Source organism: Onychomys torridus, chromosome 6, assembly GCF_903995425.1.
Source record: "Onychomys torridus chromosome 6, mOncTor1.1, whole genome shotgun sequence".
Classification (NCBI taxonomy): Eukaryota; Metazoa; Chordata; class Mammalia; order Rodentia; family Cricetidae; genus Onychomys; species Onychomys torridus.
Window position 1 is genome coordinate 101,713,313 of NC_050448.1, and position 144,179 is coordinate 101,857,491.

The following is a 144,179-nucleotide window of genomic DNA, read 5'->3' on the forward strand; positions in this document are numbered from 1 at the left end:
CTTAGACAATACTTCCTTGAGCTGAGGCAGCAGCAAGGCCCAGGGCTGCTGCAACCACACATCAGCATTACGAAGCAGGCTCTTGGCAGAACTGGGCTACACAGCCAGTCTGCTCATAGAAAGGCCATCCCCTCTCACCATCAGAATGGAGAAACGGCTAAGTCCATGGGGATCTTTCCCCTAATCCAGTGCTGCCCCTATGTCTGGCACTTTGGCACCACAGGAATTCCTCCTATCCTTGATGAATTTTCCTAAGGATCGGAGAAACTAGAATGCCTTCCTGAAATTAAGTTCTTAACAAAGTTGTTACATAGGCATGCACTTTCTGCCGCACAAGCTCGAAGATTCTTAACTTCCAGCAGGAAGCTTGTTCCTTTCAGCCAGGTAGAGCAACCATCACCATGCAAATCAACATCAGTTTGGGGTCCAGCAAAATCTTTTTAATTTTCAGTTTCTAATTTTCTGCTGTGTGTTCACAAGGATTTAAAGCTTCACTCCGAGGGGAACCAAGCATGTGTTCATCACAAGACTTCTTCCATCTGGTCTTGAACTTCAATGCTTTCTTTCCCATCTAGGAAATGGCTGAAAGGGCATCACTAAGTACAAAGACCAAAATAATCATTGTGCTTAGAAGGGAAGTGGAGTGTGGTTTCCATGGCAGCAATTTTACAGCTACAGATGTTTTTAAAGCTATTTCCCCCTCTAACATGAACCAGATATTTGAGTATATCATAAGCTGTTTAATTAAGTTCTAAAAAGCTCCCATCTCCACTAGGGGAAAGTCTTTATTTTATTTAGACTGGGGTCTTCTTGGGAGTTTCTGCACTGCCTCCAGTCTGTAACAATCTTTCTGCACACTCCTCACATTATTTTATGAAACCACACAGATGTCTTTATTCCTGCTTCTCTTTTCTCTCCTTATTTCATTTTTCTCTCTTCTGTAAACATCTAAGTGGCTGGAAAAAAAACAGGCTTTCCTTAAATACTGCTTAGGCAGAAATCCAAAGGTTATTTTGTTCCTATTTAAAAGTATTTGGATGCAACAAAAAAATTGTTAGGAAACTGTATTGAAAGCTCTGACTAAAATGACATACTTCATTCTCTGTAGTTTTCACTTGTGTTTGATTATTCAGGATAAGAATCTATTGCACAATACTCTAGTATCTGAGCTGCTTGCATCTGTTTGCTTATTTTATCACATCTTTTTCAAATTTAAAAACTGTGAAATGATTTTATTGTTCCTTTCAATACCATATAATAAAATACTTTTGTTAATCCCTCTTACTGATCTATATGGATGCTATTTATAATATATTATAGTCTCCCAAATGAGTGACAATGAGGAGATATTAGCGTTTCATTTCATAATAATATAATAATATGTCATAATACCCAAGACTACATAAAGAAAAGCACATGGTACTTCAAAAAGAAAATTAGTTTCAAATGTGATAATTTAAGACATTTGTGTCTTTTTTATCCATTCAATTATCCCTAGATAATTCATCTAGAAGAAGGAATATTGAGCTGTTGGAGACTTTCTGAGTAGACACTGCATCCCAGGCATGAGGTCTCTGTGGGCTCTCACCACAGACTTCCTATGGCCTGCCTGGGGATTTTGCTCCACGCAAGTACTGTCAGCCATCAGGCTCCTTGTGGAACAAGGCTTTTCAAAACCAATTGATTTTGAACAGTTAAATTGCTAGTTGAAAGGAAAAGTAGATGAGCTATATGCTGGCTTGGTTTTATTACATTTATAACACACATTTTCTTTATTCTAGAAAGTACTCAACAAGCCAATTTATTTGTAGCAGTTTTATTGGCAAGTCTATGAAATGTTAGATGTTCTTTTCCTACAAGGTACTGAGGACAAGGCTGGCTCTGAACCCAATATGCAAACATGAGAACTTTGAGAAGGCTATTCTTAATTTAAAAACCATATATACTGACTTCTAATTTTTTCTATTGGTCAGAGCACAGGAAAATGCAGGAAATTCTCTAGCATTGTGCAACCAATCTATTGGTAACACATTCTCATGACTTCTGCCAGCTGGCACCAGCAAGGGAGCTTTTCTCACAATGTTAACAAAAGTTTAGTTAAGCTAATGTAAATGAAGGAAGACAACAATGTGGTCTTTGGGGAGACAAGGACAATTGATAAACTTTTACTAAGTAGAGGTTATCTGACTAAATTCCAAAGGAAAAAAGGGACCTAAAAAGTGAAGCTGTGTCTTCAAGAATTTCTGATATGCTTTAGAAAATGTTACAAATGCAACATTAGCCTCAAAGACTAGTTAGAAATCCCATTATTTTGAGAAGTGAGATATTTGATGGAGCAACAAACTTTCTCTCATGATTTTTATGAGTCTTAAGACATAATTTGTGGAGGTACTTGGAGTAAAATGATCTTTTGCCTAGGCCTAATGTTTGTACATAAATCTTCATAAGTATGGAATGTGACCTTCCATGTGCAGTGTTAAGACTCCACAAACATTACTAGCTCAAAAAAAAAAACAGATTACACATTGAATTATCATTAACTGCTTACTAGCAGGTGTGATGCTATACCAAATATTTAACAGCATTGAAACTACATTAGTTGTAGTTAATGATGCTTAATATGAGGGAATTTTAACATATTTTAAGTAACAGTAAATTCCTTGAGAGTCCTAGAGTCTATAAAGACGTTTAACTGGCCACACACCAGCCCAAGTATTTATGTAACTTTAAAAAATATAAATGTTTTTGTTAATTCTTCAAGAATTTTATACAATATATTTTAATCATATTCATCTCAATTCCTCTCTTTAACTCCTCCCTTTCACCCCTGCATCCCTAACCCACCAAATTTATGTCCTTTTCTTTTTATAATTTAATAACCCATTGACTCAAATTTGGGCTTTCCATATACTTGTGGGTGTGGACCATCCACTAGAGTATACTCAACCTACAAGGAGACACACACTTAAAGAACTGGCTCTCCTTCTTCCAGAGGCCACCAAATGTCCCTAGCTCATCAGTCAGGGGTGAGGGACTCATGAACCCCTGCTCCATGCTAGAATGTTGACTGTGATGTTCTTGTGCAGGTTTTGTGCAGGCAGCCACAGCTGCTGTGAGTTCAGACGTGCGGAGGTATTATAAAGTCCAGAAGACACTGCTCTGTCTGGCCTTCCCTGACCCCTGACTCTTACAGTTTTTCTGCTCATTCTTCTTCAGTGGTCTCTGAGCCTTGGAGAGGGGATGGGATATAATATCCCATTGGAGGCTGACCACCTGATAGTCTCTTAATCTCTGCACCATGAATTGTTGTGCATTTCTACTTGTACCAGCATCTATTGCACAAAGAAACTTCTCTGATAAGATCTGAAATCTTTATTACATTTCAAGTTGAGAGATACATAATTAGATGACAGGTTTATATTATGTCTATTTAGTAAAATAAGAGTGGTAAGTTCACCCCTGTCACCTGTGACCTGCCCAAGCTTGAGTCTTGGCCAGATTTGCAATACCAGGTGTGTGTTTCCTCCTGTAGAGCAGACTATAAATCAAATGAAAAAAAATCATACAGTTACTCCTATAGCATTACTAATACTATTGCATCTTTGGGCATATCTTGACATGCTGTTCATTATTGAAGTTCATAGGACTCACAATGGATGAGACTGTTGATGACTTCTGTGCCCTAGCAGCCTGCATTACACCTTTCAGTACTATGACAGTTAGACTACAAGAAGAAAACATCCTTGTCAGGGCTGACTTTATTTTTCTATGTCTTATGTTCAATGTTTGTAGCATCTTCAGCAACAAGGTCTTACCATCAGGTTCTTGTGGGAAGTCAAGAGCAATGACCACAGCCTATAATGTTTGGGAGATCCTTGGAACTGCCTTAACCAACAATTTGGCAGGATGTATTACACACCCAGCCTTTTTATTTGGCAACCTATATCTTCTGGGAGGAGCAGTATCCACTGTGTGGAGTGACTCCAACTAAGCTCATACATATTATGTATAGTATTATATGTATGAAGACTGTAATACACGTGATTTCCACAGGGCTTTTCAAACAGCCTTAGCATCTGTTGTCTCTTTCACGACCGCATCCTCTGCTGTATCCTCCAGCCCTCTCTCCACTTAAACCTCCCCCCTGTTATTCCCTCTCATTTCACTTCTATTCAACTATACCCAGTCCTCTAAGATCCTTTTCCCCTCCCCACCAATGGCGGCTTACTGCTTTCCTGGAATCTATAAGTACTCCAACTTAAACACAAAAATCCAAGGATTTAACACTAAGATCCACATATGAGTGAGAACATATGATGTTTGTCTTTTGGAGGGGTTGCGTTACCTCCATCAGCATAATGTTTTCCAGATCCATCCATTCATCTGGTGTTTTTAAAATTTAATTTTTCCTTACAGCTGACTAAAATTCCATTGTATATATGTACATTTAATTATCCATTCATCAGCTTATGTCCATCAAGGCTGCTTCTGTCTGCTAGCCATTGTGAAAAGAGAAGCTATGAACATGAGGAGCAGCTGTCTCTGCTATAGGAAATGGTCCTTTGGGTATATGCCTAGAAATGGTTTAGAGAGGTCTCATGGCAGATCTATGTCTAATCTGCATGAAGGAGGGGACTTCCATACTGATTTCCATAGTGGCTGCACCAGTTTACACTTCCACCAACCATTCCCCATTCTCCATTCCCCACATCAACATCAATCTTCCCTGGTATTTTTTTTTCCTTAACCCCAGTCATTCTGAATGGGGTAAGTTGAAATCAAAGTAGTTTTAATTTGCATTTCCATATTAGCTAAAGGATGTGAACACTTTTTTTAATGTTTCCTAGCCATTTGTATTTCTTCTAAGGAGATTCCATATCATAGCTCAGTTTTTAATTGAGCTTTTTGTCTCAGTGTTTAGGTTTTTTAGTTCTTTGTATATTCTGTACACTAACACTCTTTCAGTCACATAACTGGTAAAACAATTTTCCCAACTCTGTAGGCTGTCTCTTCAGTTGATTAACAGCTCCATTTTCAGTAAAGAAAGCTTTCAACTTCGTTAAGTCTCACTGTTGATTGTTGGTTCTACTTCCTTGGTGACCAGAGTCCTATTCAGAAAGTCCTTCTCTGACACTACATCCTGAAACACACTATTCTTTCTTCTAGAAGATTCAGAGTTTCAGTTCTATCATTGAGACTTTTGGAATTGACTTGTGTGCAGGATGAAAGAAAAGGATCAAGTTTTATTCTTTTACATGTATTTCCTAACACCATTTATTAAAGATATTGTCTTTTCTCTAATGAATATTTTTGGCATTTCTGGTAAAATGCAGGTGACTGTTGGTACAATGAGTTACACATGGATCTTTGATTCCATTCCATTGATCAATGTGTCTGGTTTTTATGCCAGCATCATGATCTTATACTACTACTACGGCTCTGTAGTGGAACTTTAAATCAGGTTTGGTCATGCCTCTGGAAATATTCTAGTGTTCCAGTTGTTTGTTTGTTTGTTTTTCTCTTTTGACTATTTGGAGTCAGGGTCTTTATGCTTCCATCCAGATTTTAAGATTGGGCTCTCAATTTCGGTGAATAATTGTATCATGATTTTGTTCATGGCCACATTGAATTTACAAATTGCTTCTGGTGGGATAACTGTTTTCACAGTACTAAACTTACCATGAGAATGGAAGATTTCACATGCTATCCTCTGTAATGTCTTCCTTTCGTGTCATAACACTTTCATTCGGCAAGTCTTTCTCTTCCTTGATTAGAGGAACGCTGAGAATTTTTATGCTGTTATAAATTGATTCATTTCCCAATCTCTTTCTTGGTATGTTCGTCATTTGTATGTAAAAGGACTACTGGCTTTTGTATGTTATATTTGTACCTTCTACTTTATTGATTATGTTTATTAGATTTAGGAGATTTCTAGTGGAGTCTTTACTGTATTTTATGTATAAAATATCATCTTCAAATAAGGACACTTGGGACTTCTTCCTTTCATATCTTTATCTCCTCTATCTCCTTCTCTTGTAATGTTGTTCGAGATAAGACTTCAAGCTCTGCGAACGTGAGTGGAGAGAGTGGACAACATTGTCTTCTTCCTGATTCTAGTTAAATTACTTCTTTTTTTTTTTGGTTTGGAATGCAATTCACATGACTTCGCTAAAAATTTTTAGTAAACAATATTTGAATAAGGAATTAATCTTTACTTACATCAAATGATACTGCTAAAAATTTCAAAACTCAATACTCAACAACAAAAAGCAAATAATATGCATAAAAGTAACACTAAATAGACTGAGTAAATTATATATTTATGAATATATATGTATGTAACAATAATAGTTAAAGAAAAAGAAACTATGATTTTGAGAAGGATCATGGAGGCATGGAAGGTAGGAGAAAAGAAGGGGGAAATGATTGTTTTTAATAAAAAAATAAAATAATAAAATAATCTTTACTTCCATGTAGTATCTAGATCATCATAAATCCAAACTGAAACCATAAGTCCAATTTTATAAAAGTATAGAGTGTCTTTACTAAAATATACATGAGAAGAAGAAAGAGAAAAACAAATAAATGTAGCTTTTAATCTATAGTAGTCCTCTGATTTGGACTAGAGAGTGAAGTTTTAGAGAATGCAACTCTCAAGTCACCATAGGGACATTAGAATGTCAAACTGTTCTACTTCCAGTCATTACTTCCGTGTCCAGTCTACTGGAAACTATGCTGATTGACTACTAATTTTATTGAAGAAATGACCCTGTCATTCCTGCCTACCAATCATAGGGAAACAGGAAGACTTTGCCATTCTCTCTCCAAATCTCAACCAATCTAGAATCTTCAGCCTTTGATTAAGAAGAAAATCTTCTATGTAAGTTAAAAGAAATGTGGTATTATATTTTAACCACACAATACAAAGTTTTACTTTACATTCTTCACAAATTTGAACAAGAAATTCTACTGAACACTTTCTATCTATGGAATAAAATCCAGTGGAAAGAATTGTCATTGTTCCTGTCATCATAGGTAGATTCACCAGTACTCACACTACTTGACATCCAAATACACCCACCACCCATTTGTGCCCATAATTCTAACACTATCAGTCCAAGGGAAATTTAATTCTCAATGTCATGCACATCCACAGCTACTGATTCTTCCATAACTGGTGCCTTGGCCTCATGTCAAGATCAAGCCTGTTTTCCAGGTTCCATGGTCTCAATGAGATCTTGGTTTGTTTCTCTCTAGCATATTCTTTAACATTATTGGTCAACTTGATTCTCTCTCCATCATTCTGACCTCACTGTCCATGCTGCCCACTGTGACACCCCCTCTCTCAGTTGCCATTCACTGTCTCATCCACTCTTTCTTTATTTCATTACCTTCAGCTCTGGACTCTTCTATAGTCCTATATAATAAATCTCTCTAGGTTCAAGCTATTCATCTTACAGTATAACATTGTTTACTGATATTTTTATTTTCTCTCTAACTATCATAGGATAATTTATAAATAAAAACCATTGTATTTTTGTGTATTGATATGTGATGATTAAACTGAGCTGATGGTATTTTAAAGTGGTCCTTGAATGAACAATTTTCATTGGTGTTTTGTGTCTGACAAATCCCATGGTGCTCTACAGGTCAGATACTGTTTTGCTGACTAGTAATGAGAAATACAAGACAGAACAATTAAACACTGCTCTTTCTGAATTCATGTGTGTACTTTGTCCATAATAAAGGCCACTTTTTAAACCAGAGAGATATTTTTGATAGAATTATTAGGTCATGTTCTAGAAATTCTGATTTTTGAAATTATAGGAACAACCAGAACGACGTTATAAATGAACCAGCTTTGATAATCACCCCATTTCTCTTTCACAAAGTACCCCACCCTTGAAATCAAGTCAAAATTATTGTTAAAATTAATGACACAGTCTCACAGATCCATGAGGTGCACTGTCCACAGGGCATTCCCCATATTAGTTATACAAAAAAAACGGATTATAGTGTATGTTGTCCTCAATATTTGCCTACTCCCTCTTCTTCCCCAGACTTCAAATGAGAGTACCAGCTGTTTAAAATCAATAGCTCATTCAATTTAAGTCAAGGAGGAGGAGGAAGCTATTTTTCTGTCTATCTTAAGGACCAAAACTGTGTCCATGAGGTCACAACTTATGAGCACCTCCATGCTGGCATGCAAGAAAGGAACAGCCCTGTGCCAGCTGCTCTTCTGTAATGACTGGCAAAGAAAAGAAATCTGCACAATTGCATTGTTGGTATAAAGAAATCAAATTTTCACTTAAATAGTCTGAATAAGATTTTCTAGAAAAAGTCAATGCAAGTATTTTCATGATGTGAGAAGATATTTTATAATTAAATTACAACTAGAATCAAGATTCAAAAATCATCATTTTTCTCTCACATTTCCTCAGAGCTTTGTAGCTCCAAGCCAAGTGTTAATTTTTAAAACTACAAACCAAGATGGGTAGAATAATTAAAATTGGGGGCTAGAGAGCTAATTCAAGAGGTTAAGAGCACGTGTAAAGGATCTGGATTCAGTTCCTTGTATCCACATAGTGATTCACAACCACACATAACTTCAGTTCCAGGGGATCCAATGCCTGCCTGTAACCTCTGTTGGCACTAGGCACGTACATGGTGAACATATGTGCATGTAGACAAAACACACACTTAAAAATTATAAATTACATTGTTGCTTATATGTTTTATATTAAATGTACCATCAAAATGTCCAAAGATTTTAGGGAACTGAGTAAATCTTCAGTCAGATGGACTTAAAACACAGAAGCAAAGCATTTCTATCAATATTTTGCCAAACATGGTAATGACCATATTCTTTCCCATAGTTACACAGTTGTTATAAATGAGGTATGAGGATATCTTCTGAATTAATTGAGGGTTTACTGGAATACATAAGGAGAAAGCCCAGACTGTAGGACTGTAGACTTCTTCATGATGCTAAAATTAATATTTCTATAATGCTCACACATTGCTAGAATCCTCTTAGTGAATGCCATCAGTTGTGGCTTTCCTGTAAGTCAATTAAATACTTTACATTTTACCTTTAAAGTAAAATATACATACATACATACATACATACATACATACATACATACATACATACTCTCTCTCTCTCTCTCTCTCTCTCTCTCTCTCTCACACACACACACACACACACACACACACACACACACACACACACGTACACACACACGTATGTATATATATACATACATATATATATATATGTATATATATACAAATGTTACATGTGACTAGATTTTCATGCAAGGTATAAAAGAGATGAACATAAGTGATGGTTGTTCAGGAAATAAAGGGCTGAGGTGAGCACAGTTGATTCTGGAATAAGCCCAAGGAAGGGAGAGAAGTCTGACTCCCTCTGGGAGGGCAGTCTATGAGAGCTTTATGCCAGGAAAGAGTTTTAAACAGCAGGAAATGAATCAGGATACATTCATATCACTGAACCCAGAAGGTTAGACAGACAGGAAACTGGAAAAATGGATCCAGCTTTAAAAAATGCTCATTGAAAATGACATTTTTCTTGGATCAACTTGTTTCCCTGATTTATTCATCCACCCAACTGTTCTTTTCATCTGTAAAACACTATACCAGGGTGACTTCTATTAAGCAATGTGTATCTCGTCTCTATTTTGTTGTATTTATTAAAAAGAAAATAATATCTTCTAAGTTCTAACCCAATGTCAGATATTTTTTTCTCTTTTGTGAATTCCAAAAATAGATTAAAGGGAAGGTTCCAGCATTTAATGGTGCACAAAGAAGTTATCAAATACAAATCTGGTAAGCAAAAGACAGGCTAATTATTCAGTTTATGTCTTGGAAATCCAAGCAACATGGTAGCGCTTCTATTGTTTTATTGGGACTCTATGCCATGTTGAAAGATTCTGCATAACTTAGTAGATAAATTTTATAAATATCACATTTGTCTCTTGAAAAGTTAACAAGATATTTCTAAAAGTCTTTTGGCAGTTTGTCAATTATTGTATGTAACATTAAATTGTATTCAGTGCTTTGCTTAAGGTTTCTTTACAAACAGTAGAGCCAAGTTCTTGTTTACTTAAACATTACCATTCTCAACACCATAAACATTTTCCCATTTTAAAAATCACATTTATTGCATCATATCTACTGTATTTTCTCAACTACAGGCCACAGACTCTTCCACTCTTATTGGTGTCGAGGACAGAGGATTCATTATTGGTTCCCTAATAAATTAGACAAGAGCTTCTACAGATGAAAAAAAAATTGTTAAGATAATTGATAACTAAGTGGACCCTTTGAAAGCCAGCTATAGGTATTCTAATGAAACACAAGAAGGACTTGAAGAGTAAGAGTTTCTATGCATCTTTATGTATTTGAACTTTCTTTAACATCACCCTTCTTTAGTTTTCCCTATAACTTTATTTCTTTGCTCAGTAGGAGTAATGCAAGTCATATAAGCATTTAGGATATAGATGCTAGGTGGATAGACAGATGATAGATGTGTATAGTGTATAGTGCATCAAGTAATCTCTAAGTCCTCCCAGAAACTTGTTAAATGCTGAATTGTGATCCTCACTTTGTAGATTAAAAAACAAAAATGTGTGAATAACTTATCAGAATTGTTAGTGACTTTCATTTTACCAAATGTCGCTAAAACTTGCTACACAATTGTCACAAGTTATTTACTGAAGGGTTTTCATGTAGTTAATGAACAGAGGAAAATTCTCTTTCCAATTTCTGACTTTTACTTAAAATATTGTTTAAGAACTTGTGTGACAGCAATGACTTGTTAGTGTGATTGTTCCTAATAGGATCTTTCAAAGTCAACTGTCATCTAGGAAAGAGAGCAGTCCTACCCCAGAAGTTCACACAGCACATCCTCACCCAGCTCTGTGGGGAAAGCAGGCACTGAACTCATTCTTTCCAAATGCCTCCACGTCACGTTGGCATCCTTTCTTACTTGATTCTTCCATAAGGAAGAACATAATTCTGCACATTCATCATTTTCAAGGTAGTTCTTTTCATTGTCTTGAAAAGGAAATTATGATTTTTAGAAGCAATGGCCAAGAGTTTTGCATATTAAATGGAACCTTAGTGTGAATCACATGAAATTATTTTGCAGCCCACAGCTCACTATGATAATATGTCTGGCATTCTCTACCCTTATTTTAAGCTAACCTTTGTTGGCAGAAAACACTAAGATCAGTGTCAATAAGATGACCTTTGAATAGTTCCAGGACTAGCGAAAGCAAAGTGAAAAGTCTCTGAGTTCCATTTTAGAGCTTTAGAAGAAGCCATTGTTTTGCCCATTTTTCTTCCCAGATGCCTCCAAAGATAGTGATGTAAGAGCTTCTTTTGTGTCCTGTCTTCCCCTAGCTTTCTGTCTTCACTGGATTAACTGAGAACATATATAAATCCCTAGTTTCTGTTGATCTCGTCAAATTCCTGCACTTCCTCCATTGCTAGTTCTGTTTCCCTTTATATGGTTTAGTTCTAGCCAAATATTAAAGTTACAAGTTGGATGGATATAAATAATCAACAATAGCCTCTGTGAGCCCAAGGCACAAGGCGAGCCTGCATGTGGACTTCAGCTCCACAAGCCTCCCCGAAGTCCTTAGAAGGAAGACAAGCTGGAGCAAGGGACTCGAGAAAATCTCTCCTTTTTCACCACATTGAAGCACAGCCGGTCGGTCCCTGACTTCAACATCTACAAGTTCATGGCTCCACCAATCACAGAGCAGACATATTTTCTTAAAGATTATGACTTTATGAAAATATATGGACGCTTTTTCTTATTGTTATTTCCTAAAAAGTACAGCAAAAAAAAAAAAACCTATTTAAATAACATATATAACATACTATGTGTGTTTCTGAAATTCCTCTCAAGGGAGCAGGAACATGTAAGCAATGTTGACCCCTCTCCTAAGTTCTCAAATACAAACTAGGACACAATTCTACCAAATTTTCCACAAGGTGAAAGAAGGGATAAGGATGGTTGACTTTGTTTTGTTTTTAACTTGGGCTCCATACCCTGTAAAGTAAACAACAATGTCTACTATCTGAAATGGCACACTAAATTTTCAATATACCTTTATATCAAGGTATCAGAGTCACCTTGAGCCAGAGAACCTCCAGGCAGGGAACGTGGTCCATGAGCCCGCAGGCCATTCCAGTCTGCCCCCTCTCTGCCAGTGGTGAAAGAGGCCTAGCTAAGTGGTCAGAGTTCTAACACCCTCTGTTACAGAGAGTAGTGTGATGAACTTCTTAAATGTTTATTGGTGAAATTAGTGAATTTAAGATCTAACCTATCTCCATGCACTTATGAAAAACAATAGTGATTCTGTTGGACATGTTTGATTAATAAAATAACATCAGGTTTTCCCCAGCTAATCTCTCATTTCCAAAGCTGAGAGGAGGGAGTTCTCATGAGACACATTTAGAAGCTAAAGGATGCAATATGAAACATCCTAGGAATTAATCTTCTCTGAAAGAACCAGTGAGAAGGGAGGAACTCTGGATGATGCACACATCCATCCCTGTGTTTCTTTTTATTCATCTCATATTTATTAATCGTTTGTGATGGAGCAGATAGATGTGTTAGATCCTGAAGCCACAATGATAAATGAACGTAAGCCTGTTTCATGCTCCAGTATATACATATAATACCAATGGACTATGGGGGTGTGGTATTGCTCAACTTGGATACAAATTATGAAATCGTGAAGTATAGCCTGAAGTGTCCAGCTCTCAGCGTTCAGTGTTACCAGCTCTTGGAACTATCATTTTAGTTGAGAGCTCTTTGGCTCAATGGGAGAGAACTCATCTAAACAAGATTTACTGGAGCTTTGTGCTTGAGCTTGGTAAAGACAGTAAATGGAGAAAGTTAGCAAGACTGCCTTTCTGAGGACAGGAGGTATGGCCTTATGGGGGCATAAGGAACTGGCAGGTGTTTACTGCATTCTTATTCTGCTTCTTTGTTCTCAGCAAAGAACTTTGCATGTGATTGGGTACTGCCAGCATGGGCAGGCTCTTCTGCACTTAACTCTCCTTGAGATGATGGGGGAGCTCACTACTGCCACCCAGTAGACAACATGGAAAACCTCTGTAAAGCCTTGTGGGGTCATCACACGCTGGGCTGGTGGTGGCAATGGTGATCACCACAAGGGTAGCAGAAGTGTCAGCAGCAGTGTTAGTGTGAGGCAGCACTGGTTTTCACAATGCGTTGATACTCCTTCCCAAAATGTACATCAGCACTGCAGCAGGCTTCCCCCACCACAGAGAGCATGACCCAAATGCTGTTCCCTGCATTTTATTTTAGAAAATACTAAGAGGTATCTTATACACAGAAGAGATAGAAAACACAGTCATGGGAACACAATAACAAATAAGTCCTACTAGAAAAAAAATGGACAAGCAAATAAGAATTAGTAAAAATCAAACAAAAACTTCAAAATGGTAGAAATTAAAACATACTTTTAAGTAACAACCCTAAATATAAATTATCTTAATTCTCCAAAGAAAAGACAGTCTGGCTGATGGATGAACAAGGTCCCACTGTTACCTGTATATAAAGACAGAATAACAAAGGAAGTTGGTATCATCCTATGGATTCAAGAATGCAAATACACAATGACAAATATCGTGCATCACATAAGCAAAATCAAGTAGCAGAGAGATGGGTCAGAGCATGTGCTACTTTTCCAGAAGATATGAAGTCACTTTTTAAGACCTACATCAGACAGTGCACAACCAATTGTAACTCCACCCCCAGGTGATCTAGCTCCCTCTTCTGGACTCTGCAGTCGCCTGCACTCATATGTGTGCATACTACTCCTACACACACACACACACACACACACACACACACACACACACACACAATTAAACCTAGGTTTTAAAAGGAACAAAATCATTTTAGCAGATGCCTTTAACAGCTTAAACACCACAAGTAAAAGCTCTGAAAGCCAGGCCTAGGAAAACAGGACATAGCCCTAGACTTTCAGAAGGCTAATGTAGGACGATAGCAGGTCAAAAGTACACCTGAGCTACAAATTCAGATTCACAGTTGGTTACTATGCTCTAACCTGAAGACTGTGAATATCAGCTTGATTTTTTTTTTCTGAAAATTTCCAAAGAATTCACAATGATGACTCCATGGCTTACCTTTCCCTAAACATCCAAGTGGATAGCTAGCTTTCACAGTTGCCATAATGCTAGAACTCAACTGTGTGTGTGTGTGTGTGTGTGTGTGTGTGTGTGTGTGACACTTATTATACGTATAGTGTACCTTCTCACAAGAAAACTGGAAACAATCTTGAGTTAAGTAGTCTCTCTCACCACGGCTGGTAAGGAGGAGGTAAGTAAGATAGACAAGATGACAGAGCTAGAGATGAATGGCATGACCTTACACATCCAGCAACAGCATCCCTGTTCCTTAGGTACATGTTAGAGACACTCTCCTGAACAGACACTGAAAATATTATTGATGTAGAAGAGGACCTAAAGGCAGAGGACGTGTTACCACGAATGTTATTCTGTTGTTTCGAGTCTTAGGAAGGTACACCTTGTATTGAGCTTGGTTGAAGACTGAGTGTCTCTGGCACCATTTTGATACAGTAACCCTCTCCTGGGCAAGTTGATTGGAGTCTTTTACAGAAAATCACATTTTTCTCTGTAGTAGTGCTGTGTCTGCTGCCATCCAATGACAAAGCATTTGTGTCATTGCTCCTGCTGAGCTTTAACTGTCGTGGAAATGAACCAAAGTTATCTTGTGATTCCATTTCTCCCCAGTCAAAAGGCTATGATCAAGGATATAAAAATGAGGTGTTCATAGGGATACAGGGAGAAGGAATCTTGTTTACTGTTGGTGGAAATGTAATTAATATTGCTACTCTGGGACTCAATCAGGAGGCTCCTTGATATATGAAAATAGAACTGCAGTGCTACCCAGTTGCACAAATTCCTGGACACACAATGAAAGAAATCTTTCTGTAGAGATGCCTGCATATCCACGCTCACCACGGCAATGTTCACAGTGGTAAAGACAGAGTCAGCTTAGATGCCTGGCATTAATGAATGAATAAAGAAAATGCAGTACAAATGTAAATGTAAAGCATAAATGATAGGGTAAGATCATATAAAATAGATGGAACTGGAGAACATTGCATTTAAGTAAAATAAGCCAAACATGGAAATATGATTACCCCATACTTTCCTCTCACATGTGGAACTCAGCAAAAAGATGATATGGAGGAGGATGAGCAGGGCAGCTAAATGTCAACACATGTCCCCTTGAGGATTTAACATAAATCATATCCAAGCCGCAGCAACAACTTTGAGCAGAAAGTTTCTTCACCCCAAACAATATTGCAGCCTTGAAGGAAAGAGCAATTATCTAGAATTATTTTCCATTTCACTTGTGATTTTGAAAAGCCGCCATAATACCATCTGCCTACATAAAGTTATTAATTATTTTATCTTAAATTAAAACACATGTATGTTAATTGTTTGGACCACAAACATAGCTTATGATTTCATGTTTATTTATATGTATTTTTGCCAAGAGTATTGAAACATTATTTTAAAGGAGGAACAGATTTCTTAAAATTAATTCATATAAAAAGAAATTCATGAATATCACAAGACAAGCTTCCATATGGCATTAAACTGGAGAAAATTGAATAAATTATTTTTCAAGAGTTTTTAAAGGTGTATTCTTTTAATTAAATTTAAGTTAGACTTTCTGGCTCAGAATACTCAATATGCTAATAGAAACATCTGCAGAAAATCTACTTTCTACTTATTATTGAAAGGAAAAACAAGATAGTCATGAGGGAAATATTCTCTATGAAATCTATAAGCCATATCATTGACACACACACACACAAAAAGAAATTATGCCCATTATAGTGATGCTTAAATAATGAAAGTGTCCAAAATAGTTCTCATGAGATTAACTTAACAGGAAAACCTGACAGCATTTTGAAACATGAAAGCTTTTCAAAATGTGTTTTTTTTTAAACCAACGTTCCCTATTTTGTACAAGAAATATTCCAAAATATTTGCATCTTTCTCTAGTGTGGCCCAACAACAGCTTTATTTTTGCAGCTGACCTAATAACTTAAAACCAAATATTTCTAAGAGGGTGGCATGGGTCAGTATTAGCCAGGGTTCCTTAAAGAACTAGAACTGATAGAATACATCTACAATAAAAGAAAAGTGATTAAACTGACTTACACAACCAGAGGCTGCACATACCTACGGTGGCTGTCTACGGACAGGAGACAAGGGCCTGCTCATTCTCAGCTCGGACCTCCGAACAAGAGAGAGTGACAGTGCAAATCCAAGTCCAAGCTGAAGGCTGCAAACTTCTGGGGTGAATCCCTCACCAGTCCAAGTGTCCACTGGAAGACCGAAGAGTCCAGAGTCCAGAGCAGGTGTTGTAGTTAGAGAACAGGGTATAGAAAAAGAGGTGTGTCATGCTTGGACACGTGTCCCCTCTTCTCCTTCTTTTGTTTTCTTGTCCCATCCAGATCTCCAGCTTACAGAACTGTGCCAAATACACTCAGTGTTGATCTCATCCACACAGTTTGATGACCCACAAGTCAATGTAGCCCCTTCTGACTCACACACACACACACACACACACACACACACACACACGTGAACTTTATCAATGATGTAGATTTCTTTCCATCTGAATTGTGGTTTCACAATCACAAAGGTTGAGCAGGAAAGAGAAATGGAGAGCTTCCTAAGACTCTCATCATAATACAAAGGCACTGCCACAGACAATATGTAATTCATATTTTAGAAATTACATTTCTGAACTAAGTATAAGATGTGACCTAATAAGTGATTCACTTTCATTTTGATGGTTGGAAGTCTCTCTAAAATCAAAATCCGATGTTAATATGAGATGCCATCTCACAACGAAATCCCTGATCCTCTGGCTCTTACGGTCTTTCTGTCCCCTCTTCCACGGTGTTCCCTGGGCCTTGGGCGTGGGAATGTTTTGTAGATGTGTCTAGTGGAACTGGGCCCCACAACTCTGCATGTTGATTGGTTGTGCTTTTCTGTAGCTACTTCTGTCTATTCCAAGGAGAAGTTTCCTTGATAAGAGGCAAAGGCTACACTTATCTGTGGTATAAGAATGAATGTCTACAAACTGATATTAGGGAATATTCTGGTTTAGTTAATCAGTGGTTGTAGATTCTCCTCCAATAACCATGATAATACTGGCACCTAGTAACATCAGAAGCTATACTTGTACAGTCTCACTAGGACCACCCAAACATGCACTAAATAAGGAGGACACCGATGAAAATGCCAAATTGCACAGTGAAAAACCCATAAGGCCTCAGTCATACACAAAGAACTACAGGCAACAGAATAAAGCTGGGAGTGGGATGGGTGGTCTTCCCCAGGGAAAGAATATAATCGGTTGTCCAGTGCCAAACAGCCCTGAAAATATTCATATAAGTATGCATATATGAACTCAAGAGGTTGTATTTAGGAATACATAGACATGTGTTCATGCAGCACCAATTGATGAGAAAGAGCCATGATTTTGAAGGCGAGCAGTGGGCAGTGTATGGGAGGGTTCGAGTGGGGGAAAGGGAAAGGAGGAAGGCAATTACATTACAACCTCAAAAATAAATTTATAAAGCTGCTTAAGAAGCTACAGTTTTAAAAACCAACTAAACAAAACAAAATCTTCTGGTTTTATAAACAAGAAAGGACACAGATATTTTCTTTTTCAAAAAAAAATTCTTTTATGTGTGTGGCTATTTTGTGTGAATGTATGACTGTGTACCACACGCGAGCATGATACCCATGGAGACTATAAGAGGGCACTGAATTCCCTGGAACTGGAGTTACAGATGGTTGTGAGTCTCCATGTATGAGCTGGGAATCAAAACTGGGTCCCTTGGAAGAGCAGCAATTGCCCTAAACAGCTGAGCCATCTCTCTAGCCCCGTGTCTTTTCAAAAATAAAGAGGCATGATATAATGAAAAGGAAAAAGGAAGAAGCATAGAAAATGGCTGGTAGTTCTACTACCACATAGACAGTGATTTGCTATGTGACATTTCGGAATTCAAATAACAACCGAAAGACAGCCCGGACCTGTATGTGCAGAGAGTCACCAGGTTTACCTGGCAGGCACTTCACATGATGACTCCTTAACATCACCCTTTCTTTCTCCATGCACGATTGATGTTCAGAAAGGTGTGTCAAGGCTATGTGGTAAGTTTAACTCTCTGGAAACATGTTATCAGAAAAACAGCATAGTATCTATAACCCAAATAAATCTGAGGTAAAGCAATTTGTAAAAACAAGCGTCCTGGACAGTATATGATGACTTAATTTTGAAATACTCCAATAGAAAATACTCATTGAGATTACTTCTTTTCCAAGATTAGAAAAACCCCAAATAAAACTGAGGCCAGCGGTTGCTAAAGTATAAGAAAACAGTTAAAGAAATCAATGAATCAAGAATCTAGAAACATTTTATACCTCGGCAAGGGGGGCCACTCTGCCTACATTTCACCCAGGGAGGGGCAACTATCTATACCTTCTCCAGTCCTTTCTTCAGAGGACAAAGTACCCCCTAAAAGATACCCCTTTCTCGTTACAATTATAATATCTAGCATTACAATATTCAATGCACAGATCCTTCTCCAGGTGTATCCTCTTGAGGATCTATATAATATATATGTAATATACTATAATCTATATAATATAATAATATAGACCCCTTATAAACTCTCAATAACTACCCAACTACTATGTGTCCTCTAGATCAGATGTAAAGCCATAAGCTGTCTGATGTGTGTACAGTTTAGATAAATGCACTGGATGTCTGTGTCCTATATCCAAGCCCCTTGGAGTGCAGGAATACAGACACAAGAAAAGAGACTTCAAATATTTGCCAACCAAAATAATTCAATACGTAGAAGATAGAAGGGTTAAACCTAATTTATTAGTTTATTAATGGAGGGGACTTTTTTTCATTTAGATAGCTAAATTATAGAGCCCAAACTGGCATTAAACTCCAAGTAATCCTTCCACCTTAAACTTCTAACAGTTGGGATCACAGAGTTGAGAGCAACCATATCTGGCTATTAACTTGGTTTATAACAATTAGATACATATATTTTTGTTTTGTTTTTTCCGAGACAGGGTTTCTCTGTGTAGCTTTGTGCCTTTCCTGGATCTTGCTTTGTAGGCCAGGCTGGCCTTGAATTCACAAAGATCCACCTGCCTCTGCCTCCCAAGTGCTGGGATTAAAGGCATGTGCCACCACCAAACAGCTAGATACATATTTTAATGATATACGATCTTCTACTTTAAAAAGTTGGTCCCATGCCACAATACCTAGCCAGGGTACAATTTCGAATGAGCCTTCTCTATGAGCTGGCCTTGGCTGCTTTTACCAGGCTGCCCCATAACCAGGCATTTGGCTTTAGCACTTCCCCAACTGCTTTGGTTAAAAAAAAAAAAAAAAAAAAAAAGGAATCATTTGGATTCTCAGGTGTCTCACATGCAAGGAATTTTTTTTAAGTCAGAGGTAAGAAAAAAAATGTAGAAATATAGGAACTCACAGAGATTTCTGGAAGGTACAAAACATTTTCATATGTATTATCCCAACTCAATCCTTAGGGGGGGAAACAGTAATAGTAGAGAACACACTCTTCACATTTCTAACAATTGAAAAATTGAAAAGGTGTTTGCCTATTGATAGGCCATGAAAATAAAAGTCAAACCTTGTTTTAAACAATCCTTTTTCTTAAAGTGTGTGATATATTTTAAAAGGTTTTTTAAAACAAACTATGTAAACGTACAGTGAAGGTTATATTTAATTCCATCCAGAGATGATCCAGTATTCTTTAAGAGACACAAGCTCTTGGAGCTGGCTTCTGTTTGAAAGTTCTCTGACTTCTAGTTGGACCGATGTCCAACTGGTTTCTGCCCTAGAAATCCTGCATTCTTCCGTTATAGGGAGAGAAAGGGAATCTCAAAGAGAAAGGGGATTTATTCTGGGACTCATCTAACTCTTTTTATGTATTTGAAGCCACGGAGGCTCAGAGTAATTAAGGGCAATGCTCTAGGTCACAAGCAGACATTGCATGAGGCTGCAGAAGCAGAGCTGATGGCCTCCCTGTGGCCAGCAAAGCTCTCTCCCCCATGTCCAGCAATGTTCCAGTAGTTCTTCTCCTCTCTTCAGTTTAACACTATTTCTGCCCAGTGACTCAACATTTCTAATTTGAAACTACGAAAAGATGCATACCTCTTCTGGAGTTAACATAAATAGATGTAGCTTTTAGGCCTAATGTACACAATATATTTATGTTTCCTATGCATTCTAAAAAGAGTTTGCTATTATAGTCAAAGGGATCATTTCTAATGAATGTAGTATTGCATCATCTGGATGCCCCCAAATTTCTTGAAGCTGCTTTTCTAAACTATAGTATACCTGTTGAGCAGGTACTATGGTGTCCAGTTTCATAAATGTACTTTCTTCATTCTCCTGAATTGTTTGCTTAGAATAAATGTTAAAGAATGACACTACCTAGTTACTATGTAGAGGTAATTGTAACATTTGTCATTGTTGCTATTTTGTTTTTAAGAGAAACACAGCAAATCAATGGCCACAGGAGCTGACCAGGTTCACTGTAATCTTACTTACCTTACATATCATAAACCATTATATTTCATAATTAAAATTAATGGGTAATGCTGCTTATTTTAGATTCCCTCACTACTAAGAAGACAAATACTTTTAATATTTTAACATTCTGGTCAGTCATTCCTGTTTATGTTAACTTTGTCCAAGCTCTTTACTTATTTATTGGGAGATATTTTTCGTATAGACTTGAATGAACTCTTTTTAATTAAGTACATATTTAACAGTTTTCCTGTTTTATTGATGAAAATAAAATAGTTCGGTTTCATTCTTGGACTTGGTTTTGCTGTTTTCATACTACTCACATTTTCATATCTAACTGTGCTGGCTAGTTTTATGTGAACTGACACAAGCTGAGTCGTTGGAAAGAGGGGAACCTCAGTTAAGAAAATGCCTCCATAAAATTGGGCTGCAGGCAAGCCTGTAGGGCATTTTCTTAATTAGTGATTCATGTGGGAGGGCCCATCCATTGAGGGTGGGGCTATACCTGTGCAGCACTCTGCCATAGCCCTGGCTTCAGGTTCCTTCCCTGTTTGAGCTCCTGCCCTGACTTCTGAAGATGATGAACAGGGATGTAAAAGCCTAAGCCAATGGAACAGTTTCATTCCCAAGTTGATCTTGGGCCATAGCAATAGTAACCCTAACTAAGGCACTTAACACTACTGCATTGAACAAGTCCAACCAATAGTTTGAGCAATTAACAGTCTTTTTTTTGTCAATCAACAGTCTTCTGATCACTATCCATCACTTAAACCTGATCTCAATGCTGAAATATGAGTCCAGCAATATACAGTTATGAAAACTGTAAGCTTCAGTTGAAGCAAACCTTTCCCCACATCTAGAAAACTGTAGTATTTATCAGGTGTTTCCAACCTTCCTTCTCTATCTTCTTAAAGTTAACTTCTCCAAGTCAAATGACCGGTATGTTGTGGGCAGAGTCACATTGTGTCCAGGGGTGACTTTGGTTTGCAGGGTGTCCCATCAACCTCTGAGGGCTTCTTGTCCAGAGATGTAATCTAGTCACCTCCTCAGTGTGGAACTTGTCCTCCATACTCTTTCCAGAATCCTATCTGAACCCCAGAACCCCACCTTCACACAGTTCATGGACCAAAAGCAACCAAGATAGCTCTGCTTTTCAAGTGGCAGCATCTGGTTCCTAGGGACCACGCAAGCATATTTTGCCCTAAGAAAGTTGTAGAAGATCCAACCACCTTCTGTGACCTCCACTTTCCCTCTGGTTCACCAGCAATCACATGATGGATTTTTAGGAGAACGTCAACTAGCAGTTCATGTGAATTTCAGGGGGTCAGAACTTCTTACCACTGTCATGGTTGAGCATAAATGTATTCAGGGCGCAGCAACCTTTGTAAAAAATGTCTTCTATGAATCCTCTCCAATCTGCATACATTGGAATGGGTAAGGATGTTAAGAGTTGTACAACTGGTTTTCTATAATCTGTATGGAAAATTGGCATCCTGTTTTGGCACACAGTTTCAGAAAAGCATGGCATTTTTTTTTTAGTTCCTCAGATAAAACTTCTGACTTAATCATCTTTTGAATTTGTTTCATTGTCAAGCATATGTCATAAAAGATCCTGTATGTTTGAAAAGCTGAAAACAATGCCAGTACATATCTATCCATTAAAACTTCTATTGGAGTTTCTTAAACACTTTTAAAACTTATTTTGCTTTCTAAATGAAGATAGGTTTTCTTTTGGCATATGCTAAAATATACAGGTTATTTTTAGCATAGTTACATAACTGTATAAATATTATGTTCATCACGTGGAATGTTTACCCTTTCATCCATTTTGAAAAGTTTATTTCACATATTGTTTTTCTATAACACCAGATCCATTTTTGTCTCTCCTGTATTTTACTTATGAACACGTGTCATGATTATGTAATATTGTGGTCTATGTATAAGAATGGGAATATTTTGTTACCTTGAGATCATTGTATATTGAGTTCTGAATTGCCCACACTGGAGTGCTGTTTTGATTAGAATAATGCTAACCTATAGATTAGTTTAGAAAAAGATTATAATTGTGATAAAAAATTATGATGAATACTTATAGTCTTTAAAACCTACAGTGCAATTTCTTAAATACTTCTCAAATATTAAATTACTTCATTCTCAAAGTAACTACAGTAGATTTATCAGCCCCAATTCATCACCCCTCCCTGAAAGCACAGCTTTTTTTATAGCTTTACCCTAGGAGGAATGTGTTTACTTCTGGACATCAGCATTTATTTTGTGATTTTGTTTATTGACCAGTGGGGTATAAGGAGGTAGTCTGCTTCTTGATGTGTGCCTCCTTCTTTGGGCTTATGTTCCTCAGCTATTAATATGGCATGGACATGTGTCTGTGTCACTGATCACAGAAAGACAGACAACACTAGAAGAAAGCTGGTCTAGTGCTGAGATTTGTAAAACTGAATTATTGTTGCCTTAAATTATTGAACTTGGCAGAGATCTATTTAACAATAGCTTTTAGCAATAGCTATCTAGCATAGCACATTTCAGAGTAGGTACTGTTTTTGCTCCTACTTTACAGATGAGAAAAACTGAGGCAGAGAAAGGTCAAGTGACTCATTAGCCAGCAGCTAGGTAGATGACTGTGGTTTTTCTATCTTTATAATATTTAGTTGTAGTTGGAGAGCTTATCTCCAAGTGCCACCAAGCCCTGTTAGTCCAACAACCCATTTGTAAAATAAACACACAGACATTCATATTATTTAAACTGCTTGACCATTAGCTCAGGCCTACCATTGTCTAGCTCTTACTCTTATATCTAGCCCATTTCTATTAATCTATACTTTGCCAAGTGGCTCATGGCTTACCATTACCTTATCTCTTTCTTGTCATGGCAGCGGCTGGCAGTGTCTCCTCCCCCAGCCTTCCACCTCCCAGAATTCTCTTTTCTCTTGTCCCGCCTATCCTTCCTGCCTGCCTGGCAACTGGCCAAACAGCATTTTATTTATACAGAGCGATATCCACAGCACTTCCCCTTTTCTTTTCTTTTTTTTTTTTTTAAAAAAAAGGTTTTAACTTTTACATAGTAAAATTACATATAACAAAACAATTATCAAGCAAGCATTACAGTTACAATATTAAAGAAGATATCCTATCTATCTTATATTTGTGAGTCTAAGGTTTTATATCTAACTTATCTTTTATCATAATTGAGGAAATTATAAATATCTAGTCTTCAACCACATCAAAGACCTCAGAAGGACATAATATTACCTGAGAACTGGGAGAAGGATATAAGCAACGTTAGGGAGTCTTGTAGGGTAGACAGAAACAGCTGGCAGCCTGGACAGTCACCTAATTCTTTTTTTGTAAAGTTGGGGCATTTGTCTTCAGCCCAAGAGCTAGAGTCTCTTGATCATTTTTTTTTTTTTTTAGTGTCCTGTAGAATGTCTGGCAGTTTCTTCTGCGAAGCAGGAACCTGAAGGACCATTTTGTTAAGCAAAGTTCAGTGGTCACCTTTCTATGGGTCCTGCATGTCCAGTTGATCAAGCAGTCCAGGCAAGAACAGTTTCTTGCCCAAATGGCTATTTTTGCCAAGGTGAAGATAAACTCCATATGAAGTGTCTTCAATGCCCATCCTCCTCTCTGAAGTAAATCAGTGCTGCCAGGAGCAGATATGTCTCACTGTCCAGAAAGTCTAAATTTTAAAAATATTTTAAATGACATATTCTGTAGACCTTTGAAGTGTTTGAAGATTACCTGTCTATCTGAAATATATCTATGTATACCTAGAAGATTTAGCTAACATGGATACGAGTATGATTATCATAGATGACTAATTATTAATCTATTTTTAATTATTTATTACAATTTTTAAATGAGCTATATAAACATAATACCTTAAACAAGAGTAGAAATATACACACAGTATAACAAAATTAACTTTAAGTTTGTATCAATAGACTAAAATCTATACCAATGTAAAACATTTTAAAGAAGTTGTTGCTCTTTAGAAGTAAGTTCCTTAATCTACCCTTTCATCCTATTATATCTATATCATATCCCCTTTTTTTCTTTAGAAAGAGATCACATTTATAATCAACCTGATTTAAATAAAAATATTGGTTTTTTTCTGTCCCATATCAGAGGGCTCTTCTGATCTGGGACATAAGAATCTCTTAACCTTTTCTTTTAGCAATATGTCTGGGTTTAGAGAAGGAGTGAGCCAATTCCATCTCCAAAGACAGCTTGATAATTTTGGGAAATTGGGCGTAGTTTTTCTTACTGCTTCCTGCTGTAGGGGGGCGCTGTATCTTATGGGTACATAAAGAAAATTTTAGGATTATGGAGTAGTCTGTGAGGGTAAACCTCTAAGCCAGTTGCCTTGAAACCATTTTGGATGTTGGATCATGGGCCATGGTGTCATCAGAGACCTTTCAGGTGGTTTTGGCTGATCAAACCTGATGTATCTTAATCTGGAACAAATCCATAGCCTCTGGCTTTCTGTGGAAACAAAAGCAGAGACTCTTTTCCAAAGCAACATATCCTTATATCTAAATTTTGAAGTCAAGGTACCTTTAAAATTTACATATTTGTTAAACTCAACAGCTCTTATGATGATATCTTTTTTGTAGTCAACAATCCCAAAGATAACACAAACCAGATTCTCTGTGTAATATCCATCTTTGTAAGACTGAAACACCACTGTGGCTGCTGGCTACACCCACCTCAGCTTCCCAACATGGTGTTGGTACAGTTTACTTCCAGCTCTGGGTCTGGAGCCATGTGTACCATCAACTATCAGAAGCAGTTCTATCAAAGCAGTGCATAGCCCAGAAACATTTTTTTTTTTAACTAGCAAAGGCTAAATCTAACACGCAGCAAAGTAAAGTGTCCCTTGTAGACTCCCCATTCCCTCCACACTGCAGGTCAGACTCATATGCCAGGAACCCTCCATAGTAGCTCAAACCAGCAGGCTGCCGCTAACTTGAGAGAGACAACTAGGAAGCTGTTTTTAACTCCATTTTAGAATCTTGTTTGTCAGGTTTTAGGTGGAAACTCTTGCCAACACATACTTTAAAAAAAAGAAAAAGAAAAAGAAAAGAAAAGAAAAGAAAAGGGGAAGTGCTGTGAATATTGCTCTGTGTAAATAAAATTCTGATTGGCCAGTGGCCAGGCAGGAAGTATAGGAGGGACAAGAGAGAAGAGAATTCTGGGAGGTAGAAGGCTGAGGAGGGGAGACATGGCCAGCTGCCGCCATGACAAGAAAGAGATAAGGTAATGGTAAGCCACGAGCCATGTGGCAAAGTATAGATTAATAGAAATGGGATAAATATAAGAGTAAGAGCTAGATAATGGTAGGCCTGAGCTAATGGCCAAGCAGTTTAAATAATATGAATATCTGTGTGTTTATTTTATAAGTGGGTTGTTGGACTAACAGGGCTTGGTGGAGGCTGGAGAGAAGCTCTTCAACTACATTTAGTCCTGGTTTTTCAAACAAAAATATTATTTAAACACATTTGTTTGAGTTTTTCAACTTCTAATGCAACTTTACTATTCATTATGAAGATTTTATATGCCTCATCCAGCAGTCTAATACTTATATTGTTTGTTAATTGTCAATTCATTTTTATATTTACTTAAAATCATTTCCTCCTTAAGCCTACTTCATGAATGTCAATGTGTTTGGACCTTGGAATTCTTCCTTTATCGTTGTTTGTCAACTCATATGAAAAAAAGTCAGTCTTAAGCTATTTGAGGGACTTTATCCTAATGAGGTGAGACCTGACACCCAGGATTTATTTTCTATGCCATGGGCCCCCTTACTATGCCTGACAGCCCTGACAGCCTCTTCTGCTTCCTGGTGTTATTTTTTGATGGTTTGTTTTCTTTCCTTTCTGGTCTTCAGATATTTGATTTCCTACTCTCTTACTGTGTTCTTTCCTTAGCTCCCACCCCTTCATACAACAACCCTGGTTTCTCACACGTGCCTACCTGTGTGGAGTGGATTGCAAGGCACTGCAGTAGTTCGTGGGAAGCCACTTAGCAGAGTGCTGGCACCACTCTTATTGGGTGACATTCTCTTAATGTTATCTTTACTGGTGTCTTACTCTCATTACACTTCCCATCTTCTCTATTCTTGATAATCCTCTCGAGACTCTGTTGTCACAGGTCACTCTACCTTTTCTGGAAGGTAACACTCACTCTCTCAAGGTGTCAGTGAAATTTTCATTATGACCTACCTTTCTAAGGTTCAGAACTGCATAACTATCTACCCACTACATACTTTTTTAGAGTGTTTCACAGACCTTAACTTTAACAGTATCGAGGTAATTTTTCCATCTATTCTCTAAGCATTCTGGACCTTTCATGGCTGTTACTACTATGAGTGTTACTACTGTGCAGTCAGCTACCAACTCAGAATTAGGTATAATGGTTTATTCTTCTCCTTTCTAATTCCTAAATCATCATTTTCTGTTCATTTCATTACTGAATACCTTAAGCTTTTCATATGACTTCCCACTACCTGAATAAAACATCAAGCATTTACTCTCACTGACTAGATTAGAACCTGGATTCCACATACGTCAAACCCCATTCCCACAGTACCTTCTTTGACCTCAGGAAGTGAGGGCTTCCCACTACTGGTCCATGGCAGAGTCAGGATCGGGAATTCTGATCAAAGAAGCAAGCAAGATTCAAAGGTGAGGTTTTCTCTCAGTGTTTCATGTAATCCTGTCAGCATCTAAGCTGCTACAACAGAATGTCTCCTCCTTCTTCTTTATCCTGATTAACTGATTATTTTCCAGTTTTGCTTCTTCCTGTGATCTTACAAAAATGAGGTGTTCATCCCTCACACATTCTGATTATAGACCGATCCATTGTTCAAGCTCCATTTCTTATATTGTATTCTTTGTATGACTTCAACTCTACGCAATAAATAATACCACTAAAAAAGTCTCTTAATGATTTAGAACATAAATCAGTGCTCTTCAAAATTCTATGTGAAAAGAATCTTATAGATAGTTTTTAATAGCATGTATTCATGGATTATGGATCTTTTGATTGAGCCACACACACAAACTGGAAAAATCCCTTATAACAAAAATAGTTATGTTGTTATAGAAATGTATTTTCTAAACAGAATATTTTTTTCTTTTTTTAATTATTATTATATTTGTGTTTTAATTTTACATATCTGCCATGGGTTCCCCTGTCCTCCCCCCTCCCACCCCCACTCCACCTTCCCATCCCCTCCATTCCCATCTCCTCCAGGGCCAAGACTCCCCTGGGGATTCATTTAAACCTGGTGGATTCAGTACAGGCAGGTCCAGTCCCCTCCTTCCAGGCTGAGATCCTCAGCCAGGCCCCAGGTAGAGCCCTAGGTGTCCAATTGTTGAGAAAGAGGAGGGACTGTAAGAGCATGAATTGTTGAGACCAAGATTGGAAAAAGCACAGGGACAAATAGCCAAACGAATGGAAGCACATGAATTATGAACCAAAGGCTGTGGAGCCCCCAGCTGGATCAGGCCCTCTGGATAAGTGAGACAATTGAATAGCTTGAACTGTTTGGGAGGCACCCAGGCTATGGGACCTGGACCTGTCCTTAGTGCATGAGCTGGCTGTTTGGAACCTTGGGCTTACACAGGGACACTTTGCTAAACAGAATATTTTAAGTATCTATAAATAATATAGTTACTTACCATATGAGAAATAGGGCCAGATTTTAAAATTGTAGAAAATTTCAGATTTTGGCATTATAAAATTATTGTTTGAGTACTGGGTTTCACAGCCAGGCTGTGGTGGCGCATGCCTGTAATCCCAGTACTCAGGAGGCAGAGGCAGGTGGGTCTCTGCGAGTTCGAGGCCAGCCTGGTCTACAAAGCGAGTTCCAGTACAGCCTCCAAAGCTACAGAGAAACCCTGTCTTGGAAAAGCAAAAAAAAAAACAAAAAACAAACAAACAAACAAACAACAACAACAAAAAACAAAAAACAAAAAACAAAACAAGAAAAAAAAAGAACTGGATTTCACATAAAAGTGTTAAATTTAAAGAAAAAAAAAAAAAGGACCCTTCTTCAGCAATTCAGATACCCTGACTTTCTGACATCAAAAATGTTGCTATTTGGGCTGGGTATTTAATTTTCTATATTACATATTGAAACTTCACTGCCTTCCACATCTTTTTTTCTTTTAGAAGTGTTATAGCTTAAGTCCAAATATTTCCCCAGACAAAGAGATGAGTGCCACACACAACTTCTAATCCAGGTAGTTAACCATTCTGGTCCTATACAGTACAACTCATGACGCTGTACTATTTAATGACGCTAGCAGTGTTAGTTTCATATTCAATAATAAATTGATTGTTGAGTTTTGTGATGGTTTGGATAAGTATCTCCTGAAGATTCCCAAGTTCAAGGATCAGTCTTCAACCAATCCCACTGTTAGGAAGTGGTGAAAAAGTTGAGATGGTTGTTAATAGGATGGTTAAGGAACTGAGGTCATGCCCAAAGGGTGGGATGGGTGCTCCTACCGTTTCTAACCTCTCTTTGATGCACCAGCCATTCTTACCATGATGTGTGGCTTTGCCACCAGCACAAAAGAAACAGGGCCAAAGATCATTGACTGAACTCCTTAAAACCATGCCAAAGTAAACTCTCTTTGCGTTGTTTCCCTTAGGCATTTTGTAACAGTAATACGAATCTGACTGACACAGAGATCCATGTCAGGAGGACCACATTAGGACAAACATCTGTTTTATATTATTTATGCTTTAATTTAAAGTTTGCAATATTTCTTCATTTTTAAGTACTTAATGTACTCATAAACCCAATGAATCTCTGATGAGGTTTTAAACCTCTTGAGTCATCTGTAAGTCATTAATGGGCTCTTTTCTCAGTTTCTAAACCTGTCTTTAAAATGTGCTATATCTTTTAAGCATCCAAGTGCATGTTTATTTGAAAATAAACATCTTTGGAAAAGACAAATAATAAAATGGGGAGAGTACTGTCTGATCACCTTTTTAAAAAATTAAGCATATGCAGACTGTAAGCCAAGGCAATTCTGTTCACACACGTAAGGGATTTGAGCAGTATCATTTTTGTGGAGAGCCTGAACATGAATGCCTCAGAGTAACACTTGTTCAACTATTCATTTTGCTGCTTGTCTGCGGTGTTCTTAGCTTTTCTGCTCACTGATGGGTCACTCATACTCACTGCTCTACTTTACCATGAGCTTCAGGGATCTGACACCCTACATCTGTTCCTGGGTAGAGCCTAAGGCCAGTGTGTTGGCCTTATTTAGATTGTCCTTCCAAGTAGTTACCACCACCCCCAGATTTGTCCTACTTTTTATTTTATTTTTATATTATCAAATTAAAGTTTGGGTCCCTCACACTTGCATCCATTTTCCCCTCCTGGTTGATTAATTTTTTTGAGATTTCAATGAGCCTTGGCCCTCATAACCTAAGCATAGTATTTTAACTAAGAAATGTGTTACTATGAAGATTGCAAACTCTCTGACATTTGGGATTCCAGCCTGTACCTCTCCAAACCCTTACTGAAAAAGAAATCTCCAAGCTCTCTTTCTATATACTTCATTACTACTTGTTCTAATAAAAAGGTTTCACAAGTTTCAGCCATCTTGAAAGAACATTACAACCAGTCACACTCATGGTCTGAAGCTTCGTCTGTTGTTTCTATCCCTATAAATCCAGCCTAGAAAGCCCATGCTAAATTGGCATGTCCTACTCATAAAATTATCCACTTCTAATATCCAAAATGTCAAGGGCCAAATCTTAAGAACCTTCTGGTTCTCTCAATATCTGATACCACAAGAATTTATTAAACTCAGTTCCAGTACTCACCAAGCTAGTTCCAGCTAGTTCTCCTCTGTCTCTCTCTGTCTCTCTCTGTCTCTGTCTGTCTCTCTCTCTCTCTCTCTCTCTCTCTCTCTCTCTCTCTCTCTCTCTCTCTCTGCCTGCACCCTGCCTGCCTGCTGCCATGATGATAACTGACTAACCCTCTGAAACTGTAAACAAACCTCCAATTAAAATGCCTTCTTCTTTAAATTGCCTTGATCACGATGACTCTTCACATCAATAGAACAGTAACTAAGACACATGGCCACTCCACAACTAAATGGGGTTTATTTATAATTAAGTATAGCCAAGCTGAAATAAACCTAAGAAGAGATTCCATGGAGACAAATGATTCCTGAATATAAGAATGTTGATACTGAAATGAGGAAGGCATTACTAAGCTGCACTGATATTACAACTTGACATTTCAAGAAAGTAGTAAAACTATTGCCTGAAACAAGAGCTCATGAGACCCAACTCTATAGTAGGAAATGTTGAATCTACATACTCATAATCCCAGTACACAGACAATAAGATCTTAGCTGCCAGTTGAGACCAGTTGGTGCTTGTTGGCTGGGAAGATTTTAAACCCCATCTGTAAGAATATCTTTTGGACAGAAGGAACTTTGAAGTCAGATTTATATGTTTAAATTTTCTGGAAAAAAAAGATAATAAATAATACACCTTCAGTTTAAAAGTTACTTCTCCAAACTACCTCACCTCCTAACCACACACAAAATAAGCCAGGGGGCTTTGTTTTATGATTTCTTTGAGTTGTTTTCCTCTTCTCCAGAATGCTTTTTTCACAGTAACAGTTGGGGCTTGGGGGTGATAAATGAACAGGATGTTTCTTTCACACCATAGTATAGGTTCTACCAGAACAGAAACATTCTGATTTAGTTCATTCCTTGCTTCCCACTGATATTACTCAGGTCTTCCAATATTGTGGGAGGGAAGAACGCTCCTCAGGGCTGGTGGAGAATGATAGATAGAGGAGATACTAACCACATCAAGACTTAGAAGCACATGAGTATGCCTAATGTGTGTCAGTGTCTAGGGTACTATGGTTAGCTCACAGAAAACAGTCCATAAAAGCTAGCTTTAAAAAATCCTTGCCAGAAGTACAAATTGGAATTGAATATCTTTGTCACACAGAAATACAGAGTCCTTCTAGTTCACTCATCAGCTCTGAATCTGTCTGAGTGTTCAAATCTTTCCACTGCAGCATCCCATTAGGCCAGGGAAGCCCGGAGGGCCCCCACCCCCACCCGCACCCCGTACTCTAATCCCCAACAGGACGTTCTGTGTAAGATTGGAATTTTGAACTCAGAATTGCTACTCCTAACTCTAATCATACTTTCTAAATCTCAGCATCTCTCCCCTAAGCAACCAGAACAAGCAACGGCCTGTGAGCATAGGCAAAATTAGCTGCATGAAACAGCACTCTATTCCAGGCTCCACTTCCATTTCACCAACTTTGCCTGAGAATTCTACCGGAACTGTAGCGACAGACAGGGAATTAAAGGGAACAGCTAAACGAAACTTAGAATCATGACTTCGCCATTAATTGGGTCTAGCAGGTTATATGCCAGTCTGCAGTAGGCGTTCAATGAGCAAGTGTTGAAACAAATAGGGAAGAAGATGAGAAAAAAGAAAAAGAAAAACGTATCTCAAGGAGTGTTGGCATTGACTGTCTCTTCCCGTAGAGATCCCGACTCTGAGCAGTGTTTTAAAAGGCTACAGTTATAGTAAAAATATGTTTTCTCAGAGAGAACAAGCCTCTGTCGTGGGGAGGAGAGAGATGAAAGAAGAAAACAAAGAGGAGTGAAAAGAGAGAAAGCGAGGGAAGAGGGAAGGAAGGGAGAAGACCCCAAGATAATAGACAGGAAGCAATGTTTGCTGCAAAAACGCAAAGGCACAGCTCAGCTGACAGAGTGCTGAGGAGTTGATCCAACACTCTATGAACCTGCCTTGGAGGAATCTTATCATCTGGGGAAGAGGCGGCAGGAGGATCAGAAGTTCAGAGTCATCCTCAGGAACACAGGGAGTTCCAGGTCAGCACATGAAACTGTCTCAAATCTATACACACAGATGTGCTTCCAGTCTTGAGGGTGTAACCCTCTTCTCCTCTCTCTCTCTCTCTCTCTCTCTCTCTCTCTCTCTCTCTCTCTCTCTCTTTCTCTCTCCCTCTCTCTCTCCCCCCCCCCATTCTTGGCGGGAAAAGTTCTGGAAGTTTGGAGAGAGGAAAAAAAGCCTACACTCTTGACATCTTCACTTAGGAAGAGAGTAAGGAGTAAATCGGACTGGAAAGTTCAACTGTTGATGGAAAAAGTTTTACTTTAAAGGTTGTAGCTGTGACTTTCAGAAAAAAAATAAAGAGAAAAGAAATGGCAAAGTCAGGGAAGAAATGGAAAAGGAGGAAGCGTGCAATGAAGAAAAACCAGCCCTAGAGTGTACTGTGCCATCTGTTGATTCTCCTATCCTCTCCCTGGTTCCAGTAGCTTCCAAAGTTTCGAGATGGGCAAGGGGACTTTCCATTCGCAGACCCACAGAAAGACGACTTGCACAGGAATGTCCCAGTGGGATCCTCTGGGAGCCGCCTTGCAGGGAAGCTGCTCTTCCCGGGTCTATCCTTCTTGGAGCAGAAAGGAGGGAGGAGAGCCAGCGCCTCCCCTGCCTGGGCCCGCCCTCAGCCAGCAAGCATGGATCTCAGGCTGCGGCTGCCTGGCGAGTAGAGGGAGAAGGCACAGAGAGCCAGAACTAAGTCAGCCACCCAAGCTCACACAGGGGCAGCTGCAGCACCCGCAGGGGACGCGTGTGCTGGCGGTCACGGGCCAGGACCCGGTGAGTGTTCCCAAGCGCTGTGGGGCAGAGACGGAATTGCCTAAGAGGTGGGAAGGCCGGCTCTAGGGCAGCAGGATCCTTTCTCACTTGGCCGCCTGGAGAGGGGTCAGGGAAGACTGACTAACCCACAGCGGAAGATGGGGAAATAGCCCCGAAAAAGTGCAGAAGGCAGCCAGGCAGAAGCAGGTCCCTTAGGCTCAGCCTGTCATCCAGCCAGAAGCAGGGAGTCGCTCAGAGCAACTTGGCAAGTCTTCCCGGGTGCCGGGGCTGCTGGACTGATGCCAGTCCCACCACCTCTGGTGCCTGCCTGCACATAGGCACAATCCTACTCCCCGACGAAGTGGAGGACTATGTGAACCCCAAAGTCACTGTCCTGCGCCGCTATCAGTTCCTCTCGTTTGTTCTTTTTTTCTGCGTGAGAACTTTTGGGTGAAGACACTAACTTTTTTTGTGGAAGCTGCTGGGCGGTGCTAGGAGAGAAAAGGTGCAAACCGATGGAGAGGACCTGCGCCCTTCTAGTTTTTCCAGCTTCCACCGGTTAAACCATCACCTCCAGAGGAGTGAAGTTGTGATTGCTGGGAGAGAGCAGGATTCCGTTGCAGCCTTCAGCTAGCTTTAGCCCTCTGCATGCATGAGTGTGCCAGCAGCAGCAAAGCGGGCAGGGTTCTGTGTGTGGAGTCTCTGCTGGGACCCGAGTGAATGGCCCCCAGGGACAGCGCGGAGCCTCTGCCTCCGCTACTCCCTCAGGGCTGGGTGTGGCCTGGAAAGATAGTGGTGATGGGTGCCCTGGCAGGCTTCTGGGTCCTCAGCCTGCTCACCTATGGCTACCTGTGCTGGGGCCAGGGTTTAGAAGAGGAAGGTCCCCGGAGAACTGAAGATGGAGAGAGATCAGAACCAGGCTCAACGGCCACTTCCCAGCCCCATCTCATTTTCATCTTAGCTGATGATCAGGGATTTAGAGATGTGGGTTACCACGGATCTGAGATAAAGACGCCCACTCTTGACAAACTCGCTGCCGAAGGAGTTAAACTAGAGAACTACTATGTCCAGCCTATTTGCACACCGTCCAGGAGCCAGTTTATTACCGGAAAGTAAGTGTTGCCACTTCTATTTATTATTTGGAAACATCTTAAGCCTTTATTTAAAACTGCTTTCTCATTCAAGGGAGGAACAGAAAGCATTGGGGGGGGAGGGACAGTCAATGAATGAAAAAAATGAATGTGTACAGTCCCTCAATATTGGTGTTAATAGCCAGGACCTACTCTCCTCCCTTTTCTTTCCCTGACAGCCAGCTTTGAGCTTTCGAATGGTGTCGGGGTTTTTACATTCATCCACCAACCAGAGAACTCCATGTTTGCTACTTCCAAACCTGTTTCAATTTTCAAGCATGTTCACATTTTGTTTCAAGTATCAGAACAGAAATCACAGAGCAAGGTGTCATTTACAACTCTTAATTTGTTACAAAATCTCGAACTGCATGACCCAAAGCCCCAGGTCATCACAGATAGAACAGAGACCACAAAAGCAAAGAAAAGGTGACATAGAACGTGAAGAGGGTGGAATATGACTCTGCCAGGATCTTTGACGGATGCTTTTCTATTATGATATTATATCTAACTGTCAAGACAGTTCTCAAGATGCAGTGGAGTTCAGTGGAATTTGCTGCTTCTTCTCCCAACCTAGGAAGCAGTCTGAGTAACTGTCATAGCTCATAGGATTGAGAAACATTTTGAATGCTGCCAGCAGTCTGCTAAATAGCTACTCTTGTTAAGGTGTTCGTACATTTTCCTGTTTTTACTTTGTCAGGCTATACATGATCATAACATGTTTTCATGGTGCAAATTCAGTTTGGAAGTCAGGTAAAGCAAAAGGGTCAAGGGTCAAGCTTCTCCTAAACAATTTGTGGCGTCAATCTATACGCCTTGTGATTTTGGTTTCAGGACGGAGAACCCTTACTTCAAGTGAAGTTGTTCTTGGAATTAGATCCCGTAAGAGTAGCCAGTAACCAGTCTGGAAAATTAAGACTACAGTGTTTTGTAGGAATCTCTGTCTCGAAAAGACTTTTGCTTACAGCATAATTTCCGCTGCTTAGCAAACTGTCAAAATTTACCATCACTACCAGAAAATTTTTTTTAGCCTTAGCAAGAAGAGGTAGAGAGCAGGGCATGGTAGCATACATATTTAATCCCAGCACTCAGGAATCAGAGGCAGGCAGACCTCTGTGAATTCGATGTGAGCCTAGTCTACATAGTGAGTTCCTGGTCAATCAGAGTTACAAAGTGAGATCCTATCTCAAAAGTAAAAAAGAAAAAAAAAGAAAGGAAAGAAAAGAAAAGAAAGAAAAAGAAACACATAAACACATACAACCAAACCCAGAAAATAAAAGGAGAAGAAGAGGAGGAGAAGGGTCTTAGTGTCCTTCAGAGTGACCTTCAAGGTTAGTCATTGCATCATAAAGTCAAGAGCATTGGATATTTATAAAGGAGCAATTGTTGGCTGGAAAACAAGCCATCTGGTGGCCTAGGATTAAGTTCTTCATCTCCCCAACCATCCTTAAACTTGGCTCATGAAATGAACATGTCAGAAAGACACTTCAACTGATTTATAGGATTTAAATTTGCAAGGAGAGCCAACAGTAGTTGAAAGAAATATGAAACTGGATTAGATGAACTTACTTTACACAAAAAGTATGTTCAGGGCTTTTCACTGAATAAGGACATTTGATCCTAAACATTTTATACTGGTAAAAATCTATTCTACCTTTATCATTACCTTGAAGTTTACTTAATAAGACAGGCAAAAATAAAGATGGAAAGGACTCCTGTTTTTTCCCTTCACCCAAAGTCTGACTCAGCATTGTCAGGAAATCACTCATCCCATGGGAAGATGTTGCTTCCCACTAAAATTTTATGTCCGGTGCGATAAGTTGCATAATTGTTTTGTAGACCAGAAAAGTTCAAATAGCTTCTATGATTTGATACAGATTTCTACTTGAGTTAAGCAGTTGGAGATATCTCAATTGAAGTTTTTCCTGGGACTTTCCTATAAAGGAATACAGATGTAAGACAGTGGTCATGGGTGTCTAGTTCCGAGCATAATATGAATACTTCAGGCCCAGAGAATATGGTACTTATCCTGTCTCTGAGAACATATCTGTGCTTTCTGCATGCTCTAAAGAAAAAAGGCAGGAAGCAGTAACAGTCCCGGTGGGATGGATTATTTCGAGGGGGAAACAGGTTATATGAAATGTGAGAGGCGTCAAATATTTTTATATGACTTGGGAAGAGTCTCATGACTGGAGTTGAATTAGTGTTTGGTACCATTCGCACACTGACACTCCTTTTTATATTTTTGGTGAATCAAAATGTGAAATTCTTTTATGCTACATAGATCTGTAACAAATTCCTTTTATATTTTATATTATACCATTCTGGCAACACTGAATATCAGTCACCATGAGAAAGCAGTCTTTACATGCGGACTGCCGCTTGGAAAATGTGAGGAACAATTGGGGAACCTGATCTCTAAGTGGTAGCTTTCAAACTCAAGTATGCAGAATGAATAACCTCAAATGCCAGTCAAAATACAAATCTCTAGTAGACCTACCATCTGGCAGCAATGGGGTGTGTCCAGAAATCACTAATAATTTTTATGAGCATGTACCATTATTCTGATGATAATGCTGTTTATGGCAAATTGAAAGCATCTGATTTAAATGCAAGCATCTATGGAGCTATCACTGTTACACATATTACCTCATTTAATTCCCACAGCGGTTCTATAATACAGATGCTACTGTTGTTCCTGTTTTACATAGATTTGCTAAGAGTCCAAGAGGGGTAATGATGCAGTGTGGTCAAAGGATGTTCATAGTTAGTCTGATGACAGAAAGGCTAATTGAGATAGTGATGGCCTGTGTTCAATCAATTTCAAGATAACTTTATTATTCTTAAGGAAGTGGTAGCCTAGAAAAATAACAGCACTTCTTTAAGAAGACCATAAAGATGGCCTCTGAATTATAGGCTTTGCAAACATTAGACATGCATTTTTGAAGCCCTAAAGAAAGACAGGCAATCCAAATTGAATTCATCTCAATAAATCATTGCTTTTACTCTTATGGGTTTCTCCATATTGTTGCCTATTGATGTAATTTGTTGTATCTCTCTGTGGGATAGTGTTGCTTTGTGTAAACATGCTGCAATGTGTTTATCCATTCTATCATCAAGAATGTTGGTGGTTTCCAACATAATATTGGTACCATTATGAATATGCCAAAAACATACTCGTTCATGCTTTAGTGAGCATATCTTTGCATTCTTCTTGTGTATTTATCAAGAAGAATTGCTGCAATATAGGCATATGTGTGTGCAGCTTTTGTAGATACTTCCCAGCAGTTCACAGAGTGGTGCTTCTGGGCTTGAACTGTCACTGCAACTGTGTGGTAAACTCCATCTATGCCAATATTTGGTATTGTCTCTTCATTTTCGACTTTGTAGCCATTGTACACTGGTATGCTCTCCTGATTAAAATTTGCATTTTCATAATAGATAATAACATTGAGTGTATTTTAATAAGTATTTATGCAAATCTTCTGCCCATTTTCTGTTTAAGTGGCTATTTATTCCTTGATGGAGTGTGGTGATTATTTTTCTCCTCCTTTGTCAGCTGTTTATACTGCACTAATATTCTATTCTTTGGCTTTCTTTTTCACTCTTTCAAGAATGTGTTTTGTAATGACTAGGTTTTAATTTTATTATAATTCAACTTATGTTATTTTCCTTCCTGTACTTATTTACTATAGTCCTGCCTATATCATAGCATCATAATAGCATCATAATAGGCTTTTCCTCCTAAACCTTTTATTGCTCTGTTTTTATATTTAGATCACCTGGAATTAATTTCTGATGTAGTATTAAATCAGAGTTCCAAAGTACTCACTTTCCTCTGTCTGTCTGTTTGGCCTGCCAACCTGAATTCGATTCCCAACCCACAAGGTGGCAGGAGAGAACTGGGTCCTGAAGGATCCCCAAGAGTTGTCCTCTGATGTCCATGAACATGTCATGACATGGGCATGCTGTAGCACATAAGTGCCTGCACACACACACACACACACACACACACACACACACACACACAGAGAGAGAGAGAGAGAGAGAGAGAGAGAGAGAGAGAGAGAGAGAGAACTTTTAAGACCACATATTCTCCATAGTATTGCAGAATCATTTTCATCAATTGACACATTTGGTCCATTTCTGGACTCCTCTGTTCTAGTGACCATCCTTTTCTCCAATGATGCCTTCTCTTAAACATAGTTGTATGATAAATATTAATGTCTTGACCAGTGGTTCTCAGCCTCCCTATTACTGTGACCCTTTAATACAGTACCTCATGTTATAGTGATTCCCCAACCATAAATTATTTCATTGCTACTTCATAACTGTAATTTTACTACTGTTATGAATTATAATGTAAATATCTGACATGCAGAATATCTGATCTATGACCCTTATGAAAGGCTCACTTAAAAAGGTGTGACAGTGCCACAGGTTGAGAAACGCTGGCCTAGAATGTAAGTCTTCCTAACTGTTCCTCAAAATCCTTTGGCTATTGTTGATCACTTCACTCACTAAAAAGGAGCGAAGACCGTTGCAACGTGCAAAGATATTGGAAGATTTGATTAGGGGAATATAGAGAAGTTCACTTTGGAATCATCTTACTTTCTAAATAACATGGAAAGTGAGGTCGCCCACTGAGATTTAAGATCTAGATGTCTGAAGAAGTTGGATATAAAATCCTTTCTAGGGGAGTGAAAAAGTGTACTGAGCAGAGAAATGTGGTCAAAAAGCTGGCAGTCCAGAAAATCTACCATTGTGGCTTAGTTTTGACAGGGTCAGTCATGGTTGATTTTCATCCTGCCATAGTCGGATGCCACATGGAGAAGCACTGTGATTGCAGAGTTGAATTTAAGTGGATCAGGGATTTCCAAAATGAACAGAGTGACTGTTTGTGGACTTGAATGTGGAAAGAAAAAGAAGCACAGGGAGTTTATGTTCTGACAATCCATGGATTGAGTTATGGATGGGGGTTCAGTGAGTAGATTGCTGAGTAAAGGGACAGGACAGAGTGGTTGGGAAAGTTCACAATAGGACAAAATTCCAAGTACTTCAGTGTTTACAAATGATAGAGAAGTGAGGGTTGAGGTGAGACAGAGTGAGATCTTTGGAAGTGAGCAAGTTAAGATGTTAGGGTAGAGTGCTCGATATTGTATTCTGTGGACATTGTAGATGTAACGGTCTTATTAAATAAGAAACACAGAGTCAAATGCAGAGTTAAAAGCACAAGAGGTCAGAGCAGTAGATAAAAGCTGAGACCAAAAACCCTTTCTTACCCTCCACTGCCGCTGCTGTCCTTCCCCTCAACAAGTGACCTACTTCCTGTGTATCTATCTTTTTATTGACTTTCTGTTCTGCCTTCTCATTGGTTGTAAACCCAACCACATGACCTACTTGTCACTGCCTGTCTATACAGACCTCCAGGTCATCTATGGTTGGTATTGAAATTAAAGGCATGTGTCTCCATGCTGGTGGTGTCCTTGAACACACAGAGATCTGCCTGCCTTGTTATTGAATTAAGGGTGTGTGCTACCACTGCCAGACTTCTGCTATGGCTTGCTATTAGCTCTTATCTCCAGGTAACTTTATTTATTAACATACAAACAAAATCACATTTCAGCACAAATAAAATATCACCATAGGACATTTAAACTATTGAAAATTATGAGAACAGCTGTAGTGAAGGTAGCCCAATGCTGACTGTGTCTAAGGGATAAGGATGGGGCCGGGAATTAGCTAAAGGACTGTGAGTCTGGTCTATTCCACTGTTGTTTTTTAAGGAATTGAGTTTCTGAAGGGAAACAACAACAGTTGGTAAGAAGTGTAATGAGGCTCTTCCTTGTTACCTAGTTTCTCTGGGGCTGTGGGTTGTAGCCTGGTTATCCTTTGCTTTATATCTACTACCGACTTACGAGTAAGTGTTTGTCTTCTGAGAGGGACACATGGATTGCTCTGGGAAGGGCAAATAAATGAGATCTTGTGGGTATGGGGTGGGTGTCAAGATCATGAAGGGAAAACCCACAGAGACAGCTGACCTAGACCAACAGCTAGGAAGCCTGTGTGGGACTGACATAGGCCCTCTAGATGTGGGTGACAGATGTGTAGCTTAGTCTGTTCGTGGATCCCCATAGCAGTGGGACCAGCATCTGTCCCAGGAGCATGAGCTAGCATTTTGGAACGTTTTCCCTATGGTGGCATAACTTGTTCAGCCTTGATGCAGGGAGGAGGGGCCTGTTGACTCCCATGAGAAGCCTTACCCTGTCTGAGAAGTGTAATGAGGAACTAAAAAGATACCTACCTGTTTCAGCCTCAGATTCTGTGAGAAGTGAAGTGGAGAAAGGACCAGGTCCTGAGCTGAAAGTAAGGTATGGATAAACAGTGATGAATTAGAGTAAAAAGAGGGAATGTCCAGGGCCACGATAAGGTCATGCTAAGGGATTACTACTGAGCAAACTGTCAGTAACAGGGGGCCCTTTGGGAAGGAATGGAGAGAAAGGAGAGGGGTGCCGAATAGAAGTAGTGGCTAGAGAGATGTGTAGAGGTTAGAATCAGTCAAAGCAGATATGTTGGGGAGACTTGAATCATGGTGAAGATTAACACAGAGCACCAAAACCATGATGAACTTTTTCCCTCCAGAGCTTTCTTAAGAGACTCTAAGAGGTTGGCTTTAATAGCAGCCTCCCTGTATAGATGAATAAAGTAGAGCCTTCAAGTGTCCATCATGAACCACTCTGGTCACACTGCACAGATGTGGACTTAGCCAAGAGCTCTGGGGCTTTTGATTTGTCTCAGAGGATAGGGATCCAGAGGCCTTCTCTGTGAATCTGCCAAGGGCTCCAGAGCTACAGTGTGTCTTTGGGAGATTTATCAACTCTATAGATTTGTAAAACTACACTAGTGTTGGAAACCCTGAAAAAAGCAACTGAATTTTAGAGTTACTCACTCTCAGCATAAAGTGACAGAGAAAGCTTAGGGGGAACAGATTTAATTAGCTCATTGTATGGCCTTGTGTATACACACACACACACACACACACACACACACACACACACACACACACATACTTCCCATCAACATCAAGGTCATAATGCTTCCTACTCTACTTGTTTAAAAGTATATTTGTAAATAGCATTCTCTACACAGAGAATGTTCAATATCAGCTATTAAAAATCTACTACTTACTTCTAGAGATATTTAGATAATGTTTAGGCACTTGTGAAAATATAAGTGCTTATAGTTACCTGTCAATAAACAAGAATTTCCTTCAAGCCTTACTTCACATTTAGAAGATGAATATAGCAAGTGGAGAGTGGCTTTCAAACCTCCCTTAGACAGTTTGTGAAGAACCCAAAGCCACGTCCATCCAGCAGACAGCTGCCAGTCCTATTCAACTTTTGGGTTATCTGAGAGTAGATGTGTTGGTTAGAAAGGCTAATGGCATACATTGGTGATCAAAGTGCTGAATTTTAAATGAGCCCCAAAAGATTCATTTAAAATTAGGCACATTTATCATTTGAATATGTGTCTGTTCAAGTGATATTGTTGAGTTTCTTAAAATGTTATTCCAGATGGTTGAAATGCATCTAGGAACAAAGGGCTAAGAACTATGAATTCTAGCAAAATTCTACAGATGACTTTGATTTCATCTCACCCTGTGGGTATTTTGCTATGATATAATTAGTTTGATGAAATGTTCTTTTAACAGTCTAGATATTAAACATTCCCAGTAGTGGTGTTTCTGTAAGGCATCTGTTTCTCCATGTGCTCTGTTGTAATTAAAAGAAGAGGAAGGAAATCTTTCTGCCTCTCATCGTTCAGCCTTTACCCCCTCTCTCTTCAATTCATCTAATACATTTGCTTTACTAGAACATGAGACTCATAACAACAACCCCTTCAGCAAACAGCACCCTTGGTTCCCCAATGTACCAAAAATGAGAAAAGAAATTAATTTTCTCTGAGGGCTTTCATGTGCCTGTTTCTTTTCCAGCATCCTCCCTTTTAATCTTCACACCCAATATTTGAAAATATTAATAAAATATTTAACAAATGTTCTCATTTTATGGATAGAATATTAAAATTTTAAGAGAGTTATATAAGCTGGCCATGATCACATTATAAACTGTAAAGCATGTATTTAAGCTTAAACTGTATGGCTCCATCCATGTCCTCAAGGTTTTCTTCAGTACTTTCTGCCTCCCCCATAAACTATAATCACACCTTAGCCTTGTCTTTAAGCAGTTTCTTCAGCCTCTGTACTTTCAAACTCTCCACACCAGAGAAAGGGATGGACAGCTCAGGATTTCTAGGGCTCCTCTCATTGCTCCCCATCTCTTTGCCTCACTTGTGGAATTCACACCTTTGCAGTGTTTGCCCAAATGCCAACCACTCCTTAGGATTCAGCACCACCACCACATTCCTCATACAGCCTCCCATGATTCCTTAGCCAGAAATAATTTATCTTAACAGCGACCTTCTACAATTCTTTCTATAACTGTCGTATTAGGCATGATTTTCCACTCCTTCACAGCTCTCAGGAAGTCTTTTACCTCCCTTGCTGGCCCCCTGAGAAGCAAGAGTCTGATTTATAACTCCATAAATTTCACAGCACCCAGTCCAGGGCTCTGTGTTCCTACGCGCTAAGTAAACACATGAAGAATGAGAGAAAGAATAGTTTAATAAGCAATTATTTATTTCCATCAGGTAGGAAATGGGATCAAGCAAAAAAACGGTCCAGAGTTCTTTTTATTGACAATAGACTTTTTAAATAATATATATTCTGATTACTGTTTCCCCTCCCCCAATTCCTCCCAGATCCTCTCCGATTCCCCAACTACCCAAATCCACACACTTTCTTTCCCTTTCTCATTAAAATAATAATGAGAATAAATAACAATATAAATAATAGTAATAACAGATTAAAAAACAGAATAGGACAAAACCACCAGAAGAAAGGGAGCCAAAGGAAAGCTCAGGGAACACGTATAGATGCAGAGATGCACACATTCTCACACACAGAGATCTCATAGCAACACAAAACTGGAAACCATACTATACACCCAAAGGACCCTGAAAGGAAAAGGAAAAACAAACACACAAACCTGACAAAGCATTGTGAGACAAAGAACCTCCAAAAATGCCCTTGAGTTTGTTTCATGTCGGCCACATACCGCCATGCATGAGGCTGCCCTTAAGTGTGGTTTGTATACACAGTGAGATTCCATTGGAGAAGAACTCATTTTTCATTTGCAAATGGTTATCAGCTGTAGATAGCATTTGTGTTAGGGATGTGGGCTTGTATACATGTTCACTCTCAGTGCTGGGACCTCATCCATCAGGCCCAGACCTGTGCAGGCCCTGTGCATGCTGCCACAGACTCAGTGAGTTCATATGTAACCCAGTCCTACTGTGTTTACAAGGTCTTGCTTGCTTGTGTCCTCCATCCCATCTGGCTCTAATAATATTTTTGCCTCCTCTTCCCCAGGGTCCCATGAACCCTCAAGGGGAGGGAATTGATGGAGACATTTTAGGCCTGAATGTTCCAAGGTCTCTCTCTCTCTGCACATTGTCTGGCTGTACGTTTCTCTTAGTTCATCTCTACTGCATAAGGAAGCTTCTCTAATGATAGCTGAAAAGATACTGATCTATGGATAAAGTAGAACATTGTTAGGAGTCATTTTATTGCTATCTTCCTTCGGTAAAACAGTGGAATTTGGTTTTCCCCTTGATCCCTGGGCTACAAAGTCTCAGATTCTTAACCACCTACACAGTGTTGGGCATGGACTCTACCTCACACAATGGGCCTCAAACCCATTGGTTTGATGAAATATCGGTAGGTTAGTTTCACAAGCTTAGTGCCGCTATTACACTAACACATCCTGCAGATGGGTCACCATTGTAGATAGAAGAGTTTGTAGCTGGGTTGGTGCTTATGTTTCTCCTTCGGTAGTGTGCAGAGTACCTTGCAGTACTGTAAACACTAGACCACTGGGGTAAAGGCTCTAGGTAGGCACCAGTTTGATTTCATGTTCAGTGAGCTGTATAGATGTTGTCTTCAGCCACAAGGCTGAAGTTTGTGGTAAGTAACCAATAGCCTGGATTGTTTATGGTTCCTATGGTACTCCTTTGGCCAACAACTCAACTAAAAATAACCCATTCCCAGAATTAGAATTAGGTGGTAAGAGATACCCAGTTGGGGCTCTGTCTCCCCATTCTTTAGCAATTCCATTTAGATCATCCCATGCATGTATGTATTTTAGGAAGCTTCTGCTCTATTAGGTTTCAGTATGACTCCTCAAATGGCCCTTAGTTTTAGCTGACCCTGTCCATATTCTCCTCCTTATCATTTGATCCTCCCATTCCAGACCCCCATCTCCATACATCCATGACAATTCTATTCCCCTTCCTATGGCTGTCCAACTCCCCCGCTAGTCCTTTACTCTATTCCTTATCTCTGTGGTTTTATGGATTGTAGCTTGCTTTTCCAAGGTTTAACAACTAACATCCACATATAAGCAAATACTTAGCATATGTGTCTTTTGGGATTGACTTACCTCATTCAGGATTATTTTTTCCTAATTCCATTCATTAATCAGCAAATTTCATTTTTGTAAGAGCTGAGTATATTTAGCACACTTTCTTTGTCCATTTATCCACTTGCAAGGCATCTAGTCTGTTTCTGGCTGCTATGAATAGAGCATCAATGGACATGATTAAACAAGTATCTCTATAGTAGGATATACAGCCATTGCTGAGTCTTGAGATAGATCTATTCTCCATTTCCTGAGGAACTGCCACAATGATTTCCAACGTGGCTGTACAAGTTTGTACTTCCAACAGCAATGGATGAGTGCTCCCCTTGTTCCATATCTTCTCTAGCATAAGTTGTCACTATTTTGCTGACCTTGGCCATTCTGACTGATGCAAAATGAAATCACAAGCCAGTTTTGATTTGCATTTCCTTGTTGACTAAGGATGTCGAACATTCCCTTAAGTGCTTCTCAGCCATTTGTGTTTCCTCTGTCTAGGATTCTCTCTTCAGATGTGTACCCCTTTTTAATTGGGTTGTTTTCTTCATGGCCAATTATTCTTAATTCCTTATGTATTTTGACAGATGTATAATTTGTAAAAATATTTTCCCATTCTGTAGCCTAATGCTTTGTGTGAAATGGCAGTATCCTTTGCTATACAGAAGCTTTTCAATTTCAGGAGGCACCATTCATTTATTAAGCTTCTTGTAGTGCCAGTGCTAATAGTGTTGTTTACAGAAACCTATTCCTGTGACAATAAGTTCAAGGCTGTTCCACACTTTTTCTTTTCTCAGATTCAGTGCTTCTGGCCTTATATTGATGTCATTGATTCATCTGGAGTTGAGATTTGTACAGGGTGATAGATAAGTATGGATTTACTTAGGTTCTTCTACATGCAGCCATCCAGTTTGATCAGGACCATTTGTTGAAGATGCTTGTCTTTTTTCCAGAGTGTATTTCTGTCCTCTTTATAAAACACAGGCATCCATAAGTGTATGGACTTATATCTGGACCTCAATTCAATTCCATTGATCAACAAATCTGTTTTTATGCCAATACTATGCTGTTTTTATTACTATAGCTGTGTAGTACAATTCAAGGTTGAGAACGGTAATACCTCCAGCAGTTCTTTTATGAATCATGATTGTTTTAGCTATCCTGGGTTTTCTTGTGTTTCCATATAAAGCGGAAACTTGTCCTTTCAAGATCTGTGAAAAAAAATGTGTTGGAATTTTGATGGGATTGCATTTAATCTCTAGATTGCTTTTGATAAAATGATGGTCCAGAGTTTATAGTAACAAAATGTGAATTTCAGTGTTTCAGCAAAATCAAGACTGTAATCTTGAATATACCATTTAATCTTTCTTAAATACAGTTTTCATTGGTGGAATAGGAATTGTTTCCAGCCTCAAAGTTAACTCAACTGGCCAGTTAATGTAACTTGTGAGATACTTTAAGGACTTTTGTTAACATGTTATACAATGAAGTGAAGTTTTCTTTACACATAGTGTATTTTCATGGCTTTAATCATGCCCTGATCCTAACTATCTGTTTTTTCTTTATAAACGCTTTCCATGGTAACCAACCATACACATACAAACAACAAAAACAGACTCCACAGAGTGTGTTTATACAATGATGCACACTTATTCATGCATATATATATATATATATATATATATATATGTACATGTATGTAACAATAATAATCAAAGAAAAGGATGGTATTAATCTATTAATCAGAGAATTGAGGCATGAAATGAGTTGAAAGGGGAACTTTGGAAGGTCTGAGGGGTGAAGAAGGGGAAAGGAGAAAGTGATGTGCTCCTATTTTAATTAAAAATGTGTTCTTTAAAAAGCTTTCCGTTCTTGGATTGTCTCCCTTGCTTTTTCATGATTTTCATTCAAGGACTTATTGTTTTCTTCTGCTTTAATTGTCCTTTCCTCTAGTTTTTTATAGCGTTCTTCCCATTTTTTGTTTGTCTGTTCCTCTACTTTATTTTTGATTTCTTCTATATAAGGCTCTAGCCTCTTCATGATGTTACTTATAAGGTTGTTTTCTTCTGCTTCTTCCATTCCGTGATGTTCAGGTCCAGCTGTTGGAGAAGGGCTAGGTTCTGGTGATGCTGTATTGCTCTTTGTTTTGTTGTATGTACTTCTGCCTTGATGTCTGCCCATCTCCTCTTGTGTTCATTCTTGGTCTTATCAGTGTACTTGGTCCAGAGAGAGCTGGAGGCTGCAATCCAGTTCCTAAGTCCATCTGAGGAACACAAAATCTGAATCAACACTGCCCCCATTTATCTACTCAGAGTCATCACTGCCAAAGTCCTAGCGCTTTCTCACAGGGCTATGTGCCCTTCCCTAGCTATCTTCCTTGTAGGAACACACTTCATTCTCCTCTGGGAAAACTCTTTGTAGGAACACACTTCATTCTCCTCTGGGAAAACTCTTTGTAGGAACACACTTCATTCTCCTCTGGGAAAACTTTCATCTCCTTTCCCAGTTTTCTGACTATTTTCTCACCCTACACCGGGCACGATGGAACTGAGTGCATCATTTTCACTCCTGAAGTGGCGATTGCATTTCAATTACTGTAATACATTGCAAATATGAACCTCTTTCATGCTAATCCCCAGAATATGTAACAATACACTAAATGATAAAATCTGTAAATATCACCTACAAATAAAGTCTTGGGCATTATGTACCTATAATTCCAGTTATCTAGCTACAGAGCAGGAGAATTATGACTTCTAAGCCAGCTTGGCCTCTATAGCAGAACCATTTCTCCAAATAAACACAAGCACATACATATAGAGAGTTTTAGTTGTAACCCAATTCTAGGGTTGATTTAATTAGGACAAATAGAAACAAATCTCAAGTGTAGAACCTTTACCTGACATCATGACAACACTGGCTTCTACTTCCTGTCATGTGTCCTAATCTTCAGAACCATTTGTAATTCTTTAAAAGATTTTTATTTGTGTGTGTGTGTGTGTGTGTGTGTGTGTGTGTGTGTGTGTGTTACATGTATGTATTCAGGTGCCTATCAAGGCCAGAATAGGATGTTTGATCTCCTGGAGTTGAAGTTACAGGTGGTTGTAAACTGCTCAGTGTGCTTATTAGGAATGAAACTCAGCACCTCTAAGAGAGAAGTAAATGCTCTTGACTGCTGAGTCGTCTCTTCAGCCCCCATCTTAAATTTCTTATTACTTTTGTCTTAGTTTGGGTTTCTGTTCCTGTGAAGAGACACCATGACCATGGCAACTCCTAAAAGGAAAATATATAATTGGGACTGGTTTAATTTTAAGATGTTTAATCCATTACCATCATGGTGGGACATGGCAGCATGTAGGCAGACATGGTACTGGAGAAAGAGCTGCAAGTTCTACATCTTGATCCACAGACATCAGAAGGAAAGACTGAGTGTCACACTGGGTGTAGCTTGAGCATATGAGATTTCAAAACCCACATCCAGAGTGATATACTTCCTCTAACAAGGTCATAGCTCTCAATAGAGCCACTCCCTCTGGCCAAGCATTCAAACACATGAGTGTATGGGGACCAAACCTAGTCAAACCACCTCATCTGCCAATACACTTTCATTGTAAAATATCATCAGTCACAGTAAGTCATCCCTTTCATATTGCTAACAGCAAATTTACAAGCCTATTGGTATTACTAGTGAGCAATTTTCTGTCTTTCTTCCCATCTGCACCAATTTATCAAGAAAAGACTGTGGTGATATATTGTGTCCCCCAATATATTGTGCATCCTAATAAACTTATCTGGGGTCAGAGGACAGAACGGCCACTGTCTCTAGACAGATATAGACATAGAGGCCAGAAAATGGTGGCACACACACCTTTAATCCTAGCATTCTAGAGGGAGAGATCCGTCCGGATCTCTGTGAGTTCAAAGCCACATGCGAAAGAGTCAGGCATGGTGACACACGCCTTTAATCCCAGGGAGTGATGGCAGAAAGGTATATAAGGCATAAGGTCCAGGAACTACAGCTGGTTAAGCTTTTAGGCTTTTGAGCAATAGTTCAGCTGACATTCATTCTGGATGAGGACTCAGAGGCTTCCATTCTGAGAAAACAGGATCAGCTGAGGAACTGGCGAGGTGAGGTGGCTATGGCTTGTTCTGCTTCTCTGATCTTCCAGTATTCACCCCAATACCTGGCCCTGGGTTTGTTTTTATTAATAAGAACTTTTAAGATCCATGCTACAAAAGACATGAGGCATTACCTCTCTCTCTCCTTCAGAATTTGCATCTATATTCTCTAAATCTTTTCCATCACCATTCAGATAAGCTCAAGTTTCTTCTATCTAAAACAAACCAAAGTTCTGTAGATACTTTACTCAAATTCTATGCTGTCTTACCTAAGGAAAAATAGTGAGTCATCTGTTCTTGCTAACCCATTCCATTGTTATAACCTATGTTATAATAATTTATGCTGTAAATTTGATAGTGTTTCTATACTAGTATAATATTAACTAAAAATGACTATTATATACTCTATTATCTTAATATAGATCCTCTAATAGATGTATGTCAAAATGTGTGGACCTACCTAAACCTGTGTCTCTACATATTCTCTCAACCTTATTTGATGTATGACGACCTCATACATAGAAAGATTTGCTCTCTTGGCCAAAGTAATAAAAATGGGATTCCAATTTAAGCATTGATTTTTCCACTCCATTAGCTAGATGATTGACAGGATAGATTTAGTCTAGCTGTACAGTTTATCTTCATGGTAGAAGGCAATAAATATGTTCCTCCAGTAAAAGCAACTAGAGCAAAATAAATATAATTACTTAAAAATTCATTTTCTAACTGGCTTCCACATTCAAAATTGGTGAGCTGAAATAAGTTCTTACTTTGGTTTGTTTCATATTATAAATTTAAAATAAAAACATTAGTTTGTCTTCCCATAGTGAGACATGAAATTTGTTAATATTTCATCATTACTCTTATTATTATATTATATAAATGTTCAACATATATAGGTCCCATAAAGCAATTAAAATGTACCTAGAATTGCAGCTGGAGTTATCTCCAGACCCACGTGGCCCCGTAGCCACTCAGACCCAAATGAACACACAGTCACTTATATTATTTATTAACCAATTGAAGCAACATATTCACAGCATACAGATATCCACAGCATAGAATCCAACTTTTGTTACTGTGTTAGAAGTAGCAATTATCTACTTCCTTTATTTTGACTTTGAAAAATTTAAATTATTTCTTCAAACATTTTGTTGATTCTATCAGCCTCCTTTTTCTGTTTTTATTTGGCTTTGAGACAGTGTGCCATGTAGCCCAGGCTGACCTCAAACTTTCTATATAGCTAAGGATGACTTTGAACACTGACTCTTCCTGCCTCCATCCCAAAGTGCTAAAATTACAGGCATTTTCTATTATGTCTAGTTTGTTTCTAACAACCTCCTCAGTGCTAATAAGTAAAATTTGCAACAGTAAATAGTGCTGAGAATCACATGGAGAACTTTTCAAACTAATATGCTTGGTTTCTACCCTAGAGGTTCTACAGCAGAAGGTCTAGCATGGAATGTGAGGTGAGACATTCCAGCAAGCTCCCCAGTGATGGGGAATAACTGTTTCTGAGGGTCACACTGAGTGATACCATAATAGAGCTCCAGTCCAATGTTATGTACAAGTGTGTCTCACATTTACCCACTCCCATTGACTAACTCCTAGTGCAAGTTCAAGTTCAAGAAGACTTTTATCTGCCCTCATGAACTCTGATATGAAGACTTCTTTTGGATCTCATAGTTCCAACTTTTAGAAAGACATGGTCTCTATCTCCCATACAATGGATGAGAAAAAGATTCTCTCTTTAGGCAAAGCACTTTGTTTAAGATACAAAGGCAATAGACTGCCTGAGAACTAAGCCATAAAACTGATGGCATTCAGACATGTAAACATTTGGAATATTGCTACTTTTGAACTTTTATACTGCCATGCCAATTGGAAGAAAATGTAAGTGAATGACACAGTATGTCAGAGGTAATGCCTTTCTTTACAAAAGATGAGAAGGCAGGAAGAGGGGTTCAAGTCAGAAATTGTGGTCCAGCAATGTTACAGGGACCATGGAATAAGGGATAAACTTGCATCCACCTGCTCCAAGAAAGAAGAACAGAAAACGCATAGTTCTTGGGAGAATAGTACCTCTGGTGTGCTCGTGTATGACCCAGAAGTGATCCTAGTGAAACTGGACCAGTCAGGGGAAGAGAAGAAAAGAGATGGGATAGAAGAGTCCCAGAAGCCAGTTCCTGAAGGCAAGGACTTTCCCTCTGAGTAAGCAGGGGCTACTGGAAGTTTGGAGTCTTAGAAGCGTTGTGATCTCAGGTAGATTTATGGAATTACTTCAGTAGCTGCACTGAGGATAAATTTAGAGGTAAGGTTTACACAAGGAAGACCTGCTAAGAATCCCTTTACTGTGCCCTGTGCAGGAGATAATGGTGGGTAGACATTAGGGAATAGGTGAGTTCTGATTGATTGAGGAGCAGATCCAGCAGGCATGGCCATCCAAAGGAACAAAGGGAGACATCAAAGAGCTTCAAAGCCAGAGATTACGACCAAAACAAAAAATGTTTTACTAAACGGGTGTTGTTCAAGCAGCAGTTAGAACTGATCACAAAGGAATTGCTGAAAATTGTGCTTTTGTCTTTAAGCCAACAATAAAAAATCTTTGTTTTCCCCTTGCCTTTTCCTGGTCCTTTGGGGTTATAGTTTTAGAGTTTACAGCCTTATACATATTTCTAAATTAAGCATAACAGATGGGGCAGAATATCTGCATCAACTTCTGACATGAACACTCAGTAATATTTTAAAAGAAGACACAGCCACACTGGTGACTATGACCAAGAGGTGCTTCCATGGCTGACCAGGTTAGCGCTAACTGAGTGAATTTGCCAGTCCCCATCATTCTTCCAAATCCTGAACACAGACACAGATCCTACACATCAGCATATCCAGTCACTCAAATGCTTGGTGAGGAAAGGAAATCAATAAGAAGACTCCATGTATGTAGGTTTGAATGTGAGTTGTTCCTCATTGGGTCATTAGTCTGAATGCTCTCTCTTCAACCAGTGGGACTGTATGGGAGGCTGTGGAGGTGAGTCATCAGCAGCGGTCCATTATGAGGCATCCTAGCTTCTCTCTGATTCCTGACTCACCAAAATATGAACATTGCTGCCACCATGGACGAAGCCACACCATGACCACGCCTTCCCAGAAAGGTCAAAATAAACCTTCCCATCAAGTTCTCCTGTTGGGCATTTGGTTACATCAGTGAGCAAAATAAAAATGCCTTGGAAATGAAGGCACTGTGGTTTCAGATCATTAATCATATTAAATGTCAAATGTCCACACATATACAGACACACACATGTCTTCTTTTATCACAGCAAAAGATTGAGTAGGCTAGTTCACATAAAAATTTTTAGAGTTATAATATTTTAGGGATTCACTTCTGAGAGCACTGGGTTTTGTTTTAATTGGGGCACACCCTTTATTTCTTAATTTTGAAATGCCTAAAAAATGTTTCATTTTGCTTTTATTTTTAGAAAATAGCCTTTTTTAAAAAAGGAGAAATCTTTTCCACATGGTGATCTCTTCTTTGTTCTCCAGGACACATCACATGCTGAGCAGCCTATGAGCCAGCCTGGGAAGTAACACTGCTGTCTTCTGCAGTTGCTTTCTAGGCCAAAAGAATAAACAGCTGTGCCAACAGTAAAAAAAAGTCTGTAGAGATAAATATTTCTTACAATACGTTCTTCTTAGTTACCACACCCAACTTTGAAATTAAAACATACACTCTGTCCAATCTAAAATGTAAGCCTGAACATCCTTTCCCTTTTAAAAATAAGTGATATAAAAGTCTCTGTCTGATACAAAAGAAAGTTCAGTCTTTCTTAAGTTGAGTAAGGTCTAAGGAATCCTTTATCATTTCAAATCTCTCTCTCCCCCCCTCTCTCTCTTACGTTTAAAACTTTCCATTGGTTACAGAGTGATGCATTCCATGACATTCTTATTGAAATGTATCATATATGGATACTCACTTTCATTCCCATCTCCTGCTCTTTAGTGTGAAACTCAGAGCAAGCTTGGTTGTCTTGTTCAATGGAATTTTACCACTCAAGTTCTGGAAGCCTTCTCAGCTCCCCACCCCGTCGTGGCCTCTTGTGTTGGCATCCCCACTGTCTACATGGGATTACATGGTAGTCTCCTTCTCCCATCACTCCCACTGCAGTTTTGAACTACAGGAATCAGCAGGTTTGCACATGTTGTCTGCCATATGTATATTGGCTCATTTCCTTGTTGGGCTTGAAACTTGCTGTGTGATTTACAAACTCTTTCTCACTGGGGAACTTCTCATTCAAATGCCATCTTTGACAGAAAAGTCCAATACATCAGACATGACAGCAGGGTGCCTGGAAGGTTCCCAGATACCAACTACTGCCTTCTAACCCTTCCACCCAGACTTTCAGGGCTCCTGGGTCATTGTTTGAAAGACTCTGGCTTTCTTTCTTTTCTTTTCTTTTCTTTTCTTTTCTTTTCTTTTCTTTTCTTTTCTTTTCTTTTCTTTTCTTTTCTTTTGTAAACATATCAGGGAAGATAAGTTATCAAGTTATTTGTTACAAATGAATAACATGTTGAGCCATACTCACTCTCCAGAAATAGGCATCAATGTTAAAAAATATAAAAATAACAATCCGTCAACATCAGAAGCAGAAAGATACCAGGCTCTCAAACATGAATTTTATTAATGTTTTTTATACATGTTATTGTTGTTGTTTTGTACAAAGTATGACTTTCATTTTAATGTATATGCCATTATATAGTTACATATAAACTATTAAAGATGCGGTAGTTCAATGACAATATTTTTCCATATTTGTGTTAGGTAAACCATTTTGAATTTGTTTCATTCATGAGACGATACACTTAACAGGTACAAAATTATCAATTATCACATGCACAAAAACATTAATCATTAGTGTTTCTTCCGGTAACAGCAACGCAAAGCCTCATCTAAAAACTCCACAAACTCCTGGAGGGGAGCTTGGATCCACATGCTGGGAAGGGAGCTGAAGAAAAGGAAATGGTCAATTTGCCCTTCTAGGTAGATAGGCAGCAAAAGCTTCCTTGGTGAGAAATAGCAAACTCTTCCAAAGAAAGAAGTCTGTTGATTATCTGTGACTAGCCATCTCTCATGCACAATCCTCAGACCTATCTGGCAAAAATTGGATATCAAATGCATGTGTGAACATAGCCTTGTCTATTGTTTTGTTTGTTTGTTTGTTTGAATGTTGATACTCTGCTCTGCTCCTAGTCCTAAGCTTTTAGGAGCCATGTATAATGTGCATTCCAGGAATTCTCATCAAATTTTTCATATGAAGGCAAACTTATTTCATTTTTATTCTTTTTAAGACAGCATAGGCTTTTATTTGGAGGAAAAATCCTGCAGTGGGGGAGGGGGGAGGAGTTGGGGTGGCAGAATCAGAGCTTGCCATCTGCTTATACCGCCAGGTAGTTATAGAGTAGAAAAGCAGTGGGTAGAGGTGATAATCTGTCTAAGGGTTTCTATTGCTATGATGAGACACCATGGCCACAGCAACTCTTATAAAGGAAAACATTTAATGTAGTGGCTTACAGTTCAGAGGTTCAGTCAGTCATCATCATGGCAGGACATGGCGGCATGGGAGAAGGAGCTGAGCGTTCTACATCTTTCAGGCAACAGAAAGTAAACTGAGATAGTGGGCATGGCTTAAGCACATGTGAGACCTCAAAGCCCACCTCCACAATGGCACACGTCCTTCAACAAGGCCATACCCACTCCAACAAGGCCACATCTCCTAATAGTGCCATTCCCTTTGGAGGCCATTTTCTTTCAAACCACATAATCTTATGATTGTAATGCTTCAATGGATGTAGGCACAAATCACTTAGCCTCCAGTCTCAGACACAAGGAGTATGTAGAAAATAATAACAAAACAGCTACTTCTGGGGTGTATAGTTTCTCAGACGTCAAAATACCCAGTTCTTCAAATTGTTATCCAATACCATATCAACAGCCACTTAGAGAAGAGCACAAGGTAACAAACTCTAGATCAGTATGGGAGAAACAGACAGAGAACAACGATCATGTGACATGTGACCTCCTTGATGTCTGTTTTGTGACATGTCTATTTATGGCTTGTTGTACTAGCGCCTCATTCATTTTTAACATGTTGCTATTGCCTCATCACTGTTTCCTAGTCCCTTATCAGTCCTGTAAAACTGCTCTCCTGGCAATGAAAAGAGAGCTGCTGAATGCAAACTGAAAAACACCCACCAACAAGGTTAAGAATAGAAAAAGAATCAGAACCAATCCGTGACAGAAGGAATACTACTGGATGAATGATCATCAGAACCTTGCAATAAAAAAAAGCAACTAAAACTTTCAGCAAAAGTTCTGCTTGGTGGTTGGTGGATCACAATAACATTAACCCAAATAGACATGAACCATAACATGAGGAGGGGGGTAACTTTAAGTTATGCCCTTTGGCTTCATATGTTCATTTCATCTTTTAGGAAAAGAATTCCTTTGATAATACACTGCCAAATAAACCCATGGTTAATCTCGTGTTGGCTGTCATTGCCAAATAGCCTTTAAAAAAATCCACAGCAAATTAGCATAAAGTAAGATACAGCAGCTGTCTGTAAAATCTTTGTTTAAATGCCACACATGGTCACCGTGATCCTTTTAAGGAAGATGATGGCAGGACTGAGTTCATCCGAGTAGATGTTTAAGTTCAGGAAACATAAGAAAGGAAACCAGCCTTGTGCTGTTTCTCTCTTACTCTCATATCTCATAATAACTAAGAAGTTGTTCACAAGTTTACATATTTCCCTTAAGTTCAGTTAGCTACATGTCTGCAAGGCCTCTATTGCTCTGACTCATATTTGGCTAGATGATTCAGTACTGGAGATTTGAGTCACCAACTTAAGAGTCTGCACATTTGAAACATTCAACAGATGGTTTTTGAAAGGAAATGGCATGCATAGTTAGAGGCTGGGCTGTTAATGAGAGAGAACACTGAACCGAGTGTGAACAGAAATTATTTCCCCACAGTCTACCATTGGATGATGTGGTTGTGTTCCATGTGAGCCAACCAGCACAAACCCCCACAGCAACTGGTGGCATATCACTTAATTTCACAGTGTTTGCCTGAAAAAGAAATGTTCTCCTCAGAGCTCCGATCATAATTAAATTTGTATTGTGTTTTAAATTGGCAAAACGAAAGATCATTTAACCACACAGCGCCACCACCACCCCATCACTATCACCACCACCACCACACATTCCTTAAACAAGTACTTTGATTCCTGAAAGTTGTTTAAAACTGCTGATGGAGTAGAAAAGGAGAGTGTTGTAAGCTAGGTGAGGGTTTTAGCCTAAAGCAAAGGAAAAAGAGAATATTATGGTAACTAGACAGGTCAGAGGTTCAAAAGGAAGATGTTTTCAAGATGGAAAGACAAACTAGTGGAAATCCAATGACGAAGTGAACGGGAGGAGTGAATCTGAACCACAATAGTGAAACTGTTTGAGATTTTACTTAACCTTGAAAACATCAGCCTCTGTCATCATCCTTCCCATCCTCTGTGCCTTAACTTGGCTATGTATGCAGTTGTATATAAAAATGACACCTAAGATTGAAACAGGCAAGTTCATAGCCACAGAGAAAAGTAACAGATCCATGACGTAGGGTCTAGGCTGCATCAAGGCATGGAACATAAGAACTTTTAAATCATCATCTTGTCTGTTTAAGAAGACATATTGCAAATAAATATATTAATCTACACACAGATAGACATGAAGTCATATACTATCACTAGTATACTGAAGATACTTTTGATGACACCTTGTGTTGCTAGAATGCACATAAGTTTTTGAACACTGAGATTTGCTTCTATAGCTCTCTTGCCTATTAGACTAGATTTTTTTTTGTTTTATAAAATAATGTTTTAAACACAGAAGCACTCACTATAGTGGTGGTCCTAATGTGCGAATTTTTCTGCACAAGCACCCTCACACCAATGAGAGTGGAAGGGAGATAATGTCACTGGGAAAGAAAGCCATGACAGCTCCTGGAAGGCTTAAATGCAGGGTCCAGTTTGTGTTCTCATTATATATTCTAAAACACAAGGTGAGTTGGGTAAGGATTTACAGAAGCCTACCTGGCAGTCAGCAGGTTGTTAAGGACAATAACCCATCATTTCAGTTATTTCCCTGGGCCATTCTGATTGAAGTAAAAAGTGAAGTCATGCTTGGCAAATAGGCAATACAATCAATACTCTAAGTAAATCACTAAATAGATCACAAATCAATATCTGATAATTAGCCTTTTCTACCTTGTTCAACTTCAGCCTCTCCCTCTACTTCTCCTCCTCCCTCTCTCCCACCCCTCTCTTTTTGCTTTTTTCCCCATAGTATGTTTTAGAGGATGGACCCAGAAGAAGAGGTTCCAGCTAGTAGCAATAGCTGGAAGGCATCCCTAATTAGTCCAGGCAATCCCTGGCTGCATCTAGAATTTTCCATATACTGGCTTACCGTTTCTTTTTATCTGGTTCCCAAAACTACAAATTTACAAAGATTTGTTGCACTTGTACATGTCATTCAGTGTGGTTGTTTTGCTTGGGCACCTAAGTATGGAATATAAAATGGTAATTGCTAAGCCTTAACTTAGAAGATGTTATGCAGACAGGATGTCAGGCTCATGTTGTGATTCAGTGAGCTACTTATTCATAAAACTTTTAAGACTGCCATTGCATCATAAAACTGAGAGAGGTACTTAAGCTTACAGATGAAATTCCTGCTTGCTTTTAAGGTTCCCCCCCACACATAAGCAGTTTATAATCTTTTTGCAATTTAATGTTCTTTTTCAAAAAATATCATCAAAAATTATGTAAAATTAAAAAGCAAATAATTGTGTTCAGTATGTAAAAAGAAATCAGTCCTGTGGAATAGAAAAGCACATTTGTGTACTGGGTTGCATGCCTGTGCTCAGGAGAAGAGAGGACTCTGGGTTTACGTCCTTAGATGCTCCACCATCCAAGGGTTGATTAAAGAGGTTTCCATGGAACTCTACATTTGCTACAGAACAATTTGAGAAAACAATTTTTCTACTCAAATATATGATCATGCTATGTAACATGAATCTTAAAAGGTCTTATTAATAAAAACAAACCCGGAGCCAGGTATTGGGGTGAACACTGAAAGATCAGAGAAGCAGAACCAGCCACAGCTAACCTCGCCTCTCCAATTCCTCAGCTGATCTCATTTCCTCTAACTGGAAGCTTCTGTGTCTTCATCCAAATAGATCTCAGCTGAACTGCTGCTCAAAAGCCTAAAAGCTTAACCTGATCCTAGTTCCTGGTCCTCACGCTTCACTTAACTTTCTGCTTTCTGCCATCACTTCCTGGGATTAAAGGCGTGAGTCAACATAGCTGGCGTTTTTGAGTGTGGCTTTAAACTCACAAAGATCCAGAGGGATCTCTGCCTCTGGAATGCTAGGATTAAAGGCATGTGCTACCACTGCCTAACCTCTATGTTTAGTATTATGACTGTTCTGTTCTCTGACCCCTAGATAAGTTTATTGGGGTACACAATATATCAACCAAAAATACTAGGTGCTTTTTTTTATTATCTGCTGAATTTTACAGTGTTGTTACTTTACATACATAAAGGATTTACTTTTTTTTCTGCCTACTCATCACAGAAAGGGTCTTTTAAACTTTTAACTTGAAAAGAAAAGGATAAACTAGTGTTTAAGAATTCTAATCAAGATATTTAAATTCAATTGTAGCAATAGATTTTTTAAAGGAGAGTATGGAAGAACCATTGCCATCAAAAGGCATCAGATACCATGAAAAAGCCTCTGTTGCTATTATAGTTTTATATAATGAATCTTCCCCAAGTGCTGTACCCAAACCTAGCATTACTGAAAGCACTCCATGTTGTGATCATGCAAATCACTAAACACATACTTTTAATTCATCAAAGTTTGTTTTCTTTATCACTTTTTAAAATTAATATGAAAAGCAATGGATTTCACCATGGAATCTTGATACATATGTGTCATATAATTTTTTTCATTCATTAACTTTCAGAGACTGTTTTCACCCATTGTCCTTCCCTTTTCCCTAGTTAGTCCAAACATCTGCTTTCATATTACATTGTATTCCTTAATTCCTTAACTCCACTAATTCCCAACCTTCTTATGATCTCTTACTTCTCTCTCAAGATCTCCTTCCTAGTTTTGTGAACTAATACATATGCAATAATTACATACACACACACACACACACACACACACACACACACACACACACACAAACATTCTAAATTTGAGTTCACGTAAGAGAAAAAAATGTAATATTTCTCTGAGCAGCAGACCCTCAAAGTTGCGGATGGTTATCTGGCTGAAAACCTTTCCAAAGAGAATGCCCAGGATGAGTCCCAGGTTGGCGTACCCCTAGGTAATCCTTTTCTGCTTCAGCAGCTTGGCAAACTGCTCTAGTTCCTTCTGCAGGGTTTTTATGACCTGGGACTCTTTGGGACTTGGTTCTGCATTCTCCAACTTTGCAACAGTAGGCAGACAGTATAAGGCCTAGGGGAGGCCCCTCTTGAGTTGCTCTCCACTCTGGCTCGAGATGGCCCTCCGACTACAAAGTCTCCAGGCCCACTGGGGCACTAGGCCCAGTCCAACCTGAGGTCCACAATATTCCATACTTCCACAGAACTCATGTGGCAGGGGATGAGGAGATCCCCAACACCCCTGAGCCTAGTCCAATCTGAGGGAGGCCTCTGCAGGAGAAGTGGGTGGAAAACTTTCAAGAAATAGGCAAAGCAGAGACCCTGGGGCAGGCCCCCAAGAGAAAGCAGATGGAGCATTGAGAACCTTTTGAGGGGAACCTGAAGAACATGTTTCTGCAATGCCCGAAGAAGTCCAACCTGCGGCAGATCAGCTACATCGCAGAGCAGCTTGGGCTGGAGGAGGATGTGGTCTGCGTGTAACCCTGTAACCTGTAACCAGAGCAAAGGATCAAACATTGACTGTTCCCAGTGAGAAGAGTATGAGACTACAGGGACTCCTTTCCCAGGGGCAGGCTTTGGGGTAGGGATGGACCTGTATCCTTTCTTCCTCCCCAGGGCCCCATTTTGGTGCCCTAGGCTATGAGAGCCTACCCTTCACCACTCTCTACTCTTCCCTTTGGTGGCTCTCCCTGAGGGTGGGGTCTTTTCCTCTTTTCCTGTCATTGCTCTAGGCTCTCCCTTCAAACTGAGGCACCAGCCCTGCCTGGGGATGAGCTGAGGCAAGGGAAAGGAGGTGGATGAAGAGAACCTGGAGCCACCACAGCTTTGGGGTTAAGTTCCTTTACTGAGGAGGGATCAGAAACCCCAAAATGGGCTGGGGGTGGGGGGTGAAGTTCAGTGATGATGTTGATTATGAGCCAGTCCCTCATCATTTTGTTCCTACATAAAACGCCTGAGACACAGAAAAAGGAAAGAAGGAAGGAAAGGAGGGAAGGAGGGAAGGAAAAATAAAGAAACAAGAAAAATGTATATATATTGCCTCCTCAAACAGGGAAAATGCATTGAACTCTTATCTTTCCTATGGTTTGCACTGTTGTTGGGTCTGTGTTGAGAAGTTCCTGATTCCTGCCAGAGCTGTTTCCATAGTAACAGGTTTTTTTTTTTTTTATTGTTGTTGTTTGGGGTTTTGTTTGTTTGTTTGCCTGTTTATTTTCTTTTGTGTACCAGGACTTCTGCATGCCACACTTCAGTTTGTTGTCTGAGGGCTGGGCAGGTTCTCTCATTCTCCTGGATGAGTACCCCCTATGCAGTGGGGTACGCTATGAGGTATGGTCCCTGGATGGTACCCTATGCAGTGGGGTATGTTCATCTGAAGGATGTCTCCTGAGATCATTGAGATGTATGGAAGGCACCCATGGGGCTGAGATAGATAGCAAGTATATCTTCTTCCCTTCAAGATGCCATGAGCATCAATCACCCCTCTGGAGGGTGCCACTGCAGAGTCACATACATTCCCAGAACTTTGGAGTTCTTAGGGTCTGTACCAGTGAAGGACACATCAGTATTTAAATGACCCATTGACCTCATGCTTAGAGCTACTGAACTCAATGAGTAAACTCTGCTGATAACATCTGTTTCCAACTGTGGAAGACACAACTATCTCTGGTAATGCACTTCCTAGTTTGAGCCCAACTCCCACCTTCTGAACTCTTGGGCTTAGCAGTATCTGGCCCTCTTACTCTCAACAACTGTCTCTCTGAGTCTTCCCTCACCCATGTGTTGTGGCAGGACAAACTGAGGCTCTCTGATGAGTGGCTCCTCCCTGATGTCAAGCTTCTGGGTAGCTCAAGTGTCGACAATGAAGATGGCACAAGAACATTGTCGTCTCTTGGCCTCTAACCCACTCACGGGAAGAGTCACTTTTTCATCAATACCAGTACCTGGGTGTGAGGCTGTGAGGCTGGGAAGTGGGCCTGATGGTAGGACTGCCATGGTTTCTTCTGGCTCACCTCTGAAGTAGCTTCTACTTCTTCTCTCCCCACCCACGAATTGTGTGGCTGAGGCTGCATGCTGCTTACTGCACTGTACACCTTGCAATTGCGTGATTCACTCCTCAGGCCCATACCCCTGCTCTTTAATATTTGGAGATGTTTCATAATTGGAATATGCATGTCCAAAAGCTCAGTGTGAAATATAGTGAATCACTATAATTGCACAAAAAGAAAAGTGTCTAATCTCTTAACTTGTGAACTGAATACGGGGGAATAGAATACAGAATACATCACCTTCCAAAGACACATGGATTTGAGATGGATTGCATGTAAATATTAGGTTATTATCAGCTAGATTCTGATAGTTGGACTTTTTATACACTGTAAAATGGTATGTTTGTATCTCAGACATATATACTGATAAAATATGACACAGTGTTAAGTAGTGGTAAATATGAAAAAAATAAGACAATTTAAGGAAAAAGAGAGATTGCTTTTTCCCAAAGGGCGCATATGAAGAGAAACATTTGAGATGGATTGAATTGAAAGAACTAGGCTAGAATTGGTTCTACGTTCCAGGAACAGTGGCAAAGATCTTGGAACTGGAACTTCTTAGTATGGTGAACAGCCTGGTATGTAACAGAAGTATAGAGTATAAGACAGAAGTCAATCCCAGACTGCAGATGGCCTTGTAGCCTTAGTAAGAACATTAAGGGCCTGCCTGTACTGAATCCACCAGATTGAATTGAATCCCCACGGGAGTCTTGGCCCTGGAGGAGATGGGAATGGAGGGGAGGGGCTGGGGGGAAGGTGGGGACAGGGGCGGGAGGGGGGAGGACAGGGGAACCCATGGCTGATGTGTAAAATTAAAACACAAATATAATTAAAAAAAAAAAAAAAAGAATCACTCCAGCCGGGCAGTGGTGGCCCATGCCTTTAATCCCAGCACTGGGGAGGAAGAGCCAGGCAGATCTTTGTGAGTTCGAGGCCAGCCTAGGCTACCAAGTGAGTTCCAGGAAAGGCACAAAGCTACACAGAGAAACCCTGTCTTGAAAAACAAACAAAAAGAATCACTCCAAATGGGACAGAATGCTCCTAAATGGATTCCCACATGAGTGTATCATACTGTAATTCTTGTTCCAAAATAGTGTTTGCATATTTAGAGATCTCTGAGACAGAGAGTTGCTGTCTCACAGAATAAAGGAGAGTATGTCTCAGGAGAGAGTGGACTTAGCCTTCTCTACTTATAGCATGAATATGAGGAGCAAAGAATCATTTTCTTTTAGTCACTATGCAAGATCAAAATCTACTCGCTAACAAGAGGTTTACTAATTGTATCCTTTGTCTTTATTAAGGTTAAAAAATTGACATTTTGCAGTGCTAAAAATCAGAACTCTTCATTTACTCAGAACTTAGTCAACTATTTCATATTTTCATTAAGTGTGATCATATGTTTACATTTTCCTCTAATGAAGAGTGGATTCGCTTTTGATAAAATTCAAAAGACTTGTGCTCAACAAATTTTCTTGATATTTTCATGATGAGAAGGATTGCAAACCTTAAGAAACAGCAGTGTGAGTTCAAGCGTACTTGACCTGGACACATATCACCTAGCATGGAGACAACACTGTCTAAAAGGTGTGAATATCTGAGTTGTCTCCTCTCAGTGCACCCCTTGTCTTTAGTCTAAAACCCTCCAGCAACACCCAAGCCAAGGGGCCTACAGGGGGTTGTGCTTTGAGCCTTTTTCTTCACACTTGGCATTTCAGACCTTCAGTGCTCTTCACTGTGAACCATTGTGTTGTCCATGATTCAGGGGCTCATTTGTGTATAGTAGGAGCCCATAGCCATCAAGATCCCTCATGTTGAATCAGGGTGGGTATCAGGGAGATGGCATCTATTTTCCCCCTATGTCTTTAGTCTACCCAAACTTCAAGCCTCAGCATATGCAGAGGGAATAATTTTGATACAACATGAATGTTTACATAGGGTTTCATGTCACTTTCCAGTGTCCACTTTTTCGTAATATCAATGGCTCAGAAATACTATCCTCAGGAACTGTAAGATTACAGCTCCTGATGCTAGAAGATTCTATACAGACATGTTTCCTGTAAATAACATTAAAATCTGAATCATAATAGGTTGTCTTGCCATGTAGACTATGTCTAAACTTTTTGAAGAGCCAGCATAATGTACAGGAAATAATAGCAAATTTAAAACTCAAAAGCTTCACTTGGAGTTGAAAGGTATGTTTAAAATGCTACTTTTTATAAGATATAGGCCTCTAAATCCCAGTACTTCCCTAAGACTCAATTACCTCAACTCTAAATGAGGACTGTAACAGTTATAGAAGTTAAACAGAAGCAACGCTAGACTGGAAAACACTGCAGACTAATTATAATTCGAATGGTGTTTTATTGAGTTCTACCCATGGGAACATGGGGCTTCTTTTACAAGAAAAGCCACAGCCTGGCCCTTGCAAGATGGATTGAAACTTGGGTTCTGTGTGTTTCCATTGGCTTTTCCCAACCCCATTCCTTATTTAATTATATGGCCACTGAGATGACCATATACAGCTAAGTCTTTATAGAGCTTGGTGTAGCGTGCTAAGTGAATATCTCCATAGCAACCAGGGTGCTCCTTAATTTTGATAGATTTTTTTGCTTACAATTGATGGAGGGAAGGCAAGTGTAGCATATCTCCTGGACTGCTAAGAGTCAGTCTCACCTGGGTTTATATTTTGCCTCTTGTTTGATGGAACCTTAAGTGGCTTCAGTATACTCCTGACCAGTGTGTGCTTTTCCAGCACCACCCAGCCTTTGTAAAAAGTACCGTGATCCCCCTTTACTCAGATTTTCCCAATAATGAATTGCATCCATCTGGCTTGGGTTCTCAAACAGATGCTCACATATGCTGAAGAAAAGCGGCAAGAAATTGAGAGAGGAGAGAAAAGAGCAGAGCTCCATTTATAGAAGGGAATAGAACACCAAAATAACACTAGACAAATAAGTACACAGAGAGCAGCAAAAGGAAGAAGGCTGTGGCACCAGAACAAATCCCAGGGCATGTCGAAGAGGTCCCATGTCTGTGGACATCTTAGAAACAGCCCCACTTTTGGAAGTTGCACACTGCTTCCTTGCTGCCCGGTGTAAGTGGGACCAGCAGTCCTGCTGCTGTGAGATTAAGCTCCATCTGTCATGCTTGTATGTCAATAACTGTCCATAAGAACTACTGGGATTTTCATCCTTGGAATAATACATACAGGAAAAGCACAGGGACAAATAGCCAAACGAATGGAAGCACATGAATTATGAACCAAAGGCTGTGGAGCCCCCAGCTGGATCAGGCCCTCTGGATAAGTGAGACAATTGAATAGCTTGAACTGTTTGGGAGGCACCCAGGCTGTGGGACCTGGACCTGTCCTTAGTGCATGAGCTGGCTGTTTGGAACCTTGGGCTTACACAGGGACACTTTGCTCAGCCTGGGAGGAGGGGACTGGACCTGCCTGTACTGAATCCACCAGGTTGAGCTGAATCCCCAGGGGAGTCTTGGCCCTGGAGGAGATGGGAATAGAGGGGAGGGGATGGGGGGGAAGGTGGGGGTGGGGGAGGAAGGGGGGAGGACAGGGGAACCCATGGCTGATATGTAAAATTGAAACACAAATATATGTATAAAAAATAAAATGTGAAATAAAAAAAAAGAAAAATAAAGGTGATTCAAAATGTTAACTCACAAAATGGTAAGGTCACTGTTGTTGAAGATGCATGGTATGAGTTTAAATGAAGTTGTTTGAGAAGGCCTCCAACTCAAAAGGCAGAATTTCTAAGCAGACTGCAAGTATTCTAGAGTGAGCAATGAGTGACTGTAACAAGCAGAATTCTTTTTTAAAGTACATTTCTCTATAGTTTTATTGTTCTGGGCTTTTAGGATCTTTCTCAGCAAAGGCATAATTACTGTATTAATTATATAATAGTTCATTAAAATTAACATAACAATAAGGTACTTAATGTGTTAGCACAATAATCTATTTGGAGTTTTTTGAAGGGACTTCTGGTTTCTCAGAGTGGCTAACATTTTAAATATTTGAATGAATTCATTACATATCTAAATACTTAAAAGCTATTAACAGTGACCTCCCTTGGCTCTACCCCCCTTTCCCATCACATACAAACACGACATTCCTTTCAACTAATTCAAGTTGACGCTTCCATAATAGCTTTCTCTCATCCCCAGAGAGTCCACTAATTTTCAAAAAGTATGAAGTCAAAATGCTCCAGATTTATGGTCCAGAGTTCACATTATTTGCTTATATTTTTAATTTTTTTGAAATTTTACTTAAAATTTATCATGAATGCCAAGAAAATTTTAAAAATGGTGTATTTCAAAGTTGGCCTCAGGACAAACACCTAGGAAAATCTAAATATCAAAAGAATTTTTCCCTTTATTTCATTTAAAGTTTAAACCTACAGATGTACTTTAAACACTCTTTCTTTTTTGTTGTTGTTATTTATTATATTTGTGTTTTAATTTTACACACCAACAGGCAGTGGAATCACCTTTATTTTTCAGGGCACTTGGACTTTGTTATTTTAGTCAGTTCTTTAAAGGTTTGCTGATAATTTTAAGCTAAAATGTATTTATCCATCCACCTAGTTTTATGGATGGGCAAATCAAATGTTTCTAGCCTTCTAAGTGTGTCCACCCTTAACTGTATTTGAGGAAAATGATCCACATCTTATCTAATTGTTGATGAAACTTTTAGTGCATTTATTTTATATGAAATAGATACAATTAAACTAAGTTTTATGTATTATACTTATAAGGCATATGTTTTCCTTATGACTTTAAAGAAAACCAAATGTATCAATAATTTTCTTTGCATCATCAAGTACACAATGAACTTCAAATTGTGAGAAGGCAGACCACCTTTTTATAGAGACTAGCAGGGATGGCTGGGTCTTGGGAACAGATTTCTACCCAATTTCCCCCGTGCATGTTTCCTCCCAGCCAATCTCATTACTAAAGCAGCAGGCCCACAGTCTTGTGGCACACAGTCAGTGCTCTACAGTTCCACTGGCTTCTGCTCATATTGTACAGTGCTCTGCTGTCTAAATTACTAACACCCTGTTTCCTATTCATGAAATAAGCATAATACTTCTTTACAAAATTATTCCAAAAGTGGGAGATACTGTGGTTCTTTAGTAGACATGTGGTAGATGGCCAATATGTTGAGGCTATTAATGCTGACTCCATGCTATTTTGATCATGGCTTTGAATATAAACTTCAACTTCAGCCATCACACCAAGGGTTCTGTTGCCAAGGGTTCTGTCTGGCATCCATTCAAGACTTAGTAATGTCTGACATTACTTTGTGATTGGTTAAGTGCTTACTAGCTGATTCATCTTGGTCACGTCCAAGTTATATCCCTGTCTTCATATGCTTCTTATCTAAATTTGAATTTGAAGATAATCCTGAGTAAGATTAGCCTCTCCTACAAAGAGCTAGGAACTGGTGTTTACTACCCAATCCCAATGGTCCTATTGGTCTATTGGTCCACTGCTTGGTACTTGTTTCTCAACCCTCTATTGCCCTCTAGTGACTACTTCTAGCACTACCTCACCCAGGGTTTACCCTCCTACAGAAATCCTTGATTGTCTTAGTTAAGGTACTGTAAGAACAGTCAGCTGAATCAAGAAGCAGAATGAATTAAATTACATGCTGTATTTTAAATATGAGTACATGTATGAAATTATCAAAAGCAGACACTGAATACTCATGACAACCAAGGACATCGTAATACTGAAGTTGTGGAATGTACCAATGTCAAACAGAGAAACAATTTGAATGTTAGAAATGGGATTGATCAATACAGGCACCATGATTAATTTTTTGTCAAGCAATTGGTTGATAGAGGAAGTCACTAAAGTCATTAATGATCATTTAAAGATACCTTGTATTATTTGCAAAGAAAGCATGCTGAAAAATATCATTTAATTTTGTTCTAGCATAATGGCATCAGGGAAAGTTAAAGGTACAATATATCTTAGTTTCAATAAGGAAGACTTATAGAAAAGGCAATTAATTTAAATAAAAAAGGCATAGTGAGTAATGAATACAATGTTGTACCATGTAAAGTGACTGACTAACTAACCAAAGTACTGTTATCTCAAACTCTTAACATGATTCACAGGAAGACACACATTTCCTAAAATTAACTAGAGGGTTAGGTGATACAATGAGTGAGAAAAATCAAGACCTATAAATAGCAGTAAGAATGAGAGAAAGCCTCAAGAAATGGGAAATGTTCTATAAAGCTCAACATGACCACTCTTTTACAAGATGGAGGAAACCTAGCTTAAGAACAACTTACAGGGAGAGAAAGTATCTTGGGGCTTTCTCTGCCCAGAAGTTCACAGTAAGATGTACAGATGATGGACACTGACCTTCCCACTGAGGAAGATGACAATCCCACTGAATGCTACACCACCAAGAACACATTCAGTGTCCTATGTTCAATTCAAAGTGAGATTTTTTTTTTGGGGGGGGGGAATGTTTGTTTTTGAAATTATTTTAATTTAGAAATAGAAAACCTCTTAGGGGGGAGGAAATGAAAGAAAAAACACAAAATATGCAGATAGCCTTTTACTTCATGAGCTTCTCACACCCTCATTTGTTCACTAGTTCTCACAACAGGAAAGCACTCAACAACCCACAGTCATGTAAGTACTAGGGATGTGGATCAGTTTCACAAAGAACTAGTGAATCCCATCATAGCAAATCCTATCTCTGTGGCCATGGCAATCTTCTGGGATTCTTTCCTATTGAGTTTGGCGTATCTTTTAACCAGTCGAATTTGGTCCTTTACAAACTGCCAATTCGGCTCAACAAACTGCATTACCTGATCCATGACTGATTGTGGGATGGTTTGAGAAGGAAGAGATGCATGGCACAGCAGAGGATTCCAAGGTGCCAGATTTTAAGAGCAGACTGACACAAGGAAGCACGTGCTAAAGAGATCTGACAGCCACAGAGCATGATGCTTGGCAAAGTAACAGACAATTCAGAAACATGTGAGCAGTCCTTACATGTAAGAACTGTAATCTGGGGATGGAGGGATGGAAATTCTGTACTTACTGAGATTCCAGGCAAGGAGAACACAAAAATGAACTTGTTATTAGTAAATACCTCAGAGGACCTGAAGAGATGGATGGGTAGTTAGTTAGTAGTGCCCACAGTGCAATTGTGCCTACCTACCTGAGACTGGACCCCAGCACCCACCTAACAAGCCAGAGCAAGCCCACCCATGTCTGTGTTCCCTGCCCTGGAGGCAATGGACACAGGAGGATTGGCAGGGCTTGTTGTTTATCAGCCTAGAAGAAAACACAGGAGCTCTGGGCTTAATGAAAGACCTTACCTCAAAGGAACAAGGCAGGGAGTGAAAAAGAAGGGCACCTGCTTCCCTCCTCTGGCCTCCGTGCATATACACCACACTTAAACACACACACACACACACACACACACACACACACACACACACACACTAAATGGGTAGGTAGATAGATAGATAGATAGATAGATAGATAGATAGATAGATAGATAGATAGATGATGTTTTTCTGTTGATTTAGCAGCTACACATGAATCTACTGATATTTTAATTATCATCCGAAGCCCCCTGGCCCCACAATCAGCACCCTGCAAGCCTCTCAGGCCATGGTCTGGAAGGCCTTCCAGTCCCACTGTCCCATCACTGCCACAGCCACAATACATAGGTTTAAACTAAGTCTCTATTGTTCTATTTATCAACAAAGACTCAGCTGTGAGGGTGAAAACCTACTAGATCAGAGAAGCCAAGAAGCACCCAGCTCACCTTGCTTTTTGACCAGAGACCCAGCAAGAGACAGGTCTCTTCACTCATCCCCAAGACCAAAAGGAAGTGCTAAACTCAAATCTTTGCCCTTTTCTTCCTGTGTGTCTTCTCTATCCAAATTTCTGGTTTCTCTATGGCCAATTCCAGTCAGATCATTGCTAGCTCTGCCCCCTAATTCAAGGTAAACTTTATTTAACAGTCTTGGAGTGTCACAGTGAGATAGGTAGGTAGGTAGATAGATAGATGGATGGATGGATGGATGGATGGATGGATGGATGGATGGATGGATGGATGGATAGATAGATAGATAGATAGATAGATAGATAGATAGATAGATAGATAGATATGTCAGACAGACAGACAGACAGACAGACAGACAGACAGACAGACAGACAGACAGATAGATAGATAGATAGATAGATAGATAGATAGATAGATAGAAAGATAGAAAGATAGATAGATAAACACAGAGAGAGAGAAAGAGGTAGATATTTGAGGGATGAGCTGCGTTGAGGAGCCTTTCAGTCTCCTGGTTGCTGGAAGCCTTCTAGAATAGGCTGTATAACTAAGTAATAAATGGTTTTTGTCTGTTTGTTTTCTGAGACAGGGGTTCATAAGCCCTGATTGACCTCAGACTAGTTATGTAGCTGAGAATGACCATTTTGATCATTTTGATCATTTGATCAGTTGACCATCTGATCATTTTGTCCCCACCTCTTTAATGATGGGGTATATTCCCTGATCTCTCATTTACACCATACTGAGGGTCTAATCCAGGGCTTTGTGCATGCTATGCAAGCATTCTATTAAGTTACATTCCTGCCTCTCAGCATAAGTCTATGAAGCTGATCTGCAGTAGTCAGTGTTCATGTTCTAGATTTCTGTTGGCAGACCTCACAGCCAGAGTTAATGATATACCTCAAGGTTACTTAGACTGATATCCTACTCTATAGTAAGTCTGTTTGTTTAACCTGCCTTGAAGAGAACAATGTAAGAACTAACTTAACCTGCCTTGTATTCACTGGGTAGTCAGCTTTTACAACCGAATGCGGCAAAAGCTAAAATCTTATGTTGTGTACTCATCATGCTCCTGACCCAAAGTAATTCATGTGTAATGATCATTTGCTGAAAAAAGCAAACACAGAGGTTGGAAGCAATCTTATTCAATGAATATCCACCATAAATGTTGAACTCAACAATTGGATATTGGTAGATAAACAATGTTGTTTATAATACTGTTATCTGGGGCAATTGGAGTCAGTGACTCAATCCCTTTTAAAACTCTGTTAAGATTCCTGTAACTTTGAAAAAAAAACTTTAAAAAAAAAGATTCCTATAACATATCCCTCATTCCTTCCCAATGTGATTTTTTTCTATGATGTTTAGTAAAAGAGAAAGAGCAAAGCTCTATGTTAGAGATAGACACACACAAAGTCACACCCAGAGACAGATGTAACACTGGGACAAATTCATGAAATGGCCTTCAGGCCCATACAGATTCAGACTCTTGTAACAGCCAGCCAGAGGACAGATGACACAATGAGTATCATGTAGAGAATTCAAATCTGGACTAGCTCTTGGTTAAATGACACCAAGGAGAAGTGCTTTTATTTTTTTCCTTAATGTGACACTGTCATGTTATTGGAGACTCAGAGATTATTGGTAATACATTTACTCTAACTGCAATGTAATACTTAAAGATTCACTTTTAAAAGTAGGGACAGTAGGATAAAATTCACCTAACAATTTATTTAACTACATGGAAAACATGAGATTTTAGTTTTCATCAAGAAGGCATTTTATATAAGATTGGCATTTATTCAAATATTTTAAATTACAGTATTTAAGCACTCTAATAATGATTTTAAATTGAAGAATAATTAGCTCTTTTTTAACACAGGACAAGACAGTTAAAAAAAAAAAAACTATATGACCTGTACAAGTTTCTCAGCATGTTTTACCATTTCCTTTTATCTTAAAGGTCTATTATATATTGTAGTAATAGCAATATAATAAAACATTACCAAATTAATAATGGTACAGATTGTATCTTTTAATCATTTTTATTATAAATCTTTAATCTTTCTATCTACTTGAAGTATATTTGCATATAGCATTCTATCATATACATGAACTCCAGCAGGGAATTACTTGTTGTAACTTACAGTCTATCCTTTATTGCTAGGGATATCTTTCTGTATGCAGTGAATGTATTGCTCTGGTTGATTGATAAATAAAACACTGACTGGCCAGTAGCCAGGCAGGAAGTATAGTATAGGTGGGATAAGGAGAGAGGAGAATTCTGGGAAGTAGAAGGCTGAGTCAGGAGACACTGCCAGCCACCACCGCCATAAGAAGTAAGATGTAAAGTACCCGGTAAGCCACAAGCCATGTGGCAACTTATAGATTAATAGAAATGGGTTAATATAAGATATAAGAACTAGAGAGCAAGAAGCCTGCCACAGCCATACAGTTTATAAGTAATGTAAGTCTCTGTATGTTTAATTGGGTCAGAGTGGCTGTGGGTCCAGGCAGGACTGGATCAGTATAGTTCAATGATTTCCTGACTTCACCAAAGAATTTGAACAAAGAAATTCCTTAAACTTGCCATACTTTCTTCAGAAACTTCTTTGGAGTTAACAAAAAATTGAACACTTCTTGGAATCCCAGAGGTACATTAAATCTGATACTTTTATAGTATCTAGGAAGTTTTAGTTGTTTTTAAAATAAAATGTTGATATTTTAGTGTGTCTAAATAATAGTTGCAAATATCCTAAGATTTTGCTTACCTACCTTGATGACACTTTTTTGAATTACTTTATTATGCTTCTGTGATTTTTATTTCTATATAGTCAGACAACCATGGTTTAGAGCTAAATTTTCCAGTAGACACACTGGAATACCTAACAAGTATATGGCTATAGATTTCAAAGAGAAACATGATGCTCAGTGCTATAGAGGAGTCAGCATCAGCTATCCTTAAGCTCTATTTTGTTGAATCTTTCAATTTCTGTATATCTTCACTGCAGTAAATCTTCATGTTCTTAAATAACAATGGTAAGAAACCTGCTACATCTATAACTTTTTTTTCTGGTCATAGAGTTGAAGATATAGTGCACTTCAGATCAGAGAACAGCTCTTCCTTGTGCTTGAATTTCATCAAAAGTTGGAAAGGGGGTACATAGATATTAAGTGTGGCAATGCAATTGAATCTCTTACAGACTAAGGGTGGTTCATGATCTGTGAACACCCATTAAGACCAGTGCTCAGTGAACTTCCATCAGTCCATAGGTACTCCATTATGGCACCTATAATTCCCAACTTTAAAGCCAGCAGGAATCTGTGAATAGCTGAATGTTACTGGGGATGTACTCCAGACCAGTCTTTGTGTCAAGGGCTTTACCTTCTTCTTAACTTCTCTCCAAAAGTTCCTCACAGGATAGATGGATATATGTAAAATGTACACATATTGGTGCCATTTTTTAAATGAAGAAACAAAGATGTAAAGACATGGAATAGGTTCACTCTATGCTGGTGGTGCCTTTGAATCTGTGCTCTTCACCATGTGCATCTCACCAGATGCTTATACTTGCCAACATCTCTGTGAAGTCAAAGGTCACCATCATGGATGCCATATTCTCCTCTACTGGATTTAAAAAAAAAATTCTTCAGAGAAAAACAAAGTATGGAGCATTGCAATTGGTTGGATTTTCCTTATTTTTAACCTGAGAAAGAAGTTAGACATTTTAAAATTCTAGGTGCACAGGAATGCATGGTTCACAAATGAAAACCTCGATAGTTTTTCAGACAATAAAAGAAGTCCTGATAAGATATATTGAAAAGTGATTACACAGCAGTAATCCCATCTAGCTGCTGACAGGCAGCTCAGCGTCTCTGCTTCCCTCCTTTGAAGTGACTTCAGCTGTCAAGGCTGCCCTGAAGGAAATCCATCATGGAGAAGAAAGGAGCTTGCTATCCTCATTTGCCCCATTCCTTTTATGCTCCTCCATACGTGAACCCAATACCTATACCCTTATCCCTGTTTCATGGCCTAAAGAGAAATGCTATTCTCAGCATGACAGATGCAGAAGCACCTTCCAGAGCTATCAATAGTAACAGTTTGTATTAAGGAAAGAGCTCCAGAGACCAGAAAGAAAAGAACGTTGAATCACAAAGGGAAAAAAATCAACATCTGGGAGATACACCTTGAACTAAGAGAGAGAATGAGGGAAGAATGGAAAAGGTCAATATGAGAAAGAAGGATTGACGAGAAAGTCAGGAGGAGAAAGAGGAAAGAGCAACAGAGGGAGAGGAGATGGAAAGACATAGTTGCTGAGTCTTCCCTATAAAGTCTTCCAATTACAGTCTTTTAGAATGTAAGAGATAATTTCATTCTAATACCTTACCACGCTGTAAGTTGCACCATGTGTGGATACTTCAGCTCTAATGGATGAGGATTTCACATATCAACATGTACTTTGTTGTTTGGTTTTATGTTTATTTTTGAGGAAGAATTTCATTGTGTAGCTAAGGCTAGCCTTGGATTTGTAATCCTCCTGCCTCAGCTTCCTGAGCTCTGGAGTTATTGACTTTCACCACCAGGCCCAATTCTGAAGTCATGAACTTCAGCTGTTTTCACAATATTGTTATGAGTTGACACTTGAAATTTAAAAAGTAAATACATATAGAACGAGGAAGTAAGAAGCTAAAGCTTTGTGCAGGAACAGAAGAGACACACCCATGTAACATCAACAGCAGAGCTGCTGCTACTTGATGTGAAACCTACTGCTCAACTATAATGCTGTGTAGAGAGGAATTACATAATTTATGCAAATATACAATATCATTAATAAATTGCTATTATTATTGAGGCAAAGAGAAATGTAGGTTATGTAGATTAGAATGAGACTTGGAGCTTTACATATTAAAGACATAAATTATTTTCCTTATAGATGTGTGTATGAGGTGGTATAAAAAGAACCTTTTATTTTATTTTTATTTTTACTCTATACTATTCAGTGTTCATCATGTACAAAATTTGAGGTGGTAGTTCATTGTGCAAAACATGACATTTTAAAGTTATCATCAGTATCTTTGTCTTTTGGTTGTGCATTTGTTGTTGCTGTTAAAATGTCATTTGATAGACAAGTCTTCTCCATATAAAATTCTTTTGTTTCTATATTATTGTATTTATGCTGGCCACAGGTAAATCAAGGGTGGTGGCCACATTAAAATATTCATTTGTTTTAATTAAGCAATAAAATAAGTACAATTCTTGCTATGTCTAGTTCAAGGAAAACAGAGGAGACAGACAACAAATCGGAAAAAAAAAAAAGATACCAGAAAGGGTGAAGAAGGAAGCTGGATTACTTCTCACTGTCTTTCATTCAACCAGGGAATAGGGTTAAACGTGATTTACACTCTTTTATTTTAACTTAATCATTCCAATAACTACAAAGCAAATTACTTTTATGACAAGAGGGAAAAGTGATTCCAGGGGAAATTTCTTTTTAAAGAATAGAAAGAAAAGTATTTGACGAGAAATTGCTTTCCTAAATCATTCTGCCAATAACACTGAATGGATTGACATTTTCAAGCCCCCAGGGGTCCCATCAACAACCAAGATGGTTGGATAAAATTACAGAAGAAGCCATATGGAAATTACTTAAGAGAAGTGTTCTGCCTTCCTTCAAAAAGAAAGAAGACAAGGACAGACCCAATGCAAGGACCCAAGCCATTTCTAAACAATTATGATTATATCTGTTTATATAAACATATACATACAAACATAAAAGTAACCTATATCAAGCATACTAATATGTCAGAGGGTTTATGAGGGCAATTAAGCTAGTTTGTCATGTTTTTTTTATGTTGTCTCTTTGAAAAATTTAATCCCATCCCTCAAAATTCTTTCCCCCCATTTACATGCCCTGGAATCAGTTCCACAAGTATTCAGTGGCAGGCATGGTATTGTGAATTTCAACAGTAAAGCTTGAAGTATTTCTATTCTATCTTGTCTCATTGTCAGAAAATACGGAGGAGAGACCAGAAAAGAACTAAAGACATTATTTGTCTATTTGAACTCAGAAATGTTTCTTTTCTGTGCACTACTGTTTTTCATGCTAACACATAATTTCAAAAGCGAAAAGAATTATTCTCACATACACAATTAAAACATATCCAATATTTTATTAAAGCCCTAATTTTAGGAGGGAGCAATTAACATGCCACTATTTCAAATGAGAATAGGGGAGGAGTTACATATATAATCAGAAATGTTAAAGTGAATTTAATAAACATAATACTGGTTAACATGCTTTAAAATATAGTATGTGGGGAAATATTTTTCTATAAAGAAAAAATAAATTTTATTTCTATTGAATAAATTCAGTTACATTTATATGGATAAAATAATTGTATAGTTCTCAATTCTCTACCACTTACATTTATAAAATATCTTTGGCAGCCACAAGGCTTACAACCTTATATAAATTATGGCCCTCATGAGCTCAGCTAAAGCTCTCTACTTCCCAGCATACTCCTGAAAGAACACTATTGTAATCTCTTTAGCCTGTTTCAGTCCATGGACAACCTCTCTTTAACATAGGGCATAATTTTGCTGGACATGTTGGTTTCAACTTTCCTTTTTAGTGAATGGCTATCTTTGTTGGCTAGCTGATTCTAAAAAATGTGAACAGACCAATTCCTTAAACCCCACCAAATGGAGAAGCTTACAACATCCAGAAATATATAGGCCTTTTTTAAATGATATTATATTTTTGTTAATTTAAGAAAAGGCAAATGGCTTCTGGCTAGGTAGAAGCTCCAGAGAATACAATGTACTAGCAAACTAGGGATGTAAACAGAAAGAGAAATATTAGCAGCCAATCAGAATCATGGATAAACAGGTGCTCAGTTTATCTGCTGTGTGTGATTTGCCCAAGTTAAAACACAATAGTGGTGTTAAAGTTGAGCGCAGGCATGATACACATACCAAATGATGGACCTTAGTGTCACAAGAACATCACCTGCTAAAAGGCTGAGAAAACAGGTGATTTCAGGGGATGAGATAATTGTTTTGAGATTCCTGAGTGGATATATGGAATACAAGTAAGTTCTTTGGGACAGGAATACATCTCAGTGGTTAAGAGTGCTTTGCTATACATAGTGACTGTCATGAGCATGAATCCCCAGCTATCTACATAAAAATTTAGGCATTACCAGATGAACCTGTCACTCCAACATTATGGGAGGCAAAGATAGAAGGATCCTTAAGGCTTGGTGTCTGCCATCCTAGTCCCAGGTTCATTAACAGACCCATTCTTGAGGAAATAGGGTGGAGAGTGACAGAGCAGGACATCCGATATCTGCTTGTAGCCTCCATAGCATTCACGGCCACATGTACCAACATATACATGAATGCACACACAATATATGCATGAACAAAAATTAATCAAGAAAATTTTTGAAAAATTAAAAAACTTAACGTTCACCAGAAAACTGTACTTTGAGCCATTTGCAAATTAATAGACTGTGAATTTAGCCTAAATTGACTCAGTTTATGAAAGGAAACACTTGCTTAGGGAATGGTTTGTGTGAGTTATGTCACATCTGTAGTTAGAGTTTTCCTGCCTGGCCCAGTCAGGACAAATCTCTCTTACCCGCCAGTCCCACAGTTGCTCAGACCCAACCAAGAAAGCACACAGAAATTTATATTGCTTATAAACTGTATGGCCGTGGCAGGCTGCTTGTTATCTACCTTTTTTATCTTAAATTAACCCATTTCTGTTAATCTATACTTTGCCACATGGCGTGTGGCTTACCAGTGTCTTTACATGTTGCTTCTCATGGCGGTGGCTGGCGGTGTCTCTCCCCAATCTTCTACTTCCCAGAATTCTCTTCTCTCTTGTCCTGCCTATACTTCCTGCCTGGCCACTGGCCAATCAGAACTTTATTTATACAGAGCGATATCCACAGCACACATCTAAGGTTGTCATCATGGTTCCAGAAATCCATGCATGTTGTCATTATGTTCTTGAGCAGATATGTAGTTTCACATACTGTAATTTATACATATTTCCTTGCCTCCTACATTGTCCTTCAGTTCCTTAGAGTCTAAGCTTCACTAACAATATTTAGCTTTAGCGTAGTTATGATAGATGTAGTTCTCTGTGTGAACCAATTTTCTGGCCCAAGTATGAGCGATAATTAGTTTAAAAAATGTATCTATTCTCCAATTCTGCTTAGCAACAACATTGAGAAGGAAAATTAGATAATTGCCAGTTGTCTTAGTAATATCAAATTGTTCTCTCTGTGCTGTCTCCCAGCTATTCTGCTGCTCCCTTTCCCTATCTTCTGACCTTCTGATAGATTCTGCTTATAGATGTTGCTCCTGAACAACTCTGCCAAGAGGCAGACTGACCCTAGGTTATTCAGAGCACAGTTTGTTGGAGACTTACAACAGAAGCATGGTCCTGGGTGACAGTGAGACCAGTTGGATAAAAGGTGACTTCATTCAACCCACTATGTACCCAGTTTTTAGTTTATTGTAATATCAGAGTCAAGGACATACCTGACACCAGGTCTGATGTGAAGGTCCACACACTGCTCATGTAATTTGAGCATGCTTGAAAAATATTCAGTAAAACCCAACTAAAATAGAATTACTCTAGGGCAGTCAAGGGGCCATAATTCAGTGTGGTTGCAGTCATGCAAGCTGAACTCACTGACCATGCTTTAGAAAGGTCATTAGTATATATTTAATTGTTAGTGTAGCACATTTCCTTACAGCTTTTCTACATAGGCATATATTGTACTTGGATCCCATTGTTTCTGCCTCCTACCCATTCTTAACTCACCTTATCCTGCCATATAAAAGTAGCCCATGTTTTACTTTCATGCCCCATTTTTTCCTTATTTTTTCATAGGTTCTACATATCAGCAAAAATATGCAATCCCTACCTTTCTGAGTCTGCATTATTTCCCTTAACTCAATGACCTCCAGTTCTATCCATTTTCTTGCAAATGACTTAATCTCATTCTTCTTTAAGACCAATTAAAACTCCAGTGTGTGTGTGTGTGTGTGTGTGTGTGTGTGTGTGTGTGTGTGTGTGTGTGTGTGTAGGGAGGGTGTGTTTCTTTTCTTTTTTTTTTTTTTGGTTTTTCAAGACAGGGTTTCTCTGTGTAGCTTTGCGCCTTTCCTGGAACTCGCTTTGGAGGCCAGGCTGGCCTCGAACTCACAAAGATCTGCCTGCCTCTGCCTCCCAAGTGCTGGGATTAAAGGCGTGTGCCACCACCACCCGGCCTTTTTTTTTGGATGTTTCATATTTTTGGTCTACATGAACACGTAGGCTATTAACATAATTATTTTGCTATTGTTAATAGTGTCATGATGTATGTGAGTATTCATCTGTTTCTATGTTGAATTTACTGATTCTTTGGGGTATATATTTAGAAGTGTTACAGGAAAAAAAAAACAATAATTTTATAACCTCACCTCCATGTTAATGTCTCTAGATGATAGATTAGTTTATACTCTTATACACAGTAAGTAAATGTTCCTTTTCCCCTCATCCTCACCAGTATTTGACGTTGTTTTCTTGATGAGAGTCTTTCTGACTGAAATGAAGTAGAACTGGTATGCCTTTGATTGGCCGCTCCTGGTGGCTGAGGAAATTCAGCTCTATTCTGAGTTGTTGGTTTACTATGAGTTAGCATCATTCTTTCCTGATTAAGACTAATAATCTAATTTTCTTTCTTTTATATTTCAGTTTGTTTTGAACAAGAAACTGAAATTACATTTTAGTATCTTCCAGGTGAAAATATTCCTCACACTTCCGCCATATTTTAATGTTTTATTTATTTGCCAGTTAATGCTTTTTCTGACAAACTGTTCCCATCCCCATAGGGTGATACTTCGCTTACACAGGTAAAGATTCCTCACAGGAAAAACATTTAGCCTCTCCTCACTTCAAAATTAAAAAGTTATTTTTAATTGTAACTAGGTAAAAATAGTTTCTCAGACATCATTGAAAGGAATGCTGGTAATAGAGTACATGAGTGTCGGTGCAGGGTGAATACACCGGTTCTCCTCGAGTGGCTCAAGTCTCTTCCGGGCTCTCTCTCTGTTGCTTTATCAGGTGGCCTCGCTCTCCTCTACCTTCCTTTTCCTTTGCTGATTCATTACTAATTCCCCCCCTCTTACTGACACGTACCCTTGGTCAAAACGGGGAGACAAGTTGTTTTAAACAAGAGGAGACAATCCAATTCTCACTGTTCATTGTGTTTAAAATGCTGGCTGTGTTGCACAATCGTAAAGGCTGAGCCATTCACTGTCTTTGCTGTATTTCCTTAGGTTTTATTGGCTGAATATTTCTCCACAGTTAGTAGAATCAAATACATATGTGAACCGTGTTGAAAAATAGTATGAAAAGCAACACTTAGTTGTTGATACTATTATGTGATATTTTACTTTTTAGTCCCATGGTTCCTCAGCTAGTCTTTGGATTTTAGAAACCTCAATGAAAACAGCTATCTTTCACAGGTACTTCAGTAGCCAGATTCATAAGGCAAGCACGTTCCTACGTGATTACTTATTTATTAATCTAAAACACAAGTATTCAAAATACCTTCATGAGTACCAAGTTCATTTGGCAAAATAATGCCAGCAAACACTCAAGTTAGCTAGTTTTACTCAGGCTTTACAAGTACACCCTTCCTTCCTCATCTCTAGTTCTGTCCTTAAAATTTATCTGCTGTGCCTGCCTGTGTCACACGGCCTCTCTTAGGAGGTTCTTATCATTCTTTTTTCTTTCTTTTTATTTATTCTTTTAGTCTTTCACATCATGCATCTCAATCACATTCATCTCCCTGTTCCTTCGTATCTGCCCTCTGCCCTTGTAAACCCTCCCCCCCCAAAAAAAATAAAAAATAAAACAAAATTTAAGAGAAAGAGAAAAAAAAATCTCATCATAGAAGCTGTAGTGTGACACAGTGAGTCACACAGTAAACCCTTTTATCCATATATTTTTACTTGCAAGTGTTCATTGCAAAGAGTCATTGGTCTGGCTTGTGGCCTCTGGTTTCTCCTACACCAATACTGGGCCTTCACTGGCACTCCTCTTGGGTATTCTGTTGTTGCCCTGTGCTGCAGCTTTTGGTTTGCAGTAATGGTCCCTTCACATGCTCCTGCAGATCATAGATGGGGTAGATGTTGGGGTGGCCAACTCATAACCCTAGATCTAGGCCTGGGTAGTTGCAGGGATGGTCAGCTTGCTAGCTCTCCACCCTGACCCCCTCACAACAAGGGTGGGCTATCTGGCGTTGTCCCAGCTAGTTCACCCCTTGCAGGGATGAGCAAGGGACAGGACCAGTTCTCTTGCTTTCATGCCATCAGTATTGGCTCTCTCACACATTCTCCAGCAGGGCCAGCTCTACTGTGCTGCCCAGGCAAGGTGCAAGGCCACTCTCCCGAGTGCTACAGCTGGTGAGGGGCAGGGACAGCTCTCTTGCTCTTATGATCTCAGGGCCAGCCCTCCCACCCCACACAGGTCAGGTAGGGTCATCTTCCCCAAACCCACACTACCATTTGGGATGGGACCAAATCTCCCAAGCTCACATTCTCCGCTGGTTCGCCCACATCTCAGTCACTAGGGTCAGCTTTAGTGTGCTGCCCAAGTGAGGTGCAGAGCCCGGTTTCCTGAGTGCTGCAGCTGGTAAATGGGAAGATCAGCTCCCTCACCAGATGGAGGCAGTAGAGGTGAGGGAGGAGGTCATCTTTCCCTTGCCCCAACACCACATGGCAGATGAGGGAGGTGGTACCAGTTACGCCCCTCTCCTGCCATCAGGGCTGGCATACCTGTGCCTCTGTCTATAGGGTCAACTCCACTGTGCTGCCCAGGCAAGGCACAGGGCTCGTTCTCGCTACTGAGGAACTGCAGCTGGCAAGGGCTTGGGTAAGCTCCCCCAGCCTGCTGCTGCAACAGGAGAAGGGAGGAAGGTAACTTTGCTCAACCACGCTACACATAGCAGATGAAAGGAGCACAACCTATTCTCCCATTATCATGCCCTCAAGGCCAGCTCATCCATGCCCCTGTGAACAGGGTCCACTCTATTGTGCTGCCCAGGTAAGGTGTAGGACCCACTCGACTGGGTGCTTCACTCAGTCAGTAATGGGTGGGACCAGTTCTTGCTACTGTTGGAGCCAGTGAGGGGCAGGGCCAACTCTTTACAGCCCTATTCCTTGGGCCTTCAGTGGTGTCAGGAGCCACTGACATCAACATGGACCCGGACTGCAACAGAGCCATGAACCCAGACATGGGCCCCGGCAGAAGCTCAGGTCAGACATCACCATGGCATTGGGTGGCAATCATACCACCCACCTCAACCCGCTCCTCGCTGTTTTTATCTCTTCAGATATGCCTCTGTGCCCAGGAAATGAACCATCTGTCCTTTTCTCTCTTCCACACACACTGCGTATTTGCTCACCATAATAGTTCCCGGCTGACTGCCCCAGGCATGTGTGCGGGTCTCCTCCTCCCGCTCAGTCTGTCATGGTTCCAGACAGAACCATGCTTTCTCTTACTTACCATTCTTGACTCTCTATCTCACACAGAATCTAAGCTTAAATATTTTCTCACATAACATTTCATTGAACTTCTTGACCTACAAACATTTAAGTTCCTGTTTGACCCTGTCATCAACACTGTTTAAGTACCTAACATACTAAACTAGCTGGATATTTACCTTGACTTTTATTGCTTGATTGTAAACTCCCTGAAGACAGCACTGTCTCTTGTTCATCTATATTTTATGGACCGTTTATTGGGAAGAGAGGGAGGAAGGAAGGAAGGGGAAGGAGGAGAGTTATGGATAAAACAAAAGGTGACTGAAATATGATGAATCCTTGATTTAGCCCTTAAAGAGAAAAACGTTAATATTTTTGTGGTAAGGAACCATAGTATAAAGGGAATGGGTATATATTTAAACTTCCATTGTAATGAAAGAAAATAAAGGCAAATTGTCTTCATTGCAAACTATCCCATACTCATGTTCTGGTTTGAATTTCTTCTTATAAGAATTGCGTAACACTTTGATATTTAAATTTGAGATATATACATTGCTCTGAGACTATAGTAGTTCATATTTTACTGATTAGTAATGGAGTACCACATGTGTTAAATAAAGTCAGATTAAACACATAAAATAATTGTGAATTATTTCACAATTTGAATGAAGTTATGAAAAATTCCTACAAAGCATAAACTGTTTTATACAGTTTTTCATTATCTAAACAGCCCAAAGTAATAAAAAAAAAAACCCACCATTATCACACTATATATGAGGAAACTAAAATACTAAACAGTCAAATTGATGAACCTGCTAATAACACTGAAACTGAAATTTGTAGCTATGCAATCTCACACTAGAGAATATGAACCAATAAAACTTTACATAGTGACCCAAGTGTTCCATATCTATATTATCTTACTTGATAGCCACTATCCACAAGCAGCATCGAATACAGAAATTGTAGCCAATATAATTAAGAGGCTAAGTTTATGTTAATATTGCATTTAATATAAATGGCTGCTGGTGACTAGTGGCTACTATTGTGACTGTTTAGTCCTGGAGCCTGATTCTTTAGCCCTAGATTCTACCACCTTACCAACCACTTACCACTCTCCACTTACCAACCAGGATGTTGGAAAAGTATTGATATGGTTGCTATTGATTGTCAACTTGAAAGAATATAGAATCACCTGGAAGACTGGGTTGTTGACATTCTTATGGGGGAATTACCTTGATTGCACTGGAGAAGACAGAGTTCTCCACTGTGGGTAGGTAGTGTCATTCTCTGGCTGGGATCCTGGACTGTATAAAGTAGAGATAAGGTAGCTGAGCAGCATTGTGTGTCCATCACTTCTGTATTCCTAACAGTGGACGTCATGTGATGAGCTGCTTCAAGCTCCTGCTGCCTTAACTTCTCCACCATGGTGGACAACACCCCTGAATTGTAATACAGAACAAACCTCCTCTCCATTAAACTGGTTTTGTTGGAGTATTGTCACAACAGCAAGAAACACACATACTCCTGACAAAGTGTAAACTCCTCAGCTAGCTAAAAATATTCTTTCTTTTACTGAAAAGTTTGAATGAAGCCAACAACTTTCCTGTGTACCCTTTCATTGAGCAACAGAGAGAACTCAATGCTAATGGGAAACATGTGGAATAAAGTTGAACACAATTTTCATTCTTTCCCTTAATTTTGATGCTGTTTTCATTACATTGCAAAGTTTCCTTCAAGATAATGCTGAGCATTTAACTTTAAAGCTTCTATAATATGTATTAACTTTTATTCCCCAATAATTTAAGAAATATCAATGTCATCCCAAGAGTGTTATGTTCCTAAAACATTTTACAAAATACTTTCAGTATTCAAAATAATAGTTGATGTTAGTCAAGATTCTGTAAACAAACAGAGCCAATAGGAAAGATGGGGGATGATTAAGGAATTACCTTATAGAATTATGGCTACTACAACCTCAGCATCCATAGGGTAACCTGGTACCCAGGAGGCAAGAGATACAGGAAGGAAGGGTTGATGTAACAGTTCAAGTCAAAAGACGTTTTGCTATTTTCAAGAAAGATGTACTCTCTCTATCAAGTGTCTGGACTGACCCCATGAGACCCATCCATATTGCAGTGAGTGATCTGATTTATTCATAGTCAACTGACTTAAATCTTGATCTCACATAAAATTTCTCTCAAAACCTATCTAGAATACAGTTGGATGATATATCAGGGTAGCTTCCCTTAGCCAAGTTGACTTGGTTCATCCCACATTTTTGGATGTACAGTAAATTGTATTCTTCTGTGATTGTATTCTAGTACACTGGAAGGGAACTTGGCTAAAGAAAACTGCTTTATATAACCAGAGGGAACTCTATCACTAGATAGAGCTTTCCAATTCAATTTTATATTACATGGTTCCATGGTATCCTAAAACACTTGATACTATAATGTCTTGTGTTCTATAAGGATGTGAGTATGTATCTAAAGACTATAAAGTTTGTCATTATCCTAGTGAGAATAGAACAGTGATTGATGAGTGCTAACTCCATCATTGCTCATAATCAAGTACCTGTAAAACATGCCTATGTATTAGGTGAAGTGGGAGAGAAGGACAGAAACAAGACTAGATGGGACAATACTGTACTACATGTGCCATAATTAAACCAGAACAATAGCTAATCAAAAAAGCATAATCGAAATATTTGATAGTAACTCTCCTATTTACATTTTATATATGAAAATCAAGTGTTGAATTATATTTCTCCCTTGATTACAAACTCTCACCAATTAACACTATTTAAAATTGGGTGACAGGATTTGATTTGGGCTGGTTTACAATTTCACACCCAAAACAGCAACTCGGTGCTTCTCCAACACCCAAAGGGATGAGGTTTTAATTAATAAGACTGATGATTTGGGAAAAGAATTAGAGGCAACTGTTTGATGGATTTTATAAATGTTCTATCATACCATGAATATCATGCTTACCTCATAGCGACACTGATGGATCCTCAAATGAGACTGGATAGTGTGTGTTGCCCAGGAATTCTGCCACTCCTTGTCATTGCAATTCCTTGGCATAGTCCTACTTGTGTAGAACAAGGTGCCCCACCCTGTGCTCGTCACTCACCAAGCTGTCTGCATGGGTCTGCTATGAAACAGGAAATCTTGTGTGAGATGTGCATTACAAACTGCTGGCTGCCCACCTTCGTTCAGGTAATCTGTGAAAGAGAAAGCAGAACTCTAGTGCATCTGCTTTCGGACCAAGGAGCAAAGCTGTCTCGGGCTGGGAGACTGTTCCCAGAGCTTCTGGCTTTTCCTTAGGCTACAGCAGCAATGCTTCCTGTAACAGCCTGTGTAATGAGCTTGGTAGTGTCTGGAGCTCTTGGTTAAAATTTACATCTCTGGCAATTTAAACCAATTTTGTAGTTCTGGGTAACTGTGAATGCTTCATGGACATTTAACAAAGAATGGGTGAAAGAGGACGCAAATTAAACAAATTATACTAGCATTCTCTCCTCAAGATGGCCTGCTGACTTCGGCCCTGTTCTTTCCACTCCTCTGTGTACTGCCAATACGAGTGATGCTCAGCACAGTGGCTGCAAAGCTCTGTGCCAAAACTCGTCTCTCAGGGCTTTCCATCAAATATTGTTGAGTCCTAAGACCACCTAATGTTTGAAGCTTCTAATATTTATTCTTTCAGTTTTCTTGGGGAAAGTGGGAGCAGAGTCTCATGTAGCCCAGGCTAGACCTAAACTCATTATGTACTAGAAGCTGAAGTTGAACTCCTGATCTCTTGTCTCCTCCATCCAAGTACTGAGATTATAGGCAGATATCACCACATCTGGGTAAGATGTCTAATTCTTATCCCTACACTTTGATTTCCCAGTCATGGACATTTAAAGTGTGTGTGTGTGTGTGTGTGTGTGTGTGTGTGTGTGTGTGTGTGTGTGTGTAAAACAGTAATGATTAAAGAAAAATGTCCAGAATTTGATGGGAATCTATGGGAGTAGTGGGAGATATTTGAGGGAGGAAAAGGGAGAGTGAAATGTTGTGATATTATTTTAAGTTCAAAAATTTAAAAAATACAAAGTGGCTCAGTGTTTGAATTTAACAAAGTCAAGAATTGTCATTGTTAGAATTTAGAAAATATACTAATAAAAGGCCCCAATTGCAAGTACATTAAAGCCTATGACTTCAAATTTTAAAGAAATCTAACATTTGTTAAATAGTGCCTATATCTTATTTTAGTATACCTATATGAGCCATGCCAGCCATGAGATCTAGTTCTAGCAATTAATATGAATTTTACTCAACAATTTTCTTCATTGTGAGCTGAAACTGCTTCACAGTGTAATTATAAACATCCTTTGAAAGTAACAAGCTAAAAATGAAGTGAAGAAAAGCAGCTGGAAAGATGAATAAACAATTGCTTTATTAGCTCAGCTTCATTTCATAAAGATATTCCTACTTTTGAGGTTTAGTACATCACAACATTTCCTATAGAGTTGTTTATCCTAAATCCTCATGATGCTTTATGGCCACAAGTACCATCACCTGGACTGCAGTACCCAGCATGTTTGAATGCTAAAGAAATACAGTTTCTATTAAATTAAGTAGTAGTGGTTTTTTTTCTGGAAGCTGCCATCTTAAGTTTCAATTTATTTCATATGTCTTAGAGTTGAGACACAAATGTGTTCCACATGAGTTTGAAATGAGATACTTTTACATTGTCCGTCTAATCCAGGCACAGACACTCAGTTGCTTGACAAGCACTTCCTAACCACAGCTAAAAGGAAACATTCTGTTCAGGAATGGAACTTTTTGTTGGGTTAATAGCTACAGAATCACTAAGTAGACATAAATCTGAAACTCTTCATAACTTGAATTTTTTTCAAAATCACATAACTGCCAGGCTTGGGGAGAAGGCAGATTGGGAAAAGCACTTGCTGCTCCAGCATTAAAGCCTGAATTAGGATTGTCAAGACCCACATTAAATCCCTAATGACCAAGCATGGTAGCCCATCTCTAATCATAGGTCTGGAACAGATGAGGCAGGCAAAGACAGGAGGATCTTTGAAACTCATTGCCCAACCAGCTTGTCTGAATGGATGAGCTCCACCTTCAGTGAGAGATTGTCTCAAAACATAAAATGGAGAGCAACAGTGGAAGATACTCAGATTCAATCTCTGACCTCCACATGCATGAATGCACAGGTGCACACATGCACATATGTGAACAAGTATACACACTACACAAAAAGAGAGAAAAGGCATAACTACAAAAAAATCTTGTTTCTTAAGTATGGCAAATATAACTATAGAGGAAAAAGTTGATCTTTATAGATTGATTCATATAAAAGAGAGAGATAATATTTTCAAATTAGTTGAAAGAATTTTAAATTTTCCCAGGGACTATATTTTATTGTGAGATTCTAACTACTGTTACAAAGGTATTGTTAGGAATATTTTCTATAACATAGCTTGTTTCTAGGGCATAGTTAGTAATGTCAGGCATATTTCAACATTTAATATTAAGTATATTTTCTGTTTGAAATAAAGAGACAACATGAAAAAAATTTTAAATCATTTAATAGTATTCTGTGGTAATATTGAGAACAAAAGAAAAATACAAATTTTACTGTGAAGTATGGATACACTGTCTCATGGGATATTTGTGTCTTTAAAACAGGTCCAATAAATTAGAGAATTTTAAATGTGCCCACAGAGCTATTTCTCAAAATCTGACCTGAAAATAATTTATCAAATGAATAATCTATTAATCACATAAAAGTGTATTCACTTTGGTAGAAGTGGTAGATTAGAAATTCCACATGAAATCTTAATAATTAAACTATAGGTATACAGAACTGTGCATTGTGAAGCAACTCTAATTCTAGGACTTGGAAGACAGTACAGGAGTCCGGCCTGGGTTACGTGGAATGTTTCTAAAATATAAAATCTAAGTTTCAAAGGGATTAATTCCCTCCCCCCAAAAAAGAACAAAAGAGAATGTGATAGAGACAAAATAGAAATAGTTTGTAAAAATGAGCCACTTAGTGTGTGATTTGTAGCCCCTTTTCCACAAAGAAAACTGCATTTAGTGTAGAACAATAATTGTCGTAGATGTGAACCAATTTGGGATCAGTGAGGCAATTGCAAGGATGAACAGCAGGATTTGATGACCAAGAAAGATCATCCACAGACAGGAATTTTAATGTTATTTGCCGGGTTGACCGATCTGAGTTGGAGTGAACAGTACAGTCTGTTCAGCTCACTGCATACTTCTTTGGTCTAAAAGTCTTCTTCAGAATCAATGCTCCAACTAGCAACAACATCAATGATGATATGAATGATTATTTATTTCTTTGTCATTCATATTTATTTTTTAATTTTAAATTCATTTGTTCCCTTAACAAGAGTACATAGTCTGGGTAGAAAAGGCTAATTTTAATGTAATCGTCTAAATTTCACATATATAAGTTTATCAGTTTATAATAAAAGTATCTTTTCCTACAATTATTACCACCATAGAAACAATCATCTTTAATAGTCTCACTTATTTTTCTTTTATGAATATGCTGTGCTATTCATTCATTTAACATTTTTAAATGTGTATTATGTATGGACCTCATACAGTTTTAGGTGATATATATATATATTGAACAAAGATCCTACCCTCATGGAACCTAAACAATTTTGTCATGAACATTTTATGATACAATAGTCACTCAGCTTCAAACATTTTTCTTTCACTTGTCAATACATGGTCAACACTTTTCCCCATCAGCACTTCCAACACCACCTCTGGAAATAGTGTCCATGTTCACAATCTGTACATTTCTGCTTCCCATCTGTTCCTCCACTCACAAAACACGAAGTTCCTCCCCGCTTCTGTGTTTCTCCCGATTGCTATTAAAATATGTCTGTATCGCATCTTAACTGATGCTTTTCAAGCCTCACCACTCCTGATTTCTGCTCCACTGCTCTAGCCCAGAGTTGCTGTTTCATCTCAGCCTTTTGCTAGTACTTCTTGCTTTTCTCCTAAACAGGGGTATTTTCTGGGACCCAACTTTGGCTCTTGTCTCCATTCTGTCTTTATGTGGTCTAATGAAACTACTGCCTGCAAGCTAATGAGTCTCAAATCTCTCCTGCTTCAGTATTATATCTGAGGTGAATATCCTCTTCTAAGTACTTCTATCAATACAAATCAGGATTCACCAGCCTCCCTTTCACGCCTATGTCTCTTCCTAAGTTGCATAACTCAGTGCAAGAAACCTCCTCACATCCAATGTGTACTCTCTTTGAACACTGTGTCTCCCTCTCTCCTACCTAGAGTTTATATCCCCATCAAGTGTCTATTATAAACTCAAATGTTGTATCTTACCTTCACTTAGCTAATCTCAGGTTTTGCCATCATAGTTTATCTCTTAGATTAGAGTGAATACCCACAATTACGTCTCATTTCACTAGACTCTGTCCTCACTACCACCTGAGTGAGTTTTCTAATGCAGAGGTTTTATTGTACATTCTGATTTTGAACAGCACACCGGTGCCTGCCTATGGCCTTATGAAACCTTTAGTTTGCTCTGCACTACAGTACAGTTTGTGTCATTGAGCAGCTTCCTTCCTCTATCAAGCAATGATCGTCCCGTCAAGGCATGTGTGAATCCTTTACATTCTAAGTTATTCATCAGTGAAGGGCCACACTTCCATACCTTTAAGCTTGGACATTCTACTCCAGTTACTGGAACACTCTTCATCTTCCTTTTCAGCCCCCACGTGGATGATGCTTCATTTTAAATGAACAGTCTTAATTCTGGTTCCCCTGACCAGGTGCCTTATGGTATTCTTTCACCTGCTTGTAATACTTGCCTTTGATCAGCATCTCCAAGAAGATTGCACTAAATTTCTAAACATGATCCCTGAGGAGTGGTCCCCTGATCCCACCTGTAAACACTTATGAAAGTCTTTGACTGTCTGCTGGGGTGCCTGCTGCTAACTTGATGGTCTTCTAATTGCTTTTGGTCTCATCCACTAGACTGAATATCTTGAGAGCAGAGATCATTTTAATTATTTTTGTGGCCCCTAAAGTAAGCACTGTGTCTGCAAGATAGTAGGAAAATGAGTGTTAAGTGAGTAATTTATCCATTCATTCGCCAGATGAAAAATTAGTCTTTCCCTTGTGATAGCCCCCACCCAGCTGCACCACCCTCCAGGGTATAATTAACTGAAAGATGAAATTAAGGCCTATAAATAGAATTATTCTGTGAGACTGCAGAGTCTTCTGAAGCAAGTGATAAATGAATACATGTTTCAATACACAATATTAATTATTTTTGTGCACTATTAGTATCTGTTCCTTGATTTATAAACTATAATCTCCTGTATCTGTTTCCTTCCTATTGAAATTAATTTGCACTGAGCTAGTGACTTATTTTATACTTCTGGACTTTATAATCTTCATAGAACTATTAGTATTCATTTTGTATTCCATTAATAAATGTACATTAAACGTGCAATTAGTTTAAAACATGATATTTGAGCCTATATTTTCAGACAAAAATGAATTCTCTTTGAATTATAATATCTAATACCCAGTGATACAAATTAACATTTTTTAAAGATTGTAAACTTCCTCATATTTGCTCTTCTGCCAAGATGAAAGACTTGTTTAGCATGTTTATTTTATTTATTTTATTTTATTTTTTAGCATGTTTCTTGTAAATTGGCAGCAAAGGAATGGCTATTGTCTTTAACAAAATTGGCTCAATGCCAGGTCTACTCATGTAGTATCAAGTTTTCTTCACATGCCCCCAGACGAGAAAAGTCAGCTATATTTCAAGAGGCTTTTTTCTGTATTTTTAAAAAAGGTGATGCATATTCAAAATATAATCAAAGAAGAATACACATTTATATACCAATCACAATTAACACGAAACAAACGCAATGGTATTTTAACACACATCATACACACAATCACACACACATACACACACACACACACACACACACACACACACACACACACGCTCGCATGCATACACATACATACACACCCCATCTACTGAAAGGAGAAGCTTCTCTGATGAAGGCTAAAAAAGGTACTGAGCTATGGGAATAGTAATGTCATTAGAAGTCATTTTATTGCTGTTTTTTAGCAAAATAATAGTATTAGGTTTTCCCTAATGGTTTCATGATCTACCTAGTTTCAGATTCTTGGCCACTTTAGTAATGTCAGGCATGCATTCTATTACATGGACTGGACCTTAAATACAGTCAAAGGGCAGTTGGTTACTCTCATAACGTTCATGTCACTATTGTACCAGTATATCTTCAAGACAGGTCACTGCTGTAGGTCACAGAGTTTGTAGCTGGGAGACAGTGATGATTGCCTTTCTCTTCCAGTAACATGCAGAGTCCCTTCAGAACCATGAACACTTGTCAGTAGGGGTAAAGCATCTGTTAGTAACCAGATTGACTTTCCCTGGGGTTGATAACATAAAGAAGTGTTGTATTCAACAACAGGGCCTTAGCATCTGGTTATAGAGAGCAACCAATAGCCTGTGATGTTTGGGCAGTCCATGGAACCACTTTGGCCAATGACTTAACAAGATGCAACCCATTCTTCCCATTCTTGGCACTGGAGGTATCACTTGGTGGAATAAGATGTCTAGTTGGGGCATTGTCTCCCTCATTATATGCTGAATCCATTTAGCTTAATTTATATATGTATATAAATTAGAGTGCTTCTACCGTAGTAGGCTTCCGCATGGCTTTTCAAATGGCTTTCAGTGTTAGTTCTCCCTCCCCATATTGTTCCTTTACACTGTTTTTCCATCACCATCCTCATGTGGTCCTCCTATCTTTATCCTCCTATTTCCTCTTTATTTCTCTAAAACACTAAATTCCCTTTCTCCTTCCTTGAGACATCCTCTTTTCCCCTTGGTCCATTATTCAGTACCTAACTTCTGTGGTTGTTCAGGTTGCAGCACACACATCCAAGATTTAAAAGCTAACATCTGCATATGACAGCGAGCATCCACATCATGTATTAATTATTGTTCTTAGTGCCTGTACTAATGATGGTCTGTTAAGAAAGTCTTTTCCTGAGCCAATGAGCTCAAGACTATCCCCTCTCTTTCTCTTCTGTCAGATTCAGTGATTCTGGCCTTATGTTGAGGTCTTTGATACATTTGGAGTTAAGTTTTGCACAGGGTGATAAACATGGATCTACTTGGATTCTTCTACATTGGGCCATCCAGTTTGACAGCACCATTGTTGAATATTCTGTCTTTTTCCACTGTGTGTTTCTGACTTTTTTGTATTAAAAAAACCTCAGGAATCCATAAATGTGTGGACTTATATCAGGGACTTTGATTCCATTGAGCAATGTGTCTGTTTTACAACAGTACCACACTGTTCTTAACACCGTAACTATGCAATACAAGTTGAAATCTGGGATGGTGAGACTTCGTGTTATTTTACTATTCAGGATGTTTAAGCTATTCTGCGTTTTTGTATTTCCATATGAAATTGAATTTTTTTTCAATTTCTGTGAAGAAATGTGTTGGATTTTTGATGGAGGTTTCATTGGATCTGTAGGTTGCTTTTGATAGGATAGCTGCTTCACAATATTAATCCTACTGATTCATGAGCATTGGAGATTTTTCCATCTTATGGTGTCTCCTTCAATTTCTCAGTTTTTTCTTGTCTTAAACTTTTATTTAAGTTTTGTTTTATAATAATATATGAATATGCATTTATACAAATTGAGGCACATGCTTCATAGTGAACAGATTTCTCTTTATTTTCTGATTAACATAAATTCCACAGAGTGGAATATTATTTCTTAGAATTTACATGCTGCCTTAATGTAATGTATTTTCTTATTAGCATTTTAAACCTTATTTTTCTTTTCCATTATTACATTTTTTCTTTTGTTTATTGAATTTATAGTTAAAGGGATCTAATTCCTTGGATTCATTTATAGTCATTAAACTAATTGAAATTTTAACAGAAATATTTTTCATTTATCATAATTATTTTGCATAATTTTATTATACTTTAATCCATCTCATATTTGTAGAAAAATTGCAGGGATAGTCAGAAATATTTTTTCTTGAACCATTTGAAAATTTACTTGCCAGCAGGGGATTCACCATCCTTCATAATTTTCTATGTATTTCCTACAACCCATCATCCCCTTTATCACACTCTGTCCTTCCTAGAAATGAGGATTTTTCCTCGTTATTAGACACAAACATCCATCAAATTCAGAAATCAACATAGATGATTTCTCTACTTACTCCTGAGACTCATTTTAGCTCTTCCAGCTCCCCGATTGTGCCCACTGTATTTCAGGATCACGTCTTTCATCTGATCCTCTCGTCCCTTAGTTCCTTTCAAACCAGAAGCACTCCTTTGGGATCCTTCTTTGAACTACATCATCTTGTGTTAAGTTCATGTCCCATATCTTTGGTTCAAATGACTTAGAGACTAAGCTTTTTTCTTCCCAAAGCTTCCTCCAGTTCAGAATCATCCCACACAGTTCCAGTTTCACTTGATTAACAAGGTGTCTTTTAGGCTCATCACTCAATGAGTTGAGATCAAAGGAAGAAAGAAACTACTTTTCATTCACTGAGAATTTGGTGGTATATTTTGAAACTATCCAGCTTGTCTTCCAGATAGTTGCTAATGTCAAGTGAAAGCCAGGCTCACCCCAAATACTCAGGCAAGCTCACCTCAGATTTCATCCCTCCATTACCTGACTTAAAACAATCTATCAACACTTTTCATCAGATAAGGAACAAAGGAAAGCAGCAGCTTGCTTCCCATATAGTTGGCAGGCATTGCTTCTGCCACTACTTGATTATAGGGCAGGAGAATTTGTACTTTTAAGTTGCCTCCACTGTTAGCAGTATCCTGATTATGACATCCTATAAAATAGTGAAGCTTTCAGAAGGGAAGAAGACACATGTGTGGGTGGGGAGGAAAGTAGGAGGTGCTAGCAAGGCAGGACTTTCTTCTTGCCTTTGCCCAAATGAGTTCTGCCAAAAATGCTCATCACTTCATCTGCTTCAAAAAATTCTCAAATATTGTTGTGATAGATATAAGCCTCAGTATCTGGTTTACAAATCTTTCACTTTTGACTGCTCCTAGATGTTGTCAGAAAGTACTCCTAGTAACTAATCATTGAAAAACTGAGTGAGTAGCAGACTTAGTCATGCCACTCCAAAATCAGCCATCACAGTCTGGTGGGCAGTTAAGGTGATTCATAAAAATATCACAACTCTCTATGTCTCTATTTTCCCAGCCATAAAATGAAGACATAGAATATGACTTGTCTTCACTGCAGTACAGAGGAGTAAGTTCAACTGCCCATATGAAAGAAAATCTACAGACTATAAAACTTTATACAAATATGTCCTAACACACCACTCTACACTTTTGGGTAGTCACAGAGACAGTGACCATTTACTAACTCCTCTCCACACCCTAGATCCCATGCTCCTTTCTAGGGCCTACAACACCCCCAACATATATCATCTCCCAATCTTTCTGATGAGAAAACTGAAGATCAGAGGGATAAAGTCTGCCCCCAATCTCACAGATAACTCGAAATCCTAACTCAGGTGTGACAGGTTCCAGCACCTGTCAGTGCCCCACATTCTGCTCCAAACTGCATCAGTCTGAGGCTCAGAGCAACAAATGGAGAAATTAACCTGAAAAATCTCTCATTAGTTATGAGCTGTTGGGCAAGCTGTAAGGATTATGCCCTTAATTACGTCACCAGCTTGCGACAGAGTTCCAGCCTTAAAAGCATTAAAAGCAGGCGTGCCCTCTCTTTCCTCACTCTCTCCTTCCATATTCTCTCCCCTCCTCAGTCTCTCAGTCTCTCTCTCTCTCTCTCTCTCTCTCTCTCTCTCTCTCTCTCTCTCTCTCTCTTCCCTCTCTCTCCCAATAAAGCTCTAGAAAGACCACCATGGCTCGTGATTTTCCCGCCACCACATCTGTTGGCATGGCCACTGCGGGTGGCAGCCAGCCACAAGCCCACCCATTAACCAACACAAGCTTTATGTTATTGGCTCTAAACTTCCCATCGTGGAAACCATTCTGCCCTCTGGAGAGGCAGAAATCTCTTAGTTAACTAATGAGCCTGGACTCTGATTTTTCTGCCAACATCACACCATCTTCTGAAAACAGTTTTGTCTCGTCCCCTCTCCTCTCCCCTCCTCTCTTTGCCCTTCCCTCCCCTCTCCCCACCCAGAACATTTCTTATATTTTCAAAGCATCATTTCCTTTCGCATCTACCATGAGGTGAGAAATAACCAATTTAATTGCAAAGGCTTTTTAGCCTTTTGAGGAATTAAATAGGCATTCAGGTCAAGGACAAGGTCTATGTATGATAATTATTTAATTAATAATTTATCCCCATGAATTGTTGCTACAAGTTTTACAAATATAGACTTCTCCCCCTTCAATTTTTTCCCAAGTTTATGTTGGCAGTCACTTCTCAATTGTTCATGTACAAAATTAGTGATCTGATGAGTGATTGCTAGGGACCCTAAACTAGACCAAAATTATCAAGAACAGTGAGGAATGGCACCTTCTGGATTGGGTGTTTAGCAACACTTGTGAAATGTCATTATGAGTGTATCTATTTTAAGTTCCCATGACTGTGATTGCTGCTAATGATCGCTGAGGAAAGATGCAGATGCAAATGCAGCTTTGCAGAGCAAGAAGTGGTCACCACAGCTAACTCATCGGCATGCATGTACGATTAATACTCAAGAATTCACACGTGCGTTGAATTGCCTGCTAAGCATTTGAACATGATTTGGACAATTCACCCAAAGTACAAATATGTTGCCCTTATAGAAAACATCACTATGAACAGAAGTTTTCAGTTTGGGAGACTTTTTGGGGGGTGTGTGTGTGTGTGTGTGTGTGTGTGTGTGTGTGTGTTCTGTGAGTTCTATAAGTGTATATATTTGTGGAACCCAATGATTCAATTAGACTTATGGCCAGCTAGCTCCAGGGATCTGCCTGTCCCCACCAGTGCTGGAGTTACAGACACAAGCCACCATGCTCAGCTTTTCCTATGTGGCTTCTGAGGCTCTAAACCCAGGTCATCATTGTGGCTTCTGAGCCATCTCCCCAGGCCAAGTTTGGGTTTTCTATCTTAGTTTTCCTCTTTGCAATTCATTTGATTCCAAGAATACCTTCACATTTACCCTAAATATATTTTTTTATAGCCTTTGTGTTTTCGTTCTATTTTGAAAGTTATTTTGAGCATATACAATAACTTTGGTTGATTCTTTTTTTTAAGATTTTATTTATTTATTATGTACACAGAAGAGGGTGCCAGATCTCATTACAGATGGTTGTAAGCCACCATGTGGGTGCTGGGAATTGAATTCAGGACCTCTGGAAGAGCAGTCAGTACTCTTAACCTCTGAGCCATCTCTCCAGCCCATAAAGTATCATGAATTAACAGGTGTAAGTGGATTCATACGGACCTCATGTTTAATACAATAGTACCCAATTCTCAGGGGAAGTCTCTTGCGAAAATGCTGGAAACTAGCTCCTTATCATTTCAATATGGTACAGAAAGTTTCCCTTGCTCTGTGAGATTCCACTCTAAGCGATTTATTGATGAGGACAAAGAGACACTGGCAAACAGAAGAGCACTTACTTCCTGGGGAACTGGAAGAACTGTCTCCAGCTCTAGCTACAAACACTGAGGTTTGTTCTGCAGCCAAAGCCACTTCCTTTGTCAGAGATCCAACAGGTCAGGCTGAAGTGTGAAAAACAGTTTGATAGGCTGCAGGAAGACCTTTGCATGATTCTGCCTGGGTTCTAGAATGTAAGAGTTAGTTTGAAACAGATGCTCTCAGAAGCTACTGGGAGATATAACATTCTGCTTCTGTGCCTCCCTCTCTGTCTTGCCAGCACTCTGTCATGTAATTGAAAGACTAAATTCTATTGTCATTGATTCTGTTGTAAGGACTTTACAAAGACTGAGATAAGGGGTAAAAATCTTAGTTTCCAAAGTACTGAATATACAGTTCAACTATTAAATGTAAAGCCAAATTAAAATTTTGGAACAAGAGTAGAGCTCCTGAAATGATCCTATCTATTTTGTGGTTGAGTTGACCTTCATAGAAACTTTATTTGACTATAGAATCATCTGTATGCAGAATGTCCCTTTTATCCTGCCTTGACACAATGTTTACTCTTTTGTCAAAGGTATCAGATCCACACTGGACTCCAACATTCTATCATCAGACCTACCCAACCCAACTGTCTACCTCTGGACAATGCAACCCTACCTCAGAAGCTGAAGGAGGTCGGCTATTCAACTCATATGGTTGGGAAATGGCACTTGGGATTTTACAGGAAAGAATGCATGCCCACCAAGAGAGGATTTGATACCTTCTTTGGCTCACTTTTGGGAAGTGGAGATTATTATACACACTACAAATGTGACAGTCCTGGGATGTGTGGCTATGACTTATATGAAAACGATAATGCTGCTTGGGACTATGACAATGGCATATATTCGACACAGATGTATACTCAGAGAGTGCAACAAATCTTAGCTTCCCATGACCCCATGAAACCTATATTTTTATATGTTGCTTACCAAGCTGTCCACTCACCACTACAAGCTCCTGGCAGGTATTTTGAACACTACCGATCCATTATCAACATAAACAGGAGGAGGTATGCAGCCATGCTCTCCTGCTTGGATGAAGCGATCCACAATGTGACCCTGGCTCTAAAGAGGTATGGTTTCTATAACAATAGTATTATCATATACTCCTCAGATAATGGTGGACAGCCCACAGCAGGAGGAAGTAATTGGCCTCTCAGAGGCAGCAAAGGAACATATTGGGAAGGGGGCATCCGGGCAGTTGGCTTTGTGCACAGCCCACTTCTGAAAAACAAGGGAACAGTGTGTAAGGAACTTGTGCACATCACAGATTGGTACCCGACCCTGATTTCACTGGCTGAAGGGCAGATTGATGAAGACATTCAGCTAGATGGATACGATATCTGGGAGACCATAAGTGAAGGTCTTCGTTCACCCCGAATGGATATTTTGCACAACATTGACCCCATTTACACCAAGGCAAAAAATGGCTCCTGGGCAGCGGGCTATGGGATCTGGAACACTGCAATCCAGTCAGCCATCCGGGTGCAGCACTGGAAGCTGCTCACGGGGAATCCTGGCTACAGTGATTGGGTTCCCCCTCAGGCTTTCAGCAATCTGGGCCCAAACCGATGGCACAATGAGAGGATTACCTTGTCAACTGGCAAAAGCATCTGGCTTTTCAACATCACAGCTGATCCATACGAGAGGGTGGACCTATCCAGCCGGTATCCTGGCATCGTGAAGAAGCTGCTGCGGAGACTCTCGCAGTTCAACAAGACGGCAGTACCTGTCAGGTACCCCCCAAAGGATCCCAGAAGCAACCCGCGGCTCAATGGAGGAGTCTGGGGGCCATGGTATAAAGAGGAAAACAAGAAAAAGAAGGCAAACAAGACTAAGGCTGGGAAAAAGCAAAGGAAAGGTAAGACAAGGAGGAGAAAACAGCTGACAGCACACTCTTCAACAAAATGCCACCCACGTATGACCGCTGGCTAAAGGCAAGGCCTTCTGACTTGGTTAAGCTTAAGTCACCAGGTTTCTGGATATTTCGGAGAATTTGCCTCAGAAATACCACTACCTGCCGCCTCAGGCTTGTTTTCACTTCGCTCTCTGCTTGTGGCACCTGGCTGCCACGGGGACAAAACTACCCTCCAGCGTGCCAAAGGCGATGCTTCTGCAGGTCACCCAGAGAGGAGTATGAGGTTATTTATTTCTCTCTAGCCTGTAAATGACGAGGCGGTTGACAAAACAGAGGGCTTTGAATTGCCATAGGGACTGTGACCTGGAGTGGAAGCAAGCACTAACCTGATGGAAATCACAGGGTAACATGTTCAAAAATGACTTTTGATACAAAGATTGTGTTACCTCAGAGGCCTAAAAGCAATATTTCTAAATGATTTTTTTTTATCTGTATCATATGCAACTTGGGCTTTTAAACTAATTCTGTTTCGTCTTGTCTTTGTCTCTTCTCTGAGAAAAAGCTGCTTCTCTTAGGTGAACAGCTAACACCTCATCTCATCTTGCTTAAAGGAACAGTAGATAATGTCTGAGCGTTGCCAGAAATGAATGTAGCTACGTCCCAAACACTTTAATAGAGCAATAATTTCAATAGAAAGTGACTAATTTATTTTTCAAAAAAGTTATGCAAATGATTTTAATTATTTTATTTTTAGTTTCTAAGTAAGAATTTAATTTCAATTCTTTAAAATGACTAAGCACTGTAATGCCATCAATTACTGTAATATTATGTATGTTCATAAAATATAAAAGGAAAGTCACTTGGGAAAAAATTACAGCCATTATTTTTTTTCACCATTATTTGAATGTAAGACAATGAATATATTTTTAAAATTTTGTAAATTTGCTATTGTACAGAGTTTATTTTACTTTATTGTTTTTACCATGAACTATTTATGTATATTAATTATTAAAGTGATTTATTTTATGGCATTAGTGTGGTTTTTCTGATTTTATTATTACACTTACAGATACATTCTTATTATTCATTTTGACAAGTACAAGTCTTTTTAGTGTTTTTAGCTGCCCAGACTGGCCTTGAATTTGTAATTACAGGTGTAAATCAGAATGCCTGGCAACAGGCAAAAGTCTTTGCAGTCATTTGAAGGGATGGTGTACTAACATGGAAATAAATAAGATTTTGCAGCTGAAGAGATTTTTTTTTTCTCTCATGTGGCTACTGCATTGAAAACAATGTTCTGTTATTGGTAAGTTATATTTATAATGGCCCTCCTTTTACACAAAGTACAGAAGGCATCCACTAGCTAGTTCTGAAACCACAGCCTCAAATGGACAAAATGATTAAAAAAAAAAAAAAAAAAAAAAAAAAAAGCTTAATTTTGCTATTTTGTTTCTAAAGAGTATAGTTGCATTTGCTGGGCAATAGTGGCTCTTGCCTTTAATCCCAGCACTGGCATGCAGATCTCTGTGAGTTCGAGGCCAGCCTGGTCTACAGAGTGAGTTCTGTGACAGGTTTCAAAGCTACACAGAAAAACCTTGTCTCAAAAACAACAAAAAGAGTATACTTGCATTTTGCTACATAGCATTTATAGCATTTTCTGAATCTTTGTCTTAATGCAACATTGTCAGTACACACCTTTCTTTGTGGAATATAAAATGGTGTTGTAACTTAATAGATAACATAAGGTTTTGTTAAAGTTTAGAAGAAAAATAGGTTTTAGAGATTGGTTGGTCCAGGCATGTTGGTACACACCTTTAATCCCAGTACTTGAGAGACAGAGACAGAGGCAGGTGAATCTCCATGAGTTCAAAACCTGCCTGGTCTGTATAGCCATTTTCAGGCCAGACAGGTTTACATAGATCCTGGAATAAAGACATGGGGAACCTCATCTAAAGGTATCATTTTAATGCAGACTTTTCAAAGCCTACTTGTTATAGTAAAAAAAGATGGAAACGTCTACACAAATTTTTCCTATTTATTTTATCATAAAATTCTTCTCTATAATTTATTACACTGGCCTAGGATTCTGACAGACTATGAAATTGCTACTATAAGCATAGAATCCTGGCTGAGCATGATGGCTCACACCTTTAATCCCAGCACTGGTCTACAAAGTGAGTTCCAGGACATCCAACACTATTTCACAGAGAAACCTTGTCTCCAAAACAAAACAAACAAACAAAAAACAATCTTGTCATGCAATCTTCTCTATGGTCTCAGTAAGCAAAGGGAGAAAAGGGGACCAAGGAGATAAATTAAGATTGTGAATATTAGCTTACACTGGAACCCAGTAAGTGTTATGTATTATATTTGGATAATTGGTTCTCTATAAATAACTGCAAATTCTTAATACTACATGCAACCCAAAGATTTTCTGCCAGGAAATGGCTTTAGAAGCATCCATTGCTATTTTTAAAATATTTTATTTATCGTTTGGCAGTTTGATACATGTAAACAGTGTGTTCTGATCATCCCCCCCCTTTCTCTTACCCTCATCCCCACCCACAGACTCTCTTTTTCTCCCTCCTGCTTCCTTGATAACATTTTAAATAAAAACCAGTGACAAAACACATTTGTACAAAGTACCTTACAAGCTGTGGAGTCCTCTACTCTGCTGTCCAGACTATCTGCAAAAACTCATTTGATCTGTATTTATATGCCCTTTTTCTCACTTTTCTAAAAATTGATGAATATTTTAATTCCCTTGATCAAGCCCCCATTGAAAATCTTAAAAGGAAAGCTGTGCCACTGAAACTTGAATAATTATACAGTTAATATATTTTAAATGTTGATTTGCCAAGGAATTTGTCTTCAGGGTTGGCTCTGAAAGCATTTCATTTAATACTCATAAGTACAACAATTGTGAATTTACTATGGCGGGAGTCAGAATATTTATTGTTGACAGGAAGTAGTTGCCTAACCCAGCAAACAAAATCCACCTGTGATCAGCTAGTAGCTCTTTTGTTTCATAAAGGGGAAACGTATCATACAACTCATTCATTTAACAGCGCTTTACTATGTTTTACTCCTGTGCATGTCACATTCTAGAGGACTGAGACTGGTACTCAATAACCAACTTAAGAATGAGTTTGTTAGGTGCCAAACAAAGACTCTGTGGTACAGAAAGAGTGTGTAGGTTAAAGGAGGAATTCACCCAACAGCATGTTGACTCACCCATTAGCTCAGCATTTGGTAAATGCCATAGTGATGACATGTGCAAGGGTAGGATGACAAGCAAGAGCAGGCAGGATCCCAGTTTCCACACTGCATCCGTCCTCCAGAAAGCACAAACACAACAGCCACATAATAACACTATTCCTTCCCACCAACACTACCCATTTTTCTTCTTGGTCTTTCTCAGTGCCATTTCATACTGGTTGTTGTATTATTTTTCACTTTCTGGTGTGTTTTTTATTGCCTGTTTCCTCACCTTGGAGTGTAAAATTCTGAAGAAAAGTGATTAATGTCTGTTCATCTATATCTATATTACTACTATATAAAAGCACGTCCAAAGCATAGTGCTTCCTATACAGATTCGAATGAATAAATAAAATCATATATTCTTCTTTCCAGCTACATTTGCTTATATTATTTTCTTGAGACCATGCCTTTCTATGTAGTGCTGGCTGTCCTGGAACTCACTATATAGACCAGGCTGGTTCACAAAGATCCTTCTGCCTCTGGATCCAAAGTGCTGGGATTGAAAGAGTGTACTGGCTGGGGAATAATTGGTCTGTACTCTGTGAATATGTATTACTCTCAATGGTTAATAATAAAGCTGATTGGCCTATAACAAGGCAGGATAAAGTTAGGTGGGACAGTCAAACTAAGGACTAGGATGAATAAGGGCAGAGTTGAGAAAGACACAGAGAGACACCAAAGAAGCAAGATGCCAGAGGACCAGTAAAGTCATAGGCCATGTGGCAATACATAGATTAATAAAAAAAATTAGTTATTTTAGAAGCAAGAGCTAGTTAATAATAAGCCTGATCTGTTGATCAAGCATTTCATAATTAAGACAGACTTCTATGTGTTTATTGGGACTGGGCTGTCGGGATGGGATAATGTCCATTTACAGTATACTACCACTAAGCCCAGATTTCCTTTTTGTTTTTCAACAAGGTCTCATGTAGCCCAGACTGGATACAAACGCATTGCACTGTGTATATGAGGATAACTATCTCTGTTACATTTCTATTGCTGTGAAGAAACACCATGACCAAAACAACTTATAAAAGAAAGCATCTAATTGGAGGCTCATTTACAGTTTCAGGAGTTGAATCCATGACTCGTATGTGGTGAACACAGCAGAAGGCAGGCACACACGGTGCTGGAGAAGTAGCTGACACTTACATCTTATCTGCACGTTGGAGGCAGAGTGAAAGAAACTGGGCCTGGAGTGAGATTTTTAAACCTCAAAGCCACTCCTAGTGACACTTCTCTTCCAAGAAGGCCATGCCTCTGAATCCTCCCTGAACACTCCATCAACTAGGAATCAAGTATTCAAATGTATGAGCCCATGGGGCCATTCTCCTTCACACCACCACAGGGATCTTGAACTTCTGACCACTCTGCCTCTACTTCCAAGTGCTGGAATTATGGTGTGCCACCATGCCCAGCTTAGAATTATCTTTAATACCACTCCTCATAACAAAAGAAATGACATAAAGTGCACAAGTTTCTAGAACTATAAAAACTTGTTACTGGAACACAGTGTTACAGCAAATGCTCAGCAAAAGATTAAAATAAAAAAATAAAAAAATAAAATAAAGTCGACAGCAAACTTTATATCATCTTTATTTCCTCATAACACAGAACATTACCTTTCTAACACAGCTTTGAGTGTTACAGAGTGCATTCCCTTAAAAGCAATCTCCAGAAAAGAAACATTGTGAATGATTTTTTGTACCACTTTGGAAAAAGGAAAAAAAAAATGTAATTATCTGATAAACTTTTGTGTCTCTATTGAAAAAATGGGCATTAAATGGTTGATGGTTCAAATCTCAGTATTTTGTTACAAAGCTCTCCAGACTGACAGACTAAGACGTCTGTTTCAGGAAATGATGTGCCTCTCTTACCTATCTTTCTGGCCGGGCATCTGAGTGAAGTTGATTCATTGACTGGATATGGTGTTAATTAAAGCACAGAATCAAGATGTTTTCTCAGAAAGTTAGTCAGATTAGACCAGACCCACCCAAATCCTGACTGTCCTTCTCTGATTAGAAGTGTCTTTGCTCTCAGATTTGCCACAATACCGTCACAGTCTCTGTCAACTGGCAAATATAATTTCAAGGAACAATAAATCCTCGTATTAAAATGTAGTAAGAAAATAACAAAGGCTCACTAGAAATGTCTTGCCTATTCACTCACTACTTTTCTCTCTTTTTTTCCAACTGATAATTAAATGAAAAGCAGGCATTTCACAAATCAAAAGTAAAATTTGTCTTTGGTTAAAATTCCAAACCCAGTCATCAATGTGATTACATCATATGGATCCTTGTAGGATCAAGGCTTTCAAAATTAAAGTTCCTTTCGATGTGAGAATTGACCAAGGAGTGCCACCAATTGACATCTAAATTCTAAACAACTGTGAAAGTCTAAAGACCAAGTGTGAGGGTGAGAGAAGTGGTTTATCTGTGCCTTCAGAAGGTGTCCAGGAATGAACTGCTGGTCTATTTAATAGGAGAAATGCACTAATTAGTTATGCATATGAAAATATTCATAAAGTGAAGTTATGCCAGAGCAATATGATACAGAATCCACCATTCCCCTTTCTATATGGGAGGGAGAAGGCAGAATGCAGACAGTTTGGGGGGTCAAAGGTAAATGATGTTTGGAGACACTTTGAAGGACAGTGTCTATTGTGCCCACAGAACGAAGGGTTGCAAATAATTCTCTTTGGAATACCAGAATAAACAGGATCAAAGCAGAGAAAGTAGTGTATGAGAATGGTGTGTTTGTAAAGGTGTGTATGCAAGAATTCATTCTGAGACTCAGCAGGCTGTATTTTATCTTTATTAGTATGTATATATAACTAAGTGTATATATTATATATTTAAAGAAAAAGAGACCAAGAATCTGAGAGGAAGTTGGGGAATACAGGAATTAGAGGGAAGAGTAGCAAATATGTACATGTAATACATGTATATGATCATCTATATACATATACATATAAATTATATATATATAATTTAAAAAGTAATTTTAAAACATACTTACCTCTTGAGACAGGAGTTTAACTACTGAAAACCCTGGGAAAGAATCACAGACAATTGTCTTCCTCCTTGGCAGATCAATATTTTACCAAACAAGTAGATGTCAGGATAAAGCTTCCCACACACTGTGGGCTGTCACAGTGAAGCTCCTTCCTACAGCTTGTGCTCTAAATTCCTTTCACCTAAAATTGTCACCGTATTTAAAAGTGACAGTCAGTGGAACTCTTTACATTGTTAGAAAAAAATTTTCTCTTATTACTTGAAACTACTTTTTTTTTCCACATCTCTGATACCAAACCTCCAAAGGGTCCCTTCCAGGAGAAATAGCATGGCATTAGCCGTGGAAACTCACTCTCTCTAATGTGGGCACCAGTTCTCTATCTTCAGCATTTCCTGGTAGAAACAATCCTGTCTAACATCTATTTACACAGAGAGAAATGTAAGCGCACTCTCTCATCATTTTTTGTTGTTGTTGGGCATTTAGATTTAATAACAGCAAAACAATGTTATCAGTTATTTTTCTTTTCTTCAAGTTTTGCTGAAAGCTACAGTTCCCACAGAATTCCAGGTGTTAAACTCACAGCTTCCAAGGTCTCCTGTAGTCTCCCAGCTTTCTACAGGACAACAGGGACTAAACAAGGAGCAGGATGAAGAATATTCACCTTTATCTACACCCTGGTTTATGCTGGGCCGTTCCTGACACCCACACTGGCCTCAAGCTGTGTCTTTCCCACATTTCACAAGGATTGTTATTCCAGACTCAACAGCTATTCGTGAACATAAGTCCCAATACTCCCCTTAAAAATATGAATGACGGGGAAAGGAGACTGAGTTGATGTTGCACCTTGGAAAGGGGAGCAGAAAGGGGGTGTGGATTGACCCCAAGTTCATCTTTGGGGTACTGGTATGAACTTTAGGTTTAAATAGAGGAAGAATTAGGGCAGGATGCAGAAGGTATGCATAATTAAGTAGTCCTGGTTATGAGTAAAGTCTCCTTAATTATTGTCTCAACTCAGATTCTGCAAGGTGGTTCCAAGAAGTCCCTTGCTTGAGGGAACATGCCAGTTCACATGAGATGATTATTCCCACTCCAGGGTACATCCTCAGCCTCATTTATAATTGCCCTCATGTACTAATGTTCCAGTCAGCTAAGCCTTGTTCTTCCTGAAATCATAGGTGACTACAGGTTTAAGACAAAGGATATAGACCATTCAATGCCTTCTAAGGGTCTGGAGTAGGACATTTCAACACACTGCTGGTAAGATGGCTCAGTTACTCTCATCACTATGCCCACAACCTTAAAAGGTAATAGAAAGCCTGGATACTACTGGCCTTTGGATTTCTACTCTTTGTGTGATTCTCATGGCTACTTGAAGATGAAGCACCATTGCAAAAGCTGGTAGAGGGGCTGGGATTGATTCCTTTGTCACCCAGCAGGCCAGTGCTTCTTAGCAAAGGCAATTTCTAAGTACCCAATGTACAAGGATGATCCACGTTTGATTTTTATGGAATCTAGACAACCTTTTCTGGCATGAAATCAGGCTCATAGAACCAAAGTGAATAGTTGTCAGTGTTGGATTCCTCCTCCCTGACTCTACCCAGCATAGAGAGATAAGTTCCAGGGTTCCAGAACTACTGGTGGTTGGGCCTGCTCCCCACCTGTAAACCTTAGAAGCCAAGAAATGAGAGCAGAAGGAAAAGATGGGGAAACAAACTGTCTACCCACAAGTAAGACCCAGCTTCCTTTAGATCCAGAGTCGTTTAGGTATTGGAGCCCCTAAAAGCCTTTCTTGGCTTTGGGAACAAATTCATTTTCTCTTCCTGTCTAGAAAAGAACAAAGAATAAAGAAACTTCCACTCTTTGAAGCCTCCCCAAATCTCATTTTTGGTAATTCTCATTCTTTACACTCCTGGACCTGAGAGAGATTTCTAAGAGTCTTTCTCTTAGGAAAGCCCATGTTTAGAAATTCCCAGATCTTCTCTTCCTTTCCAGGAAACGAAGGCAAAGGCAGCTTTCAGACCAGCCTGACCCACCGCCCTCAGCCCAAGCCAGCGCCTTCTCCGCCCACTTCAGAATGTATGCTGTTGGACCTGTTAGCTTCCCTCAGATCTAGCTAGTCAACAGTGGGACCCTCCCCTGTTTCTTCTGGACAATCTTGTTTCAAAATCCAGCCCTGATAGCACAGGTCTGGAATCCCAGCGCTCAGTAGGCTAAGGCAAGATGATTGCCAGGGTTTCCAGGCAACCTGAGTGATATATGGCAAGACTGTTTCAATAAGAAGCGGGAGGGTGAAGAGATGGAAAGAGGCGGGAGGGAAGAAGGGAGTGGAAATGGGAAAGGAAAGAAAAAGAGAAGAGGAAAGAGAACATATTTTAAACAGGATGCCATCTTGTCAGCAACACAGGCCTCCTGGCTGCTGCATCTGGTTCCCCTCTCTCCCCTCTCCACCTTCTCCGGGAACAGCTCATTTCTGTTCTTGTCCACTCTTTCCCAGATGCCTGTGTCTCTGTCTCTGGCTATGCCCTCCCACACAGCTACAATACACCTTTTTCCTCCACCATACCTTGGAGCAGTTATGTTCCTTTCTTTTTGTTTTCCTTTGTATTTCTTTTTCCTTCATTCATTTTGTACCAAAAGCCAGGAATGGCATAAGTGACCTCCCTTCTGGGAAACTCTGGCTATGCTGAACCAAACTGTTGATCTGACTCTCCTAAATGGATATTTGTTCCTGCTGGCTTTGCCACTCACAAAATTTGGTTGCAAACTCTAGAGTCCAATTCTTCAGCTGCTGCTTCTCTCTACCTGTTCTCTCGCCTTTCTCTGGGCTCTAGCCTGCCCTTCTCTACTGGAAAATGGTCACCCAGAGGGGCCTGCTTTGTTTACTGTTACCACAAAAGCCACACAGTTGTGTCAAGAAGCTCCTCTTGCTCACACTGGGCTCCAATAACAAGGACAAGCGACACCTTGCTTCTGTGATTTGGAACATTTTTCTCTCTTACAAGTTCACCATTCTGCTTGGGGATCCCCGGATGACTATGACACTTTATCCAACTCAGCTACTCACTTTTCTCAGCCACACTAGTCTGGGTTTCTCCTTTTCCCTTGCTCTCCCCTAGCTTTCTCTCACCTTCCCCTAAGTACTACAGCCCACCAGCAGTCCCCCTGTGCTCTCTCTCCAGCCTGCAGTCCTACAGCTTCTGCCCTGGGCTCCTGCTTGGAGCTTACAGGAATACTGCCTGCCCCCCCACCCACACACACACCCAGCAATATTCTGCTTTGGGACCTGGTCTCTCTCTTCCACAGATTCAGAGTTTATTACTACAACCTGGTCTCAGGGCAGATCAATGGCCCAAAATTGGTGCCCTTGATTTCTAAGTTCTCATAGATTGTAACAACTGCACAGACAAATGATCCCCAAATCTCTTATATCTAAACTTGCTCTGCCCTACACTTCCCAAAGTCTCTTACCTCTAAGGTACTACTTCCCATTCTAAAATCTTTTATCTCTATGATGTCTCTATGCTCTGCTCTCAAAATATCTCTTAAGACTATGTGCAAACTCTGTCTCAAGATTTATAAATTCATTGGGTGTGGCTAAAGGATCTGTATAATCTGTAACAAAAACTGATTCAAAATTTATAAACAAAAGGCTTATAGTTAAAACTTATACGTAGGAATTTAGATTTGCTGCAACATCCTATATATGTGATTCAGCTCTTGCTTAGAATATACTGTATACATAACTTAGATTCAACTCTTATTTAGAAAAATAGATGTTTTTAAATAGCAAACAACGTGGCTTTCCTCTATCTTGGCAGGATGGTGAACTTGTAAGAGAGAAAAATGTTCCAAATCACAGAAGCAAGGTGTCGCTTGTCCTTGTTATTGGAGCCCAGTGTGAGCAAGAGGAGCTTCTTGACACAACTGTGTGGCTTTTGTGGTAACAGTAAGCAAAGCAGCCATGTGCCCCAGGTTTGAAACCTAACATGTACTAACCAGGCTTGTTAGGGATAAATGAAGTTTAAGATTGCTAGGATGTAATGTTCATCAGAATTGATCAGCCTTTAGGATTCACTACCATAACAAAGGAAAGAAGCCTCACTTACAAGTCCCTAGGTTCATGTCCCTACCAAAGAACAGGCAACTCAGGGGACAACATGGGGTGACAATCATTCTTAAGCCTTGACCTGCCATAAAACCCCTCTTCTCTTCTTAGGAAAAGCCCAGTTCTCCCATGTCTGAGGAGCTGACCCTAGGTATCAACTATTTGAAAAGAACAATGCCAATGTGCTTAAGAAATAATTCTGGCAACATCTTTGCTGTGGAAATCTCACATCTGCCTAAGTAGACAGACTTGCAGTCTCCTGGCTCTGCTTAAGTTGTTTAAAGTGTAACCTGGTGTTGGGACATGAAAAGGGTTTTAAGTATGACAGTATAGGTGGAATGTACAAGCATAAGATCTATCTAGATAGGTTAGTAAATTTTTTTGTTTGAGGGCAGTTACCCTTTGGGCATTAGCCAGAACTGGATGAATGCTATGTATAATTAAAACATTGTGTTTCCTTACATTTTCTCTGTGTGTAATGAATTCTCATGGTGGGGTTGACTTATCTACTTCAGTTTCACTGTCATTATCATTATCATTATCCTGTTACTTGAAGAAGTGAGTCTTCTAGAACACAAGTCAGAGTCAACACAGCACAGCAGTTGCAGTAATGACAAGACATTTATTTAAAGCTCATGTAAAGGTCACGGGTCATTATTGGATAGGAACTCTGCAATTCTGATCCTGAGGTTTAATAAAAAGAAAAGCACAATTTCTGCTCTCCATCCCCTTATTCCCATCCTTCCTTCCTGAGAAGGGGAAACCTCCTTTTCCTTCAGTCTTTTAATAGGTAGACTTTATGTGTGTGTAAAGCTCTATTCCTTTCCTCTATCATTCTCCACCTTGGTTTACAGTCTCTCACTGAATCCAGAATTTATTTACCAGTTGGTTAGATTGAATTCTGGGGATCCACTCTTCCTTGCATACTAGCAGCACCAGAGCTGTGGTTACAGATAGGTATGTGTCACCATGCCCAGTTTTTCTTTGAGTACTACAAATCCAAACTCTGGTCCTGGTGCTTCCATGGCAGGGGCTTTATTGACTACATCCTGTCCTCTGGCATTCTCTATTGCAAGCCTTTGAAATACAAGTGAAGTCTCTCAGAAAGGTAGAAGAGTTAGGGAGAAACCCAGACTGCCAACCATTTGGCTCTGAGAAAAAAATAAGTTTATTATCCTTTCCAGCACGTGTTCTTTTACCCAGGTGCCAGGAACATTTGCTCAGAAGGCTCTAACTGTTCTGAAACATGAAAATATTTACTTCCTAACACTGATCAGTGACTGTCTGTGGATGGAGGTTGGGATAGGGATTGACCACAAATAGGTATGAGGGAACCTTTTTGGGATAAAGAAAGTATTTTATAATTGAACCAGAGGGATAACTGTACAACTGCATAGGTAATGTACTAAATATTCCCAAATTATATAGCATATAATGAATTGAGTGAAAGTTGCCATTTGGGAAAATGGTTTTCAGTTAATAAATTTCACAAGAGATTATTTCCTGAAATATATATCAAACTCTAAAAATCAATGAGAGAAGTGAAAAGCTTTTCATGAAAGATGACACATACATAAACAATAAATTCACAAAAATGAGCTCAGAGCCATTAGACACCACAGAAATACACCTGAAAACCATAGCATTCCAGTTATGCACTTCTGTAGCATAATCTTAAGAGTCTTATTAATAAAATCAAACCTGAGGCCAGTTATTGGGGTGAATGCTAGAAGATCAGAGACACAGAACATGCCACAGCAACTTCACCTCACCAATTCCTCAGCTGGTCTTGTTTCCTCAGACTGTAAGCTTCTGAGTCCTCATCCAAATGGATCTCAGCTGAACTGCTGCTTCAAAGTCGGAATGCTTAACCAGCCAAATGCAGGTAGTTCCTGGTCCTCACGCCTTATATATCTTTCTACCTTCTACCATCACTCCCTGGGATTAAAGGCTCACTTCTTGGGATTAAAGGCTTGTGTCACTATGCCTGGCTGTTTCTAATGTGGCCTTGAACTCAGAGATCCAGAGGGATTTCTGCCTCTGGAATGCTAGGATTAAAGGCATGTGCTATCACTGCCTATCCTCTATGTTTAGTATTATGGCCATTTTGTCTCTGACCCCAGATAAGTTTATTAGCGTGCACAATATTTTGGAGAACACAATACCACCACACACTTCTATGGGAAAGCTACAATGAAAAGAGACTATCAAATATTAATAATTATGAATATTATTGAATATTATTCAGTTGAGCATCTGAAGCATTTTGGGTATACCAGTAAAGTTGAGCATGTAAAGAATATTATTTGGTTGCATTAATTCACATTGCCTGTGTATGCCACTATGGCCCAGAACTTGTACTGCTGGCTATATACCCACAAAAAGGATGTTTTATATATTCACCAAAATTGTCAGAAAAGGTGTATAAATAACAGTATTCTTTGTAGCTCAATTCTGGAAATTTCTCCAAATACCCACTAATAGGAGAGCAAATATGATATACTCATAAAATGGAATACTATTCTGCTGAGGAAGGAAGTGCTAATATTGAAAGGGCACAGTTGGAGATTCTAGGGTGTCATGGTATGAACTGTAATAGCCCCTACAGGCTCACATATTTGAGTGCTGGGTTTGGTCCCAGTGGATGGAACTGTCTGAAAGGATTAGGAGGTATGACCCTGTTGGAGGAGGTGTGTCGCTGGGCTGGGTTTTTAGGTTTCAAAAGCCCAGATCATTCCCAGTTCTCTCTCTCTCTCTCTCTCTCTCTCTCTCTCTCTCTCTCTCTCTCTCTCTCTCTCTCTCTGATGTAAGTTTTCAGCTACAGTTCCATAACCATGTCTGCCTGCTTGCTGTCATGCTTCCTGCTGTGATGGTCAGGGATTCACTCTCTGTAAGCTCTCAATAAACTCTTTCTTCTGTAAGTTGCCTTGGTCATAGTGTCTCTTCACAGCAATTGAAAAGTAACTGCGATATGAGAATTTTGTCCATGTTTTCGTCTGAGAGCCATTTATGAAAGTATAGTCATGTTCTTAAGTTTTATGGCTCTGTATCACTATAATTATGTAAATTCATCTTCTGGTGGCTCCCTTCGTTCTCACAGCACCTCTACAGAGCCCCCTACGTACATGTCAGCTTGGCCACTCTGTGCTTATCTAGTTAAATAGAATTTCCACTCCAATATACCTATACAATTCCAGCAAGAATAAAGGAAGGTGCAGTTAACAGAGTGTCTTGCACACTGTGATGTTCCACTAACACAGAACATGGAATTTTGAAAAGCAGTTTCTCCACTGAGCCACCTCCCCTGACCCTATTACAGTTTGAATAGATCAAATCAGTTCATTTACAATTATATCAAAAAAGTGAGGCAATAGACTAAGATCATATTAATAACATGAATACAATTAATCAAATTCATAAGTGTAATAAAGTCTGCAAGTGTATTTAATTCACAACTGAGTCATGCCCACTAGTCACAGCCCAAATGCAATTTCCATAAAAATATTAAATGTAATTTAAAATTAAAAAAACATGCTATGAAACAATCTTTGTACACTGTAAATGTATTACTCTTATTGGTTAATAAAGAGCTGACTGACCTTTAGCTGGGGAGGAAGAGATTAGGCAGGAGAGCTAGACTAAGAGAATACTGGGAAGAAGAAGGGTGGAGTCTGAGGAGTCACCAGGAGACATAGAGGAAGTAAAACATGAGCATACTATATTGAGATAAAGTACAGAGCCACATGGTAGGACATAGATAAAATATGGGTTAATTTAAAATGAAATAGTTAGCTAGTAACAAGCCTTAGATATTGGCCAATCATTTATAATTAATATTAAGCCACTTTGTGGTTATTTGGGAACAGTTGCTAAGACACAGAGAAACTCAGTCTACAAAAATTTTAGCCCTGTATATATGCTCTCCAGTTATATGGCATTCTGCCAGAAAGCATAATTCCTCTTGAATACTCTTTGCTCTAATTTTTTCTGTGTCTATCCTTCTATTTCTTGGCCTATCCTACTCTACCACTCTTCTATTTATCATTTCATAACACTGACTCTTTTCTCTTTCCCATTCTTTTTTCTTCACCCTCCTACAACAATTAAAATCAGTTTATTAACTCTACAAATTAAAGGAACTGGTTTGTTTAAACACATTGGAATCTATGCACCTGTTTTTGGTTTGGTTAATTTTTTAAGTTGGTGTGCAGAGGAATCTTATTCATGGCGTGTTTGTATGTATTTTGTTCTTGTTTGTCCCCGTGGCTCACGCTTCCATCTAACCCCTAGTATTCAAATATTAGTAACTTTACCATTTGCTAAAGATGTTAAGGGTACTCAATAATAGCAAACGGCTCAATTAACCTCTATCAGATTCATAATTATCTTTGCATATTTAATTGTAGTTACGGCTTGTATGAGTTATGACATCCTGACCTCACATTTTGATGTATTTCCTAATGTAAATGTGATTTATTGATGGGTTATACATTTTTAAGTGAATGAAGATTTACCCTGAAATGAGACAATAATTAAAGCTATATTTTTTGGATTGTGAATTGTTCAAATGTATGAATATTATTCTCCATTTTTCTAAACTATTCCTATTTTACAATTCATAACCTGTAGTGGGTAGCCATCCCAGCATTGGCCTGGAAGTTCCAACCCCCATTGAGGCTTCAGTAATGATCACGCCCACAAGGCGGGGCAGAGGAAGGAGCAGAAGACCGAGGAGCAGGAGGAGGAGGCTCTCTTGGTTCCGGGACGCGGGACGCTAGAGGTGGACCGAGATCCCGAGAGAATGTTGGGCTTCTAAGACATTTCCATTTGGAAGTTTGTCTTCTTGGCACAAAATGGCCTACTGGGCAAAGAACTGCCCTTGCCTCAACTGCTGACAGTACAAATGCTGTCCTTTCTGGACAAGTGGGACACAAAGGAAAGCGACCACTGTACTTTGCCAAGACAGGGTAAGATGGTCTTTCAGAATTCCTGCTTCTGAAATGGTCTGTCAGATACTCTAGGCCTGTAGCCAATTTGAATGCACCAACGATACTGAGAACCATTAGGTGACTGTCCAGGCTGCTAGCTGTCTCTGTCTACTCTTGCAAGACTCCCGAAAGTTGCTTGCGTCCTTCTCCCATTTCTCAGGTATTATTATATTCCTTCTCAGGTCTTTGATGAGGTTGGAGAATAGCAGTTATAGTTACAACTTAGTATATATACATATATAATATCTTAGATAAAATATATTATGTATTAGACTCAGGTTCTTTAGGATAGGATACCTTTTGGAATGATCTTTGTAACATGCCACCTACCCACGCTCTAGACTTCCCTGGATTTTACTATGTGTTTTTTGCTTGATATTGTTTGCACTTATTGTAATTCCGACTTATCTAAGTCATTATCCCTCATTACTCCTGGACAATATTTGATAACCATCTCTTTGTGTATAGTCTTGTATTAGGTTAGAACTTTCTTATTTAGACAAAAGGGGGAGATGTAGTGGGTAGCCATCCCAGCATTGGCCTGGAAGTTCCAACCCCCATTGAGGCTTCAGTAATGATCACGCCCACAAGGCGGGGCAGAGGAAGGAGCGGAAGACCGAGGAGCAGGAGGAGGAGGCTCTCTTGGTTCCGGGACGTGGGACGCTAGAGGTGGACCGAGCAGAGTTCTCCAGAGAACACCGCCGGACTACCCTATACCTTTGCCTGCAACCTACCCCTTCATTTGTAAGTTACCCCACAAAATAAACCTCCCTTTTAACTACGTGGAGTGGCCTTAATAATTTCACCAATAATAACCATTTTTTGTTTTCTGCTAGTATCTTTTAATTTTTTAACAAACTTAACTATAAAAATACTTACAAATAAATAAAAAGCATCACACAAAAATTAGGTAGACTCAAAGTCTACATAACTAAATGAACTTATATATACCTAGCACTGGCATTTGAAATAGAAACTATGAAGCTTCACACTAAATTTATGCTTTCAGTATCAAATAAATTTAGTGCATTTATACACCATACACCCCCAAAAATCCATTACAGAATTGGGATTTAAAAATCATTATCTATCATAATCCTTTCTGTAAGTAAAATTGACACAAAATTTAATTTAAAAACCAGTGAATGAGGGCAGCAAGAAGGATCAGTGGGTAGAGCACTTGCTGTATAAGCCTGAAGATCAGAGTTGGATTCCCAGAACCCATATAAAGGAAGAAAGAAAAAAAAATCCTTTCATAAAGTTCAAAGAGGAGAACTAATTCCTCAATTATCATCTAACCTCCAGTCAGCCATCTTGGCGCACACACACGTACTCCTGGCACATACACTGCAGGCATCCACACAGACACATAATACTAACTAACAAATAAGTAATTCTAAAAACTCCTGAACACAAAGATAGTTGACTATCCTCAATACCACTACATTAACCCTTTAAAACAAAAATATATAAATTATAGTCTACTAACTTTCAAGCACTGATATATTTGCCCAAATTTGCATTGCATTATGGAAGACTATTTTATACCTTGTGTTTGAATTATCCTTGACTTTTTAAAACTAACTTATTAATCTAAAGAAACAGTAGCTATTATCTAAGTTGCCTAATTTCATCTCCAAATGGAGACTAAGAAGCAAACTTCTTGTCACCACACCATAAACCTTCTCTTCCCTCAAAATATATTCTGACCACTTTTCCACCATAAATTATTCTATTTCCTTTACAATTCTCAAGTAAATCTGGCTTTTTATTAATGGGAAAATGTTCTGATTTCCTTGTAGCATGTTATTAAAGTTAATCTGCTCCATAATTGATTTGCCCTTTGCAGTATGCTTCTTTTTGACATTTACCTCTCTCTGAGCATGGTTGCCAGTCTGCATATCTCGTTAGCTGATTTGGAAGTTGTACATACTCATTAAACACTGCCACATTTGCCCTGGGGAGTTTCCCTGTAGTTTCTTGTCTAATCTGACACTAAAACATGTAGAATATACTATTTGTTTGCAGATTTTAGTTCTCAAACCTGAATCTTACAATTTAGCTGAAAATAGAATTTGATAGACTTTTGACTATTTCTCAACATGCTTTCGTTTTTGAAACTGCACTGATGATTGGGCTTTTTTTCTTTAATTGCTCTTTGGAGAACTTTGGTGCATCCTTCAAGACATGAATCCTCCGAAGCTTTTCTGAAGGAAGCAACCCAACCAAATTGTCATGATAATGCTGCTCACCCAATTTTCAGCCTATTTCACAACAGGTGTTGTCTTTTAATTCCTATAGCACTCAAAAATTAAACCAATATCTTTGAATAGTCTATATGATTATGTGTGAAAAGAAATGATTAATGTCAATTACATAAGATCAACAATTTCATGATTTATTTTGCTCCCTTTGTCTAAGTCAAATGAGCATTGTTGATGTTGAAAGGAGGAAAGACATGTACCAAGAGGCATTTTGTGCTCACATACACCTTCTACAGAGCCACAAATGTACAAATATCTTACTAATTAGATCCAGTGTTGCTGGTTTCCTTTTCATCATTCTTTCTCTTTTGTTTTATCTTTAATTTTTTATTTAATATAATTTCTCTATTGAATCTTTGGGAATTTCACCTCATGCACCCCAGTTTCGCTCACTTCCCACTCCCTCCATATCATTGCTTTCCCCCTGTAGCCGTCCCGCAAATGAAAATTAAGAAAAGAAATCACACCAAAACAAGCAAACAAACAGGCAAAAACAAAAAGAAAATAAAAAACAAAAAGAAACCAGACAAAACCCCTCTTTGCTCCTCTATCTTTCCTGCCTCTCCAGTATTTCATTAGTCCTGGTGGCACTGGGAGCTGCAGTATGTCACGCAGTCTACCCTTTTGCCCAATCAGCTTTACTTGCAAATGTTCACTGCAGTGAGTCATTGTAGGCCTGTTTCTTGAAACAGAAACCTCTGGTTTCTGGTACACCATCATCACTGGATCCTCACCAGAATTCCTCTTGGATATCCCGTGGCCACCCTAAGTCATGGAGATCCTGTGGATATCGTTCCATGGGACCAGTCCCTTCACAAGCTTGAGCAGGTCCTAGATGGGGTAGATGCTAAGGTGGGCCAACTCCAGGCCTGGCTGTGGGCCTGAATGGTAGTTGAACTGGTCAGTCCAGACCACTAGGGTCACGAGGGATGAAGCCAACTCCTCTATGCCCATTCCATCAGGGACAGCTCTCCTCTGCTTGTGATAAGGGGTGGGACAATTTCTCCCAAATGCGGGGATGGGAGACAGAGCTCTGCCATGAAGGTTAGGGCCAGCTCTCTTGCTGTAGTGCCCATTGAGGGGCAGGGCCAGCTATCCCAAAGTCAGCAAAGGACAGGGCCAGCTCAACATGGTCCTCTGATTCCATCACACTTGATTCTCATGCTCCCCTGAAGCAACACAGGCCACAGACATCAAAACAGAACCCAGCTGCAGCAGGACCACAGACCCAGATATGGCACTTGGCAGCATCTTGAGCTGTGGCAACATCCTGGCTCTGGGTGGAAGCACAAGACACTCAGATCAGGATGACTCTGGTGGTAGCTTGGCCCCCAGACACCAAAAAGGCCACAGGTTGTGGCCCTGATCCCATGCTTCCATGTAACCTTTGGTGGCAGCACAGACTCCAACTGTGGTGGAACCACAGTCTCAGACATAGCCCTCAGCTGAAGCTCTGGCCCGAAAGTCACCATGGGATCGTGTAGCAGCCCTGGCCACTCTGATCTGCATAGCTCCAGCTACAGCATATTGCCTGGCCACCAACATGGACTCAGGTGACTGACGTGGGTCACAAACTTCAACACTGACCTCGGCTAAAGTCATATGCTCTTAGACTGGACAAATTTTGTCTGTATGAAGGAAAAGGTTGAACTAATTGAAGTAATTCACCAAGGACAAAATTGATTCTTTGAAAGTCATGGTGTCTAAAAATAGATGCCACTAAACTTTGATCTTGACATAGCTTCTGAGGGTCACCTGACTATTGCTACATGCCTGGGCTATGGTAGGTTAACAGAGCTCACATCTCCCTTCTCTGTACCTTGTACTGATTCTTCAATTTGAAGAGACTTGGAGACAAGGAGTGTTTTTATGTCTACTTATTCCTAAAAAAAAATATAAAGTAGTATGTCTATAATTCCAAATAAGAAAAGAACACACTATTACTGCTGATAATGTGTCCAGTGACTTGTCACTTAATAGCAGGAGCCTTGTGTTTCTGTTACTGAAATGTCTAACAATAAGCAGCTCTGGGGAGGAAGGTTGATTTTGTCCTGTACTTTGAGGAGATGTAGTCTGTCAAGGAGGGGAAAGCAGGTGGCAGGAGCCAGAGGTGGCTGGCCATGTGGTGCTGACAGTTCGGAAGCAGAAAGCAAATGGGATGTGGAACTGAACACCAGAACAGACCCTAAAGCTTGATCCATGTGACCCTCTTCCTCCAGGGAGGCTTTCCTTCCTAAATGTTCCACAACCTTCCAAAACAGTGCCACCAGCAGGGGACCCTGCGAACCTATGGGGGTCATTTCACATTGAAACCACAAGGAATACATTCTGGGAAAATCGAATCATGAAAACACCACAAACAAAAATGACCACATCACCAGGTGTATAACTGGATGTAAGCACCATCATCCATGAGATCTACCGCTAACCAGCAAGCTCTTTTTTACATGGAGCATGACAATATGCAATTATTATTTAAACTGAGTAATGATAAAAATGCAACTAGTGAGGGGTATATTTAAATGCCTCATTGTTGAACACATTATATGAGGCATTAGCTCAATCATTAAACTCATGAATAGATTTAAATGTTTTTAAAACTGCTGTGGGGGACTCACTAAAGTAAAGTAATCAGATGAAATTACTGGAAGATACATTTCAGCTCAGTATAAACAAGATCTTTCCAGCAATTAGTGCTACTTGCAGTGGAATGTGGCAGCCTCTCAAGACATCATGCTTCCTGTTGTTGAAAGGAAGCTGGAAGAGGTGGATTCTGAACATGCAGAATGCATCCGAGCCTGTGTGTGAAGGGATGTAGAGCACACTCATCTCAGGAGGCTGGAACCATTTGCAAAGGTAGCCAATACAGTCACTGAGACAAACCCTCATTGCCCCATGCCAAGCTTCCTGCTAGCAGTGATTCTGAGCATGCTACAATGAGTATCTACATTTAACACAGGAGCAGTTCCTTCACCCCCACATCACCAGAATTGGGTAGGAAAAAAGAAAGAAATAAGAAAGAAACTGATTTGCACCATACTATACTTAGGAACTTTGTGAGAATAAGGTCCCTATAAGTCTTCTAAATTTGATTGCATTTTCCTCTCATAATTTCATTTTTGTGGATGTCATTCACCTCTCCCAAATTCCTTTCTAACCCTATCACCAAGGAAGATAAGACCATGTAAAACTATTATTTACTTGATTCTCTTTTTTAAAACCTAATCATAACACACAAGCATGATAAAATAAGCTGTTGCCAGGGAAACACAGTGCACAGTTCCTTTACTGAAATCCTGGGGGCACTTGGTTGTATTCCTGCTTGGTTCTCATCTGACCTCAGGTCTGTGTCATTGAAGTGTGGACAGGCTGCACTTCTCCCTCCTTATTCGACTAGTTGTTAAACAAAATCTCATTTGTTTACCTTTCTTCTCTTCTACTGGCTGATGTTTTATAACTTATTCAGATGCATTTCTCTACCTTGAAAGTGAGGGTGTCTTCACCCTTTTTATACACCTTAAATGTTTTATTAACATTAAAAAAATAAGAAATTTACTAAAATTTTTTGGGTTTTTTTGGGTTTTTGGAGAGTTTTTTTTAGCTTTATTGCTGTTAGTTTTTTTTTTTTTTTAATAAAAGAGAACAAGCATGAAGTAGGTGGGTAGGGACGTGGACAGGATATGGAAGAAGTTGGGAGAAAAAATATGATCAAAGTACAGTGTATAAAAAAATTTAAAATCTCATGAGTGCAAAAAAACCAAATAGTGTATATCTAACATAGTTTAGGTTTGTCAATGCATTACATTTTTATATCAATATTAAGCATCTCCTTGACCTTTATGATTATTTTTTAACTTGAGAATTTTCATGATGGAATTATATTGGCTTCACTATATTTCTTCAAAATGAATATAATCATTTTTCTTTTTCTTTGCGGCATTAAACTTCATGTAACTGACCTCTGGAAGCCCTTTCATAACCTAGCATCTTTGTTCTTTTTCCATTCATCTCAGATATTCCTGAAATCATCTTTGATTTCTGTTAATGTCAAGATTTTTCAAGTCCATTCTTATTTTTCTGATATTAAGATAAGGAATCATCCAGGCTTGAAGGTTAATGCCTGCAGTCCCAGCTACTAGGAAGCTGAGGCAAGAGATTTGTGGTGAGTTTGCAGTGAATTTCAAGCTAGCCTGAGGTAGAGAGTGGGACCTTGTCTCCAAATCACACTGCCAGAAAAATAAGTGAAGGACATAACAACATGTATTCAGCTGTAATTCACAATGCCCCACATAAATTTGGAAATAAAGAATATGAGAAGCTATGATGTTAATATCAGGTCCTTTGTGAAACTGTGCATGTGACAGAGAAATCAGAAGAGTGACACACCAGAGGACTTACCAAATGCCGGTCAGAGTCACCAAAGCATGGAAGAGTGCCGTGTGCTCACAGAAAATGCAGTGGTGTGCAGTACCTTAGCTCTTCAAAGTGGTGGACACGTTACTAGAGTAACAATAGTTCACAAATTTGTCTTCACATTGAGACTAAATATAAGTACCTATCAGAGTGTGGAAGAAGTAGGGAATTAGTTAACAACAGTGTTTGCTAGAATTCTGCTTTCTACTTTTTTATATTTGACAGAAAGAATGCAACCTGAGGAAGACAAATGGGGCTTTTCTTTTCCAGAAATAATGGGATGTTTAAATGAGGGGGTCAGTCAGAAAAGAGCTCAAAGGTTCTGTCCTTTCTTCCTTAGATATATTAATCTTTTTGTTAAGTTAGAAACAAAAACAGTGAATGAGCTGAGCAAGCTCACAGCTGACAAGCTAACATTTCTCGGCTATTGTTCATTTCTCACAGTGAGGATAACGAAGCTTTGTGGGCTTCTCTTTGGACTTTTATTTTTAATCACTGTCTAGTCATTACAATATAATTTTCACCAGATCAGTCAGCTGGTCTCCACAAAGACCATCTCTAACATCAACACCAAAGACAGTGGAAGGAAAGTTCAAAGAATTCTGAGGAGATTTATATGTATGTTTACTTCTGAATAAAACAGGAGGTAATAGTTATTGCAGAATGACATCCTTGGACTGTATCTTGAAGATATATTTCTTCCACAAGATGGAACTGGTCTCTCTTTCAGGATGTGGCTCTGTGGGTTAAAAAAATATGTTATTCCTCTTTTGACTTCATGTGAAAACTTTAGAGACAGACCAATTATCATCAGTTCAGCTCCCAGCCATTCATGCAACACTGGTTTGTGATACTTTGCCCCAGAGAGCTTGTTAAAATGTTGCATCAGTCTAGAGTTATTCAAAATCCTTGGTGTGTTCCAGAGCTGGTGCTGCTCCCAAGAGCATCAGCTGCAAATTCCTTCCATCCATCCACACCAGATGCTGAGGATGCAGAACGAGTCTTTACTTCCCTTCAACAACTCTTTATTCTTTTAATTATTGAGAAGTTTGTCAATGAAATGGACTATTTGTCATAATTTAAAATTAGGATGACTAAAAAATTTTGTTTTCTGAAGATATATAATGGTTTCAAAGTATGCTATACCTGGGTTGGGGAAATGATTCAGTTAATAAACTGTTTTCTGTGCAACCATGAGGTGCTGAGTCTGGATCCCAGCACCCACATAACAACCTAGCATGGTGACGTGCATATACAACCCCAGTACTGGGGTGCAGGCAGGAAACAGGTGGATCCTCAGACCTCACTGGCCAGCCAGTCTAGCCACATGGTGAGCTCCAGATTTGATGAGAGACCTTGCCTTGAAAATTAAGGTGGAGAGCAATCAAAAATACCCAATGTTGACCTCTGACCTTCATATACACATGCACACATACAAACATGTATGCCCATATACAAACATGCAAACATATATACTGCATCCAATATACACACAAAATAAGGTTAAAAAGAAAGATGCTGCATTAGTACTTGTGTGTTAGAAGACAAAATCCTTGTGGAGACTGTCAACATGGAATTTATAAGAATTTGTCAAAAAAATTAAAAAATAAACTAGCATCAAATGTAAACAAAGCTTGCTGTCAGATGGAGAGGCATGAACATCAACCAAATTCTCACCTATTTTTACTTTATTATCAATAGTATGTATGGGAGGAACTTACATTTTCTTATACAAATGTGGGAAGTAACAGTTTCTATAGTCTCCAAAATTTATTGTTATTGCATTACTCCTATTGAGGAGACAACAGAAATGAAAATAAAATGACTTTTCTGAGTCTAATACAGTTTGGAGAAAGTCTTATAAGTATAAAATTAAATTTATAAAAGAAATAAAACCCAAAAAAGTTCCCAAGCCCACTGGCTCTATTTGCTACTCATTCAAAACAGTTCTGCAAATGGGAATGTTCATTTATTTAGAATTGTAATGTGTGCTTGGTAAATTGTTCCCTTCATTATAATGAAGTGTCCTTCTGTATCTCTTTTGATTAGTTTTAGCTTAAAATCTATTTTTGTCAGATACCAGGGTAGTTCTGCCTGCTTGCTTGCTGGTCCCATTTGCTTGGAATACATTTTTCTGTCCTTTCACTTCTAGCTTGTCTTGAAAGCTGAGTTTCTTGTAGACAACAAAAAAGAATTATTTCTTAAATCTTTCAGCCATACTGTCTTCCAATCAAAGAGTTGAGGCCATTATTATTTCAAGTGTGTGTTGATTGAAGTCATTTTATTATTTATCATTTTGTGGGGTTGTGTGTGTTCTTAATTGTACTGGATATGTCAGTAATGGTTATTTCATTTGGCTTCTTTCTAGATTGTCTTAGTTATATTCATTCCTCTCTTCAGTCTGAAGAATTGTTGTCAGTATTCTCTTTAGGGCTGGTTTTTGGGGAACATGAATTCCTTAGACTTGTTTGTATCGTAAGTTTTCTTTCTCCTTCAACTATGGCAGATAGTTTTACGGGGTACAGAGATCTAGATCAGTAGTCCTGGTTGTTTATGATTTGGAGTGGATTGATCTAGGCTCTTCTGGCTTTCAAAGTTTTCATTAAGAAATCAACTGTATTCTCATGCATTTTTCATTATATGTGACTTGTGTGTTATTCTCTTGATGATTTCAATACTCTTTCTTTGTTCTATTTATTTAGTGTTTTTAAATTATATGCTGTGGGGATTTTTCCTGGTCTCTTATATTTCATGTTCTACATGCATCTGGTATCTATGTGTGTTTTTTTAGTTTGAGAACTTTTCTTCTATGATACTGTTGAAGATCTGATCTATGTCATTTACTTGAGATTCTTCTCCTTCATTTATGCCCATATTCAAAGACATTCTTTTCATGGCGTCCTGACAGCCCATATGTTCCATTCTCTCTCTCTCTCTCTCTCTCTCTCTCTCTCTCTCTCTCTCTCTCTCTCTCTCTCTCTCTCTTTCTCTCTGTGTGTGTGTGTGTCTCTCTCTCTGCCTCTCTCTGTCTCTCTCTCTCTCTGTCTCTCTCTCTCTTTAATCTTTCATATTCTTTGTTTATGTAGCCTAATTTTTCTACTTTATCTTTGAGTCATGACATTGCATCTTCTACTTGATCCATGCTACTTACAAGAATCTCCCCTGAGTTTTTTATTTTACTGTTTGTTCTTTAACTCCATCTTCATTCCAGCTTGAGTTCTCTTCAATATTTCCACCTCTTTTAAAATTTGGTTCTCAAATCCTGGATTTTCTTTGTCATTTCATTCAATCATATGCTTGTATTTTCTTGGGCATCACTCAGGCATGCATTCTCCTCCAGTGAATTCTCGTATCTGATGTCGATATAGTAGGCTATGCTGAAGCACAGAATATGCCACCTAGTGCCAACTTGGAGTTTTTCAGAAGCACCAGTAAGGCTCATCAGGCTGGGGCCATGGATGTGGGATCCAGGGTTGCCTGGGAATGGAGGAGGGTATGGGAAGGGTAGGGTCAGGAAGACACACAAAGATGGGTCAGAGAACAGGGCTGGTGGGCCTGGCATGGCCTTAAGGGTGGATCTGGTTTAAACAGGTGTAAAGTGTCTGGAGTTTGGGGAAGGGGTATGCCAGGGAGTACAAGCAGGTCATCTGCATTTCCATGCCATATGGGTTGCTGGAGGGTTCCTGAGATTCAAGGCTCCTGGGTCTGGCAAGTCACAAATTGAGGATAATTACCTCAGAGAAGGTCATGATCCCTAGCAAGGAACCACAAGAAGATGGAGTTGGGCTCAATACAGTCTTAATCTCTCCTGTCCTATAAGATTGAGGATGCCAGAGATGTCTTTCACTAAATTGTAGCTGAATAAAATTTTCTAAGTTACTGGGTCATGCTGACTTGTGGTAGTCTAAACTTAAAGCTGCTGTTGACAGAACCGGGGAACAAGAAAGAAAATGTAGATCATGTAACTGCAAGGGAAGACAGACTGTATGCCCACACTATAGATGAGGCAATGAAGTATTTCCCATAATCACCATGGATGTTGATTAGAAATGATCTTCCTAGTATTTTTGATGAGGGCTTCTAAGACAGGAAATGCCCAACCACAACAGAAATGAGGGAGAGTAACTGGTTAAACCAAGCTGCGAAACCATGAAGGAAAAAGACTCCTCAGACCCTAGACTCTTCCCAGAGTTAGTGAGCATCTGGCATTTATAAAACAAGCCTGCCACAGAGAAGAAACTGCCAGGAACAGGAGGGAAGGCAGAATTATCCACCTCAAGGTGTATGTGAGCAACAAAATGTTATTCCTAGTAACAAAGTAAATGATTACAGTTGTACATGGATATACAGTTTTAGATTTTCATCCTTCCCACTCAAAAACCAAAGTGAAGTAAAAAGAAAACTAAGCTATAAAAGAGTTTGAATCCACCAGGTTTAAATGAATCCCCAGGGGAGTCTTGGCCCTGGAGGAGATGGGAGTAGAGGGGAGGGGATGGGGGGAAGGTGGAGGCAGGAGCAGGAGCGGGGAGGACAGGAGAACCCATGGCTGATGTGTAAAATTAAAACACAAATATAATTAAAAAAAAAAGAAAGAAAGAAAATTTTAAAAAAAGAAAATTAGACTTTAAAAAAAAAAAAAAAGTGTTTTCTAAGTCCCACCCTACTGGACACTGAAGAGAAAAAAAGAAGACCTGAATGCAGCCCGGGACTTATGTTCCAGAGGTGATGGGACTGCACTACAACCATAGCTGTGTTGTTAATCTACACAAAATGATCCCTCACATAATTTCTTAGAGCTCCTCTTAGCATGTAATTCCATAGTAACAGTGCTTTTCTCTATATTCATGCAGTACACTACGTTAGTGTTTACTTGTTTTCATGGCTGCTGCTGCTGCTGCTGCTGAGAAATTAACAGTTAATTTGATTTTTCTTCCTTTGTGATTGATCTGTTTTTGCTCTGTGATGCTTTGACTAGCTCTTACTGCTCCCGTGTTTGGTTGCATATTTGTTTTCATTTACCTCCTTGGAAGTCACTGTACTTCCTGAGCTCAAAATTTATGCTCTCATGGGCTCTGGAAGCACAATAATTTTATTCAAGTGTTTCCTTTGCACTGTGTCTTCTATTTTCTTATTTCAGAGGTGTCATTACAGGTATCTGGGAATTCCTTTGTCCCCACTATAATATTTTCATTTCCCTCCCTCTCTTTGATACATCCTGGATTATTTCTTTGAATACATCTCACAGCTAGGAACTCTGTCTTCACCTAGTATTTTTTCATTAATCATATTTTTTATCTTTTGTATTTTAAGTTTTAGAACTTCTGTTTGTAGTTTTTAATTATCAAAATCATCTTAACCTTTATTTATATGTATTATTCTCATTTCTTTCCTAGAAGATTTCATAATCACCCTTTTTGTTGATTTACAAAATCAATAGTCTTTGAATGTATATAGTATGTTCTTTGTCTACTAACTTTATTTATTGCTTACTCATATTTTTAATATTTTATTGTAAGGTGATATTTATTTGAACTCAAAAATACTGTGGGGAAATTGGTTTCTTAAGTTATTTCCTCTGTTGGAGATTCAAGTTTCATTTCCCTAGGTTCTTGGGGCCAATCCCAAACCCCCTCAACTTAATTATTGATTTGGGCATTTGAATTCATAGTGCAATAAGATTCTTGCCTCATTCATATCCATGCATGTAATATCCTGTGACTAGGAACTCTTAAAGGACTTTTGTTATTAATTTTATATTCTACTCCACTCAGAACCAACATATTTTAATATCTACCTAGGATTTGTTGTAATAAATGTATAAGATGATAGAAGGAGACAACCAATTTGAAGAAGAATTGACTCTTCACAGTCAGAAGAAAGATCTATTAGTTCCATCTCCCATTCTGTGACAAAATGTCCTGACAAAGGCACCTTCATAAACAAAGGAGTTATGGTGGCTCATGGTTAAGAAAACAGTCCATCATGACTGGGAAGGTGTGATATTAGGAATGTGAGCCAGCTGGTCATGATCCTGTCCCCAGGCAGGAAACACAATGAGGTGAATGTTAATGTTCAGCTGGCTGTCTCTTTTGTATGTAGTCTGGACCCCAGTCTAAGGAATGCTGTAGCCTGTAGTCTTCCCTCTTCAATTAACCTAATCTCTAAGTAATCCTATAGACATGCCCATATTATCTCCTACAAAACTATAAATCCTGTTGTCAATCATGTGTTACACCATACAAAGCCATTTGGAGAAAAGCCAGGGTCAGTTGGGAGGCATGAGGTACAAGGCAGGCACAGGTTAGATCATCTTTTGTTTTTTCTTTTTGTTTTGTTTTTGTTTTTTCCAGGAAGGAATGAGAGATGAAAGGTAGGTAAACTGAGTCAGTATATGATTGAAGAACTTAAAAGTCTCTCTAGCCCATCAGGATGGCCTTGATTGTCTGATTACTAGTTCTTAGAATAATTTAGATCAGGGAAATTGCTGCGGGGGTGGTGGGGAATGGGGGTTTGGGGGGGGGTTGTATGAGTTAAAAGGAGGCTGTGTAAGAAGTCAAGATCATTGGCGTATATCTTAAAAGCATGCCCAGAGGCAAAGTGTTCACTGTCTGTAGTAATTTTTACCTCTTGGAGTCTCTCCAGGATCTTTAAGGCCTCAAAATGAGAAGGATCCATACAATCTTTCAAAAGCATAATTAATATGTAATAGTAAACAAGTGTTCTCAATACTTCACAAAAACAGAATTCTCAACCCGCTTCAATTTCTGAGGATCCCAACTGAACTCTGGGAGATGGAGGTTGAGCTCACTAATAGCTCTGATCTAGTCTCTGTGCATCAGGAACCTTGAGTGGCCTCCAGCCAACTCAGACACAAAAGAGCCAGGGTCAAGGATCTTGATATGAGGCTCAGCAGTTAGCATGTGCATCAGCCAGTTCACAAGTATGTCTAACTCCAATTCCAGGCATCGAATGCCCGCTTCTGGCCTTTGCAGGCACCTGCAAACATACAGTACACATATACACAGTTAGGGACACACATAAACACATAAAAATAGTATTTTTTTAAAGTCTTTTAAAGAGTAAACAGAATGAGTGTTGGGCTCACCAAGGAGCTGAATTCCATGCAAGCATCTACAACTAGCCTCATTGTTTTCTGCATTTAGGTTTTCCTATCAACTGTACCCACCTCTTCAGAAACATTTATGGTTTTCCTTAACTTATGCTATTTTAACCATCATTTTTAAAGGGATTTTTAAGGCTAATCCATTATTCAGACATCCAGTACAGGGAGTTGAGTCTCTGCTCTGATATTTTTATTTTCTGTATGAAATTTTAAATCTTTGCTACAGTTTTATATGCTGTAATCAGAAGTTTAACTTAAAATATGAGGGTATCTGCTTCCTTTTCAAAATGGAAGCCAGTTCTTACAAGATGTAAATATTTCTTGGTTACATACAATCCATGTGGTCTAGATCAGTTACTTTATAAATAAAGAAGCATTGGGTGTTATTTTTTCTGAATATGTGATATACCCTAAGTGAGCAGTAAGAAAACATATTAAAACCAACCAAAAAGACAAGGCAAACAGCAGACATGAACAATGATAATTCATAAGTTGTATAAAGAAGTAAGATTTGCAGTTGATAGGATATCACATGCCATTTAAACGCTACATTAATTTATATTATTTACTTTTAAATGCACGTAAGATGGTAATACTGCTCTGTCATTGTAAAAGGAATATTCAGGAACATAGTCAGTTATTCCAAGTTGTACCACATATCAGATTTCATTTTATTTCTTTCATTTAATTAAACTAAGTATATTCAGAAAATCATCTTAGTAAATTTTATGTTTCCAAGTTAAACTGGATTTGTGTACACAAGTAAGTTCTTAATAAATGTTAATTATAATTACTTCTCAATATTTAATTTTGATTTTCACTTTCTTTTATGTTCTTTACATTCCTTCTATTTTTTTTAGAACAGAGTTACTTTTCTATCTAGTAAACAAAACACAGCAAAAGGAATCTTGTAGAAAACTCTCCAATAATACAAACACAGAACCGAGTTCTAAAATAAATACAAAATACCATGGAAAAGAGTCTGATTTTCAAAGTATTTTGTGGCTTAGAAATGGTGTCTGTCAGAACAATTCAGCCCACTTCCTAAAACATTTCATCCATGTCTTTTGAAAGCTTAATATGATTCAGCAAAATGGACTTCAGTAATGAAATGGGTCTTATTTTATGATTGTTCAGATATCCCTGACCTTTCTTGGGAACTTGAAGTTTGTCCTACAACCATCAGTGAACTCAGCAGTGTTTTTATCTGAGGAAACATCCAGTTGAACTTGGAGATTTTTTGAGCATATGGCAGAGAAGTGAGAGCTGATGCTTGTTTGTCCTTGCTGGCTTTGCTTAGGCTGGTATATTCATGGAACTTTAATATTACTCAAAATAAAGTACAGAAAAAGCATAAGGAATTTGACTATTTTTGACTGCTAGTTGATCCTGGTGTTGATGGAAAGCTGGCAATGATAACATAGCAACATAGACTTATGGCTTCAGAGTTCTGGAACTGGAGCCTTTTCATACCCCACTGGCGACTGTTAAGTTGCAGGTCTGCTACCAAGCAGCTGCCTATCATCATTCGACTGTCCTCCTCCTCGTAAGTGTAAATTATCATCACTTTTGTTAACTTCCTTTTGTATTTCTTTCAGTATAACTCTTGTTTAAAAATTCCTTCAGATGGAATATCATAATGTGTATGTTTTGCCCAGACAATGTATGTAACTATGGAAATCATGCAAAGACGATGTGTTGAAATGAGAAAAAGAAAATAAACATAGGACTTATAACGTGCTTGCCAAGAGCTACTGTATACTTGTTGGAACTGGGCCATGATTTGACTTTGTATTCTCTATTAACCAGCAAGAGTAAGGGAAAATGGATCACATGATTCAGAAGGTCACTAAACTAAAAGTGACCTTATCAGTAGGTGCAAAAACCAATATGATGTAACAACTCCAGGAAAACTGCATTGTAACTATCTTCTCCACAGTAAATGCATTAATGCTTTTCCTATGGAAGTTTCTTATTTTATGAGAAGAGAACCTTGAAAGAACTTATGTATGGGAGCAGACCACAGTCCTTCAAGCAGGAGCTTGCTGATGGTCTGACTGAAGCCAAGGACTCTGAGGTCCCTAGACAGTCTTAGGATGACTTCCTTCCTTTCAGGCAATCCTCAACCAATTACAAAATTTTCAAATGAAATTGTTTTAAGAATTGTGTCACAATTACATGCTACCACTTACATTTTGAATTAATATCAGCAGAGCTGGCAAGGAACATCGGCATGTTTTTGTGGGAGCCTGTGGTGGGTATTGTGTTCCTTGAAATATTGTGTGTTCCCCGAAATAAACATATCTGGGGTCAGAGAACAGACAGCCACTAGAACAGAGCCAGAAATGGTGGCTAGAAAATGGGAAGAGTAAGCCATAACAGAAGTTGGGCAGTGGTGGTGCACGCCTTTAATCCCAGCACTTGGGAGGCAGAGCTAGCCAGATCTCTGAGTTCAAGGCCACTTTAGAAACAGCTAAGCATGGTGACCCACGCCTTTAATCCCAGGGAGTGGGGGCAGAAAGAAAAAGGTATATAAGGCATGAGGACCAGGAACTAAAGAAGAAAAAAGCATGTAGTTAGTTAAGCATTTGGTTAGTTAAGCGGTCAGGCTTTGGAGCAACACAGTTCAGCTGAGAGCCTTTGGGATGAGGACACAGAAGCTTCCAGTGTGAGGAAACAAGACCAGCTGAGGGACTGGCAAGGTGAGGAAACTGTGGCTTGTTCTGTGTCTCTGATCTTCCAGCAATCACCCCAATAACTGGCCTCGGGTTTGAGTTTCATTAACAAGTACCTTTAAGATTCATGCTACAGGAGCCAAGGTTCAGAATCACTGGAGCAAAGCTGTCCTCTTGAGGTAGACATACCAAAGAATCAGTGATGGACAGGAAAACCAAATCAGTACATGGAGACAGAGACATATGTGAGTCCAAATGTGACACAAAAAAATGAACAGAAAAGTCTTTTTAGTAAAAGAATTCAGGTTGGGGATTTAGCTTAGTGGTAGAGCACTTGCCTAGCAAGCGCAAGGCCCTGGGTTCGATTCTCAGCTCCAGAAAAATAAAGGAATTCAGTAAAAGAACTTACCCTAATTATTAAAATATTAATTTAAACTTGTGGAAAAAGCAACAAACATATACACAATACAAAGCTATAATTCTGTGGAAAACTGTTGCAAATAAGGTTATAAAAAATGGAAGGAGGGGTTGGGGATTTAGCAGAAAATAGTGGCACACATGCCTTTAATCCTAGCATTCCAGAGGCAGAGATCTGCCTGTATCTCTGTGAGTTCAGGGCCACACTGGAAACTGCTAGGCATGGTGACTCATGCCTTTAATCCCAAGAACTGATGACAGAAAGCAGAAAGGTATTTAAGACGTGAGGATGAGGAACTAGATGCTGATTAAGGTTTCAGGCTTTTGAGAAGCAGTTCAGCTGAGACCCGTTCAGATAAGCAGTGTGGCTTGTTCTGCTTCTCTTTTCTTCCAGCATTCACCCCAATAACTGGCTCCAGATTTGTTTAATTAATAAGTCCTTCTAACAATTCATGCTACACCAACTTCTGACTTACTTAGGGTTTTTATTTCTATGAAGAGATACCATGACCACAGCAACTGTTATAAAGTAAAAACATTTAATTGGGGTGGTTTACATTTTCAGAGGTCTGGTTCATTTATCATCATGGCATAACATGGTGGCATAAGGGCTGAGATGGTGCTGGAGAAGTAGCTGAGTGTCCAATATCTTGGCCTGTAGGCCACAAGAAGTGACATGCAAGGTTTAAGCATATATAAGACCTCAAAGCCCACCTCCACAGTGGCATAATTCCTCCAACAAAAACACACTTCCTAATAGTGCCATTCTCTTTGGGGGCCATCTTCTTTCAAACCACCAGAAAGCCCAATGCCAGGAGTGGGTTGCCTCTTTTGGAGCTGTTGGCCAGTCGTATAGATCCCCAAACATTACTACTGGCTATTGTCAATGCTTTTGGTTACCCTCCAGAACTTGAAGACAGAACCCTGTTGCTGAAGAAACCACATACTTGCATCATAAAACATAGAAATATCAAGCTGGAACTAACCTGGAATCTTAATCTCTGCTGCATAGCTTTAATAGTACTAAAAGGTGCTCTGCAGGATATCTGAGAAGAAAATAATCCTTATTCTTACCCAGTTTTAAATCCATTGCTTGGGTAGGGAAATGAGGTCTTTAAATATATTGCATGAAATTATTAAAGATCTAATAAAAAAGAAAATTGGGCATGTGGTGATATTTTATTTGTATGTTAATAAATATAAAGTTTGCCTGGAGATCAGAGGTCACATAGCAAGCTATAAATAGAAGTCAGGCGGTAGTAGCACATGCCCTTAATCTGATCACATGGCAGGCAGAGTCTCTGTGTGTTCAAGGATACAGCCAAGCATGGTGACACACACCTTTAATCCCAGTACCATCCATAGAGAACTGGAGGTCTGTATAGACAGCCAGTGATGAGGAAGTGATGTGGCTGGGCTTAGAGCCAATGAGAAGGCAGAACAGGAAGGCAATAAAATCACAGGTTAGATAGGGAGAAGCTCTCTCTTGGGCAACTACAGCATGGTGGTAAGTTAAGGTTAGTCAATGGCTCTTCACTATTTCTCCTATATCTTCAGGTATTACCCCTGTATTTGGCTCTGTGTTTCTTATTTAATAAGACTGTTTAGAAATTTATCTACAGGGCAGATTGCCAATCTGTGAACTACTGCATTAGTAGGCAGGAATTCTGGGAAGGAAAAATATAGTTTCTCATCATAGAAACAACTATTCATCCCATCTTTTTACTGCAGCTTAAGTACCACATGTCTTTCTACAAGTGAAATCATTTTGCTGAGGTGATTGACCTGCTCAGCTGGATTGACTCTTAAGAGAGGTAACAATGGCCTGTCTCTACTTGGAGGTAGGTTCCATTCTTTTGGCTAGAAGAGACAGTTTTCATTTATTGGGCTTTCAACACATTTTTAACATTTCCTTATTTTTCTCAATAATGTTTATATATCAGAAAATAGTAAATGCACAACTATAAAAGCTAATTTTTGACTAGTGGCATACCACATTTCCTAGAGTCAACGAAAGTGGTTTGTGTAGTTCTTTATAATTGATATTTAAGTTGTTAATTATTTTTCCATTAAACCATACAAAGATTACCAAATATCTATAAACATATAATTGTGCTTTTAGAATTCTGTTTTTTAAGAACAAATATTTTCATTTAAACTTTGACTAGAAGTGTATAAAACAGTCTACCCAATCACTTTCTCAGCAAACTGACAACATCTGCATTTTGGACCCTTATTATAATATTTTCACTGCCATTTTTATGGTTTGTGAACTTAATATTCTATTAAAAAATTGGCCATCGGTATATATAAGTATGTCAACTAAATAAACCATTGACATAGCTATTAGCTTTTCTATTAGAAGCTACATTTCTTTCATTGCTCATTAGGTCTTCATATGATAAGCACATTTTCTTGTTGCCTGTAATTTACAGTATTTTTCCAGTTTTTATGTTTTCTTTCATTTGTTTTTATGTTTGTTTGAGACAAAAAGTTTGTTATTTTTTTTCTGTCTCATTGCATATGTGTTTCCAAGTATACTAGGTAGTTCATGAAAAATTAACATCTAATTATTTTCACAAGAAATTTTTTGGTATGTGTATGCTGGAAATTGTACCCAGGACTTCCACATAACAATAGACAATAAACCTCTGAACTATACCTGTACACTCTTTTAAGAAATATTTCATGTCTGTACATATAAGACATGAGGATCTTTCTTTCTTCCTTCCTTCTTCCCTTCTTTCTTTCTTTTGTTCATTCTTTCTTTCCTTCTTTCTCTTTTTCTTCCTCTTCTTTTTTCTTTTTTCTTTCTTAATTTTTAAAATAAAGTCTCATAATTTTCTTAATGGAGAGCTATAGTGATATTTTATTTGTATTGAAATGTGATTTTATTTGTATGTTAATAAAGTTGCCTTGAGGTCAGAGCAAGCCAGAGCAAAAGCTGAGCAGTAGTGGTGCATGCCTTTAATCCCAGCACTTGGGAGGCAGAGCTAGGTAGAACTCTGTGTGTTCAAGGACACAGCCAGCATGGCAGACACATGCCTTTAATCTCAATACCAACCATAGAAGACCTGGAGGTCTGTACAAACAGGCAGTGACTAGGAGGTCATGTAGCTGGGTTTACAACCAATGAGAAAACAGGAAAGAAAGTCTATAAATAGACAGGACACACAGAAGTAGGTCTCTTGTGGAGAGGAAGGACAACAGAAGCAGTGAAGGGTAAGGTTTTCCGCTCTTGATCTGACCTCATGGTTTTTAGATCTGCAATTGGTTCTGTGTTTCTTATTTAACAAGCCGGTTACATCTACAGAGAACATATTAGTTATTCTTTGCATTTTCCTCTTTCAGTATTGGAGATGAAATAACCCATACACTAAGAGTTAATTATGCGTGCAAGCTATTGATATATCCATTATTATACAACTGACCCATTTACCATACTATTTTGTAATATTATTGTTTTTCACTCATTTTCTTGAAAACTCTTAATATATATCATATTGCTAACATGCAAATATTTTTGGCTTATTTGCTACAAAAAAAAATTTATTTTTTTTTCTATTTAACATCTTATATGCTAACATGAATCCCAAAACACTGTCCTTTGATTTCATTGTTCACACAATGGCTAATTTCCAGCTTCCAGTCTGTATTAGAGTCAGGTAAATTTTTTTATTTTAAAACTTTAACAAGGATTTAACATACCTCATTTTCTAGTTATGTTTCTTAGATTTTTTTTAAATGAGGAAATCCTTTCCAATCCCCATTGCTCTCTTCCTCACTCCCCATTTCTCTTCTGTGTTGTGGTATTTTTGTCCTTATGATCCTAACAGCTAAAAAGTTTCAAACCTTTTGCATTCGTGAGCTGTTTCAGGAGTAGATAGATGAATGATGTAGTTTACAATCAAAGACCTCTCTACATAGAGTAAAAGTGGATGTTTGTTTAGTAAAAATGCACAGCAGTTTCATTGTCATATCTGTTTATTGCTCAAGGCCACTTTTGAAGGTAAGAAGTTTCCTCTGGATGAGAATTCCTGGATTCCTTGTTTCCAAAGCTTACTCTATTCAAACTGTAACCTGGAGAGTGTTGGCCTCTGCTCAGGGGTACTTAGAAAGAAAAGTCAGAGCAAGAGGAAACCACAGGTTCTAAAAATCAATAGTGTTCCCTAAGAAATTACAGGATCTGGCTACCATAAGGGCTCAGATCTAATAGTACCTTTTTCTTTCTTTGTTCAAATCTAATCCATTTCAAACTTTTAAAAATGAAAACACTGAATGTTCAAGTACTAGGAGATAAATGTTACATAATTGCCAGAGTACTTCTGGGCATGCCATAAATTAATAAAGCCAAATTGTATCATTTTGTTCTTTAAAATAGAAAACAAGTGTGCAAGGTATTCATGAAGAAAAATCTGGTGGCTAATCGCCACTGTAAGCTTGATAGGACCAAAGATACTAGAAAAAAGTGCTCAGTGTGTATCTGTGATGCCTTCTCTAGACAGCTGCATAGGGCTCTATCCTAACAATAGTTGACTCTAGTGTTTATTCAAAATTTGAACAGACTATTGTGGAGATGGGGATGGGATGGGAGATGGAATGGATGTGGCCTGAGTGAAGGAGGTCAGTCACTGGAGTCCTTGGTTCCCTAGAGCAGTTCTTGCTACTACTCTGCTCTGTGTCCCTGATGCCATCATGTGAGCTGTTTCACATGGCACAGCTTCTCTGAGATGATATATTGGAACCTCCGAATCTCATTAAAATTGATTCCTTTCTTTCTTTCTTTCTTTCTTTCTTTCTTTCTTGCTTTCTTGCTTTCTTTCTTTCTTTCTTTCTTTCTTTCCTCCTCTCCTTCCTTCCTTCCTTCCTTCCTTCCTTCCTTCCTTCCTTCCTTCCTTCCTTCAATTGTATCAGACTCTTTCCCCACAGCAATGAAAGGCCTAATATGGAATAATTCAGAAGTATGTGTCTGTGACATGGGAATGGTTTCAAAGGCAAGGAAATCTCATTATTTTCATTATATATAAATTATTAACATATAGATGCTACTTTGTGTTAGTATTAATGTTTCAAAAAGTAGTATGAGGGAAATTCTACACTGATACAATGCTAGATAATAAACAGAAAATCAAGGAGTAGATCACTCAGGTGTAGGATTTTAAATTAGTTAGGCATGCATATATAGGATTAGAAAAAAGTGGGGGCTAAATTAAGAATTTTCTAATTCTATATTACCCACCAGAGGGAGCCTAGCCAGTCAAGAACAATATAAATAATAACTAAAGTTGACCAGGAAACTAAATAGCTTGTTCTCTGGGTTTTGTTCTAAAAATACATATAACATTTTCTAAATGACACCAGCACTCTTTCATAGAAACAAAATGTCATAAGAAATCAGATATCATTTGTGAACAATGTTTCTGTAGCTATATTTATATTTTGAATCAGGCCTTTCATCCTAACAAATTATAAATAAAATATGAAACCTCTGCTTCACACAATCACAGCGAATGCATGTACAGTGAATGCCTAAATTAGTTTTCACTCTACACAACGAACCCAGGTTTTATAGGAAATAGGCACTTTCTATTTTAAAAGTCGATAGCCTAGTTTAATTGAAACTAACACAAGCTGGAGAAAAATAACTTCCCAAAGATGGCAAAACTCACAGACACCAGTGAAGTCTAAAGCATCTCTCAGAGAATGAAGCCTGGCATCACCTCAGTTGATGCTTCCCCCTGAGGTTATCTGGAATTCAGTCTTCTCAGTGACTCTGGAACTGACTTTCAGAAATTCTAGAAATGTGAGAAGAGCTATAAGCTGTTGCGTGGTTTTCAAGGCCAAACTGAAAGTATTTCAAAGTCATTTTCAGTGCTAAGTTTCCCGTGTGTGTGTGTGTGTGTGTGTGTGTGTGTGTGTGTGTGTGTGTGTGTGTGATCTGTGTTTGTATGGGTCAGTGCACATTTAGACATGCATCCACATACCACAGTCATTCGCCCTGAATATTCATCATCCTGTGGCTAAAGAAGTATTGACTATAATTACTAGAGAGTGACACCTTAACAGTTGATAGTACTCTTTATATAATGCATGTATATAGAGAGTGAAAATACATACATAAAAGGTATTAATTCTCACATACTCACATGCTTATTTTACAATTTTAAATATGTAAATGCATATATATATATATATAATTTATAAATAGGTTACACACTTATAATACTGTACTGTGTGTCAAAAACATTTTCATACCCTTTATATATATTAACTAATTCTTGAAACATTTCTGCATATTATTTATAAATATTATTGTTATCCCCACTTTATTATACAGGAAACTGAAGAACAGATAAGTTCAATAATATGACTAAATTCACACACCTAGTAGTGATGGACCAGAAGGATTTAAATGTAGGCAGTCTAGTGTCAACATCATACTCCTAACTACTTAAAAAGTGTATTTCAGGACACATACACAGAGTCGTTATCATTTTATGATGCTTGTCCCAGGTTTTTTGTTTTAGTTTCCTTGTTTGTTTTTTCTTTTCTTTTTAGGATAGTGTCTTGCTATGCAAGCATAGCTGGCCTGGAGTTCACTATGTAGTCCAAGCTGATCTCTAAATTAAGGCAACCCTCCCACCACAGCCTTCCAATTGCTGACATTGCAAGCTTACAGGCATCCACCACCACACCTGGAAATTTTAATTTCTAAACAGAGGAGGGAGTTAAGTGACTAATTAAGCTATCTAAACATAAACATTGTTATCTATTTGTTGGGGGATATTTGTATACTATGTGAAGACATATTGCTGTGATTGGTGTTCTAAAAAGCTTTAACGGTCAATAGCTAGGTAGGAGAGTATAGGCTAGACTTCCAGACAGAGAGAGAACTCTGGGAAGAAGAAAGGTGGGTCAGCAGAGAGACACAGAGGAAGCAGGATAGGTATGGAGATGAGGCAATGAGTCTTGTGGAATAACATAGATTAAAAAATACATGTTGACTTAAGTTATAAGAACTAGTTAGGAACAAGCCTAAGCTAAGGCTGAGTTTTTATAGTTAATAATAAGTCTCCATATCATTATTTAGGGGCTGGCAATCCAAAGATAGTCTGACAAGAAAGCTAAAAACACCCATTGGAGGAGTTTCACTTCTTTCTATAACCAACAGAATGAGCTAAAATGCTTTGCTTGAAGAGTAAATATTCATTAATGTCATAGTTGTGAGATGATCTCCACCAAATCTTTCATTTAGTGGCACGTCTTCATGTCAAAGGAGATCACATGAGTTATCAGTGGGTTCAGTAACACTTTAAGATTGGAGTGTGGATTTCAGGGCACTAAAAACTTGAAAATTTTCTGAAAACTAGGAAATTTATTAAAAACAGAAGACACATGAAAATACACAAAATAATGCTTTCATTTATGTCCCAATAACATGTAAATACAGATATTTTATTCTGTATTATGTGATATTATTTTTATTATTCTTATTTTATGTTTGAATTTCAGCTCTGAGTAGCTCCTGGGCAAAAACACAGTATGACAAGATAATTTATAAAGTAAAACTAATTGTTAGTGAATTCTCCAAGGAATTAATATTAACTTTCTTAATATTAACCTTCCTGTGCTGCACAGTATAAAAAATAAATTCAATTAAATTACACAGCTTCTATAAAGTAATTTCCCTAGGACTTAGGATAGCATTTCTTTATCTCCAGAGAAGATGGCATTTTAAAACATTTAATGTTAAACTAGAGATATTATCATTTCAAGCCATATGCAATACAAGTATGTAAGCTGCATTTAACAGTTGCTACATTCTTACATATGCATTATGTGAAGAGTTCCATTTAACTGAAACTGCCTAGTAGCACGCTCCGATTCCAGTGCATAAACAGGATGTGAATAGCCTCAGGAAAGATTTACCTTAGTAAATCTTAAAACTTACACTCTCCTACATTTTTAAGTTCATTTCTCTTCCCTCTGGGAGGAGCTGATGTCTTTTGATGAGGGGAAATCGGACAAATAAGATGAGGAAAAGGAGAAATATAAGCAATAAAGCATACATGATGAAAGGATTGAATCCTGTTTCAGACACACTTAACAGCACATTTATTTGTTTTAGACATTTAATATGAAGATTATTATGGTTTGAATATGACATTTCCCCAACAGGTAATGTGTTCAATGTTTGGTCCTCATTAGTGGCAGGATTTGGAAAGTGTTAGAGACTTCAGGAAGTGAGGACTAGCTTGCAGAAGTAGATTTTGAGTCTTAGAGGACTACACATAGTTTGGTGATTTGAACAGAAATGTCCCACATAGGCTAGCAGACTTGAATGCTTGGTCACCAGAAAGTGGCAGTATTAGGAGGTATGCTCTTGTTGATGGAAGTGTGATGCTGGGGGTGGGCTTTGGAGTTTTTATTGCTCAAGCCAGGCCAAGTGTGAGAATTGAGCCACATCTTAATTCCTGCTGTGTGCTGGTCCAGATGTGAGACTCTTGGCTCCTTCTTTAGTACCATGTCTGCCTGCATACCGCCATGCTTCCAGCCATCATGATAACGGACTAAATCTCTGAAAATGTAAGCCATCCCCAATCAAATGCTTTCCTTTTATAAGTGTTGCCGTGGTCATGGTTTTTCTTCACAACAATAGAACATTAACTGAAACATATACTCCTAATTTTCTCTATCTGTCTATCTATCTATGTCTCTCCCTGTCTCTGTCTCTCTGTGTGTCTGTCTGTCTCTCCCTCCCTCCTTCCCTACCTTTTCCCCCCGTCTGTCTGTGTTGACTTAAAAACTTCTTCCACCACAAACTCCCATAGCCATATAATGTTCTGCCTAAGTGCATAAGACCAAGCAACCATGGAGCAAACCTTCTGAACTTATAATCTAAAATCCCTCTCCCCTCAAGCGGTTTATGTGTACTGTTTTCTCACAGGAATGCAAAACCTGACTAATACAGACAATTGTTACCAGAAAAATGAGTGATTGCTGTGACGACCTGACCACTTGGTCCAGAGGCCTCTGACACAGCTTTGGAGACATGGGTTAGATAGCTTTGGTTAGGTGTAACACAGCTTGACAGGTGATGCTGGTGTGATGAGAATGCTGACAGAAATACAGGCAGTGAGGTGAAGTTCATGAGATTTCAGATGGGAACAAGGACTCTGTACGTCCCTGGACAAGAGAGCCTTCATTTTACATTCCAGCAAAAAACATTGTATCAAAGTCCTAAAACACTGAGGAAGGCTGAATTTGAAGGTGGTGATAACTAATTCAGCAGAAGAAATTCCAAGACTTTCAAGCTACAATATGTTTTGCTAGCTATTGTGATGCTGGCTCACTTACAATCAAAGTGAGAAGCTTTTTAAGCAGAGGGAAAAAAAAACTAAAATATGCAGTGTGGTCATAAAAGCTAGTATAAATCCGAGGTTGTGGAAGACATAGTTTCTAAAAAGATTTACACTGGCACAAAGCAACCAAGTTCTTTGTGTGATTACAATAGGAGAGATGCTTTGACGGCATCACAGGAATTAGCCTGACCCCATCCAAAAGCTTTTCCCCCAGAACTCTTGTCATCAAAAACAGCAATGGTTCAAAGTAGCACAGCTCCCATTGGAGGTGTCCACAGACTGTGACATCTAACATTGATGTCAGTTTTGCAGCCATACTGAAATGGAGTTATGGAGTCATAGAGACTTACACTAAAATTTTAGAGAGAAATGTGAGAGGTACCATCACAATGTGTGATAGCTTCAGGTTCCCGCAGGAAATTCCTGAGAAGGTGATGTGTGGAGTTCTGGGGGTGAAGTCCTAGCCACAGGGGAGAATCTAAGAGAAGGAAGTGACAGAAATCTGGGACATACACTAGAAAGGCTGTGGGCAATCAGAAGAACCAGATCAAGAGAGCACTATACAGGATGCAGACATCAAGTGGGGAGTGAGGCTTCCTAATCCTTGGGAACTCACACCATGTGCCACATGCCCTAGAGGACAGACACTGAGGTACAGGACTTAGTGTCTGTCCTTCAAGATTCAGCTTTGCTCTAGTTCTTAGTTTTCTCACTATTTCCTGTTTGAATAGGAATACTTACTCAGGGTCATTGTATATTGGAAGCACTTAACTCACTTTTTAAGTTTAAAGGGGCTTACTGTTAAGGGTTTGACTTGTTTTAGAGCAGTCTTTGACCTTAGACTTTCAGACAATGGTAGAATTGTTGATACTTTTGGGACTCTTGGGGATGGACTCGATGTATTTTTCATGATGAGATGAATATGAGCATTTGCATAAAATATTATGGTTTTAAATATGAAGCACCCATGAAACGGCCGGGGAGTGGAAGCTTGGTTTCTAGCTACAAGCATCATCTTAAAATGTACTAAAATCCTCAGAAGTGTGAACTAGCTGGAAGAAGTAAGTTAATTTGTGCCAGGGGTATCTTTGTCTGTATCTTGCAGCAGGTCCCTTTCTGTTTGTCTCTTGGTTTCTAGTCTTTTGTAACATAAACTGCTGTGCTCCACTCAGTATCCCAGCCTCCAACACCAGCAGGCATTCCCTGTGAACACACCAACTAAGAAAAACAAGAAATCATGTAACACACAACCATCATATTCTCCAAAAATCCAGAGAAGAAACAGAAAGCAAAGAACAAAACACCCACCCAAAAAAGACAAATCCAGATATTTGCACCTACAACTAGAATCACCCCAAACTCAGATACCAGAGCAAAAACAATCAATAGCACCCGGGGCAATATGTCTCTACTAGACCCAAGAGAGCCTACTACAGCAGGCCCTGGATAATCTAACATAACTGAAGCACAAGAAAAAGAACTTAAAATAGTCTTTATGGCTATGATAGAGGTCCTTAAAAAGAAGATGAATAAATCCCTTAAAGAAATCTAGAAAAACATTGTTGAAGAAAAAGAATAAAATTTCAAGACCTGAAATTGAAAATAGAATCAATAGAAAAAATGCAAACTAAGAGAACTTTGGAAATGAAAAATTTAGGAATTCAAACAGGAACTACAGAGGCAAGAGTCACCAAACAGAATACAAGAGATGGAAGAGAGAATCTCAGGCATTGAAGATATGACAGAAGAAATGAAACAAACATTTCAAACAAAGAAAATGTTAAATCTAAAAAATTTCTGACATAAAACATCCAGGAAATCTGGAACACTATGCAAAGACAAAAGCTATGAATAATAGGATTAGAGGGAGGAAAAATAAAACAGATCAAAGATCTAGAAAATATTTTTAACAAAATCATAGAAGAAAATTATCCTAACATAAAGAACGAGGTACAAGAAGCATACAGAATACCAAATAGGTGAGACCAGAAAAGAAAAACACTAAGCAAACAGAAGAGAGAAAGAGTATTGTTATGGGATATTTTAAGCACACTCTCACACTCCCAATACAGCCAATAAAGTTTACCTTGAATCAGAGCACAGAGCTAGCTACTAGCTGACCAGAATCAGCCACAGAGATTTTGAAGGACCCTGGATATATGAATAGTCACAGGAAGTATTGGGGAGGGGTTAGAAAGATCCATGAGGAGTTTGGATCAACGAAAGAGAGAGAGAGGAGGTCACTGGTCACTTTTCTGCCACTTCTCTGATCAATCAATTAACCCCATATCTGACTCCCATGATTTTATTAATAATAGAATAATTTAGATAATCATTACAAAATATTAAAACCTGCAAGGGGAAAAGAACAAATAACATATAAAGGCAGTCCTATTAGAATTATACACCTCACTTCTCAATGGAGACTCTAAAAGCCAGAAAGGCCTGGAAAGACGTACTGCAGACTCTAAGAGACCACAGATGCCAGCTCAGACTTTTATACCCAGAAAAACTTTCAGTTGCCATAGATGGAGAAAATAAGATATTCCATGATAAAGTCAGTTTAAACAATATCTACAAATCCAGTCCCACAGAAAGTGCTAGAAGGAAAAATCCAACTTAAGAAAGTTAACTACATCCAAGGAAACAGAAGAAATAAATAATCTCACACCAGAAAAATTAAAAGAAGAAAAGTGTGTGTGTGTGTGTGTGTGTGTGTGTGTGTATGTGTGATCTCATGCTAGCAATTTAGCAACACATCCAAAAGCTCTAGAATAAAAAGAAGTAAGTACACCCAAGAGGACTAAATTTCAAGAAATAATCAAACTAAGGTGTAGTGGATAGCCATCCCAGCATAGGCCTGGAAGTTCAAACCCCCATTGAGGCTTCGGTAATGGTCACGCCCACAAGGCAGGGCAGAGGAGGAATCGGAAGACCCAGGATGGAGAGGGAGATCTCTCTTGGTTCTGGGATTCTGGATGCAGGAGGCAGACCCAGCAGAGTTCTCCAGAGAACACCGCCAGACTGAGCCATACCTTTGCCAGACCCTACAACCTATCCCTTCATTTGTAAGTTACCCCACAAAATAAACCTCCCTTTTAACTACATGGAGTGGCCTTAATAATTTCACCAATACTAAGGGCTGAAATCAATAAAATAGAAACAAAGAGAACAGTACAAAAATCAATAAAACAGAGTTGGTTCTTTGAGAAATCAACAAGAGAGAAAAACCCTTATCCAAACTAACAAAATCAGAAACAGAAGAGGGAACATAACAACAGACACTGAGGAAATCATAAGGACATACTTAAAAACCTGTACTCTCTAGGCAGTGGTGGTGCATGCCTTTAGTCCCTGCACTCAGGAGGAAAAGGTAGGCAGATCTCAAGATGAAGGCCAGCCTGGTAAACAGATCAAGTTCCAGGACAGCTGGGGCTACAAAGAGAAAAAAAAAAAAAAAGCTGTATTCTAACAAATTAGAAAATCGGAAAGAAATGGATAATTTTCTCAGTAGGTACCACTTACCAAAGTTAAATTAAGATCAGATAAAGAATTTAAATAGAACTATATCTCCTATAGAAGTGAAATAGAAGCAATTATTAAAAGTCTCCCAAGCAAAAAATGAAGCCCAGGGCTAGATGGTTTTAGAGAAGAATGCTACCAGACTTTTAAAGAAGAGTTAACACCTGTACTCTTAAAATTATTCCACAAAACAGAAACTGAAGAAACACGGCCCAATTCATTTTATAAGGCTGCAGTCACCCTGATAGCCAAACCACACAAAGATTCAACAGAGAAAGAGAATTACAGACCAGTTTCCATCATGAACAATGATGCAAAAATATTTTTAAAAATACTTACAAACCAAATCCAAGAATA

The 144,179-nt window shown here is 38.8% G+C and overlaps 1 protein-coding gene across 1 annotated transcript; it reads left to right on the forward strand.

Moving 5' to 3' along the window:
• Positions 1–34,114: 34,114 nt before the first annotated feature.
• Positions 34,115–99,114, forward strand: Arsj (arylsulfatase family member J). The gene is made up of 2 exons (XM_036191001.1): positions 34,115–34,506; positions 97,353–99,114. The coding sequence occupies exons 1-2, from the start codon at positions 34,115–34,117 to the stop codon at positions 98,752–98,754; spliced, it is 1,794 nt and encodes a 597-aa protein (XP_036046894.1). The 3' UTR covers positions 98,755–99,114.
• Positions 99,115–144,179: the final 45,065 nt, after the last annotated feature.

Excerpts from the sequence above, each read along its gene's own strand:
- Arsj (XM_036191001.1), top strand. The coding sequence starts at position 34,115 with ATGGCCCCCAGGGACAGCGCGGAGCCTCTGCCTCCGCTACTCCCTCAG. Across the intron at positions 34,507-97,352 it reads AGCCAGTTTATTACCGGAAA|GTATCAGATCCACACTGGAC; the intron begins GTAAGTGTTGCC and ends CTTTTGTCAAAG.